This window comes from Somniosus microcephalus, chromosome 22, assembly GCF_052327205.1.
Source record: "Somniosus microcephalus isolate GS21.2 chromosome 22, FLI_Smic_1.0, whole genome shotgun sequence".
Classification (NCBI taxonomy): domain Eukaryota; kingdom Metazoa; phylum Chordata; class Chondrichthyes; order Squaliformes; family Somniosidae; genus Somniosus; species Somniosus microcephalus.
The window spans coordinates 52,732,028-52,876,206 of record NC_141008.1 but is presented as its reverse complement, the minus strand read 5'-3'; the positions used below and the strand labels follow the sequence as shown (position 1 = coordinate 52,876,206).

Sequence of the window (144,179 nt, the reverse complement as noted above, 5' to 3'; positions counted from 1 at the left end):
CTATCAAGGCATTTTAAACTCCTCGATTTAGATCGCCCCTCAATCTTCTAAATTCATGGGAATATAGGAACATAGGACGACAAGCTAAATTTATGCAAACTGTCCTAATTTAACCCTTTCAGCCGCTGTATCATTCTGGTGAATCTGAGCTGTAACCTCTCCCAGGCAAACATATCCTTCCTAAGGTGCAGTGCCCAGAACTGAAAGCAGTACTCCAGATGGGGTCTGACCAAGGCTTGGTATAACTGAAGCATAACCTCCTCCCCTCTGTATTCTAGCACCCTTGAAATAAAGATGAACAGTTCATTAGCCTTTTAGATTACTTTCTGTACCTGTGCGCTAGCTTTTAGTGATTTGTGTACATAGACACCCAATTCTTTTTGCACCTGCACAGTTCCTAGTTTCTCACCATTAATAAAATATTCCGATTTGTCTTACCTGGATCCAAAGTGGATGACCTCACACTTCACCACATTGAACTCCATCTGCCTCAGTTTAGCCCACTCACTTAATCTGTCTGTGTCCCTTTGTAACTTCTTGCACCCATCTGCATAACCTACTGTGTCTGCTACCTTAGTGCCTTCTGCAAACTTGGATACACAACTCTCTATTCCTTCATCCAAATCATTGATGTATATGGTGAAAAGCTGAGGCCCCAGAAGAGAACCCTGGGGAGAACAGCACTTGCCACATCCTGCCAATCAGAGTACGCTCTCTTTATCGCTACTCTCTCTGTCTCCTACCTCTCAACCCATGTTGCAAGATTGTCTCTGGTTTTGTGTGCTTTCATTTTTGCTAATCTCTTGTCAAATGCCTTATAGAAGTCCATATAGATAACATTCGTAGACACTCCCTTATCCGCCATGTTAATGACCGTGGGGGAGGGGGGGGGGGGAATTCAACTAGATTAGTCTGATATGACTTGCTCTTTACAAATCCATACTGACTCTCTGATCAACTTATACTTGTCCAAGTGTTCAATCACTCTAGCCCTGATGACAGATTTCAGTAACTTCCCCACAACAGATGTCTGTAGTTAATTTGCGGGTAGTTACCTGGTTTCACACTCCTTCCCTTCTTAAATAATGGAGTGATATTTGCAATTTTTCAATCCAATGGCACAATTCCCAAATCAAGAGAGGTTTGGAAAATTATGATTAAACGATCTGCAATTTCCTCACCTATTTATTTTAATACCCGGGGGTGGAAACCATCAGGTCCTGTAGATTTGTTTGTCTGAAGTCCTGTTATTTTCTCCATCACCATTTTTTTTAACTTGTATTAAATCCAGTAAGTTCTTCACCTTGATTATTTTTAGTTTCCCTTTATTTTATTATTTTCCTCTGTTGTGAAGCTGGATACAAAGTACTCATTTAATCAGTCTGCCATTTCCTTAGTTTACTGATGGGGGATACAGGTCTCCACTTCTGAATCTCTACATGATTGATTCCTGATCAGCTAAGCTCGGGTGAGGTGTCAAGTAGAGGACGTGTGCCTCCTCCAATTTGTTTTTAAATTAACTTTTCCCCAATGGGGGATTCCATTTGGTGGGCTTCAACACTCTGGCTCGGCTTCTTCCTGACCTTTCAGCCATTGAATTGTGAAGGGCTTAGGGAGCCAAAAGGGACAGGATTTAATGATAAGGGTGGAAATGGTCTTTCTATAAAACTCCACGGGCAGGATTTTCATTGGGCCGTGGAGGCGGGATTGGAGGTGTGTGGGGGGTTAAAATTCCGAAATCGGGGGGGCACGAACCCATCCCGCCCCCAACCCGCCTCCATGCTAGTTTCAAAGGAGGCGGGTACCCGCCCCGCACTGGGACCCGCTTCCCCGAGGCGGGAAGGGGATTAGTGCCAATTAACTGCCTGTTAACAGGCAGTTTTTAGCCTAATTCCTATTTTCATTCTTGAAGTGTGGGATTCCCGACGGCTCTAAACCACGCCAAGTTAGCGAGGCGGGCCGTCGGGATGAAGGGCTTGGAGGGGTCGAGATGTCCGGTGTTCAGGTGAGTGATGGGTGCATGAGTGCAAAGGTAAGTGTGTTTGGTGTGTGTAAAGTGTTTAAAGAAGTTTTACTTACCTTAACAGCCTTCCTTCCTTCAGGTCTCGGGAGTCCCTCATCTCACCGGCACAGAAAGCAGAATGGCTGCGAGCTGTCAAAAATTGCAGCTTTCTGTTCTGGGGAGATCTCTAAATCATCCTGAGAGGAAGGAATTAACTTAGAATACAGATTGTCAGTGTTTGACAGCTTCAAGCAGCTGTGAAACGCTGATATTTCATCTGTCAAAAGGTCTTGACAGATGAAATATCGATCTGTGATGTCACCTGTTGCCGGGTGGCCCTTAATTGGCCTGCTGAGCCCGCTGGGCGGGCTCAACAAGGTCAATCAAGCCAAGATCGCGTGGGTTGGCTAGAACTCGATGGAGGCGGGACTACAACCCCGAAAGTTGTAGTCCCGACTCCTCAATGAAAATCCAGCCCCATGTGTTATTTTTGTGCCCATATTTATCATTTTTACCTTTTTGACATTCTTACAAATTCTAGACATGCCATGTGAATGGGACTTGCCATACAGTGATTTTGAATTGAGGCACCAGTGCCACCAAATAAAGGCCCTATTTTATTGGCAGCTTAGCCCATGCTCAATGCGTGGAGCTACTACAGGAGACTTTGGTTTATCTGGAGGTTATATGTCCGGAATACTCGATCTAACGGCAAAAATCAGGAGCCGTTTTCTATAAGTTTTTTTAGTTCTCGTTGCTTTTTTTTTCCCCAGTCTGGCACTGCAAGGTCTGTAGCTATAGCAACAGCTTCAGCTAGAGACGCTTGCAGCTGCAGCCAATTGTTTTGAAGCTGTTGCTAAACAACAGGGTTTGTTGATTCACACAGAGCTTTTCAGTTCCGTATCTCTCAACATTAACGCTGGTATGTCCGGCACTTTTGATGGTACGGCACCACCTCGGTCCCGTCAGTGCCGGATATCGGAAAGTTTCCTGTATCAAGAAAGTTGCTGTTTAATGTCTAAGATGTTGCATAGAATTTACAGAATCGAAACAGGCCATTGGGCCCAAGAGGTCTATGCTGGTGTTTATGCTCCACATGAGCCTCCTGCCACCTTACTTCATCTCACCCTATCAGCATATTCTTCTATTCCTTTCTCCCTCATGTACTGATCGAGCTTCCCCTTAAATGCATCAATGCTATTCACCTCAACTACTCCCATATAGTAGCAAGTTCCACATTCTAACCACTCTGTGTAAAGAAGTTTCTCCAGAATTCCTTATTGGATTTATTTGTGACAATCTTGTATTTATGACCTCCTAGTTTTGCACTCCCCACAAGCGGATATATTTTCTCTACGTCTACCCTATCAAACCCCTTCATAATTTTAAAGACCTCTATTAGGTCACCCCTCCGCCTTCTCTTTTGTAGAGAAAAGAGCCCCAGCCTATTCAGTCTTTTCTGATAGTTATAACCTCTCTGCTCTGTTATCATCCTTGTAAGTCTTTTTTGCAGCTTCTCCAGCACCTCTATCTTTTTTTTAAATGGAGACCAGAAATGTGCACAGAGGGACCAGAACTAGCACTGTATTTTGTCTTAGTTAGCTGAATGTTGTTCCTTCCCTCTCTTAGCTAGTCTGTTAAATGAGTCACCATGTAGCAGTGTAGCAATGCAGTAAACAGGAGAAAAAAGTTAATGTTCTGGGACTTGTGGGCTAAAGCATAACCCCTGGTCATGCAGAGGCAATTAATAATTAAACGATTGTGACTCCCTGGCTGGGTGACACAGAATGGGAGTAAACTGGGAGACGTTTCTTTAAAAAGAAAATTTGGCTTCTAATTGTGTGAAAGTACAGCAGATGAGATGGTCTAAGTTTGAAATATAGCATCCACTATGTGTATGTTTTAGATGTGGTCATTGCCTTTTTTAATCCTTTGAGTGCTGAATGTCCCCTGCATTTTTTGAGTACACTGTATTTCTCTGTCCCTGATAAACTAGTAGAGTTTCTACTCTAGTGCTTTTTCCCCTGTACCCTTTAATGTTTCTTCAAGTGTTTACCTAACTTCCTCTTAAATGTGATTGAGTTCGCTTCATTAGCAACTTGTAATGCATTCCATAGTCTAATAACCCTTTGTATGGGGGGGAAAAAATATTCTGACTTTCCCCCTTCATACTTCTAGTTTTTATCCCCTTGTTACCAATTCACCAACCAGTGGAAATTATCTTTCACTATTAAATGGAATTGGAGAAATGTGTTTGAATAAGATTTTTTTTTAAAGGAAAAACAGTATTGCAGCCCTCATTGTGCTAGTCCATTAAGCAGTGCAATAGCCCATCATATTGGTGTATGAATTTTCTATGTCATAATTTTCTGTCATTGTGTGTACAATCCCTCCCATGTGGGCTCCTGATCTCCAGACAAGGCATTAAGCAGCACTGAGACTTCCTCCACTGAGGTGGAGAAAAATCTGCGCAGAAATCGGACCACCCTCATACACCACCTGGCAGTTGGTTACAAAGTCCTGTTGGAAGAGACCTGTTGGCAATTAAGGGATATGTAGCTTAGTTTTGCTGGCCTAAAAAGGAGAGGGAGGAATAGGTTTACAACATTTCTGTGACATGGTCTACAACCAAGCTTCTTACCAGGGGAAAAAAGGTGGCAGAGAAAGAGATTGCTCTACTGTTGATTTGCATTGGTGGAGTTTAGTTAATGCAGCTGCTCACCAATGGCATAAGTGCATCATCAGTAAACTTGCCATAGGAAAGAAAGGAACTGCAGATGTTGGAAATCCTGAAATAAAAGCAGAAAATGGTGGAAATACAAGGCAAGTTCATCAGCTTCTGTCAGAACAGACGGGTTAAGGTTTTGGGTGTAGACCCTTTCAGAGAAGTGAGCGCTGGAAGATAAATGAGCCCATTAATGAAACTGAACAGAGGTGGGAAAGGGAGTGCAGGGAGGACGAGAGATAATTGTTGGAATGCCCAAACCGGTTTTAATCTGTCGAGGGGGCTACATTATCAGTCGATCCATGCAATTGGTTATTAGTTATGATGTAATGAAACATCTTGAATGTCACCAGACTTCTTGCAGTGTTGTGTTTGTCATGTCATGTTGGTTGGAATCATTTTGACAGCTTGAGTTTATGCTATTTGTTGGAAGTTAAAAGCACTGAGGAATACAGTCGTGTCTTTTTGTTTCAGAAGACCAGATTTTTTACCCCCAGGAGATTCTCATCTTTTTGCCTCTTGCGTATTTTTGTCATGTTTATAGTTGTGTTTATTTCCATTCTCCACAGGAGGGATGAGCAACCGCAGTAGGTCTTCGAGGCGGGGAATGGGCAGTCTGACGTCCGCAGCCAGCAGCAGCCTGCTCGACATTGACCCAGTCATTCTCATACAGCTGTTGGACCTGAAGGACCGGAGTAACATGGAAAACCTGTGGGGCCTTCAGCCACGCCCACCAGCTTCCCTCCTACACTCCGCAGGTAGTGTGCTCAGCCTGTAATTTATAACGCAAGATGCTCTGTGTGCAACACTTAAAAGACATCCCGTTAGAACTCCAAAACTAGGGGCCTTAAATACAAGATCGTCCACAATAAATCCAACTGGGTATTTAGGAGGTGCTTCTTTACCCAGAGAGTGGTCAAAATGTGGAACTCACTACCATAAGGACTACTTGAGGCAACTAACATTGTTGCATTTAAGGGAAAGCTAGATAAACGCATGAGGGAGAAAGGAATAGAAGGTCATGCTGATAGGGCTACATGAAGTAGGGTGGGATGAGGCTTGTGTGGGGCATAAACATCAGCATGGACCAATTGGGCCAAATGGCCTGTTTCCCCACTAAATTCTACGTAATTCTGGCGTCGCCTCGAGCCCAGACGATCATTTCAGCTTCCTACAACTTGTATTCCGAACTTCCCTGCAGCCCCCGGGAAAATAACAAAACAATCACTTTAATTTCTACACTTGAGTTTGTCGACAGAAATGACAGTATTTGGGACTAAGTCAGATGTTCAATTGGTGAAATATTGTGGTAACCAGGAATGAACAAGGCACTTTGAGAGAATTATAATTTTGATAAAATAGAAGCGCACACTCCATGCTGACTGTTGCTGCTCCCCAGTTATTTAAATGCTTATGATTTTTGGACAACAAGTAACTGCTTAAAGTTTTGTTTTACCCCATTGGAAAGAAAGTCTTGCTTTTCTTTAGCGCCTTTCACGATGTCCCCAAGCGCTTTACAGCCAATGAAGTACGTTTTGAAGTGTAGTCACTGTTGTAAAGTAGGAAAAGCATCATTAGTGCAGTATACATTTGCTGTAACTCTGTCATTGATTAGTAAGATCCTGGTTCTTCTTTCATGGCCTTCATTTTTAGGCTATCTCTTTGTGTTGGGGGAGATTGCATGGCAGACTGCAGGATGGAATAGTAGAATGCAGATTAGCGCATGCAATTCTTCTTCCTCTACCTCTTCTGCACAACCCCTCCCTAATTTGGGCATAATATTTTATCTGTGCTGAGTGGAGTCCCACACCTGAATGGTGCAATGTTCCCTCGTGCCTTCGAGCATATCCTAGGCCATCCCTTCATCTATGGTACAAGGCTACTGTGTGGAGAGCAGGTAGAGAGAATATGTTACAGGTGCTGCTGAAAAAGCTTGGGGTTTTTCATCCTGAACCCTGCGTTACATAGAATTACATAAAATTTACAGCACAGAAACAGGCTATTCATCCCAACAGGTCTATGCCAGCGTTTATGCATCACATGAGCCTCTCCCACCCTACAACATCTAACCCTATCAACATGTCCTTCTATTCCTTTCTCCCTCACATACTTACCTAGCTTTCCCTTGAATGCATCTATGCTATTCGCCTCACCTCAATTGCTCCATGTATTAGCAAGTTCCACATTCAGCCCATTCTCCTGAATTCCCTATTGGATTTATTAGTGACTATCTTATATTTCTTCCCCCCCCCCCCCCCACCCAAGTGAAAATATCTTCTCTACACCTACCCTATCAAACCCCTTCATAATTTTAATGACATCTATTAAGTCACCCCTCAGCCTTCTCTCTTCTAGATTCCTGTTCAGTCACTCCTGATAGTTATATGTATGTGTAGACTAACACCAGGAAAGTCTGCTGTTAGTATCTGGATTCCTGACCATCTCTAAACCAGCACTCTGGGGCTGAGCTGAGGGTCATCAGCGTGAGTATTCAAATTGACATCTTCTAATCTCCTTTCTTGCTCCAAGGCACTTTTATGGTAGTGAGTTTATCCAGTGAGTTCCTGAGCTATACTGACCAGTAAGGTCCCAGGTTAAATCTCTGATTTGTGCTGAGTGAGCTGAATTTATTCACTGACAGTAAGAGCACTGCAACTGGTCTCCACACCCTAGGTTGAGGGTTGGAAATTTGGCAACTGCTGACTGTCGCCTCACACCTGAGAGGTTTTTAAGTAAAGTAGTATATGTTTTATGTTTTAATGGACTTGTTCATTGTTTCTAAAAAGAGTTTCCCTCCTTTATATATTAGCTCAATGTCGTAAAGATCGTGACCAGCGGAGACAGCAGACTGTGCGCCGATCGCCTCCCGATTCTGGGGTTCTGAAGAGGTTGAAGGCCCAAATGGCTGAAGTCAGGAGCAAAATGTCTGAAGTCAAAAGCCAGATGTCTGAGGCGAGAGGTAGCACAGTACCGTGTGCCGATTTGGGGTCAAATTGTATTGCTCATGCAGGGGAGCAGGGACCATCAGGGAGCTGTGGAATTGACAGCATCCGGAGACATGAATCAGGGCTAGACCTCCTTTCAAATTACATAACATTTGGTGAGTGATGACCCATGGCCTTGCAACACACTTGCCACGTGATCAAACGGAAGAATGTAAGATGACCTAGTTATTGGTGTTATTACATGTGTTGTATAATTGATTTTAGCTCTATTTGAAGATAAAATGTTCAAATTTGAAAACCACATCACTAAGTTATGCTCAGCATGGATATCTCCAGTACTGTCTGAGCAGTTTTCAGAGCCTGTTTTATTTTTTAAAAATTCCCTTGCCAATGTGTCGATACCACTTTAATATTCATAATCATACAATATGTATAGTATATCTTCGCTAAGTCTCAATTTAAAATGTGTATTATTTATATAAATTGTGCCCCACTGACCTAACCAACACCTCCCTTACTCAGGAAGTTGGCCACTTATTTTGGATCCCAACCAACATTACTGACTGTCTGCCAAGTAAAGACGAATCTTAGTAGGAATGTAGGCACAGCCACAAGTAAAGACGAATCTTTGTGCAATGGCTGTGCCTACATTCCTACTATCGCAATGCAGCAACAGCCGATCATGGTGTGCAAGAGGGAGGATGAAAAGTATCGTCATCAGAAATGGGAAACAGCCCTACAGAAGTTCAGGACTGAGGTTTAAAATTGAATCTTTGTAGAAACAGTTACAATTTCTGAAAAGTCCATTTCTTGTCCCCTGGGATCAGCTGTGGTGTGCCGAGAAGGTCCGATTTCACAAGTGAAAGGCGAGAATAATTGCACGTTAATTAGACTCCCCAGATATTGCCAGAATCAGAAGTAGCTTTAGTTTGGTTGTAGCCAAGGTGCAGCTGATTCCCTTGACATGCTACAACTGACCCTGCCACGGAAGCGGAATGTAACCGCTAGCCCGGGCACCTTGCTGAGTTGACCACTCTTGACAGTCCCTCGGGTGGTTGACTTAGTGAGATTCCTCTGTGTGTATATATGAGCTGACCATGTGTGAGATTACACGTTGTGCAATGCTGCTATCCTGTTTAAACAACTGGGGGGTTTGAAGCTTAAATCTGAAATATATCAAGTTATAGGTCGTCGTGTTCAGCATGATCTCTGCAGTCCTGTTCAAGTGGCATACAACATATTTTTATTCTCATTTGTGTGGAAGCATCATCAGGCGTAACATACATTCAAGCGTGCTGTTAAAACAGCAAAAAACTTAAGTTTCGGTTAAGTACAGTTTTCATCCAAATGCTCTTTTATGTACTTATAAGTACAAGTTTGCTTTGTTACAAGGGTCATTTTTTCAGGGGTGAACCATGTTTTCTTCAACATATGCAGTTTGTGTTTGAGAGAGAATAATGATGCCGTCGCAAAAAACCTTGCTGGATCTCTTGGCTGGTAGAAATCCAAGGTAGCAATTTCCTACTTGGACCGCTCCAATTGACCGTCTAACAGCGAAGCCTAGCACTGATGAAGAATTATACCCGAAATGTCGACTTGTCTTTTCTCTTTACAGACTCCGACTTGAGCTGCTGTGTATTGCAAGCACATTTTGTTTTTGTTTCTAGCGCTTCGAATTCCTTTCACTATACCAGGCTGCTGGGGTGCAGACCATTTGACTAAAGCTGTGTTTCACGTAATCCAGTTCTGGTCAAACTAATAAATATCATCTTTAACAAAAGAAACTGGAAATCTGAAATAAAAACAGAACATGCTGGAAATTGACAGCAGATCCATCAGTATTTGTGTAGAGAAAAGATGGGCTGACTGCTCAGGTGAAGATCTAATTTCGAGGTCCTGACAAAAGGCTTTCACCTGAAACACTGACCCATCTCTTTTAATAGGTGCTGACCGAGCTGCTTTGTATTTCCAGTATTTTTCTGCTTATACTACTCATTACCTTTTTAGTTGGAGAGTGTGACCCAGCTGGGTGAGGCCGTTAAAGACTGTGAAGAGTGTGACACAGTCACATTTTCCCCATGTTCCCCCCCCCCCCCCCCCCCCCCTTAACCAGTTATCGTGGTTACTATTGGAGTCACTAGGGGGTAGATAAAATCCTGCAGACAGTGGACATTAAATTTACTAAATGGACCTTCCTGGCCCTGAGAAGTATCTCTGTTCTGAACTTGCAGCACTCCATTCTCTCAGATCCAACCCCGACATTGTCATTAAACCTGCTGACAAGGGTGGTGCTGTTGTTGTTTGGCGCACCGACCTCTACCTAGCGGAAGCTGAACGCCAACTCTCCGACACCTTCTCCTACCTCTGGCTGGACCATGACCCCACCACCGAACATCAAGCCACTGTTTCCAAGACTGTCACTGACCTCATCTCCTCTGGAGATCTTCCCCCCCACAGCCGCAAACCTCATGTCTCCTTTCCTGTTCTGAAGGAACTGACTCAGTGCAGTACAGTGTCATAAGTGTTGGGACTCCTCCAGTATCTCAACTAAGTGACTTCTAAATGTGTTTGTGTGAGCTGTGTCACTGGGTGTTGGTAGATTACTTTAATGTGGAGGTATCGTAGCCAAGTCGAATACAGCTCTCGAGCAACAGCCGCACATGCACTTCCAGCAGAGGTCACTGGGTAGAGATCCGGAGCAGCAATTGTGGCATTTTTCTTTCCCTCCCTAACTCAGTAGTGCTGGAGCCAATAGTAGTGCCCCAGCTGCAGCACCGCCTGAGCTCAACTAATGACACAGATTGGGAATCAAATCTATAACCAACTGGTGTGTGTGACTTAGTACCGCACCTTCAGGCCACCGGGAACTGACCACACTTATTTAAAAGTCAAAATTAATTCTATTCCGTCTGTATTAACGTTTTGTAGAGTAGCGTGATCGCAAAGCTCTTTGTGTTGAGTGCTTGACTTGAGACTTTCCTCTCCCCACCCCCCCAAATAAGAAATCAGCTTTTATGTGCAGCAGGCAGTCAAAGATACTCCATGAAAATAAAGCTCTAAACACTTTGTGAAATGTTCTAAAGTGCTGAAATCTAATGCTGAATGATCAACTCGGAGTTGCCTTGGAAACAGGACTGATCTGCTTGAGAGTACATTCTGGTCAGCCTTCAGCCTGTTCCTTCTGACGTCAAAACAGTAAATGCCCCGTGAGCATGAATTTGATTTGGTGAGCACTTTAGGAAAGTCTTTGTGAAAAGGACATTAAAAAAGAATGAAAAATACTCAAGTGGGCTGGGTGTTTGTTTGTGGCAAGAATCTATAGCAAGCTTGGACAATGAAGGAAATTGATCTCAATAAACAGGCCTGTCAGCTTCTATAAAGAGAAAAGAGATGTAGGCTCTTCCAAAATGTTGACCTGTCTTCAGTTTCTCATGGACTTGCTTTTATTTTAGATTTCTAACATCTGCAGTTTTTCTTTAATTTGAGAAGAATTAATCCTCTGACAAATTGCAATCCTGCTTTTTCACTACAATCGTTCTTAAAATATTTTTTTTAAAGCAGAAGCTGGGCTTCAAGGCAGTAGCAATTGAGTTTGTGGGGTTAAGCTGACGTAAAAATGGATGAGCTATTAACTTGCAAAATCTCTTCCTTCGATTTGCCTTTTCAGCATCCACCAAGAAATGTGTATCTCCAAAACACAGTCGCTCGAGTCCAGGGACCAGCCTCTGTCTCCGGAGAGCACTGGAGTGTGGGGATAAGGATCTCTACTGTCAGGAGAATGGTCAACTCAGCACAGGAGGTAATCGTTGTAATTTGTTTTGATGCTCTAGTTTTTTTTTAAATGCTATATAATGTGGTAAATAAGTATCTATTCTTGTAGTCACCAAAGGAGGTTGGTTACATCCAGAAACTTAACCCCTCAATAATACAAGGGGGTAGAAGTTATGCTGCAGCTATACAAAACCCTGGTTAGACCACACCTGGAGCACTGAGCAGTTCTGGGCACCGCACCTTAGGAAGGATATATTGGCCTTGGAGGGAGTGGAGCGTAGGTTTACCAGAATGATACCTGGACTTCAAGGGTTAACTTACGAGGAGAGATTATGCAAATTAGGGTTGTATTCCCTAGAATTTAGGTTAAGGGGTGATCTGATCGAAGTTTTCAAATATTAGGGGAGCAGATAGGGTAGATAGAGAGAAACTATTTCTGCTGGTTGGGGATTTTAGGACTAGGGGCCATAGCCTAAAAATTAGAGCCAGACCTTTCAGGAGTGAAATTAGGAAACACTTCTACACACAAAGGTAGAAGTTTGGAACTCTCTTCCGCAAACGGCAATTGATGTTAGATCAATTGTTAATTTTAAATCTGAGATTGATAGCTTTTTGTTAACCAAAGGTTTTGAGGGATTTGGGCCAAAGGCGGCGGGTATATGGAGTTAGATCACAGATCAGCCATGATCTCCCTGAGTGGCAGAGCAGGCTCGAGGGGCTAAATGGCCTCCTCCTGTTCCTATCTTCCTATAATTAGGGCAAATGATTTGGCACAGAGCGACATTCTGTTAATTTCTACACTTATTAAATGTAGCATGATTTGCTGCTGGAGAACCACAAATTTTGCATCAGAAATCCCGGGTGCAAATTAAATGCTGATGTCTGAGTGATGACAAATGACTTGCCACAACAAATGACTTGCCCTACCTATAATACGTCCATACCTTCACTTCTAACCTTGGAACTAGGCCCCGTGCCCATGCTTGTTCAGATGCCTGCTAGTATAAACTGTTAGCCAGCTTTAATGTTCCATGTTCCCTGAGGCGTTCCACTTCTGGCTCTCACTGCTGTCCTTCTGGTACTGCCTGACGAAGTAAGCCTGCACATACGTACACAACATCTGATATAGTGACTCCTTTTCAACACGTGCAAGCATTTAGTGATTAACAGGATATAGTCAACAAAATCTACCCATGAGCACTTGATTATCAAGCTTGGACTACACATCTTAGTGCAAACGAGGATAATGGGTATATACCCTGGAAAGTCATTTTGGGGAAATACTGGATTTTCTTTAAAAAATAAATAAATAAATAAATAAATAATTGTTGTATGTGTAGGATCATCAAAGCCCAGCAGTAGACAAGGATCTCCACATTCTATAACAAAATCGAACGATTCAGAGGCTCCATCAACCTGTAAGGTCGAGGACAGGGCTTTCACTGTTGCTGCGCCCGAAATATTCAGCAACTCAGCACTGAATGGATTGACGTCACTGGAACTGACACGGAAAGTTGTCACATTAGGGTGAGAGCATAAAGTGTGTACTTAAACCCTTCTCCCTCTTGCATGTCTTCCTGTGCCAAACAGGGTTGCAAGCGACCTCCTCTTGGTGCCTTCCCCAGTATTGCTGTTGCGTTATCTGTTTGCCAATTCCACCCAAAGTAGGGGAAGTAGTTGACTTTGACCCATAACCTCAAGCTTAAAATTTTGCTGTATGGGGTATAGTGTCCAAACCTGTCTCTCTCTACGCAATACCAACCTTTGCGAAAGGACATCATTTGAATTTATATTGCCGTTTATCGTGTCTCAAAATTAATTTTGAAGTGTAGCCACTGTTATTATGTAGACAAACAGCAGCCAATTTAAGTACAGAAGGATCCCAAAAGCAGCAAATGAGAAAATGACCAGAGAATTTTCTTTTGTTGGTAATTAAAAGAGGAATGCTGGCCAGGATATCAGGAGAGCTTCCTGCTCTTCGAATGATACTGTGCGATCTTTAACGTCCACACGAGCCACCACATTCGCTTTAATGTTTCATCAAAAGCGGCACCTCCTGACAATGCAGCACTTCCTCAGAACTGTATTGTCGACCTAGATGATTTGCTCAAGTCCTGGTCTGGAGCTTGAACTCAACCTGTTGACCCAGAGGCAAGAGTCCCACCAACTAAGCCAAGCTGACATTTCAGTTGCAATGAGTTGTGTACATTAATGTCGTTTATTTTTTTGCTCCTTGGCCATTTCTAGCCCCTATTTATGATTATTCGCAGATAGTTTGTGGTTTATAGTCTGCAGCATGGCATTCACAGGTTCTCATCCAAAAAAAAAGTGTTCTTTTCAAAAGGAAGTATTAATGAAGTCGTTTGTTCAAAGTATAATAAAGATTAAAGACACTTGTGATAGCGCTTTTAACGTCAATGCAGTAGTTGAACTATCAGTAATTATATTCCTAATCTGCACCATCAAACTGAATAAGTACTGCTTCTTTAATAGGTTGATAATCAGATAATGGGTTTTCAACAAATCGAGTTGACAAGAATAGCCTTTGAGTGAAGTTGCTTGTGTTTAGTTTGAAGACCTTTATTAACCTTTTTTACTGTGTGCCTGCTCTCAGGTCAGTCCCCCAGTGCTGTTTCACAGATGGCCAGCAACGCTCCGACCCAGAGAATGCAGTCACTGCAGGAACACATGCTTCACCTTTTGAGGGTACGTCGGTCAGGCCAGAGGAAGGTAAGGTCTCAGCTTACAGCACTTTTGTAGTTTCCGTTGCATTGTTGGTGAAATGACAAGGGAGCCCAGTACACCATCTCTGTGCCTCAATGATATAAAAGATGTAATAGCAGAGCACTTGGAAAACAGTGACAGGATCGGACAAAGTTAACATGGATTTACAAAAGGTAAATCATGCTTGACTAATCTACTGGAATTTTTTAAGGATGTAACTGGTAGAATAGATAAGGGAGAACCAGTGGATGTGGTGTATTTGGACTTTCAGAAGGCTTTCGATAAGGTCCCGCAGAAGAGATTAGCGTGCAAAGTTAAAGCACATGGGATTGGGGGTAAGGTACTGACTTGGATAGAGAACTGGTTGGCAGACAGGAAGCAAAGAGTTGGAATAAATGGGTCTTTTTCCGAATGGCAGGCAGTGACTACTGGGGTACCGTAGGGATCAGTGCTAGGACCCCAGCTATTCACAATATATATTAATGATCTAGACGAGGGAACTAGATGTAATATCTCCAAGTTTGCAGACGACACAAAGCTGGGTGGGCGTGTGTGCTGTGAGGAGGATGCGGAGAAACTCCAGTATGATTTGGACAGGTTGGGTGATTGGGCAGATGCAGTATAATGTGGATAAGTGTGAGGTTATCCACTTTGGTGGCAAAAACAGGAAGACATTATTATCTGAATGGCAATAGATTGGGAAAAGGGGAAGTGCAATGAAACCTGGGTGTCCTTGTGCACCAGTCGCTGAAGGTAAGCATGCAGGTGCAGCAGGCGGTTAAGAAGGCAAATGGTATGTTGGCCTTCATAACGAGAGGATTCGAGTACAGGAACAAGGATGCCTTGCCGCAGTTGTACAGGGCCTTGGTGAGACCACACCTTGAGTATTGTGTGCAGTTTTGGTCACCTTATCTGAGGAAGGATGTTCTTGCCATGGAGGGAATGCAGCGAAGATTCACCAGACTGATACCTGGGATGGCAGGAATGACGTATGAAGAGAGATTGGGTCGATTAGGCTTATATTCACTAGAGTTTAGAAGAATGAGAGGGGATCGCATTGAAACTTATAAAATTCTAACAGGACTAGACAGACTAGATGCAGGAAGGATGTTCCCGATGGCAGGGGAGTCCAGAACCAGGGGTCACAGTTTAAGGAAAATGGGTAAGCCATTTAGGACTGTGATGAGGAGAAATTTCTTCACTGAGTGTTTTGAATCTTTGGAATTTTCGACCCCAGAGGGCTGTGGATGCTCATTAAGTATATTCAAGACTGAGATAATAGATTTTTGCGAACCACGGGGATCGAGCGGGAAAGTGGAGTTGAGGTCGATGATCACCCATGATCTTATTGAATGGCGGAGCAGGCTCGAGGGGCCGTATGGCCTGCTCCTGCTCCTATTTCTTATGTGCTTGTGTATATATAGTGCTTTCTCTCATACCGGTGGAAAGTGTCTGTCAATACACTCTGCTTAACCTTGAGTTCTTTTCGCAGCCGTGTCGCTTGAAAAGAAGGCCCTTCATTTGCTGCCTGGCATGAGCAGTGACAGTGAGAGCGAATGCGATACTGAGAATGAGGAGCACGAAGGAAACATGTCCACTGAGCTCGTGACTCGTAACTTTGCTACTCAGAGCTCTGGCGAAGGTATGAAAGCATGGGGCTCCAGGCTGAAACCTAGATTTTCACTTTTGGGAGGGTACTGTCAATAATACTTTTTTTTAATTGCCCACCATTGGTGAACTTTTTTTTTAAAAACAGTGTCATAATTTGGAGAATAGCTTGGAAGAGTTGCATACAAATGTAGAAGAAAGCTGGATTAATGCTGAAATAAAAACAGAAAATGTAAGTGCACAGTAGGTCAGTCAGCATCAGTAAAGAGAAAAGACAGGCAATGGCATTTTGGTTGTGCGTACCATGCATCGGAACTGGTTCTGCTGTAGGATACACACCCAAAAACGCCAGAGGTCCGGGAATCTGACCCGCAAAGAGCCAGTAACTCAGTCCTATTTGTGCTTATCTTTCTTACCTGTTGGTTTGTCCTGTATGAATTTTGTAATCTTGGAGGTTTAGAAAGCACTGTTCTTGGTTCTGTTGCCTCATTGGATCTGTATTGTAATTTAGGATTTATCCAATGTAAATAAATTATTGGAATATTGGTTTGAAGTTCATGTGTCCAAGTCTCCACGGTAAAAATGTTCACAGCCTACAAAGACAGAATGTTTGGACATCCCTACACTAGACCAAAATGGGTTGACTTTCACGTCCTCACCACTCGTACTATCATTCCATGGTTAATAGTGTTGTTTTATCAATCTACTGGGCTGTTTTTTAGACAACTTTTTAGAAGTACCTCCTTTATTGCCTTTTCTTTGCCCCAGTTGTCTTTCCTAGCCGCCTCTCTTGAAGACTTTAACTCCACATTTGTGTACATTTAAGTTATGTTCACAGAAATTACACAGTCGCCCTTACAGTATCTGAGCACCACTGGCATCTCTTATTAAATCTATCTTCAATGGTATTGCCCGGAAACTCTCGTAATGTCCTGGCTACTTTATCCAGTGAATAGCTGAACTGCACAGACCGTGAAGGTCCATGATTTGATCTTGGGCCGTGCTGTGTTCGATGCTTTCAGTTAGGGAGGGAAGGGGCCGGCAATAGGGGGTCCTACAAGTTGGTTTTGGTACTCTTGGGAACATCAGCCAGGGTTCCTGCTCCAGAGTATTATCCCGTGACCCCTGTTTGGAAATGTGCATGCATGTGTGACCCTCACCAGTGTACTCTAATAGCCTGCTGATGCTCACTGTGAAGGCTCACAAATGACAGCCACTTGTCTCGGTACCTGTAGAACCGTAATTGTGGGTTGGGAGGGGGTGAATGAAAATTGGGGAGAAGATAAAGAAACGAAAGGAGGGTTATATATTTTTAAATTGAAAGTACAGCAGCTCAGCAGAATGTACCATGGAATGATAGTCTGCGAGGAGGGAATTTCTGAGTCGACCCACCCTACTCTGGTGGGGAGTGGCTGCTGTAGGTATTTGAGAACTGTATACAGTGGTGGGAGAGGGAGTGTGGCTGATCTAAAAGGAGAGGAATGAGTGAGAAAGGGAGTTTAATGTTTTGTGCTGACCATTTCAGCATTTTATGTAACTACAAGAAAGTGGTGGCATAAGGGGTTAACATTTTCTTTACTGCTACTGTTTGAGTAACGAGAGTCTTTGGCGGCGTCCTTGGCTCACCCCAAGGGATGTGCCTCCAACCAGCCAATTTGACAGCGGTGCAGACCTTGGAAACCACAAGAGAGTTTATGACCCACTTTCCCCTCTCTCTGCCAGCCCGATGAATGATGAGTTTGGTGTCTATGAAGGAAGAAAATTGAGATCTATATCATGTGGTTTTTTTTTAAATCAGGTGATCTGGGCAATTCTGGAAGCACCAATTTTGTCAATGGAGAAACAAATGAGACGTAAGTGAACAGAATTTTCCTGTGTTCATTTTAGGCTCCTTCATATATTGTACCCAATACAACCCAACATACTGGAGAAAGAGCTTGGATTGATATTGTTGTCATGACATTTTAAAGCATTTTCAAAGTGGAAAAAACTCCCAAGTCACTTACAGTGGCACTTTTAAACTCCCAGCTGTCTAGTCTCCAATCGTCACAGTCTAGCTTTTGGGCCTCGATATTTCTGCTCTGTCACACCCGCAACTCCTCCTTTGATGCCCTTGTCTCCAGTCAAACCCTTACTCTCTCCCACCCTGATCGTTCCCCTTGGTGAGGCCTCCATTTTCATATCCTTAAGTCCAAGGGACGCAAATTTGAGCGTTTATGACTCGCAACTGGTTTAGCCATTCATCGCCAGATCTGGCTAGACCATGTCAATCACTATCGAGTCCTGCTCACTACTCCAGGATCATCCTGGAATGCAAAGATTAACCTCCTTTTCTCCACTGCCTCCTTTTCTCCACTGCCAACAGTCTTAAACCCCTCTCCCCTGCACCTCATTTGCAACAAGTGCAAGGAGCTCATGGACTTCTTGTCACTAAGATTGAGACCATCCGTTCAGCTGCATCCCTCCCTTCCCCTTGCCACTAAAATGCTGACCACCCAACTTCTCTTCCTGCCCCCTCCATGTTAGCCGATATTGTAAATGGTTCCCTCTCCTATTCCCCTATGCCCCACCCTTTCAAATCTGCCATCATCATCCCCCTTCTCAAACCACCCCCCCCCCCCCCAACCCTTGACCCTTCTGTCCTTGCAGACTAACGGCCCATCTCCAACCTCCCTTTCATCCAGAGTCCTTGAATGTGTTGCCTCCTCCCGAATTGTGCCCCTCTTTCCTGCAATTCCTGGTTTGAACCCCTCCAATATGGGTTCCGCCCCACCACAGTACTGAAATGGCCCTAATCAAAGTCACAAATGTAACTGTGACAGTGGTGCACCTTCCCTCCTCGTTATTCTCGACCTGCCTGGAGCCTTTGAACGGTTGATCCCACCATCCTCCACCAGCACCTCTCCTCGTCCTATTCACCCATCACCCCTGTGCTCGCTGACCTACATTGGCTCCCAGTCCAGCAATGCCTCGATTTTAAAATTCTCATCCTTGTCTTCAAATCCCTCCATGGCCTCGCCCCTCCCTATCTCTGTAACCTCCTACAGCCCCCTGTGTTCCTCCAACTCTGGCTTCTTGTGTACGGTCGCCTTCCCTCAGCCCCACCATTGGCAGTGTGGTGCTCGCTCAGTACACTGAAGTATCATTCTGCACTGTGCTCCATCCAGGAGTGGGGCTTAAACCTACAACTTTCTGACTTATGCTACCAATTGAGCACTAACGCTTAATACAAACTAATGCAGGCACACGTAGTTTACTGGTTATTTGGGAGGAGTTTGTTTTCTGCCCACCCCCCCCCAAACTCTGCTGTAGACACTGACTCCTTGCTGAGATACGATTCAGTAGGCACCAAGCACCCCAATACCTCGTCCAAATAGCTGCTTTTTTGTGTGTGTAAACTTTGACGATGTTATCTGGCAAAAATATATTTTCATATGTTGGATATTTGGGGCTAATAAAGTGCCATTGCTTTGCGAGACCTGCTGGGTTGTTTGTTGTTCTGGACATCGGCTCTCCACTCTCGGCACCCAGTCTGGGGGAATCAGACGGTGATTAGTGACTCTGCAACGCTGTTTGTAATGGTGTACGAGTATCTCCGAGCACGGGGGGAGGGGATCTGCAGCACATGACGCAACCAGGGGAGGCCAGCTACTGCTTTTGCCGAGGGGAAAGGGGAAATCGGAGGTTGAATGATGTGGCAGCAGCTAGTTACAGGACCACAAGTAGGGAGGGAAATAATCTGACCACTCAAACACTTCCCATTGATATTTTACTTTTGGTCTTTTTCTCCACAGATCATAAGGACCTCGTGCACAGAAGATGATATTTTTTATCCAAATTGCAGTGAAAGCCTGGAAGAGGATGAGGAATACTAAAAGAACTTGCCCATCTTTAATAAGTAGGATAAAGGAAATAACCCGTTACCTGTAACATCCCATGTGAAACTAATGCTTGTCTGTTACTCATGCACTACACCAGCCGTATGCTGATGCAGCAAGAGCCCAGTAAAGGTTGCACTGATGGATTTTTTTTCTCTTCTTTCATCAATGGGTCGATGAGTTATGCAGTCATACCTGTGGACAGTGCAACGCCCTGGCTGAATGTTCCCTTCAAAGATGACGGGGCTGCGCCCCAGCATCCTTCCTCCCACAAGCCTGGCGTAAGGCAGCCCTTCCAGGATGTGTTCCAGGATTTAGGCTGCGCCTTCTGAACAAACCAAGCCAATCAAAAACGGTTTAACTGTAAAAGACGAGTGCGTGTTGCAACAGTTCCCTCGTGAGTGTGGTGCAGTGGGAGAGAGGGAGATTCTCTTAACTGAAGCAACGGTCCAAACACTCCCATCATATGTTAAATACTGTATATTGGAGCAGCCCAGCAGATGAGACCTGGCATTAATATTCTGTACGTCGGGCTGTTGGTGCTCTCGCTGCCGTGAATTTTCACATGGCTGACCTGTGAGCTGCCCATTCCAAGCATTCTTTCTTGAGCAAGTCAGAACAACCCTTCTCAAGTAACCTACTTGCTGTCTTTAGTAAAACTTCTGTTCTTCGGCCTCAACTGTCGGTAGGCTAACTTTTTTTTGTAAGGCTATTCTTTTCTGCCCCATCTCCCATTTATTTGGCCAGAACAGTGGGCAGGCAACCTTGTGACCAGGCCCCTGCCGCATTCTCGATTTCCCCCCGGCTGCTGGGAGATCAACATTAGCGACAATAACCCTTCCTCCCTTGTAGGCACCTGGCCTTCCCCCCCCCCCCCCCCCCAAACACACCAGGCGGCATGGCTGAGATTGGGGAGGTGCATTGCCCTAACCCAAGAGCTCCAGTGTGCCTCTTGGGCGTGTCTTTTATATGTGTCCCAGACCACAGTCTTGTCTGTTACTGATGGTTTAGAGATTGTAAAATAACCTATGTGCGTGGACTAACGAACTAATAAACCAGACTAATAAAGAAATAGGTAGGTGTTATTGGTTGATGTAAGCTGAGCCTGTAATTCATGTGTGCTGTGACTCAAAGACCAAATTAGATTCATGAGGGACATCCACAGTGAAGTGTTTTATTTTCCCCGTTCCTAGATTTCATCCTACAAATGCAGTGGACACAGAGTGGAGTGTTAGGTTGAACAAGTACCTACTAGTATTGAGAAAAGTAGTACGGTTGAACTATGCATGTCTAGGCTTTATGCTTCCTGTCCTTTAACCTAATGTGTATTTTAGCAGTTACCCGAACACTCTGGGCTCATTGTGCTCAATTACTTTTTCATGCCTGTGTTCTAACTGGCCATACTAAACTGCCAGCCCCTTGACCCCTTTGCCTAGCTAAAGTCGCACTGTAGCTCTCTGATTTCAGCAGGCAGCAGTCATTTGCCCTGTCGTCCTCATCGTTGACACCGTTAAGATCATAGATTTGTGGCCCTGGTACATGGTGGTACTGTGCATAAAGTATTTCTGAGCAAAAATTCTACAGCTTGACACCATTTATACTCCCTGGTCTAGTGTCAGCAGATTGCTCAGCACATCCACCTCTTATAGTGTGGAGCAGAGCTGTGAGGAAAAACCTCAGTGGCCTGGTGGTTAGCAGTGTTATAAGAGCAAGTGAGCTCCAGGAGTCTCCCAAAACTAAAACCGAACATACTGTATCAAAGTTGGGAATGTTTTGCAGCTGCACTCAGTTTATTTTATCTTTTTTACACCTGATTGTTTGTCAATTATGGATTGTTTCTGGGTCAAGGGTGGAGCTAAGATTCCAACAAAATGTCTTCACATTAATTTATTTCCAGTCAAAGTACCATTTTATTTATTTATTCTATCTCCTGCTTTGGAGCAGCTATTCTGTGCGACCCACTATTTGTACACTTCTCTGCCAAATGCTGTCCTTCCAACAGGCAATCATTTTGTCGTGTTCCTTTTTGTTATGTAGATGTACCTCAGTAGTGCAAACCAGTGTTTCCCTCTGGGAATTCTGCAGAGATTTGTAGCGAGATTCTCAAAGCTGCTGGTTAAAGAGCTGGTGCCTTTCTGTCGAGAGAAATCTTGACACAAATTCTGAGGTGTTGCGCGTGCGTTAGATGTCCCCCCCACCAAAACCTTTATTCGTATGTAACGGCACTTGTGATTGTTACAGATTTGTGTTCTCAAATTTCAGAGCATCTGGGTTTTTTTTTAACAATGTCTCTGTCATAAGCCAGTCTTTAATTGTACCCAAAGTCGAGCATTTGCATATTGCCGAAAATGAAGTATTGGCTGCTGAAATAGCAGGTATTTCCAGTATTTTGTATCGGGTCGGTCAGCATGTGAGAACAAAAGACTTGGTCTGTGTGGGACCCTTCACCCTTCTGTCTCTGATGCTCACCAACCTGCTACGTATTGTCTGATTTATTATTTTTTAAATTTGGTTTCCAGTGTTCACAATTTTTCTTTCGTTGAACGGCAATGAGTGGCGACCGGCATGATTTGCCCGGCTTGCACTGGGAAGCAGTTTCTTTTCTGTAATTCACCCTCTTTTTCCCCCCCCCCCCCCCCCAGCCCACCTTCTTGTATTGTGCCTGTAATGTATTTAACTGCGTCTAACATTACAATTCACATTTTTTAAACACACATTTTGGGGTCGTAGTTTCTGTGAATTTCTTCAGCGCTGCGCTTTGAGGGAACTCCCCATCGAGGGATCTCGCAACAACTCCTTGGTAAATCACTGCTGGCAGTCTAACCCATGTAGTAGGAAGCTGACTACCGATGTACAGTACTGAATTTTACTTGTCCGAATTGCAGTGCAAAGTGCCCTGAACCCTGTTTCTGCGATGCATGTCGACATCCTGTCTAAATGTGATGTGCCTTGCACTGTGAAGTACTGTTTAGAAAGCTGTGCTTTGTTTGTAATGTGTATTCAGTGTTTGCTTTTTAAATACTGTCTCCGTCGTGTTTACATGATCACATTTCTGCACTTTTTTTTGTTAATAAAACTGAACGATACAAACTGTTGGTCAGGGTTTGTTTCCTCTGGGCAGGGCAGGAAGAGTGGGCATTCTAGCGCGATCGAGATGTGGAGCATCTTTCATCAGAGATGCAAAAGAAGGGTTTTCACAGATGATTTTTAATCTGCGAAACATGGGGGGACAGGTACAGATGCTTTTAGCAAAGGAAGATTTGCATTAATGTAATGCCTGGTCACTTGAGAACTTCTCAAAGCGCCTCATGTAGGGTGGATCATATCTTGAGTGTGTTCGCAAATAAGGCTGATCCCACAAACAGCAATGAAGTAAATGAGCGGTATTGGTCACAGGAGGGACGTCGACCAAGGCCATGACTCTTGGAGTGTTGTCGTGGAATTTTTAAAATCCACCTGAGCAGGCAGGCAGGGGCTTAAATTGTTTTATCTGAAAGGTGGCACCCTGACAATCCAGCACTGCTCTGAACAGTTGAATTACAAGCATAGACTCCCAAATGGAAACCAGACCACAAGACATTTTTTTGTGTGTGAAGTTTCAGCTGTGGTTGTAAGGTGTCGGCAAATTTGATAATGTGGCGGGGCGGGTGGGCTCAGTTCATTGTTCAGGCTTCTAGAAGCTTTGGGTTGTCACAGAACCTTCATTTATACAATCGATACCAATAAAATGAAGATGATAGTTTAGAAATGTGAGTGTGTTGGTCTGCGAATATGCTTCCATTATGAGCGAGTCTCGGTCGCTCAGCAATTCCCACCAAGCACTTCCCAGTTGTGTGAGTGTCGAGGATGGAATGATGCTCAGGAGTTTCTGCATTGCAGGTAAATTCACCAACCTGCACAGACGTTTCCTCACGGGACTGGGGTAATTTGTCAACCCATCGATCTTTAGCCTCCCCTCCATTAAAGCCGTTTCTCCTTCCCATTCGAAAAGCTGAGACGCTATTGGTCACTGTGCTCTCAGATTGACAACTTGGAGACACAAGTGTTAACCATTTCCCCCCCCCCCCCCCCCCTTTTTTCTCGTTCCATTTTAGGTAGTGTCTGGGATTCACTGTTCAAACCATGGCACAAAATGATGCCCCTCCTGCCCCAACAAGGTGAATTGGGTGATGTGGTTGGCTCACAACCATCAGTCCTCCAGCTGCTGGCTACCGAAACACTGGTGTGGCTTTGGGAGCAGGTTATCCACCCGCTCTCCTGACAATAGAGGCAGAGTCGGGGTGAAAACTTTCAGGGCATGTGCCTGTCATTGGAAGGTCAATTACCCCCACACACAATTTTAAAATATAATGGGCCAGGATTTGCTGGCAAAATAACAGCGAGTTTAATGGCAATTGCCATTTAGTGTGTAAATCGTATAATCCGCGGTAAGGAAGAGATACCCTGTGAGTTGCAAATCGCCACCAATTGCTGTTCCTTCATTGTCACTGGGTCAAAATCCTGGAACTCCCTACCTAACAGCACTGTGGGCTTACCGTCACATGAACTGCAGCGGCTCAAGGCGGTGGCTTACCACCACCTTCTCGAGAGCAATAAACGTTGGCCTTGCCCGTGATGCCTACATCCCATAAAATGAATTTTAAAATCCTCTAGTTAAGGAGATAGACTGTTGGTCCTGTCATTCACCAAGGTCCCGGTGCCCGTTATCAGCTCGCACTTCCAGCAATTCGCAGGGCAAAATTTTTTCAAGCTGAAGGGAAGTGAAAAAAATCAAGGGGAGACTGGATAGGCACTTGAGGGAAATAAATTTGCAGGCCTATAGGGATAGAGCGGGGAAATGGGACTGACTCAATTACTCTGCAGAGAGCCGGCATGGACTCGGTGGGCCAAATGGCCTCCTTCTGTGCCAGTGTGACTATGACTATAACTGGGCATGGTGTGAGATGCCTGGCTCCAGCAAATTCTGGGCCATTATCTTCAGACTTGTATGCCAGCTCTACATCTTGCCACTTGATGGAGCACTTTGAGCAGGGAGTCTAAGATTTCTGTTAACCAAAGAAATACCCACTGATGCACCACAACTGATCCCAGAATATGTACATACAGGAGTAATTTGCAGGATGAAATTTACTTTTGGAGTTGAGATGATTGTAAACCTAATGTGGCTACTATCTCGTGTATGGCCAGCACAAGTAGCCTAGAGCCGGTCATCGTGCGTTCTGTCCCTGTCCCGTTACCCGAGTGAGCTCCCTCGATGCACTACGCAAACTAGGGTAGTAATCCCTGCAATTTAGAAGATTATGGGGTGATTTGATTTAAGTTTTCAAGATATCAAGGGGAACTGATAGGGAACCATAGAAACATGGAAGATAGGAGCAGGAGTAGGCCATTCGGCCCCTTGAGCCTGCTCCACCATTTAATGAGATCATGGCTGATCATCCAAATTCAGTACCCTGTCCCTGCTTTCTCCCCATATCCCTTAAGCCTTGAGAAATATATCTAACACCTTCTTGAATATATTTAATGAATTGGCCTCAACTGCCTTCTGTGGTAGAGAATTCCACAGGTTCACCACTCTCTGGGTGAAGAAATTCCTCCTCATCTCTGTCCTAAATGGCTTACCCCTTATCCTTAGACTGTGACCCCTGGTTCTGGACTCCCCAACCATCGGGAACATCCTTCCTGCACCTAGTCTGTCTAGTCCTGTTAGAATTTTATAAGTTTCAATGAGATCCCCTCTCATTCTTAAACTCCAGCGAATATAAGCCTAATCGACCCAATCTCTCTTCATACGTCATTCCTGCCATCTCGGGTATCAGGCTGGTGAATCTTCGCTGCACTCCCTCCATGGCAAGAACATCCAGGGTAATAGAGAAACTATTTCTGGTGGTTGGGGAATCTAAGACTAGGGGACATAGCCTAAAAATTAGAGCCAGACCTTTCAGGAGCAAAGTTAGAACATTTAGGAAACATTTCTACACGCAAAGGGTGGTAGAAGTTTGGAACTCTCTTCCGCAAATGGCAATTGATGCTGGGTCAATTGTTAATTTTAAATCTAAGATTGATAGATTTCTGTTAACCAAATGTATTAAGGGATATGGGGCAAAGGCAGGTATATGGAGTTAGGTCATAGATCAGCCCTGATCTCACTGAATGGCAGAACAGGCTCGAAGGGATAAATGGCCAACTCCTGTTCCTATGTACAGGAAACTCGATTTACTGGCACCTAAATAACCAGAAATCTGTTAACCGGCAAAATTCAGGAGTAGGTTCAGGTAAGTTTTACTTCATATTAGTGGCAGTTCCTGGATCTGTGGCTGTGTAACTGGGGTTTCTGCACTTGTTGCTAAGCAACAGGGACACTTGGTCTGTGGCCAGAGTTCCTGCACATGTTGCTAAGCAACAGGGAAGCCTGGATTTGTTGCTGTGTATGGAGCTCTCATACCTTTTAACTATAGCTCTCTGTAATCCGGACTTTTTGATAAACCGGCACCACACCGGTCCCGCCTAATAGAGTTTCCTGTGCCTAATAAAGAGTTTCCTGTACCTCATTGGTAAATGTACTGCCCAATGTGTAACAAATCCATTACACACCAGCAAGTCCAGGCATTGTGTGCAGTTGATCTGGGGTAGTGGTGGGGATGTCGCAAACAGCTCTCCTGCTGCCGAGGGGGAAAAAACATGTACCTCGATTTACCATCAACATCGAATGATACCTGCTGGAAAGTGTGGAGAGGATGGAACTCGGCTGATGATCCTCAGTCAAAGCAGTATGCCAACATTCTCTGCCTAGGCTCTTGATATGCGAGATGGCCACTTGGGCACACTAACAAAAGCCTACCATGTCAGCTGTGGCTCAGTGGGTAGCACCCTCACCTCAGAGTCAGACGGTCATTTTCAGGTTGGCAGGCTGTAACTGGTGGGGTACCGCCAGGATCAGTGCTTGGGCCTCAGCTGTTCACAATCTATATCAATGAGTTGGATGAAGGGACCAAATGTAATATATCCAAGTTTGCTGATGATACAAAGCTAGGTGGGAATGTAAGTTGTGAGGAGGATGCAAAGAGGCTTCAAGGAGATATAGACAGGCTGTGAGTAGGCAAGAACTTGGCAAATTGAATATAATGTGGAGAAATGTGAAGTTATCCACTTTGGTGGGAAAAATAGAAAAGCAGAGTATTTTTGAAATGGTGAGAGATTGGGAAATGTTGGTGTTCAGAGGGACCTGGGTGTCCTTGTACACGAATTACTGAAAGTTAACATGCAGGTACAGCAAGCAATTAGGAAAGCAAATAGTATGTTGGCCTTTATTACAAGAGGGTTTGAGTAAAGACGTCTTACTGCAATTATATAGGGCCCTGCTGAGACCACACCTGGAGTATTGTGTACAGTTTTGGTCTCCTTACCTCAGGAAGGATACACTTGTCATAGAGGGAGTGCAACAAAGGTTCACCAGACTGATTCCTGGGATGGGGCGATTGTCCTATGAGGAGAGATTGAGTAGACTAGGCCTATATTCTCTGGAGGCTAGAAGAATGAGAGGTGATCTCATTGAAACATATAAAATTCTTACAGGGTAGATGCAGGGAGGATGTTTCCCCTGGCTGGGGAGTCTAGAACCAGGGATCAGAGTCTCAGAATAAGGGGTTGGCCATTTAGGACTGAGATGAGGAGAAATTTCTTCACTCAGAGGGTGGTGAATCTTTGGAATTCTCTACCCCAGAGGGCTGTGGAGGCTCAGTTGTTGAGTATTTTCAAGATAGAGATCGATAGATTTTTGGATCTTAAGGGAATCAAGGGATTATGGGGATAATGCAGGAAAGTGGAGTTAAGGTAGAAGATCAGCCATGATCTTATTGAATGGCAGGGCAGGCTTGAGCGGCTGAATTGCCTACTCCTGCTCCTGTTTCTTATGTTCATAAGGTCATGGGTTCAAGTCCCACTTCAGAGAGGGAGTGCTGCACTGTCGGAGGTGCCGTCTTTCGAATGAGATGTTAAACCGCGGCTCCGTCTGCCCTCTCAGGTGGACAGAAAAGAGCCCATGATGCTATTTCGAAGAAGAGCAGGGGGAGTTCCCCCCGGTGTCCTGGACCAATATTTATCCCTCAACCAACATCATTAAAGAACGATTATCTGATCATTATCACAGTACTGTTTGTGGGACCTTGCTGTGTGCAAATGGGCTGCCTCGTTTCCCTACATTACAACAGTGCTGTAAAGCGCTTTGGGACATCCTGAGGCACTATATAAATGCAAGTCTTTCTTTACCAGTAATTGTGGAATTGAGCCTTGACACTTTCAGGACACTTTTATAATATTACGATGGGCTGGTGCACCAATATATGGAATATGGTTTCGCATCTGTAATCCAAACGACAAGTTTCTCCAGAGACTGATGGATTTCTCCTCAGTAAAGTTCAAGAGAATTGGAACTGGCCAACCTCCTCCTTCCCACTCACAGCAACCCACTCAACAACAGCGACAGAGACTTGCTCTCGCCAAGGATGAACTGGGTGCGTCCCACACAGGTTTGGAGAGAAGCAAAGAAAGAAAATGAAGAACATTTGTGCTCAAGACACCAAATTAGGCCAGTGGAATCTGTGCCCATCTTTTCCAAACGACCCAATTCAGCTGCTTTGTTGACTCTTTACAGGACGTTGGCTGGGATAGACCGTGGGGAAAATAGTTCAAGAGGAAGACACACCATCACTATCCATTTTAAAATATTGCGTTGACTTTTACCTTTTTTTTTTAAAATAAACATCACTGGCGTTATCTAGTAACACAATACTGCCAACAACTTGAGAGAACCAGTTCATGGCTGCTCTCTGGGGAGTGGGGAAAAGTCCTTTTTGAAATTTGTTTCTGTACAGTTTTAGTAGGTCACGTTCATTTGCTTTTTCTCTCTCTGTCTCGGTCTGTCTCTAACTGTCTGTTGGTCTGTCTCTGTCTGTTTCTATCTCTATCTGTTAGTCTGTCTCTGCCTGCCTGTCTGTCTCTCTTTGTTGGTCTGTCTCTGTTTATCTGTTGGTCTGTCTCTCTTGCTGTATCTCTCTGTCTGCCTGTCTCTTTCTATCTCTGTCTGTTGGTCTGTCTGTCTCTGTCTCTTTCCATCTGCCTGTCTCTGTATCTCCGTCTGCCTGTCTCTTTCTATCTCTGTCTGTCTGCCTGTCTCTATCGCTCTCGCTGTATCTCCGTCTGCCCGTCTCTTTCTATCTCTGTCTGTCTGCATGTCTCTGTCTCTCCCGCTGTATCTCTCTATCTGTCTCTGTCTGTTGGTCTGTCTCTCAGTCTCACACACGCACACCTATGTATTTAATATTTTCTGGATCAGCATCCTTTCTGTTGCCCTCCACGAGTTACAAGGCACCAAGAACAATACAAAAGGAAACAAATATTGTTGGATCCATTTGATAAATAGCAAAGAAATAAATGTGTTGCAGTTGAGACTGCACTGTGGGGTCAGAGCCGTGAACATATTTGAATGAAATTCCTGTGTGACTATTTTAAAATTGATGCCTTTGATAAAACGACAGATGAAAGCATTTCACGTGATAATTGTGAATCCATCGGAGTTCAAACAGACAGTGACTTACTTGATGCTGGGTTTCCTGTTCCCTGTCTTGTCCATCCCTCAATCCCTACAGAGGATAACTGTCCTCTGGAATATAGGAATTGCTGACAATATCAAACTACTCAAAGTAATTATTTCCAAGCAATTGATACCAGCTGTATTTTTTTTAAACCCTAATGCAGCAGTGTAGTATCTGCCTCCAAAGCCTGGTGTGAGTCACCCTACTGTGATGACTCACAGGTATTCAAAGCAGGCGAGCTATTGAATGTCATTATATATAATTTAACGGGGAGAAATTATGTAGCGTCGACTACCTGACAGCTTAAGATTGAAAGTAACCCTGTACGGGACAGATAGGTTCCATTTAAAAGCCATTAAAAGTTATCTATAATCATTACCTTTTATTTTTTTCCCCCCTCTTTGTTTTTGCATTTTAAATTTGAGTGTGTGTGTACTCAGATCGGGTAACAGATGGCCCAGCTGATTCAGTCTCCAACCTTCCTGACAATTTTTTTTTTTTTAAATTGAGGGAGGTGAATCGTGCCCAGTTCCACTGGCACCAGCAGACTTTGCCCCCCTCGTGAGAGAGCCTGGACAGCGAGTGTTGGCAGGTTTATTTGAGTGCGGGAAGGCTCTTCAAATTGCGCTCATTTTCTTAAGCCCACAGGCACGAGAGCAGGCACGTTTTTAAGGTCTTTTCATATCGAAAAATATTGAATTTACTAAGAAGCTGACTAGTGTACACCAATGAAACTATTAAATGGTTCAGTGATTTTCGAATCGGGTGACTCACAGGCAGAAGACTGGACACTTATTAACAATGCTTATTTTTTGTGATAAACACTGTCAGCTGTATTATTAAAACTGCACCAGGTTACCACTCTTAAATGCATCAAGGAACAATTTTTAAACAGAAAAAAAGAAACGATTATGTTCTGTTACACTGCCTGATTGCGCTGGTTCGTGGAAGATTTTACAGTTGTGATTATGCAAATGATTTTTAGTAGGAAATTTGAAACGTAGCCTAACCAGCGCAATTTCAAGCACATTTTGGGTGCAATTTCCTGGCTGCGCCCAAAGCAGAAACTCTACCCCAGGATCAACGTTCTCTCCAAGCTGCGTGACCGCACAGCTCTCTGCCGGTCATAGAATCATAGAATGGTTACAGCACACAAGGAGGCCATTCGGCCCATGCCAGCTCTCTGCAAGAGCATTTCAGCTAGTCCCACTCCCCCTGCCCTTTCCCCATAGCCCTGCAAATTTTTTTTCATTCAGATACTTATCCAACTCCCTTTTGAAAACCGTGATTGAATCTGCCTCCACCACCTTTTCAGGCAGTGCATTCCAGATCTTAACCACTTGCTGCGTAAAAAGTTTTTTCTTACGTCGCCTTTGGTTCTTTTGCCAATCACCTTAAATCTGTGTCCACTGGTTCTCGACCCTTCTGCCAATGGGAACAGTTTCTCTCTATCTACTCTGTCCAGACCCCTCATGATTTTGAACACCTCTATCAATTCTCCTCTCAATCTTCTCTGCTCCAAGGAGAACAACCCCAGCTTCTCCAGTCTATTCACGTAACTGAAGTCCCTCATCCCTGGAATCATTCTCGTAAATCTTTTCTGCACCTTCTCTAAGGCCTTCACCTCCTTCCTAAAGTGTGGTGCCCAGAATTGGACACAATACTCCAGTTGGGGCCGAACCAGAGTTTTATAAAGGTTCATCATAATTTCCACACTTTTGTACTCTATACCTCTATTCATGAAGCCCAGGATCCCGTAAGCCTTTTTAACTGCTTTCTCAACCTGCCCTGCCACCTTCAATGATTTGTGCACAAATACCCCCAGGTCACTCTGTTCGTGCACCCACTTCAGGATTGTACCATTTAGTTTATGTGTCCTCTCCTCATTCTTTCTACCAAAATGTTTCACTTCACATGTTTCATGTCATCTGCAAATTTTGAAATTGTGCCCTGTACACCCAAGTCCAAGTCATTAATATATATCAAGAAAAGCAGTGGTCCTAGAACCGACCCCTGGGAACACCACTGAATACCTTCCTCCAGTCTGAAAAACAACCGTTCATCGCTACTCTCTGTTTCCTGTCACTTAGCCAATTCCGCATCCATGCTGCCACTGTCCCTTTTACAGTATTCCATGTGCTTCAACTTTGCTGGCGAGTCTATTATGTGGCACTTTGTCGAACGCCTTTTGGAAATCTATGTACACCACGTCAACCGCATTGCCCTCATCAACCCCCTCTGTTACCTCATCAAAGAACTCAATCCTTAATTAATCCACACTTATCCAAGTGACTGTTAATTTTGTCCCTGATTACTGTTTCTAAAAGCTTCCCCACTACTGAGGTCAAACTGACTGGCCTGTAGTTGCTGGGTTTACCTTTACACCCTTTTTTGAACAATGGTGCAACATTTGCAATTCTCCTGTCCTCTGGCACCACCCCCGTATCTAAGGAGGATTGGAAGATTATGGCCAGTACCTCCATGATTTCCTCCCTCAATTCCCTCAGCATCCTAGGATGCATCCCATCCACGCAATCCGGGACCGGTTTTTCCAATGTTAAGTTTTGCGCAAATGTGAATGGGCTGCACAGACCCTTAAAAGGGGCCGCAAACCCCCCAAAAATTAAGGGGAACATTACCCGGGGTCTATGCACCTTCCAGCAGAGTTTACTAAACCCAACACTGCATGTTAACTAACTGGATTATGCAGCATGTTGTAAATACATTTATTTAGTAATTAAAGCTCTTAAAATCATTACATGTTTCAAGTCTCTTCTAATGGCTCCATAATGGTAAACATTCTTCAGGGATGGGCAGTCACTACTTGCTGCCCTCTCTTGCTGGTTCAGCTCAGACGAAGGCCGCCTTTATATCGAGCAAGACCTGTGCTGTTGCCGCCAGCTTCTGACACGTGATCTCATACAGCCGCCGGCAAACCCAAAGTAAAATTTCCAGCGGCACCAAGGCCAGCCAGCTGAGACGCCCTCCGCAGTCGAATAGTCTCTTGGGAGGAATGACCACTTGGTTTCGGTACAGGACAGTGCCGGCAAGGAGACAACACTTTCTGGAGAGAATATCATAGAAATTTACGACACAGAAGGAGGCCATTCGGCCCATCGTGTCTGCGCCGGTCGAAAAAGAGCTATCCAGCCTAATCCCACTTTCCAGCTCTTGGTCTGTAGCCCTGCAGTTTACGGCACTTCAAGTGCATATCCAAGTACTTTTTAAATGTGATGAGGGTTTCTGCCTCTACCACCCTTTCAGGCAGTGAGTTCCAGACCCCCGCCACCCTCTGGGTGAAAAAGGTTCTCCTCAACTCCCCTCTAATTCTTCTACCAATTACTTTAAATCTATGTTACCTGGTTATTGACCTCTCTGCTAAGGGAAATAGATCCTTCCTATCCACTCTATCCAGGCCCCCTCATCATTTTATACACCTCAATTAAGTCTCCCCTCAGCCTCCTCTGTTCCAAAGAAAACAACCCCAGTCTATCCAATCTTTCCTCGTAGCTAAAATTCTCTCTATATATTTATTCTGAGGATATGGGCATCACCGACAAGGCTGGTATTTATTGCCCCTCGAGAAGGTGGTGGTGAGCCGCCTTCTTGAACCGCTGCAGTCCGTGTGGTGAAGGTGCCCCCACAATACTGTTGGGGAGGGAGTTCCAGGATTCGGACCCAGCGACGACGAAGGAACGGCGATATACGTGTGACTGTGTATTGTGACAATTTCAAATAAAAAACCATTCAGATAGCAGATCACCGGAAAACAGCCTCCCCTCCCCAACAACCTGCTGGTCCAGCGAGTAAATAAGGGCGCGTCAAACTGGTCCAGTCCCTTTAATCGTTAATTAAAGGCTTGTCAACTTTGCTTATAATACAAAGTGCTCCACCACTTCCAATACACAACAAATATTACATAGAACACAAAATGTGCACAGACTAAACGCCATTAAAACAGGTAATAATTACAATAGTGTAGTCACTTTTTTTCCTTGTGTTCATCAAGTTTTTTCTTAAACCTTTATATATATAATTTTTACATTATAACCACCAGAAATACCATCATTAAAAATTACGAGATACTGAACATGTAAATACCGGTACTGGTCGGAGGGGAGTTCATTACTTACTTCAGCAAGCAGCAAATAAGGGCACAGAAATTCAAACCAAGTTAAGGACTACTTGCTACCACCAGCTGCATTCAGTTAAACACCGCGTGTCACAAAGCAAGGATTGTTCTAAAGTGTGGAAACCAGTACAGGTGTGCAGTCGGACTGCCGCAGGTGTAGTCAGTACCTGCAAAACTACAGGTGCCAGTACAGGTGTGCAGTCGGAGCAGTGCAGCTACTTCTGCAGTCAGAATGCCACAGGCACCAGCACAGGTGTACAGTCAAGACAGGTAGTGTCGGACCATCACAGGTACCTGTACAGGTACATCATCGGACTGCTGCAGACACCAGTACAGTGATACTCGTCATGGGTTACAGTCAGACCCCAAACACCAACTAGATGTACAGCTAAATCAGTATTAGCCCAGGTGAACGGCTGGACTGCTACAGGTTACCTGTACAGCTGAAGCGATATGGTCGGAGCACTCTACCAGCGCTGGTACATGTGTTACAGTTGGACTGCTACAGGCAGTGGCACAGGTTCCAGTACAGGTGGAGAGTGGACCAGCACAGTTTTATAATTAGACTTGTACAGGTACCAGTACAGGTATACAATCAGACCAAGAACTACTAACGCATCATACATGTGTTACAGAATTACCTTTAGTTTGTTGAGAAGGAGATACTTTATAAATTTCAACTAGCTACCAGTGAACTCATGGGTTGCTACTGTCGGTATTTGGTGTGGAGTGTCCTGATTAGTTTATACTGTGTTTATAATACCAGGACACCTATTCAATGTACAACTATTACAAGAGCCTTTAGTTGAAGAAAAGCCTTTTATGGGTGTAGGTGTCATTAGTTTGAGAGCCTTTGCCTCATGGACTTGATTCGCTTCGAGTGAATTCTACAACCAGAGACACATAAATACTTCTACTGTCGATTGCCAATTAAGTCACGGTTACTGCAGTTCAATGAGTTCCGTAAACTGAGAGAGATTCACGTCTGCACACTATTCTTCCCACTTCCCCTCTCCATTCCCAGGTGGATAGCTTCCCTTGGGCCGACTGGTTTTGGGTTGAGTCCGGCTCTGAACTTTCCCACTTTGTGACCCGAGCTTTAGAAGGAGGGAAAATCTGAGCGTGGGTCTCCTCGGGCTCTGTCGTAACCCGGTCACTACCCAGTGACCAGGGAAGGGAAAGGGAAAGGGTGTGGGGGGGGGTTGGGTATAAGAGTCATCTACCAGACCACCTGGAGATTGTCAATAACAGAAGGGGACGCAACCACGGAGAGGGCGTGTGGGGGGAAACATCATAAAGAGGGAGCATTATTCTCTCAAGGGTACGGTGGTGTAGTGCTTATGTTACTGGACTAGTAACCCAGAGAACAAGAGTTCAAATCCCACCACAGGAGGCCGAGAATTTGAATTCAGTTCAGGAGATTAAAATTGGTAAAAGTCACTCACGAAGCGGTTGGATTGTCCCAAAATTCCAACTGGTTCACGAATGCCCTTTAAGGAAGGAAACCTGCTGTCCTTACCCGGTCTGGGCCTATATGTGACTCCAGTCCAACACCAATGTGGTTGGCTCTTAACCGCCCTCTGAAGTAGCCCAGCAAACCGCTCGGTTGTATCAAAACCGCTACCAGCGGTTCAAGAAGGCGGCGGCCCACCTCCACTTTCTTGGGGCAGCTCGGAACGGGCAACAGACAGCTGGCACTGCCAGCAATGCCCATAAATTTGGGGGGGGGGGGGGAAAGGATGAACCCACACAGAAGGGAAAGGGAGCTTCTTTTTCCACTGAGCTGCCAGACCACAAAGGCAGGCCCGATGCTGTGCTCGGGGTTTGTATCGGGATGACAGAGCACAAAGTAAATCGGGACACTACAGAAATCTTTCCTCTCTCGCACAGCCGCCTCCTCCCCGCCAGCCTGCCTATCCGGTCGCTACCAGCCCTGGGAATAATAGGGGATCCCACGCAGCCGAAGAGTTCCCCTTAGAGGCAAATGCCACAGTGAAGACAGCTCAGTCTACAGAAACCAGTTCAGCTATCGTCTCTCCTGGGTACCATAGCCTTCAGCTACTAAGCCTAGGCCGGAATATAAGATAACATGACGACTATTTACTTGAATTATAGGTAAGCTAGTGAGGTGAGAATTGTCTAGGAACAAGGGACCTTCGTGTTGAGAACTCTAGTCTAGTAACGGTGGAACTCTACCTGAAAGTGTTACTGCTGCTGACGTAGACAGAAGCCACGTAAACTTGTTGGCGCCTGCCCGTGCCGGCTGATGGCAGTCACCCCCCCCGAGCGACATATACCGCCCACTTTTCTCTGCCGCAGTGCCCAGTGTGTCGACCCCCTGCGATTCCGACAGCTCAAGACGGCGCCGGTTTTACCGCCGGGCCTTCGGGTGAGGAGCGGCGCGCGGCGCTCTGGTTGTGCGGTCGGCCGCTGTCCGTGCCTCTTCTCTGCACAGGAGGCCCCGCGAGGGTCTCCCTCGGTCCCGAGACAGCGGGGCTCCAGCCGCTCCACCCCGCCGCCCCGCCGCCTTCTTATCTGGCCTGGGAGCGGAGGCTGCCGATACCGGGCCTCGTCCCGCGCAAAGTCCCGGCGTTCCCGCAGGGTTGAATGTGCCAGTCCTGCGCCAGGCGGATCGGGCCTCTTTGGTCTGCACTGTGTCGGGGGCGTATCCTTGGCGCTGGCTCCCGTCGGGAGGCGGCCTCGAGAGCCTTGATCCGGAAAGAGGACAACCTGGGGGCCTAAATTCAGGCTAGTTCTGTCGGTGAGCGAATCCTCGCGGCTGTCTTGCGCCAACTCCGAGGCGGCCCCGTACTGGTGCTGGGGCCGGGGTCCCTGGTAGTTCCCTCTATTCTCCTTGTCGTCCCCGCCGTCGCCCTGCGCCCCGTCGAAGGAGTTCCCCGTCCATTTGGAGTCGCCGTTCGCCTCCTCCTCCTCCTCGGCCGCTGCGCTCAGGTCCCGCAGGAAGACCACGATGACGGTGATGTTGTCGCTGGAGCCGGCGTCCCGGGCCGAGGCCACCAGCTTGTGGGCCACCATACTGCTGTCGCCGTTGTTCTCCTTCAGGTGGTCGGCCACCACCTTGACGGCCTCCTCTGGCTCCATGGTGTCGTAGAAGCCATCGCAGGCGAGGATGAGGTAGTCCTCGGTCCCGTCCAGCACGGTCGAGTCGCTGTCGGCTTCACCGCAGATGTACGGCTTGTGTTCCGCGTCCCCTGGGGCAATCGGAGAACAGCGCAGTTAGTCAACACACAGAAACTAGAAAGAACTTGCATTTCTGACCCTTTCCCTCGTAGTGACCAGAGAAACGGGAATATAAGAATCAGGAGCAGGAGATACAGCCTCTCGAGCCTGCTCCACCATTTAATAAGATCATGGCTGATCATCGACCTCAACTCCACTTTCCTGCCCGATCCCCATATCCCTTGATTCCCCTAGAGTCCAAAAATCTATCGATCTCAGCCTTGAATATTCTCAATGATTCAGCATCCACAGCCCTCTGGGGTAGAGAATTCCAAAGATTCACCACCCTCGGAGTGAAGAAATTCCTCCTCATCTCAGTCCTAAATGGCCGACCCCTTATCCTGAGACTATGCCCCCTAGTTCCAGACACTCCAGCCAGGGGAAACAACCTCTCAGCATCTATCCTGTCAAGCCCTCTAAGAATCTTGTATGTTTCAATGAGATCACCTCTCATTCTTCTAAACTCCAGAGAGTATAGGCCCATTCTACACAATAGGATGCCACGGGAAAAACCACACACAGTTACCGCAGTATCTGTACCACAGGTAAGAAAGGATTTGCATTTCTATAGCGCCTTTCACCATCTCAGGACATCCCAAAGTGATTTACAGCCAATGAAGTACTTTTTTGAACTGCTGTGATGTGGGAAACGCGGCAGCCAAGTTGCGCACAGCAAGCTCCCACAAACAGCAACATGATAATGACCAGATCATCTGGTTTTTTAATGATGGTTGAGGGATAAATATTGGCCACTGCTCTTCTTCAAAATAGTGCTGTGGGATTTTTTACGTCCACCTGAGAGAGCAGACGGGGCCTTGGTTTAACGTCTCATCTGAAAGACGGCACCTCCAACAGTGCAGCGCTCCGTCAGCACTGGACTGGGAGCGTCAGCCTGGATTTTTGTGCTCAAGTCTCTGGAGTGGGACTTGAACCTACGACCTTCTGACTCAGAGGCGAGAGTGCTACCCACTGAGCCACGGCTGACACGTTAATAATAGATCACCAGCTCATTAAAAACCAGCCAGATGTCACATTTCAATTCCTACACAGCTGATGAAGGACACTGTCCCACTCTGCAGGTTTCTGATATGAAGCATTCACAATCAGGGTAGCAGCTACAGTCAGTGCTATTTATGTACACAGGTGATAACCCCTCATCACCATCATCAGAATCGCGCACGGGAATCTGACACGAGCAGACTGGCAGGTTTCCTGCTTTAAATTAAAGTCAGGGAATCCCCACTGGGAGCGCGGGTCGGGGAATCCCCACCGGGAGCGCGGGGCGGGGAATCCCCACCGGGAACGCGGGGCGGGGAATCCCCACCGGGAACGCGGGGCGGGGAATCCCCACCGGGAACGCGGGGCGGGGAATCCCCACCGGGAACGCGGGGCGGGGAATCCCCACCGGGAACGCGGGGCGGGGAATCCCCACCGGGAACGCGGGGCGGGGAATCCCCACTGGGAGCGCGAGTCGGGAATGTGCCTTTAAATCTGTACCTAGACCAAGAGGACATAAGATCTTAACACATCAATGATTTGTGCATGAAACCCAAGGGCAGAATTCCATGTCGAAGGAGTCCTGTCGAAACTCTTATTAATGTGTCACATGCACAACAGCGACTTGCATCTAATGCTGTGGTTGAAACCATGAGCTGGAAAACCCTGTACAAGAAGTGGGCAGTGAGAGTGTTCCTCAGAGCCAGGAGCAAACCTGGACTGTGCGGCGGGAATTGGGCAAGTACACAATGAATGGTCTGCACTCCCCCCACTGGGTCTCATGGAGTTCTGGTCTCCATATTGCAAGGAGGTTATAGAGGGACTGGAAAAGGTGCAAAAAAGATTTACACAGATGATACCAGATCTGAGAGGTTATAACAATCAGGGAAGATTGAGCAGGCTGGGGCTCTTTTCTGTAGAAAAGAGAAGACTGAGGGGCGACCTGATCGAGGTCTTTAAGATTATGAAGGGGTTTAATAGGGTAGACGTAGAGAAGATGTTTCCACTTGTGGGGGAGACCAGAACTAGGGGCCATAAATATAAGATAGTCACTAATAAATCCAATAGGGAATTCAGGAGAAACTTCTTCACCCAGAGAGTGGTTAAAATGTGGAACTCGCTACCACAGGGAGTAGTTGAGGCGAATAGCAGAGATGCATTTAAGGGGAAGCTAGATAAACACGAGGGAGAAAGGAATAGAAGGATATGTTGATGGGGTGAGATGAAGAGGGGTGGGAGGAGGCTCGTGTGGAGCATAAACACCAGCACGGACCAGTTGGGCCGAATGGCCTGTGCTGTACATTCTATTTAATAAGAGTCCGCGCGTATCTCTGTGGTCGTCACTTGTGAGGTGTGGACGGACAACAGAAAAAGCAAGAGATAAATGGAGCCAGTTTCGCTCACCGATCGCTCTGGAGACCGAAAGGCTTCCGTTAACTCGCCAGGCCCCGAACCAGACCACGCAGCCTCCGAGCGCCTCGATCCGCTGCTTCTCATCCTGGGGGAGCAAAAAAAAGGGAAGAAGTCAGAAAAGTGGATCGACCCAGCCGAGGTGTCTGGTCCAGCGGCTTAACCTGGTGGCGGTGGGGAGTTTTAACGGGCGTACGCTTTTCAACTGGGGCTGATCCTGTACGGACACCCCACCACTGGGTTAACCCCTGGGTAAAAACAGCGCACCGCGGAGCGTGCTGAGGGGGAAAATTTAGCCTGTGGTATCTGCTTTGTGGGTGATGAAAATTCCACATCGCCAGACACAGAAATAAGAGGAAAAAGGCCAACTTCTCTTTCAAAAGCAAGATTCCCTGTGCCCGGTTTTTACCTCGATATTAAAAAATCCCACTTAACCACGCACTTCCTGTCACAACTGTTTCTGCTACAAGTTCCTATCTCCCCGTTTATTATTGTGGGAACTCTCACACTGTTACTACACCCTCCCACTAGTGGAGACATTGCAGCACCACCACTGGCGGGAGGGTATAATTACAGCGTGACAAGTTTACATAGGGAATGCCCCTTATAAATGGGGAGACAGGATTTTATAACACAGATGTAGAGACGAAAAGTATGAGGTAAAATAAGGAGTGAATTATGTCCCAGTGCCCTGAACCAATTCTCCTCAGCCCTGCTCCACCTGAAGACTTCACCTGGTCTTCTTGACACTCCATGTTCTAGAAATTTCCAGAGCCCAAAACTAGACCTTAGCAACCCAAGTTGGAAAAAAAATGACTTAAATAAAAAGACGTTAGACTGCTTGAGGGCGGTTCGGGGCAGACATGCAAGGCAGGTATTCCTGTCGCTGCTTCTCTCTCCTGTTTTATGGTGTAAGCATGGCCTTTCAATGGGGCTCTGAGCCCCAATGACATCAACCCTACGTGAGTTCCACCTCCTCTTAGAAGGTTGCCAGGATTTGCAGAGTCCATTGGCCGGGACACCGGGGACAACACCCCCTGCTCGCCTTCGAAATAGTGGCCATGGGGCCTTTTACGTTCAACCTGAGAGGGCAGACAGGGCCTCAGTTTAGCATCTCATCCGAAAGACGGCGCCTCCGATAGTGCAGCACCTCCCTCAGCCCTGCACTGGGAGAGTCAGCCTGGAATTTTTGCGCTGGGGTGGGGCTGGAACCCACAACCTTCTGACTCCGAGGAGAGAGAAAGAGTGAGAGAGAGAGAGTGAGAGTGTGTGAGTGAGAGAAAGTCACGACTGAGTCACGGCGGACACCTGTACAAAAGGAATAACCAGCGTGCTGGTGCTGCCGACCACTTACTTCTCTGTCAGGTTTGTGAGGTTTCATCAGCTCCACTGCCTGGCCTCTTCGCACCAGCATCACCTGGGAGTCACCCAGCCAGGCCACGTGTAGCACGTTCCCCCGCATGAAGGTCACAACGCCAGTCGTCCCACACCGCAGGTTCTGAGAGCAATGGAATGAGAAGGACATATGTTTGCATCAGGGGTCTGTGCGGTTTTTTTTAGACCCCCCTCCCCCGCCCCAGATCTTCTTGTGGGTGCAGCTATTAGCTTCTCTCCAGCTCCCACTGGTCTGATCAATCACAAGGAGGAGGCGATATAGATCAGGTTCAGTAATCTCCCCCTCCACACCCCGTCGAAATTTCTCATTGCCACTGTTGTGCTCAAATGTAGAATTATTACACATTTACAGCACAGAAACAGGCCATTCGGCCCAACTGGTCCGTGCCGGTGTTTATGCTCCACACCAGCCTCCTCCCATTCCTCTTCATCTCACTCTATCAACATATCCCTCTATTCCTTTCTCCCTCATGTGTTTATCTAGCTTCCCCTTGAATGCATCGATACTATCTTATATTTAGGACTCCTAGTTTTGGCCTCCTCCACAAGCGGAGATTTTTCCTCTACGTCTACCCTGTCAAACCTCTTCATAATTTTAAAGACCTCTACTCGGTCACCTCTCAGCATTTTATTCTGGTCTTATTAACCTGCAGTGCTACCATTAATGATTTGGGACTGTACCCCTAGATCTCTACCCCATTTAGACTCTTATTTTCCGAGGAGCATGAGACAGCACAGGAGGCCGCCATTCGGCCCATTGTGCCAATGCCGGCTCTCTGAAAGAGCCGTCCAGTTAGTCTCGGCTCTCCTGCTCTGTTTTCCCTTTTTCCGCCAGTGCTGCTGGAGGAACTGGATGGACGGAGGGAAAATCCTAGATGGAGCGGCGAGAGGGAGAAGAGGAATTTGCCGATGGAAACTCCTGGTGAATAGAAAGGGTTCGCTCCTCTCTACTCACGTCTGCTCTTTCAACTAGAATTGGTGAACGGTGCAAGCTGTCGGGACTTCAGTTATGTGGAGAGATTGGAGAAGCTGGGCCTGTTCTCCTTGGAGCAGTGAAGGTTAAGGGGAGATTTAGTAGAGGTGTAATACAGAGAAATGATATTGGGTCAAAAGATCAGGATAATGAAACAGTTTGGGTGGAGATAAGGAACAATAAGGGGAAAAAAGCACTAGTGGGCGTAGTCTATAGGCCTCCGAACAGTGGCAACTCTGTTGGACGGAGTATCAATCAGGAAATAGTTGAGGCTTGTAATAAGGGAACATCTATAATTATGGGGGATTTTAACTATCATATTAATTGGACAAATCAAATTGGGCAGGGCTGCCTTGAGGATGAGTTCATTGAGTGTATTAGGGATGGGTTTCTTGAGCAGTATGTAACTGAACCGACCAGGGGGCAAGCAACCTTAGATCTGGTCCTGTGTAACGAGACAGGATTAATTAAAAATGTCCTAGTAAAGGATCCCCTTGGAATGAGTGACCATAACATGGTTGAATTCCATATTCAATTAGAGGGTGAGAAGGTTGGATCTCAAACAAGCGTGCTAAGCTTGAATAAAGGAGACTATGAAGGTATGAGAGCGGAATTGAGTAGAGTGGATTGGGAAAATAGATTAAAGGGTAAGATGATACATGATCAGTGGTGTACATTTAAGGAGTTATTTTACAACTCCCAAAAAATATATATTCCACTGAGAAGAAAAGGGTGTAAAAGAAAAGACAGCCATCCGTGGCTAAGTAAAGAAATTAAGGATAGTATTCGACTAAAAACAAGGGCATATAAGGTAGCCAAATCTAGTGGGAGGATAGAGGATTGGGAAAACTTTAAAAGACAGCAAAAAATAACAAAAAGATTGATTAAGAAAGGGAAGATAGGTTATGAAAGTAAATTAGCAAAAAATATAAAAACAGATAGTAAGAGTTTTTATAGTTATATAAAAAGAAAAAGGGTGGCTGAAGTTTTTGTTGGTCCATTAGAGGATGAGACCGGGAAATTAATGGTGGGAAATATGGAGATGGCAAAAACACTGAATGAATATTTTATATCAGTCTTTACAGTAGAAGACACTAAGAATATCCCAACACTGGACAAACAGGGGGCTAAAGGGGGGGGGGAGGAGCTAAACACGATCAAAATCACTAAGGAAGTGGTACTTGGTAAAATAATGGGACCCAAGGCGGATAAATCACCTGGACCTGATGGCTTACATCCTAGGGTCTTGAGGGAAGTGGTGGTAGGGATTGTGGATGCATTAGTAATAATTTTCCAAAACTCCCTGGACTCGGCAAAGGTCCCGGCAGACTGGAAAACTGCTAATGTAACACCCTTATTTAAAAAGGGCAGTAGACAGAAGGCTGGAAACTATAGACCGGTTAGCCTAACATCTGTGGTAGGTAAAATTTTGGAGTCTATTATTAAGGAGACAGTAACAGGACATTTGGATAATCATAATTTAATAGGACAAAGTCAGCATGGTTTTATGAAGGGGAAGTCATGTTTGACAAATTTGCTGGAGTTCTTTGAGGAAGTAACATATAGGGTGGATAAAGGGGAACCAGTGGACGTAGTGTATTTAGACTTCCAGAAGGCATTTGACAAGGTGCCACACAAAAGATTATTGCTTAAGATAAAAAATCACGGGATTGGGGGTAATATTCTGGCATGGATAGAGGATTGGCTATCTAACAGATGGCAGAGAGTTGGGATAAATGGTTCATTCTCAGACTGGCAATCAGTAACTAGTGGTGTTCCGCAGGGGTCAGTGCTGGGTCCCCAACTCTTTACAATCTATATTAACGGTTTGGAGGAGGGGACCGAGTGTAACATATCAAAGTTTGCAGATGATACTAAGATGGGAGGGAAAGTAGTGAGTGAGGAGGACATAAAAAACCTGCAAGGGGACATAGACAAGCTAAGTAAGTGGGCAGAGATTTGGCAGATGGAATACAATACTGGAAAGTGTGAGGTTATGCACTTTGGCAGGAAAAATCGTAGAGCAAGTTATTATCTTAATGGCAAGAAACTGGAAAGTACTGAAGTACAAAGGGATCTGGGGGTCCTGGTGCACGAAACTCAAAAGGTTAGTATGCAGGTGCAGCAAGTGATTAAGAAGGCCAATGGAATGTTGGCTTTCATTGCTAGGGGGATAGAATATAAAAATAAGGAGGTATTGCTTCAGTTGTACAAGGTATTGGTGAGACCGCACCTGGAATACTGCGTACAGTTTTGGTGTCCATACTTAAGAAAGGACATACTTGCTCTCGAGTCAGTACAAAGAAGGTTCACTCGGTTAATCCCGGGGATGGACATATGAGGAGAGGTTGAGTAGATTGGGACTCTACTCATTGGAGTTCAGAAGAATGAGAGGCGATCTTATTGAAACATATAAGATTGTGAAGGGGTTGGATCGGGTGGATGCGGGGAGGATGTTCCCGATAATGGGTGAAACTAGAACTAGGGGGCATAGTCTTAGAATAAGGGGCTGCTCTTTCAAAACTGAGATGAGGAGGAACTACTTCACTCAGAGGGCGGTAGGTCCATGGAATATGCTGCCCCAAAAAGCTGTAGAAGCTACATCATTACATAAATTTAAAACAGAAATAGACAGTTTCCTAGAAGTAAAGGGAATTAAGGGTTATGGGGAGCGGGCAGGAATTTGGACAGGAGTCTAGGTTCGGATCGGTCATGGCCCTGTGGGTAGCGGAGCGGGCCCAGGGGCCGTGTAGCCTGATCCTGCTCCTATTTCGTGTGTCTAATTCTGTTAGATTCAGGAGATGGTTCTGTGATAGTGGATTGGCGGTTAGGATCAGATCAGCCATGATCTTATTGAATGGCGGAGCAGGCTCGAGGGGCCGATTGGCCTACTCCTGCTCCTATTTCTTATGTTCTTATGTTCAAAATGACGAGGGGTTTTGATAGGGCAAGTAGGAGGAAAACTGTTTCCTCTGGCAAATGGGTCGGTAACCAGTGGTTAGAGAATTAAAATAATTGGCAAGAGAACCACAGGGGAAATGAGGAGAGTTTTCTTCACACAGAGGGTTGTTAAAAAATCTGGAAAGCACGACCTGAAAGTGTGGTGGAATCAGGTTCCACAGGAACTTACAAAAGGCAAATTGGACGTGTATTTGAAGAGGACTAATTTGCCGGGTGATGGGGGAAAATGCTGGGGTGTGGGGCTAAATTGGACTTCTCTTTCAAAGAGCCGGCACAGGCATGATGGGCCGAATGGCCTCCTTCTGTGCTGCAAGGTTCTACGTAGTCCAGGGAGCGCTGTCCACAATTTGTTGTCAAGGTGATTGACCGGTCCACCCCCCGAGTCTACATCTTGAGCCCCATTGGCTCATTACACCAACCCATCGCCTGAGGGCTTGGAGCTCCCAGGTTCCATCCTCGCTCTAGGTTGAGTTCGCAGATCTCAGCTGGAGGGGGCAAGGCTGGCGCGGTTACCCCAGTGCCTCTCGCCTGGGGGAGGGGTGGGAAGAAAATCAGCCAGGGGCGCTGGGCGGGTGGCGGGGGAGGGAATGAAAGTGAAGGACCTCCCGGTCTCACAGCTGAACCCAAAGTCTTAATGCTCAGTCAGAGGTTGGCACCGGGAGTTGGTCCTACGAACCTCTCTGGCAGCCTTCTGGACAAACCGTTCGTCCGTGAGGCGAAAGGCCCGACACAAGGCCTCGGCGGGGTCATGCTGGAAGATCTCCTGTCGGGCCAGGTTCACGTGGAGGTGGATGGAGGCGTAGATCGCGGCGTCAACCCCTCCGTGTCCGTCAAACACGGCGAAATACGACTGTTCCTCCTGGTCCTGGCGGGAGAAGAGAGGAAAGTTATGGCAAAAAGAAAAGAACAGAAAGACGTGCATTTCTACCGCGCCTTTCCCGATCTCAGGACGTCCCAAAGCACTTTACAGCCAATGAAGTGCTTTTTTTTTTTTTTTTTTTTTGAAGTGTAGTCACTGTTATGATGTAGGAAACGATGCAGCCAGTTTGACTCAGCAAGGTCCCACCAACAGCAATGTGATCAGTAACCAGAGGTCATAAAATTAAAATATTTGGCAAAAGAACTAGAGGTGAAATGAGGAGAGTTTTCTTCACACTAGAGGGTTGTTAAGATCTGGAACGCACGACCTGATAGTGTGGTGGAATCAGATTCCACAGGAACTTTCAGAAGGCAATTGGACGTGTACTTGAAGAGGACTGATTTGCAGGGTTATGGGGAGAATGCTGGGGTGTGGGAATAATTGTACAGCCCTTTCATAGAGCCGGCACAGGCACGATGGGCCGAATGGCCTCCTTCTGTGCTGTAAGATTCTATGTAGCCCAGGGAGCACCGTCCACGATTTCCAGATAATCTGTTTTTAGTGATGTTGGTTGAGGGATAAATATTGACCCAGGACACCGGGGAAAACTCCCCTGCTCTTCTTTGAAATAGTGCCTTGGGATCTTTTACGTCCACCTGAGGGGGCAGACGGGGCCTCGGTTTAACGTCTCATCCGAAAGACGGCACCTCTGACGGTGCGGCACTCCCTCAGCACTGCACTGGGAGTGTCAGCCTAGATTTTTTTGCTCAAGTCTCTGGAGTGGGACTTGAACCCACGACCTTCTGATCCAGGGGCGCACTCTGCTGGGAATATTCTTTTTTTAATAAAACATTTACATATATTTGACTTTGTTCTCGGGGCAGCACTGGGTGGGGGGGTGAAGAACTGGGGTGGGGCGGGGCGGGGGAGGGGGCGCAAATGTAATCCTCAATGAGGCACGAGGCCTGACAAGCCTCACTACAAAAGGCAAGCTTGCAGGATGGGCACGATGGACGAGTTGAATGGCCCTTCCTCGCTCTGCCGTCCCCATTGTATTGCATGCCGCCCATTGTCCTGCCGTCTGTCCGAGTACCTGAGTCTAATAATCTCAACGGTAACCTTGGGGCAAATCACTGGAGATGTAAAAGCTGGTGAGCGGCCCGTGCGGGACCTTTCAGATTACTGTGCGGCCGCACCTTGGGAACATTTGCTCCTGATAATCCATCCCAGTCTGTAATGTGTCACTTCTCAAAGATTCCAAAGAGCTGATCAATGGGAAGTGAAGAAATTTCAAGCATGCCGATTAATGGAACATTCTTCTACAGTTTCTGGTAGTCAGTTGAGGCCTCGTGTGCTCGGTTGAGGCCTGTAGCCGGTCACTTACCTCCAGGTTAAAGAGAGTATTGAAATCCGGCAGACAGACATGTTTGTCCTCCATCTTGCGGCGCATGTTTTTGATGGCATGAATGGAGGTTTCGAAATAGGGATGTGTTCTTCGCGTCAACGGCAAGTCCTTCACCCAGCTGCAGCAGACCTCGTGGAGTTTGGTGAACACCATGCGGGACAGCCTCGTCGAGTCGAACTCTGCAACAGCACATAAGGTCAGTCCATTCAACCCTCTCCCGCACAGCGCAGAGGAAAATGACACAGAATATACGGCACAGGAACAAGGCCATTCGGCCCAACCAGTCCGTGCCGGTGTTTACACTCCACACGAGTATACGGAAGCATCACAATCAAACACAGGCTTCCAACTCGGGTAGGGCGGCTTCCTGGAAGTTTCATCACATGACCTTCTCCCTCCAACTCTCCCGCCATTGGTCGCCCAACATGTCCATCCTCGTGACACCCCACCTTCCCAACCCTACTGGAGCGCGAATCGACTCATTATCCGACTGGCCGACTCTCCCACGACCAATATTTTTATATCTAGTAAACAAAAAGTGTCCAAAGAAACTGAAGAAAACACGCACACTTTATTTTTAAAACCCCTGTGATTTTTTTTTCTCCCGGGTTTTGCTGGCAGCAATTGTCCTGGAGATTAACCTTCGATTCCTGGAGACTCCAGCCCAATCCTGGAGGATTTGGCAACCCAACTTCATAGAATCATAGAATGGTTACAGCGCACAAGGAGGCCATTCGGCCCGTTGAGCCCGTGCCGGCTCTCTGCAGGAGCACTTCAGCTAGTCCCACTCCCCCGCCCTTACCCCATAGCCCTGCAATTTTTTTTCCCTTCAGATATTTATTCAACTCCCTTTTGAAAGCCGCGACTGAATCTGCCTCCACCACCCTTTCAGGCAGTGAATTCCAGATCCTAACCACTCGCTGCGTAAAAAGGTTTTTTCTTACGTCGCCTTTGATTCTTTTGCCAATCACCTTAAATCTGTCCCCTCTGGTTCTCAACCCTTCTGCCAATGGGAACAGTTTCTCTCTATCTACTCTGTCCAGACCCCTCATGATTTTGAACACCTATCAAATCTCCTCTCAATCTTCTCTGCTCCAAGGAGAACAACCCCAGCTTCTCCAGTCTATCAATGTAACTGAAGTCCCTCATTCCTGGAATCATTCTGGTAAATCTTTTCTGCACCCTCTCTAAGGCCTTCACATCCTTCCTAAAGTGTGGTGCCCAGAATTGGACACAGTACTCCAGTTGGGACTGAACCAGAGTTTTATAGAGGTTCATCATAATTTCCACACTTTTGTACCCTATACCTCTATTCATTAAGCCCAGGATCCCATAAGCCTTTTTAACTGCTTTCTCAACCTGCCCTGCCACCTTCAACGATTTGTGCACATACACCCCCAGATCTCTTTGTTCGTGCACCCTCTTCAGGATTGTACCATTTAGTTTATATTTCCTCTCCTCATTCTTTCTACCAAAATGTATCACTTCACACTTTTCGGTGTTAAATTTCATCTGCCACGTGTCCACCCATTTCACCAGCTTGTCTATGTCTTCCTGAAGTCTATCACTATCCTCCTCACTGTTCACTGTACTTCCAAGTTTTGTGTCATCTGCAAATTTTGAAATTGTGCCCTGTACACATAAGTCCAAGTCATTAATAGATATCAAGAAAAGCAGTGGTCCTAGAACCGACCCCTGGGGAACCCCACTGTATACATTCCTTCAGTCCGAAAAACAACCGTTCACCACTACTCTCTGTTTCCTGTCACTTAGCCAATTCCGTATCCATGCTGCCACTGTCCCTTTTATTCCATGGGCTTCCACTTTGCTGGCAAGCCTATTGTGTCGCACTTTGTCAAACGCCTTTTGGAAATCCATCCAACTGTGGAAGCACATTCATTCGAACACTCAATCAGATTGTGTTGTTCCTGATAAACAATCAGACATTAAGGGAATTGCTACCTGCTTTTAGATATCACAAGCTCACTATGGATGGGAAAGGCCCTTCAGCCCATCTTAACTCATCCATCCAGAGACTCTAGCATCCGTCCAATTGTTTCTTAAACGGTTCCTGGGTTTTTGCCTCCGCTACTCTAGTTGGAAGTTGATTCCAAGCGTTGAGCACTCCGTGTGTGCGAGGAAGAATCTCCTGATATCACTCATAGAATCATAGAATGATACAGCACAGAAGGAGGCCATTCAGCCCATCGTGCCTGTGCTGGCTGTTTGAAAGAGCTCTCCAATTCGTCCCACACTCCCCCACGCTTTCCCCAGAGCCCTGCAAATGTTTTCCCTTCAAGTATTTATCCAATTCCCTTCTGAAAGTTACTGTTGAATCTGCTTCCACCAGTAAAGGTAGCTTTCACTAGTTTGAGCCCGTGTCCCGCTAGTTCTTTGTGTTCCAGAAACTACTGCCCAGTTGGCCCCTTCTGGCAGTCTGAGCTACGGATCGGAGCTGGATGGGAGGGAGGGAGGGAAGAGGGGTTAGAAAAATTCACAAGGACTCGTGAACCCTCAGCTGCTCTGGCTCGCCTCCTCGTGGCTGGCTTGCAGAGTGGCGCTGGGAAGCACACTGTCTGCCCCCGGCACTTGGCTGGGGAAGTGACGGATGCCACAGGGAGCGAACCTCGGGATTAATTGGCCACCTGTGGGGAGGACAGGTTACAGTCCGGGTGCTCCTTCCTGCCCCGTGGCCGAGACATCCCAGCAAGGACCAGGGTTGCCAACTCTCCAGGATTGCCCTGGAGTCTCCAGGAATTAAAGATTCATTTCCAGGACACTCACTGCCAGCAAAACCCTGGAGAACAATCACCAGAGAATCATAAACTGTGGGTTTCTTAAATTTCCTTTGAACACTTTGGCCTAGAAATTCAGTGGCCTGCGCCATCAGTTTGCGCCCAAAGAGGGCTTTTGCGCCACTGTCCAAACCTGCCGCGATATTTAGCGGGGCGCTAATGGCGGCGTCAGCCTGTAGCGCTGCGCCGCCACCGATGACGTCATCGGTGTGCGCAGCGCCCCGCTGGCCATATTTGGTCGTTGCCGCCTCCTCCGCGCCGGCCGCAAACAGCGACCGGTACACAGGGGCCTACCTGTGCCGGTAGTGGGGCGAGTTAAGGTGGAGGTGCGGCCGGCCGCTTTTTCGGCGGCCGCCTGCCCGCAGCCCCCCCCCCCCCCCCCCCGGCGGCATTGCCGGCTGTTTCCAGAGAGCCCGGCACTTCTTGGTGCCGGGCTCATTTGCCGGCACGCGCGAGCGGGGATCGCGCTGTTGCAGGCACCTCCCCCTTAAGAGTGAGAGGAAGGCCTGCAGTACCGCAGGCTGCCGTGCCGCAGCGGGTGGTGCTGCGGCACTTTGCACGCCGATATTCAGTTTCAGCGCCCCAAGCGGGGCGCCGAAACCCTTGTTTAGCGGCCGGCTTCCACTTGGGGCGCTGAAACTGAATATCCCGCTGGCGCAAGTGGCTCCGCGCGCAGTGGTAATTCCGGCGCCCAGGCGAGCTGGGTGCCCCAAAGTGAATTTCTAGGCCTCAGTGTTTACTAATTATAAAAATTTCAGACATGGGGAAAAAATGCTGTTTGACTGACAGTCAAGAATCCATCCAATCGGGTGATGAAGAGTCGACTCGTTTTCCAATTGGTGAGGGGAGGCGGGGCGTCGCGTCGCGAGGATGGGCGTGTCGGGCGACCAATGGCGGGAGTGCGGGGGCGGGGCGGTTGGAGGCAGGAGGTCATGTGACGCCACCTCCAGGAATATCTCCAACCGGAGTTGGCCACCTGAGCAACGACAGGATCGAGCCAGGCTGAGCTGTGAGGGACGCCACAGTCGAATAGCCTGTGGACCCTCACTGCCGAGGCTCCCACAAGAATAGCCAATTGGGTGAGGACCCGACGGGGTGTATGTCTGTCGCCTGTGGAGCCCCCCTCTTAGCGTGAGGCTAGGGCTTCAGAAGATGACAGGATAAAACTGGGGGGGGGGGGGCTGGGAATGTTGACGGGGGCCATTGAAATCCCTTTGTCCGCAGTTGTCAACCTTCTCGATGCAGAGAGGTGGTGAGGAATTTGCTATTCTTGGAGACTGGGATTGACAGATAGGAGATGAGGCGGTCACGGATAATGCCCTGTACAGGGCTTTCCCCAGAGACACTTGGCACTGATGTGTTTACGCACAAACGGTTCAGTTACTGGATATGGCGCTGGGAGCAGATCAGGGCAACTGGTGATCACCACGACCCCTCCAAGTATTAACCTCCTCCTCTCTCTCTCGCTCACGTTTGTCTCCCTGTATCACCCAGCACTGCCCATGGGGGCGGCTCGCTTCCCAGTGCCACGCTGCAGACAGTCACCAGGAGGCGGGCAAGAGCTGCCGAGTTGTTGGGTCTTTCTCTGCCCTCTAACCCACACCCTCCACCCCCGACCCTCCAATCCAGCTCAAGGTAAATGTGGTCAAAGATCAGAGCCCCACCCTAACCCCGTGGCACAGTGCTACTGCACCAGTGCAAGGCATCACCTGAGCTGGGTATCCCCAAGTGCTGGTCACAATTTAGGTGTCAGCCGTGGCTCAGTGGGCAGCACTCTCGCCTCTGAGTCAGAAGGTTGTGGGTTCAAGTCCCATTCCAGAGACTTCAGCACAAAATCTAGGCTGACACTCCAGGGGAGCGCTGCACTGTCAGAGGTGTCGTCTTTCAGATGAGACGTTAAACCGCGGCCCCGTCTGCTCTCTCAGGTGGACGGAAAACTCACATGACACTATTTTGAACAGCAGCGGAGTTCTCACCGGTGTCCTGGCCAATATTTATCCCTCAATCAACATCACTAAAACAGATTATCTGGTCATCATCACATTGCTGTTTGTGGGAGCTTGCTGTGCGTAAATTGGCTGCCGCGTTTTCTACATTGCAATAGCGGTTCCACTTCAAAAAGTACTTTATTGGCTGTAAAGCGCTTTGGGACGTCCTGTGGTTGTGCAAGGCGCGATAGAAATGCAAGTTCTTTTTTATAATATGAGGATGACACTAAAATCCCCACAAGGTTATGAGCTCACCTCCAACCAGCAGAAAGGGTTAATGGACTCTGTGATTGAAGAACTGAGTATTTGCTACCCCTCCCCCACCTGGTGTTCAATAAAATTTCCACACGACATAAATAATTACTGGCAGACTGTGTAGAAAAGATCCCTCGGTCTGGCCCAACCCGCAGTGCAGAGTATAACTCATCAATCATTCACAGGGGGGCCTGACAACACACAGCTGACTCAGCTAGCAGCATGGCGCGATCGTGCAGAACCTTATCCCTCTCCCTCGTCAGCAAGCTGTGTCATATCAGTGACTGAGCACTGTAGGTATCATCTATCTCTGCTACCGGAGCCACTCCGAGTCCTGATTCCCTTTATTCAGGTCCAACATTTTGGTGGGCAACAGTAAACCAACCCTTCACCTCTCCGCCCACCCGACCCTTCACCTCTCTGCCCACCCGATCCTTCGCCTCTCCGCCCACCCGACCCTTCGCCTCTCCGCGCCACGACCCTTCGCCTCCCGACCCAAAGGAACGTGTCAATATTTGCAGGGGATTTCCCCCCCACCCCATCCAAATACTGGCTCAATTACTACAAACGAAAATACGGGTTCAAGGTCACATTTAAATTTGTTTTTGTCAGCCAATTGTGGAGCTCAAGCCCAAGTTGTCTGAACTGAACAAGCCTCATGGAACCCGAAGTAGAGAGGCGGGCTGGCTATTGCCCAGGTCTGGTTTCCTACCACACTAAGAGATCGGACCCGGTGGTGCTGAATGGATAGCTCCTTCTGAACTCTCTCACTGTGCACTGTCTCCCTGACAGACATGTCCACAGATCCCTGAAGGTAGCGGGACAGGTAGATTGGCCGAGGCACAGACTATAAGAGCAGGGAGGTTATGCTGGAACTGTATAAAACACTAGTTAGGCCTCAGCTAGAGTACTGTGTGCAGTCCTGGTCACCACATTACAGGAAGGATGTGATTGCACTAGAGAGGGTGCAGAGGAGATTTACGAGGATGTTGCCTGGGTTGGGGAATTTTATCTATGAGGAAAGATTGGACAGGCTGGGGTTGTTTTCTATGGAACAGAGGAGGCTGAGGGGAGACCCAATTGAGGTGTATAAAATTATGAGGGGCCTAGATAGAGTGGATAGGAAGGACCTATTTCTCTTAGCAGAAGGGTCAATAACCAGGGGGGCATGGATTTAAAGTAATTGGTCAGAAGTTTAGAGGGGACTTGGGGAGAAATGTTTTCACCCAGAGGGTGGTTGGGGTCTGGAACTCACTGCCTGAAAGGGTGGTCGAGGCCGAGATCCTCATCACATTTAAAAAGTGCTTGGATATGCACTTGAAGTGCCGTAAACTGCAAGGCTACGGACCAAGAGCTGGAAAGTGGGATTAGGGTGAATAGTTCTTTGTCGGACAGCACAGGCAAGATGGGCCGAATGGCCTCCTTCTGTGCTGTAAATTTCTATGATGATGCTCTGAAAGCAAATTCCTTGGATCCCAATTGTAAAATGAACTTGGAATGATACAGCACAGAAGGCGGCCCATCGTGGTAGAGCTCTCCAATTAGTCCTCCAATTAGTCCCACTCCCCTGCTCTTTCCCCATAGTCCTGTAAATTTTCCCCCCTATTCAATTCCCTTTTGAAAGTCATTGTTGAATCTACTTCCACCGCTCTTTCAGGCAGCGCGTTCCAAATCACAACAACTCGCTGCGTAAAAAAAATTCCTCATGCCGCCTCTGGTTCTTTTGCCAATTACCTTAAATCTGTGTCCTCTGGTTACTGACTCTGCTGTCACTGTAAACAGTTTCTCCTTATTTACTCTATAAAAACCCTTCATAATTTTGAACATCTCTACCAAACCTCCCCTTAATCTTTTCTGCTCCAAGGAGAACAATCCCAGCTTCTCCAGTCTCTCCACGTAACTGAAGTCTCTCATCCCTGGTACCATTGTAGTGAATTTCCTCTGCACCCTCTCCAAGGCCTTGACATCCTTCCTAAAGTGTGTATTCCGCCCACACCATGCAATATTTCCTACCGAACTGGGCTCACCAGATGACACAACTATCGTATGCTAATAAAGTCCATGTTATGGACATCTTGCCATTACCTTAAAATTGTTCAAATGAACAAGACCATTCTGACCTCATCCTTTCAGAATAGAACCTCACTGGCTCTTTTTTTTTCTTACATGCTCCGGAACTGGTAGACAAGACCCTGGCTTACAAAGAATGGAAATCAGGCTTAGTGCCAACTCACTGCTCCCCTTCAATGACGTGGCTCGGATTTGTACCAAGGTCGCAGAGGACACACCACAGAGTATTAACCGTTATATGATCCGAGCGTACTACACGGGGAGCGCAGGCGAGCTGCACGGGGAGAGCAGGCGAGCTGCACGGGGAGAGCAGGCGAGCTGCACGGGGAGAGCAGGTGAGCTGCACGGGATGGGCGGTGGCACTGTAACATGAAAGCACAGCCATGTAGCATTCATTGAGGTTTTGGGCTAACTTCTAGGTGTCTGTGGAAAGGAGGGGCACTTTGCACCCAGGCGTTTCCCCGAGGAACGCTCCTCTCCTTTACAGTGTGGTTGCTGAGTGACGGGCCATCACAGTACAGGCGTCAGGTGGGGCTCTTTACTCCCAAGCTCGCTGCTAATCAGTCAGCCCCTGCTGTGAAGTTTCTTCAATGTCGAACAATGGAGCATCTACTCTGAACGATAAGTGGAACTGCACAAAAAAAACTCAAGGGCTTCCGCAGCTGAAACGAGGACAGTCAGGGGCTGCGTGAGACGGCGCAGTCACAGCGAGTGACCTCTGTAGGAACACAGCCATCTGTCACTGTCTCCTTTCCTGGTCGTGAGACAGGTAGCACTGCCGCCTCCAAACCCACCCTCCCTGTAATGAAGGACGTCATCCGTACTGCAGCATTTAGTTGTGATTTTGCCTCCCATCCCACCCACCCCATTCTCCATTTTAACCTCATTTACAGCAAGGACCGGTTAATTCACTATGTTCGTACAGTTTTTGAAGCCCATTTTTGCCCTCGAGAAGTCCACATACAAATGACATTAGAATCGCGTGGAGCTTTTCACACAATCGACAATAGCTATAAAGGACAACTGACGACTGGTTACCAGGCAACGCTGCACTGGGGCTGTTTGACCTGGATAAACGTCCTTGAGACTGTTCTCAGCGCTCCGCAGCCTGTTCCAGTCTCGGGCTCGCTCTCCCACCTGAGCCAGTGCGTTGCTGGTCAGACCCGACGGCTGTGTGTGCTGGTGGACTGGTCAGTATGGGGGGACAGCACTATATCATCAGCACACATAACAACTGGATCTGACTAACAATACATACAGACGCACATAGACCAGTCCATCTCCCTCGGCCTGGTCTATGGGAAGTTCAGACCAACTGCAATCATCAGGTGAAGCAGGGTTAAGCTGGTGGCCTAGCATCAGATAGTTCCCATTTTAAAATCGTACCTCATGTCTTTATTTTTATGTAATAATTTATTGCATATTATTTATTGTTACATTGACCTGTTTCTGTGCTGCAAGTTCTTTCGGCCCAACTGGTCCGTGCCGGAGTTTATGCTCCACATGAGCCCCCTCCCACCTTAATTCATCGCGCCCTATCAACATACCCTTCCAGCCCTTACTCCCTCGTGTGTTTATCTAGTTTCCCCTTAAATGCATCTATGCTATTCACTTCAACTACTCCCTGTGGTAGCGAATTCCACATTCTCACCATTCTCTCGTTAACGAAGTTTCTCCTGAATTCCCCATTAGATTTATTAATGACTATCTTATATTTATGACTCCTAGTTTTGGACTCCCCTGTAAGTGGAAACAGCTTCTCTACGTCTACCCTATCGAACCCCTTCATAATCTTAAAGACCTCGATCAGATCACCCCTCGGCCATCTTTTAAATAGAAAAACTTAAGGGAAACTGGGAAAGCAGAGTACAGTTAGTTGGATTATAAGAATTTAGCCCTGCAGAGAGTTTGTGAAATCATTCTCCGAATCTGTCTCCATCTTGTATATTTAAAAAAACCTTACATTCAATATATATATCTAATATATATAAAACATATACAGTTATGTAAAGCTCTGGTTAGACCCCAGTTAGAGTATTGTGTTCAGTTCTGGGCTCCGCATCTCAGGAGGATATCGTGGCCTTGGAGGGGGAGCAGCGCAGATTCAACAGAATGACACCGGGGCTAAAAGGGTTAATTACGTGGACAAGGTGTGACCTTCAGGGAGAAAATAGTGGGGGGGTGGGGTGAAATAATCGACCTGGCTCAGTGGGGAACAGGCACCGTGGGTTCGATGCCAATCTATCCAATCTCACATAGAATCATAGAAATTTACAGCAAAGAAGGAGGCCGTTCGGCCCCTCGTGTCTGCGCCTGTCGAAAAAGAGCTATCCAAACTAATCCCACTTTCCAGCTCTTGGTCTGTAGCCTTGCAGTTTACGGCACTTCAAGTGCATATCCAAGTACTTTATAAATGTGATGAGGGTTTCTGCCTCTACCACCCTTTCAGGCAGTGAGTTCCAGACCCCCGCCACCCTCTGGGTGAAAAAGGTTCTCCTCAACTCCCCTCTAATCCTTCTACCAATTACTTTAAATCTATGTCCCCTGGTTATTGACCTCTCTGGTAAGGGAAATAGATCCTTCCTATCCACTCTATCCAGGCCCCTCATCATTTTATACACCTCAATTAAGTCTCCCCCCAGCCCCCTCTGTTCCAAAGAAAACATGTCGGAAGTTTGGGGGGTTGGGGGGGAAAGGGGACACAATTGGCCTCAGTGCCTCCAGGCTGGGCGAGGGAATATTTAGCCCAGTGCTCGGGCTCCTGGCTGCTCTCTCCTGCTGGAAAGGGCGCACACGGAGAGCTGAATCAGGCTTCTGATGCCTTCCACGGTCAAACAGCCAGCAGCGCTCCATGACTAGGCACACTCACGCCTGAAGAACGCTCGCTTGGCTGGGTGTACCGGAGACGTGCCGGTGTCCATTGAAACATAGAATGATGCAGCACGGAAGGAGGCCAGCACTGGAACATACCCCAATAAGAGTCCGGGGCGGGGGCGTAATTCTGACTTTGCACGATGGTGTAAAAGGGGTGATGGTGAATCGGCCGCTCCTTTTACATCGCTCCTTATTTTCATTTCCATTCAATGCAACGCGGGCTACCGGCTCGCTGCTGCCCATTTTAGACCGTCCCGCAAATTTAAAATGCCCCCCCCCAGGAGGGGGAGGGGGAGTGAATGGGAGAACATTAGCAGCGGATGCTGGTTTGCCAATGAGACAGGCTTAAGGGGTCATTCAGAAGGCGCGAGTCACTCGCAAACAATTTACTGCCTGCTGTCTGAAGTGATCGATGTTTTAATTAAATAAATTGAACGGACGAAGTTGTAAAGAATTAATCAAAAAGAAAGCGAGGGGTCCACTCGACAGGTTAGTAGTACGGAGCAGGGAGACCCTCGCCAGGCCGGGGGAGGGGCGGCGGCAGGTGTTGGAGAATCGGGGGAGGAGGGGGGGGGGAGGGGGAGAGGAGGGGGGGAAAAGAGGATGGGGGGGGAAAAGAGAGAGGGGGGGAAGAGAGAGAGGGGGGAGAGAGGAGAGTGGGGAGTGGGGAGGGGGGGAGTGGGGAGGGGGGGAGTGGGGAAGGGGGCAGTGGGGGAAGGGGCGAGGGGGGGAGGAGGGGGCGAGGGAGGGGGAGGAGGGGGCGAGGGAGGGGGAGGGAGGGGCTTCTGGTTGGCCAGCGATCGCTCAGAATGACACCGGCATTTCACCACGGGGTTTCTGCCCGGCCCTGCTCTCTTGCACCAGCTGCTTTTCACGTAACAGCGACACGCGGTGCCGCTGATCGGACAGGTGCTACGGCTTTCATGATTCGCCAATCTCGATCTGTCGGAGGCCTCGGCGCACACAGGAAATAAATAAACCCCCTCCTCCAAAACAGTGCCTTCACGTGAGTCTGCAGCTGAGGCCCTCCAGCGCCACTGACTCGTGCCTGCGAACGTGTCCTCTCAGCCGTGACTGCTGTGCCTCAGGCGGTGGCGCTCTCGCCTCGGAGTCAGAAGATCCTGGGCTCAATTCCCACTCCAGAGACTTGGAGCACAAAGATCTCGTCCGACACTCCCCAGTGCGGTGCTGAGGGAGTGCTGCACTGTCGGCGGTGCCGCCTTTCGGATGAGACGTTAAACCGAGGCCCCCGTCTGCTCACCCAGGTGGACGTGAAAGATCTCATTACTTTGAAGAGGAGCAGGGGGCAGTGCTCCCCGGTGTCCTGGCCAATATTGATCCCTCAGCCAACATCAGTAAAAAAAAAGAACAGATTACTTGGTCATTATCTCATTGCTGTTTGTGGGACCTTGCTGTGCGCAAAGTGCTACATTTCAAAAGTACTTCACTAGCTGCAAAAGCAGTTTGGGACATCCCAAAATCTTTCTTTGTTTCTCAGCCAAGTGTTTGAACCTAGGACCTTCCTGGTTTGCTGTCGGATCAGCCACTCGCCTCCTTAGCCACCGGGGAGCTGGCTTTCCTCAATCACTTTTTCTTTAACCATGATTCACCGAGAGCCATCGGGGGATCCGTAACTACAGCTTAATAAAGCTCTTGAAAGAAAATTAATTTGAAAACCACCCCAGCTGTATGCTTGGCACACACTCAACGCCACTCAACTCGTAAATCACAGCTCACTTAATCTCAGAGAGAGCGAGAAACTGGGCAGAGTAACAACAGGGCACTGCTGCATTCGATGGTGCTTGGAAGGTAGGACTTTTAAGGTCATCATGGAAGATAATGTTTCCTTCTTTTTGTTGCAATGCCTACAATGGGGGCAGGGGGTCAGGTTGGAACAACACCACCATGTACTGAACCTTCCAGCCTGTTCAGTTGGATGTAGAAAGATCCTACTGCGCTGCTCAAAGATGAGCAGGGTGTCCTGGCCAACATTCCTCCATCAACCAAAACCACCCACAAAAAAAAACAAATCCCACTGTCGTTTGTGGGATCTTGCTGTGCACAAATTGGCTGCCGTGTTTGTCTACACTTCAAAAAGACTTTAACTGGTGGTGCAACACTTTCTAAGATCAAGAGGACGCGAAAGGTGATAAAATGAAAACCCTTTCGTTCTCTCCCTCGTGCACCTTGTTGTGTTCGGTTACCCGGTGTCACGGACAGGCCGGCCCAGGGTCTACACGCCCTTCAGCCAGATACTGCTGCACAGCAAACCACTTACTGGCTTCAACAGGACGCTGTCAGTACTGGAAACAGCCAGTGCAGTGCTCAGCACCAGAAACCAAGGCTGAATTCCTGTAGTAATTGGGACACTATGATTGACCTCAGAGCCCCTGGGCGAAGAAAGGGGGGGGGGAGGGGGGAAATCAACCAGAGTTCCTATTTCCTGATCGCTATCTAGTGACCCCCGTTGGAAATGTGTGTGTGTGTGTGTGTGTGTGTGTGTGTGTGTGTGTGTGTGTGTGTGTGTGTGAGTACTGAGTGAAGATAGGATCATCCATGCCTTTGTTACCTCCAGACTTGACTATTCCAATGTACTCCTGGCTGGCCTCTCACATTCTACCCTCCGTAAATTGATGTAATCCAAAACTCGGCTGCCCCCGTGTCTTAACTCGCACCAAGCCCCGTTCACCTCTGAGCTCGCTGACCTACATTGGCTCCCGGTTAAGCAACGCCTCGATTTTAAAATTCTCACCCTTGTTTTCAAATCCCTCCATGGCCTCGCCCCTCCCTATCTCTGTAATCTCCTCCAGCCCTGCAACCCTCTGAGATATCTGTGCTTCTCTAATTCTGTTGCTGGATCAGGATTGTCAACTCAAACTTCGCGCATAGGCTCTCACGTTGACTGACTGCCATTTGGGTGGGACCTAGAGCCGCCCCCGCCCCCCCCGCCCCCCACGCAACTCTACCTCAGCACTTTCAGGAGAGAAGAGAACCTTGTCAAATAGAAAACATTGATTACAAAATGTCCCAGCTACTCCGTGTAACTAGTCGCTCTAGGTAGGTGGTCTTCCTTTGGATCCCTCTCCCTCCGCCCATTCAACAACAACAACTTGTATTTATATAGCGCCTTTAACGCAGTAAAACGACCCAAGGCGCTGCACAGGAGCGATTATCAGACAAAGTTTGACAGCGAGCCACACAAGGAGATATTAGGACGGGTGAGCATAAAGCTTGGTCGAAGAGGTCGGTTTTAAGGAGCGTCTTAAAGGAGGGGAGAGAGGTGGAGAGGCGGAAAGGTTTAGGGAGGGAATTTCCTTCCCCACATCTCCCCAAAGCTGCCACGCTTTCACCACGTTACTTACGCGTGATCCCATCTGTCCCGTCCAGAAGCTTCGGCACATAGTGGAGAACGGTAAGGTCACTCTGAAGGATTTCATTTGTCGTTGCCCTTGCCAGCGCCGCAGCCAATGAGAAGGGTGCATTACTGGAAAAGAAAAGACACAAAGTTGATGATTGGACGTAAAAATACAGCTTCTCCCAACACAGTGAACTCTAACCCGCTGCGACTGCAAAAAAAAAACAATCTGGAGGCAACTACCAGCTGGAGAAGGTCTGTGTGAGGGAAAGGGTTAGAGTATTCTCGTGGTGCAAAAATACAAACACAACTTGAAGGAAGAAATCCATGAACACAAAGTGAACCTGTGCAAAAATACAAACACAGCTTGAAGGAAGAAATCCATGAACACAAAGTGAACCTCCAGTGCACGACTGAGGGAGCGCCGCACTGTCGGAGGAGCAGTACTGAGGGAGCACCGCACTGTCGGAGGAGCCGTCTTTCGGATAAGTCGTTAAACCGAGGCCCCGTCTGCTCTCTCGGGTGGACGTAAAAGCTCCCATGGCACTATTTTGAAGAGGAGCAGGGGAGTTCTCCCCAGTGTCCTGGCCAATATTACTAAATCAACGTCACTAAAACAGATGATCTGGTCATTATCACATTGCTGTTTGTGGGAGCTTGCTGTGCGCAAATTGGCTGCTGCGTTTCCTACATTACAACAATGACTACACTTCAAAAAGTACTTCATTGGCTGTAAAGTGCTTTGGGACGTCCTGAGGTCGTGAAAGGCGCTATAGAAATACAAGTCTGTCTTTTCTTTCCTCACCACCTGATGTTGGGGGGTTATAGCCTGAGTAAGAACCAAGCAATTCTGCTTCAGAGAAAACAAGTGATTGTCTGAACACATCGTGCCCTATCTGATTATTCCCGAGCACAGCAGTATTCAGTGATTCGAATAGAAATAACAAGGCACTTTGAGATAAGCAGCTGTGCCCTGTTCCTGCGGTTCTGATCTACTTATATCAACATTGGAAGCAGCAACGTTCCAACAAATGACAGATCAGAGTTACCATGTTTCAGAAGTTAATTCCAGTGACTTCATAGAATGGGTTGGCCAAAGCCCATCACTGGAATTCAGGCTACAACCTCACAACAGACATCAACGCAACTCCCTCCTCGCCCCGACTCCCCCCTCCTCCTCACCCCGACTCCCCCCTCCTCCTCGCCCCTACTCCCCCCTCCCCCCGACTCCCCCCTCCTCCTCGCCCCGACTCCCCCCTCCTCCTCGCCCCGACTCCCCCTCGCCCCGGCTCCCCCTCGCCCTGACTCCCCCCTCCTCCTCGCCCCGACTCCCCCTCGCCCCGACTCCCCCCTCCTCCTCGCCCCGACTCCCCCTCGCCCCGACTCCCCCCTCCTCCTCGCCCTGACTCCCCCTCGCCCCGACTCCCCCCTCCTCCTCCTCCCTCCTCGCCCTCCTCCTCCCTCCTCGCCCCGTCTCCCCCCTCCTCCTTCCTCGCCCCCCCTCCCTCCTCGCCCCCCCCTCGCCCCCCCTCCCTCCTCGCCCCCCCTCGCCACCCCTCCCTCCTCGCCCCCCCCTCGCCACCCCTCCCTCCTCGCCCTCCTCCTCGCCCCCCCTCCCTCCTCGCCCTCCTCCTCGCCCCGTCTTCCCCCTCCTCAAATGCAACTCCTGCCTTCCCATTGAACTTGACTCCTCCTGGCCCCACAGAAATAGTGAGACACTTACCATCCGGGGCCTCTTTGGCCGGGCCGCCAGCGGCTTCTGATTGCAGCATGCACGGCACACTCCACCCAGCTCAGTCCAAAATGGCAGCAGGGGTCTTGTATACATCACAGGCCCACGATTTGCCTTTGAAGCAGGGCTACCGCCTGACTCAGGAGGCCGCTCATGCCACCCTGCGATAGGCCCAAGGAACACTGCCGCGGTCACAGCGATGGGTACAACAGGACGGTGCGCTCATTGCCCATCATTTTAGGAGTGTCACCGCCCTTGTTTCCGCCAGATTGGAGGCCTGAAAATTCAGCCCGCTATTTCCACGCTTTATCGAGGATGACTTTTGCGACACGATTGCTCAATACCGAGTTGCCACACGAATTTGGTCTCCTTATCTGAGGAAGGATATCCTTGCTTTAGAGGTTCACTAGATTGATCCCTGGGCTGAAAGGGTTGTCCTATGAGGAGAGGTTGAGCCTATACTCTCTGGAGTTTAGAAGAATGAGAGGTGATCTCATTGTAACATATAAGATTCTGAGGGGGATTGACAGGGTGGAGGCTGAGAGGCTGTTTTCCCCCTGGCTGGAGAGTCTAGAACCAGGGGGCTCAGTCTCAGGATAAGAGGTCAGCCATTTAAGACCGAGATGAGGAGGAATTTCTTCACTCAGAGGGTTGTGAATCTCTGGAATTCTCTGCCCCAGAGGGCTGTGAATACTGGATCATTGAGTATATTCAAGGCTGAGATCGATAGATTTTTGGACTCTAGAGGAATCCAGGGATATGGGGATCGGGCGGGAAAGTGGAGTTGAGGTCGGAAGTCAGCCATGATCTTATTGAAGGGTGGAGCAGGCTCGAGGGGCCGCATGGCCGACTCCTGCTCCTAATTCTTATGTTGTTATTATGAAGCAATATTTCTGACCTGAAAGTCTTTTTGAAATGCACTGAATTAAGTTCTATCAAGAGAAATGGCGGATACTTTCAGAGAGAACCTGCTCAGGAACTCAGACTCGTAAAACTCCAGAGCCCCTGAGAAGATCCTCGCCTCCAACTGTTAACACAATTATTGTTCCATTCAGTCCTTCTGTGTCGCTGAAGCTTTTGCTCGGCATTTCTTTAATGGCTCAGCCATGCCTGGATTCCCGGGTACGAACTTGCGCCTTATTATGCTGAAGCACAGATTCCTACAGGCTGAAGATGTTCCCCCTTCCTTATGGCATTCTCTCTCTCTCTGAATTTTCCCTCCTGGTCGAAAAAACTATCTGGCCTCTATTTAGCATCGCCCCATGACCGAGGTCCACAACCAGCCATAAAGAGTGCAGGTAGAATTCTCTGTCCTGTTCCTCCGGTGACACTTTGCATTGAATTTCTGGGGCAGCGCAATCCCATTTTGCCGCAACCAAACTGACCCTTTGCTTGTCATGCCAAGGTCAATTCCCCACGGGACTGACTGCACTCTGAGCAAAGTCAGACCGTAAATCTTCACTGATCGATGCGACTTCGACAGAGTTAGAGGTACAGCCTCAAAACAGAGCACTCAGTCATTGTTTAAAAGGCTTCCCTGTCACTACCTTCTATTAACTCTCAAAGGTAATTAGACTGTAGCCAAGAAATCACTTCATCAGTATTCATACATTGCACTCAAAGGGCTGGATTTTGTCAATGGGGAAGTGATGGAGGCGGGACTCCCACTTTTTGGGTTGTAGTCTCGCCTCCATTGATTTGTGGCCAACCCACGCGATTTTCCCTTGATTGACCTTGTTGAGCCCGCCCAGCGGACTCAGCAGGCCAATTAAGGGACACCCGGTTACAGGTGACGTCGGGGATTGACATTTCATCTGTCAAGAGCTTTTGACAGATGAAATATCAGCGTTTGACAGCTCTGAGGCTGTCAAACACTGACAATCTGATTTCTAACTTGAGTCCTTCTCCACAGACTCAGTTAAAAATCTCTCCAGAACAGAAAGCAGAATGCTGCAACTTTTGACAGCTCGCGGCCATTCTGCTTTCTGTGCCGGTGAGATGAGGGACTCCCGAGACCTGAAGGAAGGAAGCCTGCATTAGTAAGTAAAGGTAAGTAAAACTTATTTAAACATTTTACACACACCAAACACACTTACCTCTGCACTCATCACTCACCTGAACACCGGACATCTCGAACCCTACAGGCCCTTCAGACCAACGGTCCGCCTCGCTAACTTGGCATGGTTTGGAGCCGTCGGGCAGCCCACACTTCAGGGATAAAAATAGGGATTAGGCCAAAAACTGCCTGTTAACTGGCAGTTAATTGGCACTAATCCCCTTCCCACCTCGGGGAGGCGGCTCCCAGCACAGGTCGGATACCCGCCTCCTGAGACATTGGCACGGAGGCGGGTTGGGGGCGGGAAGAGTTCGTGCCCCCCGATTCTGCAATTTTCCCCCCACTCCCGCCTCCACGGGGCTTGGAAATTCGAGCCCAAAGTCTTTGGCACTTTGACGAAAGGGTTGGACGATGACTTGGAAGTTGATCTATAAAATGGAGCCTGCTGACGTAAGCTGTTGGCATCGAGGCCTGAAAGACTCGGTAAAGGAGCAACCCGTTCATTTCCCATGTTGGTTCTTTGGAGTGGATACTGGCAGGAATGCTGCAGATAGTTTGTTCTGGGGCTGGTGCTGCTTTAGGAGATGAGATGGGCTATACTGAACTAGGGACCTCTGCTTTATTGTTTCCAGCCTGGTAACACTGTTTGTAAGCAGGCTGGTGTTAGGGGTCAGATTTATCAATCACTGGGGTTACCCATCACCGGGGTTTGTCCAGGAGGGGGGTGGGGGGTCCAGGAGGAGAGTGGGGGGGTGTGGTCCAGGAGCAGAGTGGGTGGAGGGGGTCCAGGAGGGGAGTGAGCGGTCCAGGAGGAGAGTAGGCGGGGGAGGTCCAGGAGGGGGGTGGGGGGCTGTCCAAGAGGAGAGTGGGGGGGGGGGGTCCAGGAGGGGAGTGAGGGGTCCTGGAGGGGAGTTGGGGGGGGGGGTCTAGGAGGGGAGTGAGGGGTCCTGGAGGGGAGTGGTGGTGGGGGGGGTCCAGGAGGGGAGTGAGGGGTCCTGGAGGGGAGTTGGGGGGGGGGGGTCTAGGAGGGGAGTGAGGGGGGGGTCCTGGAGGGGAGTGGTGGTGGGGGGGGGGGTCCAGGAGGGGAGTGAGGGGTCCTGGAGGGGAGTTGGGGGGGGGGGTCTAGGAGGGGAGTGAGGGGGGGGTCCTGGAGGGGAGTGGTGGTGGGGGGGGGGGGGGTCCAGGAGGGGAGTGAGGGGTCCTGGAGGGGAGTTGGGGGGGGGGGCGTCTAGGAGGGGAGTGAGGGGTCCTGGAGGGGAGTGGTGGTGGGGGGGGTGGTCCAGGAGGGGAGTGAGGGGTCCTGGAGGGGAGTTGGGGGGGGGGGGTCTAGGAGGGGAGTGAGGGGGGGGTCCAGGAGGGGAGTGGGGGGGCGTCCAGGAGGGGAGTGGGGGGGGGGTCCAGGAGGGGAGTGGGGGGGGGTCCAGGAGGGGAGTGAGGGGTCCTGGAGGGGAGTGAGGGGGTGAAGTAGGGGAGTGAAGGGTCCAGGAGGTTAATTGTTTCCTTTTTCAACATGTTTGGTTACTTTGTAGAAACAGCATAATGAAAAGTCTTTCTGGGAAATATCTTTTCCTCCTCTGGTGCCCGCTCTGATTAGGTTAAGTGCTGCTTTCAGTCCATACTTGATCGATCACATCCACCGTAACAGGGACTGAGTAATACAAGTGGGTTAGCACACTGACGTTTCACCTCATTGAGCGGAGTTGTAGTCTCTCCTGGGCAGTTGGGACAGAAATCTCCAATCTCCACTGCCTGGAAAGGTCTTAAGCAAAATCAGGATGAAATGACCTGCTCACAAAGAGCACGGTGGGTGTGGGAAAGGGCAAATGTCCAAACAGATGCAGAAACATAGAAAACTAGGAGCAGGAGCAGGCCATTCGGCCCTTCGAGCCTGCTCCGCCATTCAATGTGATCATGGCTGATCCTCTATCTCAATACCATATTCCCGCTCTCTCCCCATACCCCTTGATGCCTTTTGTGTCTAGAAATCTATCGATCTCCTTCTTAAATATATTCAGTGACTTGGCCTCCACTGCCTTGTGTGGTAGAGAATTCCACAGGTTCACCACCCTCTGAGTGAGACATGGAGAAGATGTTTCCACTTGTGGGGGGGATCCAAAACTAGGGGCCAAAAATATAAGATAATCACCAATAAATCCATTAAGGATTGCAGGAGAAACTTCTTTACCCAGAGAATGGTGAGAATGTGGAACTCGCTACCACAGGGAGTGGTTGAGGCGAATAGTATGGATGGATTGAAGGGGAGGCTAGACAAGCACATGAGGGAGAAAGGAATAGAGGGATATGTTGATAGGGTGAGATGAAGTAAGACGGGAGGAGGCTCGTGTGGAGCAGAAACGCCGGCACGGACCAGTTGGGCCAAATGGCCTGTTTCTGTGCTGTAAACACGGTGTAAATCCAATGTAAAGCTCCCTGTCCTCACTTAAGTTGTGCACCAATGGGGCAATCTTCACACCAACAACAATGACTTACTCCCTTGGGATGTCCCAAAGCGCCTGCCAATGAACTGCTTGTGAAATGCGCTCACTGTTGTTATGTAGGCCAACATGTTTGCGCACAGCAGGATCCCACAACTAGGAAATGGAGGGCAGAAACCAGGAGAATTTCCGACTGCTCTCCTTCCAATAGTGCCATGGGATCTATAACATCCACCAGAACAGGCCTCGGTTTAACATCTCCTGCGAAAGAAGGCGCCTCCACGAGTGCGGCATCCCCTCGCGACCTTCTGACTCAGACAGAGTGCTATCAACTGAGCCAAGGCTGGTGCCAAATTCCATTCCACAATCACCAAGCCAGCACGGGTTAAGTACTCAGAAGCTTAGATGTGGGGAGCATGAATTTTCCTCTAATGGGTAAACGGAATGCTTCCTCCTGACTGGCAGTTGGTGGGCATTGGGTGGATCGGTATGGTCCCCACCCTGTCACCGAAACCAAATCTTACGGGTATTTTCTTTATGTTTGAGACAGACTGTCGACATCTAGCTGGACTCCGGTCCCTATGAGGGGTTAGGATATACACCATACTGTATGAAGAGGGCAATCATAACCTTACTACGCTGGGGAGAAGTGATAACCCTTCAGCCCCGAGTGCTTTCCCTCCTGTATGTGTCATAGAAACATAGAAGATAGGAGCAGGAGTAGGCCATTCGGCCCCTCGAGCCTGCTCCGCCATTCAATGTGATCATGGCTGATCATCCAAATTCAGTACCCTGTCCCTGCTTTCTCCCCATATCCCTTGATCCCCTTAGCCTTAAGAAAGATATCTAATTCCTTCTTGAATATATTTAATGAATTGGCTTCAACTGCCTTCTGTGGTAGAGAATTCCACAGGTTCACCACTCTCTGGGTGAAGAAATTCCTCCTCATCTCAGTCCTAAATGGCTTACCCCTTATCCTTAGACTGTGACCCCTGGTTCTGGACTCCCCCGACATCAGGAACATCCTTCCTGCATCTAGTCTGTCTAGGCCTGTTAGAATTTTATAAGTTTCAATGAGATCCCCTCTCATTCTTCTAAACTCTAGCGAATATAAGCCTAATCGACCCACTCTCTCTTCATACGTCATTCCTGCCACCCCAGGTATCAGTCTGGTGAATCTTCGCTGCACTCCCTCCAATGCTATAAACACTTAAGGGTTTCTGAAAGCAACACTGGTATCTTAGCAGCGTTGTTGTTGTCATGGTAATGGAGATGTTGTATAAAGACAGCGCTCTCGCTTTCTCTCTACCTTCCCTCCCACTCCATTCTCTGTCTTAATGGTCACACTCAAGTCTTATCGCCCACTTGGGGCCGCTCCTGCGGTGTGGAACATCAGGGGAAACCCCGATCTGAACCGATCCCGTCAGTGGGATGGTGAAGCCAGGTTCAGCCCATTGGCCTGATCAGGTGGCTGCCGACTGTCGGCGTGCCAGAGCTCAGTGCCGCGGGAGCAGGTCCGAATGTTACTCTGCTCGGTTCTCGGCATCTCGCGCCGTGCGGGGAAACGAACGAGCTTGCGTTTCTATCTGCGCCTTTCGCGACTTCAGGACGTCCCAAAAAAAACTTTACAGCCAAGGAAGCGCTTGCGAGGCATAGTCGATGTTGTAATGTAGGAAACTCGGCAGCCAATTTTCGCACAGCAGGATCCCACAAACAGCAATGAGGTAAGTGACCAGATAATCTGATTTAGGTGTTGGTTGAGTGATGGGTGTTGGCCCAGGACGTCGTGGAGAACTCCCCTGCTCTTCTTCGAATACTGGAACAGGAGTAGACCATTCAGCCCCTCGAACCTGTTCCGTCATTCAATGCGATCATGGCTCATCGGTGTCTTAACTCCATCCACCCGCCCCGGTTCCGTAACCCTTAATACCCTTGCCTAACAAAATCCTACCAATCTCAGTTTTTGAAGAGCAGGGAGTATGCCCAGTGCCTTGGCCAACTCTCAACTCTAAACCACCAAAAAATAGATTAACTGGTCATTTATCTTACTGCTGTTCGTGGGATGTTGCTGCGCAGAAATTGCCTGCTGTGTTTACCCACATAGCAAGCGACCGCATTTCAAAAGTTTAATCACTGGCTGTGATGTCTTTTTATGAGTTCATTCTCAGGGTGTGGGCATCACTGGCAAGGCCGGCATTTACTGCTCATCCCCACTTGCCCTGTCCTTCTGTGGCGGTTTCATACAACTGATGTAACCGAGTGGCTTGCTGTGAGGCTTCAGGAGGGCAGTTCAGGGTATCACAGATCACAGAATCACCAGTGCAGATAGAGGCCATTTCGGCCCATCGAGCCTGCACCGGGTAGTCTGGGAGAACGCGAGTTCAAATCCGCCCCATGGCAGTTTGAGAATTTCAATTCAGTTTTAAAAAACTGACGAAAAATAGAAAGTAGAGAAACTATTTCCTCTGGTGGGGGGGAATCCAGAACAAAGGGGGCACAACCTTAAAATTAGAGCCAGGTTATTTAGGAATGAAATCATGAAGCTTTTTTTTTTCCCCCACATAAAGGAGAGTGGAAATTTTGGAACTCTATCCTCCAAAATGCTTGGGTCAATTGAAATTTTCAAGATTTTGATTAGGCAACCTTCTTCTTAGGCAGTCCCTCGGAACCGAGGATGACTTGCTTCCACATTAAAAATGAGTTCCCAGGTGACCGATGAGTCCAATGCCTCTGTCACAGGTGGGACAGACGGTTGTCCATGAGGATCCTGACGTTCCATGGGGTCCCGAACTTCATTTTGATGGGTGGAAGATGCCTGTGCATGAATTCTTTTAACGTGGGGTGGCCGTTGCACACCAGCTACCACACGGGCTTGACAAGAGCAAGGTCCTGGCCCGATGGCAAGGGGATCCAAGACGATTGGAGACCAGGCTCTGATACAACGGCCTAGCACACACACACAAACATACTCCTAACTGTCCTCCTCCCTGCTTCCCGCGGGAGCTCTTTGCCTGGGTTTTGTAGGATGCATTGTGGTCCTCCTGACCTCGCTGTTGGCCCGTGCTGCACCTTCCCTGGGCCCCGACCCCGCTGCTGGTCCACGCTGCGCCACTCCTGGGCCTTGACCTCGCCCTCGCTCCTGGGTCCAACAGTGAACATGTTCTTATAGACAGTTTCCTAGCAGATAAGGGAATTAGGGGTTATGGGGAGAGGGCAGGGAAGTGGACGTGAGTCTAGATTCAGATCAGCCATGATCCTATTGAATGGCGGAGCAGGCCTGAGGGGCCGTATGGCCTACTCCTGCTCCTACTTCTTATGTTCTTATGTTATGTTCTTATGTTCTCCTTCCTTACCCGGGCTGGGCCTATATGTGACTCCAGTCCCACACCAATGGTTGACGCTGAACTGCCTTCTGAAGTGGCCCAGTGCCACTTTCTCAGGGCAACTAGACACAGGCAATAAATGCCGGTCTTGCTAGTGACGCCCGTTTCCCGAGAATGAATAAAAACATAATCCAGCCCATGTGGAGGCAACCGGACTCCAGCCGTGAGGAACCAGAACAAGACTCCAGTCTGAGGGGGATTGACAGGGTAGATGCTGAGAGGCTGTTTCCCCCTGGCTGGAGTGTCTAGAACTAGGGGGCATAGTCTCAGGATAAGGGGTCGGCCATTTAAGACCGAGATGAGGAGGAATGTCTTCACTCAGAGGGTGGTGAATCTTTGGAATTCTCTGCCCCAGAGGGCTGTGACTGCTGAGTCTTTGAGTATATTCAAGACTGAGACCGATAGAATTTTGGGCTCTAGTGGAATCAAGGGATATGGGGATGGGGCGGGAAAGTGGAGTTGAGGTCGAAGATCAGCCGTGATTTTATTGAATGGCGGAGCAGCCTCGAGGGGCCGTATGGCTGACTCCTGCTCCTAATTTTTATGTTCCCCGAGGAACCACAATCCGGCCCACGTGGAACCGCATGCCTTCAGGAAAGAAGTGGAGGAAATTGGAGGGGGGCGGGGGGGGGGGGGGAAATGGATTCCAACATAGATCTTACAGGATCTTCAATCCAGCTTTATTAAAAATGTGCCTTTTTTTGTTGCAGTAATTATCTAATAGAGATCAAGAACTCAGCACTTGGGGAACTGGAAGGTGCAAACTCATTTCCTAACACTCCGCAGTTCAGCACAGTAATTACAAAGACTGCCTCTACCACAGTGAAGCTTTTCATTAACCTATCGTAAGCTCCGCTTTACAATTCCCAAGTATTATTGAGGTTGAATGGTTTACAGAGAAACCTCCGTTATCGGAGCTCCCATTATCCACTTTCTTTCATAATCCGCAAGAGATTTTCCAGGGGATCGGAGACCACTGGGAATTATGGCCTTGGGCCTGTAGACCAGGAGGAGCCAGAGCCTCTCTTCCAGAAGGCCAGCAGCATTTGGGGCTTTAGGTCAGAGAGATCAGTTGGAGTCAGGGATTGAGTCTGAGGCACCAGCAAGAGTCAGGGATTGGCTTAGGGAGATCAGCAGAAGCAGGATTTGGGGTTTTAGGTCCGAGATTGGGTTTGAGGGACCAGCAGGATCCTGGGATTGGGTTTGAAAGAAGAACAGGGGCCAGGGATTGGGTCAGAGAGACCAGCAGGAGTGGGGGCTTTGCACAGAGAGCTCTGCAAGAGTCGGAGCTCCAGGTCCAGGAGGCACAGCTTCAGATGCAGGAGGCCAGCAGAGGTTAGGGCTGCAGGTCTGACTGAGACCTCAGCAGGATTAAGGCTTTCAAAAGGACAAATTAAGAGGTAGAGACGGTGCGGTGAGGGGATGCGGGAGGAGGAAGAGAGTGTTGGGTCTTAGGAAAGCCAAGAGAGAAGAGTTCAATAGAAGCATCGCATCATGGATAAACAGAGAGGTCGGAGATTAGAGGCAACCTATCTCTCTACAAGATGCACTGCAGCAACTCACCAGGGCTTCTTTGACAACATCTCCCAAACCCATGACCTCTACCACCTTAAAGGACAAGGGCAGCAGGCGCATGGGAACACCACCACCTCCAAGTTCCCCTCCAAGTCACACACCATCCTGACTTGGAAATATATCGGCCGATCCTTCATCGTCGCTGGGTAAAAATCCTGGAACTCCCTCCCTAACAGCACTGTGGGAGTACCTTCACCTCACGGACTGCAGCGGTTCAAGAAGGCGGCTCACCACCACCTTCTCAAGGGCAACTAGGGACGGGCAATAAATGCTGGCCTTGCTAACGACGCCCACATCCCAGGAATGAATTTTATTTTAAAAATCTCCCTGAAAGGGTTTGCTACAGTTCGCGAACTGCCTGGTTCTTGCACGAACCGAAGGTTTAAGTGTAAATGCCCCAGGTTCACACTGGGTGTCGTCGAGTGTGACGATGACACATCACACTTGTCACTGCCTGTATTAATCGATGAGCATTCCGCCCACACAGGAATCCAGAGGAACCTTTGCAATATGTATGTTAATGAGCCATGCAAGCAAGTGCGTCAGAGAAGCCCCCAAGACCCCAGCCTCTGAGCGCCCCTCCCCCCGTTTATTTGTAGCGCATCAGACGTAGTCACCAAACCGTAACATCTTACACAGAGTGGAGAGGAAAAAAAACAGAAAGCTATTTATGGAAAATGGGAAAGGTGGCCAAGAAAAAAAAAATCACAATACAAATTGCAAAGAGCAGAAGCATTTAATTTCTCAGCACGCTGCAGTCAGCTTAAAAACACGAATGCTGCCTCTCATTCCCCAAGTCAGTCTAGTGCTTTCATACAGGCAAGGCATCGCTCCTCAAAGAGATTTTAATCATGACCATTGACACCGGTTCAGGGTTGGGGTTAGGGGTTAGTGATTAGGGTTGGGGTTAGGGTTTATGGTTAGGTGAGGGTATGCGGGCAGTGAGGAAATGTCCCCTCTTGTGTTTGTACAGGTTGAGCGTCCCGAGTCCGGCAACCTCGGGACCGAGGCCGAGCCGGTTTTCGTGTTTTTCCAGACTTCGGAACGTGTTTCTGATGTCCAAAGTCCAGAAATATCGCAACCTGGGCTCAGGCGTTTCCGGACTTCGGACATCAGGAACACGTTCCGAGTCCGGAAACGCCTGGGCCCAGGTTGCGGTTTGACAGGGTGCCCAGATTCCGGAACTCCAGATTTTGGACGCTCAACCTGTATTCTCATTTCTCGATTTTTTTTTGTCTCACTGGTGCCTGCCACTTTTGTTTGGCTCACGCTTTGCATTGCTTTTTGTCCAGTCTTACTTGCCATTATTTATCCTCAGCTGGTGTTATAGTTGGGGTTCAAGGTATACATTATAGACTTAAAAGAGGGCATGTCTGGTTGAAAGAGCAGTTGTACTTAAGATCAAGACAAGAGGTCAGGGTTATAGATTAGGGTTAGGGTCATTAGGTTAGGTTTCGTGTCAGTTGCGGTTAGGGTTAGGGGTTGGGTTCGGGTCAGCGGAGGGTTAGTGTTCGGAGTTGGGGTTAGGGGTTAGTTTGTGGGGGGAGTGGCTGGAGCAGCCACGTGTCGCTTTCATCGCGATGATATCGCGTGCAACCATTGCGATATCCATCACCGCCCTGTGTTAATAAAATGATCTGTTGAAGACTTTCCCTTGAAGACAGTTGCTTTTCACCAAGAGTCACAATCCCAAGTCATGCTCAAGGGAAACCCTTGTGTTGAAGCTGCACTCTATCTCTGCAGCCTTATCCAGCGTCACATCCCACCCAATGCAATCGAGTCTTCCATCTCTGGCCTCCTGTGCATGCAGCCCTTCAATCTCCACCATTAGTAGCAGAGCCTTCAACTGTCTTGGCCCTACTCTCTACAATGTCCTTCATAAACCCCTTCCCCTTGCTACTTCTCTCCTCATCTTTAACGCTATCTCCTTTAGGTGTCAGCCTTGGCTCAGTTGGCAGCACTCTCGCCTTTGGGTCAAGGTTATGGGTTCAAGTCCCACGCCAGAATCTCGAGTGCCCTCTCGGGGATCTTTTACCTGAGAGGGCAGACGGGGCCTCGGTTTAACATCTCATCCGAAAGACAGCACCTCCCCCAGTGCAGCGCTCCCTCAGCACTGCCCTGGGGGTGTCGGCCTGGATTTTGTGCTCAAGTCTCTGGAGTGGGGGAGTTGTGAATCCACAACCTTCTGACTCAGAGGCGAGAGCGCTTCCCACTGAGCCGCAGCTGACACCTAGAGCTGGGATTTCATTAGCGTGTAATGATGGGCATGCAATTTTCTTTTTGGACTGCGCCCAGGTAAAGTGTGAGAAACATCGAGGAGTACAGTTACAGTGCAGCACTCCCTCACTATTGGCACTGGAAGTATCAGCCTGGATTATGTACTCGAGTCGCTGAAGTGGGTCTCGAACCCATGACCTGACTCAGGGGCGAGAGGGCCATCTCAGTTTGAGACACGTTAGGGACAGTTGGGTTGGGAAACAGTGCAGTATGGGGTTTGGTTCTGATATTGAAGCACTTTGTGGCAGTGTAGGGGATGGTTTACTCTGCATTCCTCAGCTGTCTCAAGGAATTCTCAGCGCTGACACTGGATATAAATTGGAGGCACTCTGTCAGAGTAATGTACAATGCGCTCCTCACTGCATACCACCCGTGCTGCACCTGACCTGGGCGTGCGGAGCGTACAGAAGGAAGTCCTCTCGTAATGACATCACTTCCCTTCTCCTACTCCCAACCTTTCAAAGGATGTCAAAGCTGTGGGACTCTTGACTTCCCTCAGTCTCCCCTACCACCTACAATCTACAGGTTTTTAAAACCAAATCACTATTTCTTAATTTATCTGAACTCACCAGAACCAGAGGTGAGAGAAGTTTTTTTTTAACGTAGCGAGTTGTTGTGATCTGGAATGCGCTGCCTGAAAGGGCGGTGGAAACAGATTCAACAGTCACTTTCAAAAGGGAATTAGATAAATACTTGAAAAGAAAAAATTGCAGAGCTATGGGGAAAGAGCGGGGGAGTGGAACTAATTGGACAGCTCTTTCAGCTTGCTGTGCGCAAATTGGTTGCTGTGTTTACATTACAACAGTGACTACACTTCAAAAATACTTAATTGGCTGTAAAGTGCTTTGGGGCGTCCCGAGATCATAAAAACATAAGAATTAGGAGTAGGCCATTCGGCCCTTCGAGCCTGCCCCGCCATTCAATAAGATCATGGCTGATCTTCGACCTCAACTCCACTTTCCCGCCCAATCCTCATATCCCTTGATTCCCTTAATATTCAAACATCTATCGATCTCTGTCTTGAATATACTCAATGACTGAGCATCCACAGCCCTCTGGGGTAGAGAATTCCAAAGATTCACAAACCTCAGTGAAGAAATTTCTCCTCATCTCAGTCCTAAATGGGCGACCCCTTATCCTGAGACTGTGACCCCTGGTTCTAGACTCTCCAGCCAGGGGAAACAGCCTCTCAGCATCTACCCTGTCAAGCTCCTTAAAAGTTTTATGTTTCAATGAGACCACCTCTCATTCTTCTAAACTCTAGGGAAAATAGACCTAGTCTACTCAATCTCTCCTCATAGGTCGTGAAAGGCGCTGTGTAAATGCAAGTCTTTCTTTTTTCTTCCAAAGAGCTGGCATAGGCACAATGGGCCAAATGGCCTCGTTCTGTGCTGTACAATTCTTTTGATACCATGATACCTTCCTTTTCAACCTTGGCAGTGGTCCTGTGCCCGTGTTATGGACCTTGCCCCCTGCACCCTCGTCTCCCAGCTGCAAGGAGTACCTTGCTAACTGCACTTCCTGTTGGCCATCAGAGCGAGAGGCCAAGAGCACCTGCAGGGATTATTCCTGGGGCAATAGACTGCTGATTAAAGGAGGCAAATGGAAAGGCAGGGATGGGGAAACCAAATCCTTAATAATAAAATGAAGCAAAAGAAAAGGAATGTTAAAAATGAGCCCGATGGTGGTTGACGAGGAACATTAGGAGTGAGAGGCCCAAACATGAATCTTCTAGAAGAAGAGGTGTGCAGGAGGCTGTTAATGGAGCCAGCAATTTCATTTGATATGCGGCACAGAAACAGGCCATTCGGCCCAACCAGTCCAGGCCGGCGTTTATGCTCCACTCGGGCCTCCTCCCGTCTTTCCTCATTTAAATCTATCAGCGTAACCCTCTATTCCCTTCTCCCTCATATGCTTGTCTAGCCTCCCCTTAAATGCATCTATACTATTCACCTCAACCACTCCCTGTGGTAGCGAGTTCCACATTCTCACCACTCTCTGGGTAAAGAAGTTTCTTCTGAATTCCCTATTGGATTTCTTGGTGACTATTTTATATTGATGGACTCCAGTTATGCTCTTCCCCACAAGTGGAAACATTCTCTCTGTATCTACTCTATCAAAACCTTTCATAATTTTAAAGACCTCTATCAGGTCACCCCTCAGCCTTCTTTTTTCAAGAGAAACGAGACCCAGCCTGTTCATCCTTTCCTGATATGTATACCCTCGCATTTCTGGTATCATCCTTGTAAATCTTCTCTGCACCCTCTCCAGTGCCTCTATATCCTTTTTATAATATGGTGACCAGAACTGTACGCAGTACTCTAAGTGTGGTCTAACCAATGTTCAATGCAGGTTTAACATAACTTCCTTAACTTGGCGTGGTTTGGAGCCATCGGGAATCCCACACTTCAAGAATGAAAATAGGGATTAGGCTAAAAACTGCCTGTTAACTACCTGTTAACAGGCAGTTAATTGGCACTAATCCCCTTCCCACCTCGGGGAGGCGGCTCCCAGTGCGGGTCGGGTACCCGCCTCCTTTGAAACTGGCATGGAGGTGGGTTGGGTTCGTGCCCCCCCCCGATTTTGGGATTTTAACCCCCCACACGCCTCCAATCCCGCCTCCACGGCCCAGTGAAAATCCTGCCCAATGCATTTGTTTTGCAACTACTGGCTCTTTAGGGTCAAGTAATTAAAACATTTAGAGCCGTTTTATGTTTGCAGGAATTTAATTGTAATACTCTCGACGAGTCTTTTATTTCTTTCAAGTGCAACTTGTTCTATTTTGTGAAATCTTTTCGGGTGAAATGTAATACAGATGAAATGTTTCAATGCTTTGGTAATGGTTACACTGCAGCCCGGCGACCTGCTGAGGCCATCACAACACTGACCATGGCCTCGCCCTTCCCTATCTCTGTAACCACAACCCTCCGCGATCTCTGCGCTCCTCCAATTCTGGCCTCTTGCCCATCCCCCGATTTCAATCGCTCCACCATTGGTGACCGTGCCTTCAGCTGCCTGCGGTCCTAAGCTCTGGAATTCCCTCCCTAAACCTCTCCGCCTCTCTTTCCTCCTTTACGACGCTCCTTAAAACCTACCTCTTTGACCAAGCTTTTGGTCACCTGTCCTAATTTCTCCTTATGTGGCTCGGTGTCAAATTTTAGTCGATAATCTCCCGTGAAGCACCTGGGGAACGTTTTACTACGTTAAAGGTGCTATTTAAATACCTTACTCTTCTTCTCCTTCTTAGGCAATCCCTCGGAGGCGAGGATGACTCGCTTCCACATTAAAAATGAGTTCTCAGGTGACTGATGAGTCCAATGCGGGACCTACAGTCTCTGTCACGGGTGGGGCAGACGGTGGTTGAAGGGGCGGGTGGGTGGGGTGCTTGGGTTGACGTGCGCTCCTTGCGCTGCCTGCGCTTGGCTTCCGCTTGCTCCTGGCGAAGAGACTCAAGGTGTTCGACGCCTTCCCGGATGCTTCTCCTCCACTTTGTGCGGTCTTGGGCCAGGGATTCCCAGGTGTCGATGGGGATGTTACACTGTATTATTTGTATTATTTAAATACAAGTTGTTGTTGTTGTGTCATTCCAGGGTACAGTGGGTTGTAGTGAGCCATGGAATTTTGCTATATTCCACCTCAAATTTCCCTCCTCCCCAAACACAGCCACCATTTGACTCGGTAATTAAGTGTCACTTGGCTCCATTAGTAGCACTTCAGGCTCTTCAACAGAAGGTCGTGGGTTCAGGCCCCACTCCAGGGACTCGAGCACAAAACCTGGCACTTCAGTGCATCACCGAGGGAGTGCTGCACTGTCGGAGGCGCCGGTTTTTGGACGAGACGCTAAACCGAGGCCCCGTCTGTCCTCTCAGGCAGATGTGAAAGATCCCGTGTGTTGTGGGATCTTTTCCATCTACCTGAGACGGCAGACCGGGGCCGCCAGGATTCTGGAGTGGGACTTGAACTCATAACCTTGACACATACGCGGCACTATTTCGAAGAAGTGCAACACCACTAAAAAAACAGGTAATTTATCTCAATCAGTAAATTGGCTGCTGTGTTTCCCCACATTAGTGCTTCACTGGCTGTGAAGCACTTTGGGACGTTGTGGAAGGCGCTATATAAATGCAGTTTTCCCTTTTACATTCGGCCTGTCTTAGATTAGCTAACCCAGTGCAGGCTGTGGACGGAATGCAACCAGGGGCCTTTTATCTGCACTTGGGATGTGGGCAAGGCAAGATTTATTACTCATCCCTAGCTGCCGCGAGGGCATTAACAGTCAACCACAAAGGGTGGGACTGGAGTCACGTGTAAGCCACATCAAGTAGGGGTGACAGGACATTAAGATTTTTACAACAATTCACCAACCCACAAATTACCAGACTGACCTCCCAATTTACACGTGGTGAAATCTGAACTCCCAACTCTTGGATTGTTAGCCCAGTACCATAGGCTACCAAACTCATAAACCCCCTGAACTCTTTCTCTATACTACCAGGGGCCTAGATAGTGTGGACAGGAAGGACCTATTTCCCTTAGCAGAGAGGTCAGTAACCAGGGAGCATAGATTTAAAGTAATTGGTAGAAGGATTAGAGGGGAGTTGAGGAGAGATTTTTTCACCCAGAGGGTGGCGGGGGTCTGGAACTCACTGCCTGAAAGGGTGGTAGAGGCAGAAACCCTCATCGCATTTAAAAAGTACTTGGATATGCACTTGAAGTGCCGTAAACTGCAAGGCTACGGACCAAGAGCTGGAAAGTGGGATTAGGCTGGAGAGCTCTTTGTCGGCCGGCACAGACACGACGGGCCGAATGGCCTCCTTCAGTGCCGTAAACGTCTATGATTCTAAGCCTGGCAGACTAATCCAGACACTTGCTGACAACTATACACAGTGTATTGTGCAGCCTTGGGATGACACCAGCAGACTCGTATTCCACTCCTTTGCCTGTACATCTCCCAGTAATTTTTACCTTTTTTTTTTTTAAAAGTCACCTCACCGGCATTATCTAAATGACGAGTTCACCCTCACTGCCGGATCTTCTCCCTGAGTCACTCTGCACTAATGCTATTCCATTCTTTCTGTACTTATGTCGCACATTATTTCACCCAATGTGCGTTTGTTAGATTTTGTGTAAGAAGATTTCTACAAAAACAGATTGGACCAAATGTGCCTCTGCCGCCGTATATGATTCTTTAACTCCTTTCTGAGTCATCGCCAGTGGCATTTTGGAATTAAAAATATATATTTTTATCTTTAAATAAACGGCTGGTTAGTCAGAGAAAACAGATGACTTTGCAATGTTCTGTGAGATGATTTTTTTCAAGGTCAAGAAGTTTAACAAGAAAGGGATGCTTAAGCTTCAAAGCGGTGTGCTGTGCTACGAGAGGCAATGCCACCTTTGAATTCATCTTTCCCCGGCTCTCAAGATTTGCCCAGCAGTGAGGTTTAAAAAAAAATTAATTCTCTGGATGTGGGCGTCGCGGGCAAGGCCAGCATTTATTGCCCATCCCCAGTTGCCCTTGAGAAGGTGGCGGTGCTAGCAGTTGGATACAACTGAGTGCCTCGCTAGACCACTTCAGAGGGCTGGTCAGCATTAACCACTTTGACATGGGACTGGAGTCACCCATAGGTCCAGACCGGTTAAGGACAGCTGATGTCCTTCAGGTAAGGAAACCTACGAACTGGTTGGGGTTTTTTTTTTTTTTTTTTTTTAAAACGACAATCCAACAGCTTCATGGTGACTTTTACCGACACCGGCCTTTTATTTCTAGATTCTTTAAAGCTAGTTCCAATTCTCACGTTGCCGTGGTGGGATTTGAACCGGCCTTCTCGGGATTACTAGTGCCGGTAACCGCAGCTGTGCTACGCTAGCACTTTAGGCAGCGTGGTGCGAAGCCTGCTGGAAAGAAGTGGGTTTGCACCTGGTGGTGGGGATTAAAGTTGCGTTATTCCGCGTCGCCGAGCCAGCCGCTCAGTTGTGAGCAGAGTGCGCGACGCTTGGGACTGGAGCAGAGACCCGGGTTTGGGGGGTGTGGGAGGGGGGCATTTTCACCGTCACCGGAGAGAATCTCCCGCCCATTGTAGGACCAACCTGAGATGAGGAGGAATTTCTTCACCCAGAGAGTGGTGAACCTGTGGAATTCTCTACCACAGAAGGCGGTTGAGGCCAATTCGTTAAATATATTCAAGAAGGAGTTGGATATATTTCTTAAGACTAAAGGGATCAAGGGATATGGGGAGAAAGCAGGGACAGGGTACTGAATTTGGATGATCAGCCATGATCGCATTGAATGGCGGAGCAGGCTCGAGGGGCCGAATGGCCGACTCCTGCTCCTATCTTCTCTGTTTCACCCCATTCTCATCCCATCTGAAACCATTGGGGCAAAATGCAAGGGTGCCTGGAGAGACACGTGCAGTCAATCCTCCCGTGAAAATGTCATCAAGACTAGTTTCTCGAGGAGTTGCTCTTACTCAACAGCCCCACACTGGCCCGTCGCGTTTAATGGCGGATTCCATCCGCTCAGGAATAATCTGAAAGAACCAGAGGGGAAGGTGAGCAGAACAGAGAAGGCCAATAGGAGATTTGATACAGGCGTTTAAAATCATGAAGGGTTTAGAGAGAGTAAATAAAGAGAAACTGTTTCCAATGGCCGAAGGGTCGATGACCAGAGGGCACAGATTGAAGGCGATTGGCAAAAGAACCAGAGGTGACAGGAGGAAAAACTTTTTTACGCAGCGAGTGATTAGGATTTGGAATGCGCTGCCTGATCGGGTGGTGGAAGCAGATTCAATAGTAGCTTTCAAAATGAAATTGGATAAATACTCGAAGGAGGAAAAATTGCAGGGATATGGGGAAAGAGTGGGACTGACTGGATTCCTCCTCGAAAGAGCCGGCGCAGACTCGATGGGCCGAATGGCCTCCTTCTGTGCTGTACTATCCTATGATCCTATGAGGAGACGTTTTTTTTACTCAGCAAGTTGTTGTGATCTGGATTGCGCCGCCTGAAAGGGTGGTGGAAGCAGATTCAATAGTAACTTTCCAAAGGGAATTGGATAAACACTTGAAAAGGAAAAATTCACAGGGCTGTGGGGGAAAGAGCGGGGGCAGCGGGACTAATTGGAGAGCTCTTTCAAAGAGCCGGGACGGGCACGGTTAGCCGAGGGGCCATCCTGCTGTGCTGCACAAGTCTGACGATAGTGTTGGTAAGAGAATGACATGCCAAGGTAGCTGAAGGTTTTCGGAGAAGCCCAGTGCTTCCCGCCATCTTTGACCCGCAGCATGGTGTGGAGAATTGGAAACGGGATGGGGGGGGGGGGGGGACGGAGATTCTGAGTCCGACCCACAATCTGTCCCAGACATAGAAACAAGCAGCCAGGGATTGAATAATTGATTAGCAAACATACAAAACCATGGAAACCCAGGGAACAGCCGTTTAACAGCAGGGTAATTGCAGTGCGCTGAACTATCTATTAGCAGGTGACGTCTATAGCACTTAATCACAGTGGTTAGTCCCTCTCTCTTCATTTTTTTAAAACTATATATAATAAAATACGTGTAAATATAGATCATTACCACTTTCCCATCTGTAATGCTCAGACTGCGAGTGAGCAGACATCACCAGAATGTGCATTTCTATAGCACCTTTCACAACCTCCGGACGTCCCAGAGCATTTCCAGCCAACGAAGTACTTTTTTTGAAGTGGAGTCACTGTTGTAATGAAGGAAACACGGCAGCCAATTTGCGCACAGCAAGCTCCCACAAACAGCAATGTGATAATGACCAGATAATCTGTTTTAGTGGTGTTGGTTGAGGGATAAATATTGGCCCAGGACAGCGGGGATAACTCCCCTGCTCTTCTTCGAAATAATGCCCGTGGGATCTTTTACATTCGCTGGAAAAGAGAGCAGACAGGGCCTGGGTTTAACATCTCATCTGAAAGACGGCTCCTCCGACAGTGCGGCACTCCCTCAGCACTGCCCTGGAGTGTCAGCCTCGATTCTGTGTTCCATTCAGCTGTTGTTAAGATGATTGCACCACCTGGTGAATCACACAGACCAAGCAGCTTCTGGAAACTACCGCTGATCCCCATCCAATCAGCTGATATTGGCGGAGCGGTCAGCAGAGCTCTCGGCTTTGACCTCAGTGTCAGGCTCAGGATCGTCACCACCAGTGTTGCTAGCTCGCAAGTGCCCACGAGGACAGTCAGCCTGGGCAGTGATGGCGCCTTGGCGGTTGTCTATAAGAACAGGAGGAGGCCATTCGGCCTCTCGAGCCTGTTCCGCCACAGTTCGATCGCGGCTGATCGGTATCTTAACTCCATCTACCTGCATTGGTTCTGTAATCCATTAATACCCTTGCCTAACAAAAACTTTTCAATCTCAGTTTTGAAATTTTACAATTGACCCCTCCAGCCTTAACAGCTTTTTGGGGGAAGAGTGTTCCAGATTTCCACTACCCTTTGTGTGAAGAGGTGCTTCCTGACATCACCCCTGAACGGCCTGGCTCTAATTTTAAGGTTTTGCCCCCCTTGTTCTGGACTCTCCCCACCAGAGGAAATAGTTTCTCTCTATCTACCCTATCAACTCAACTCTTTTCATCATCTTAAACACCTCGATGAGATCACCCCTCAATCTTCTATATTCAAGGGAATACAAGCCCAGTCTGTGCAAACTGTCCTCATAATTTAACCCTTTTAGCCCCGGTATCATTCTGGTGAATCTGCGCTGCTCCCTCTCCGAGGCCACGATATACTTCCTGAGGTGCGGGGCCCAGAACTGAATGCAGTTACTCTAATTGGGGTCTGACCAGAGCTTTATACAACTGTAACATCCCAACTGTAACTTGCAAAGACTTTACGCCTCACACTACAAGCTTGTCATTTTGAAAGAATTTTGCTCAAGCACAATTCTATTTCTGTTTTCCTTTGGCTGTTTTTGCCTGACCACCCCCCCTCCCCCGCCCCTTCCTACCCCCCACCCACTCCTACCCCCCACCAACCCCTTCCTACCCCCCACCCACTCCTACCCCCCACCAACCCCCTCCTAACCCCCCAACCGCCTCCTACCCCCCCCAACCAACCCCCTCCTACCCCCCCACTAACCCCCTCCTACCACCCCCCCCCGCACCCCCCTCCTAAACCCCACCCCCTCCTGTCCTGGAGGTGTCGACTCACACTGGTACAGTGCCAGCTGCTGCTCACACCTCACCCATGTGCCCGACTAGCCATGTGAGCTGGTTAAGTCAACTGAAAATCTCAAAACTGTAATTGATAAAGATTTTTTTTTGCAGGGAGAGGGTAGTAAGGGTTACGGAATGAAAGTGGGTAAATGGAGTTAAGATACAGATCACCCATGATCTAACTGAATGGCAGAACCGGTTGGAGGGGCCGAATGACCTACTTTAATGTGTCAGCCATGGCTCAGTGGGTTGGACTCTCGCCTCTGAGTCACAAGGTCATGGGTTAATTGATGCGCCATCAATTACTCAAAAGACTGAGGTTGAGCGAGTAACAATCAGGCTTTTATTAACTAAAGAATGAAGGTCTTGTCTCGAGTGGTCGACCCGTCCAGAATACTAAGGGACTGGGAGGTAGTCACTTATATACCTGGAATAGTGGGAGGAGTCAGCCGAGGCATGTCCAGACCTGTACCTAGTGGAATACACATACAGACACAGACAGGTATGACAGTGGTTTACCACATTCACCCCTTGTTTAAAAATGAGTCCGGCGGGGTGAAGTGTATTTAAAAGTTCGTGTATTGGGGTCTCTCCGGAGGTCTTGTCTGCCGCTGTGATCGACGTGGCGACGGCAGGGGTGGTGGAGCTTCCGGCGTCGCGTCCCGTGTAGGCTGGGGCCCTGGAGTGTAGTCCTCGTGGGTGATGGTCCAAGGCGAGCCGGCTGCTGGGGTTGGATATCGGGTCGTGGGGGGGGGTGGTAATGGGTAGTGGGTTACAGCGGTCCCCGAGGGTGCGAGGTCTCGTATGGAGACTGTGTCCTCCCGCCCGTCCGGGTACGCAATGTAAGCGTACTGGGGGTTGGCGTGGAGGAGGTCGACCCTCTCGACCAGGGGGTCCGTTTTATTGGCCCTCACGTGTCTTCTCAGTAGTACCGGCCCTGGGGACGTCAGCCATGGCGGTAACGATGTCCCCGATGTGGACTTCCTTGGGAAGACAAACATTTTCTCGTGAGGGGTGGCATTGGTGGCAGTGCAGAGAAGTGACCGAATCGAGTGGAGCGCATCGGGGAGCACCTCCTGCCAGCGGGAGGTCGGAAGGCCCCTAGACTTTAAGGCTAGTAGGGCGGCCTTCCAAACAGTTGCATTCTCTCTTTCCACCTGTCCGTTCCCCCGGGGGTTGTAACTGGTGGTCCTGCTTGTGGCTATACCCCTAGCGAGCAGGTACTGGCGGAGTTCGTCGCTCATAAACGATGAGCCCCGGTCGCTATGGATATAGCTGGGGAAACCGAACAGGGTGAAGAGGCTGTTCAGAGATTTAATGACCGTGGCACTGGTCATGTCCGGGCAGGGGATAGCAAACGGGAACCGGGAGTACTCGTCAATGATGTTGAGGAAGTACACATTGCGGTCGGAGGAGGGGAGAGGCCCTTTGAAATCGACGCTCAGGCGTTCGAAAGAGCGAGTGGCTTTTATCAGGTGGGCTCTCTCTGGTCTATAAAAGTGCGGTTTGCACTCAGCGCAGACTTGGCAGTTCTTGGTCATGGTCCTGACCTCCTCGATGGAGTAAGGCAGGTTGCGGGCCTTGATGAAGTGGAAGAACCTGGTGACCCCCGGGTGGCAGAGGTCATTGTGGAGGGCCCTCAGCCTATCGGTCTGCGCGCTGGCGCAGGTGCCACGCGATAGGGCATCTGGGGGTTCATTGAGCTTCCCAGGCCGGTACAAGATCTCGTAATTGTAGGTGGAAAGTTCGATTCTCCACCTCAAGATCTTGTCATTTTTGATTTTGCCCCTCTGCTTGTTGTTGAACATAAAAGCAATTGAACGCTGGTCAGTGAGCAGGGTAAATCGTTTTCCGGCCAGGTAGTGCCTCCAATGACGCACAGCCTCCACGATAGCCTGGGCCTCCTTCTCGACCGCGGAGTGTCTGGTCTCCGGGCCCTGGAGGGTTCGTGAGAAGAATGCCACAGGTCTCCCCGCCTGATTAAGGGTGGCGGCCAGAGCGAAGTCAGACGCATCGCTTTCCACCTGGAAGGGAATGGATTCGTCCACTGCGTGCATGGTGGCTTTGGCAATGTCTTCCTTGATACGGTGGAAGGCTAAGCGGGCCTCTGCCGTCACGGGAAAAGAGGTGGACTTGATCAGCGGACAGGCTTTGTCTGCATAGTAGGGGACCCACTGAGCGTAGTAGGAAAAAAACCCTAGGCACCTCTTCAGAGCTTTTAGGCAGTGGGGCAGTGGGAGTTCCATAAGGGGACGCATCCGGTCCGGGTCGGGACCGATGATCCCGTGTTCTACAACACAGCCAAGGATGGCGAGGCGGTCTGTGCGGAATATGCACTTCTCCTTGTTATATGTCAGGTTCAGGAGTTGGGCGGTGCGGAGGAATTTCTCGAGGTTTGCGTCATGGTCCTGCAAGTCATGGCCGCAGATGGTCACATTATCTAGGTAAGGGAAAGTGGCCTGCAGCTCGTTTTGATCGACCATCCGGTCCATCTCCCTTTGGAAGACGGAGACCCCGTTGGTAACGCCGAAGGGAACCCTAAGGAAGTGATAGAGGCGGCCGTTTGCCTCAAAAGCAGTATACTGGCGGTCTTCAGGGCTGATGGGGAGCTGGTGGTATGCTGATTTCAGGTCAATGGTCGAAAAGACGCGGTACTGCGCGATCTGGTTGACCATGTCAGCTATGCGGGGGAGTGGGTAGGCGTCCAGCAGGGTGTAGCGGTTTATTGTTTGGCTGTAGTCGATGACCAGGCGTTGTTTCTCGCCGGTCTTAACGACCACAACCTGGGCTCGCCAGGGGCTGGAGCTGCCCTCAATAATCCCCTCCTTCAGGAGCCGTTCCACTTCGGTTTTGATGAAAACCCTGTCCCCGGCACTGTATCGCCTGCTCTTTGTGGCGATGGGCTTACAGTCGGGGGTGAGGTTAGCAAACAGTGGGGGGGGTGGGACTCTGAGTGTGGAGAGGTTGCATCTGGTGCGCGGCGGGCAATTTGGAGGCTGCTGGCTGCGGACTGTGAGTGGGGGGAGGGGGCCACCGTATGCCATCGTAACGCTTTTGAGGTGGCACTGGAAATCCAACCCCAGTAGAACGGCAGCGCAGAGGTCGGGCAGGACCAGGAGTTTAAAATTATTGAACACAGTCCCGTCTACTACTAGTGTCACCACGCAGTAGCCGCCAATGTCCGCTGACTGGGACTCGGAGGCCATAGAAATCCGCTGGTGCGCAGGCAGGACTGGGAGAGAGCAACGCCGCACCGTGTCGGGGTGGATGAAGCTCTCTGTGCTCCCGGAGTCAAAAAGGCAGTTTATTGCATGGCCGTTTACCTTAACGTCCATTTTGGACCGAGCTAGCTGGTGCGGTCTCGTTTGGTCCAGCGTCACAGAGGCCAGCGTAGGGGTCGGTGTGTCGCTGCGAGTATCAGATGGGGGGGGGTTGGCGGTCTGCTGCGTCCCGGCTGGTGTCCAAGATGGCGGCGTCCATGATTCCCATGTGGCTGGAGTCGTCCAAGATGGCTGCTGCTGCGATGGTTCGCACATGGCTGGGGAGGCCCAAGATGGCGGCTCGCACGGCCCACACGCGGCGCTGCTGGCGTTCGGGGTGGCTTTGGCCTTGCAGACGCTGGCGTAGTGTCCCTTTTTCCCGCAGCCCGAGCAGGTCGCATTCTTCGCCGGGCAGCGCGCTCTGGGGTGTTTGGCCTGGCCACAGAAGTAGCATTTCTGGCCTTGGGATACTGCTGTCTGGCTTTGGGACACTGCTGCGGTAGTTGGGCCGTTGTTGGGCTGTGGCTGGGGTGGCACGGTGCTATGGGGCTGTCCTACCGTGTCCCAGGTTGTCGTTCCCCGCGGCATCCACGGTGCAGAGGAGTAGGCATCCATGCCCCGGAAGGCTGCGTCCAGCGTTAGTGCGATGTCGGAGGCTTTGTCGAGGGTGAGGTCACTCTGCTCCAGCAGTCGCTGTCGGGTGTAGTTGGACCTGTGGCCCGCTACGAAGGCATCCCGGATCAGTTCCTCCGTGTACTTAGTGGGCGTTACCGCCTTACACCCACAGGCCCGGCCAAGCACGGACAGTGCTTGGAGGTATTCCTCAGTCGATTCCCCAGGTTGTTGCTTGCGACTCCCCAGAAGGTGCCTAGCGTATACTTCGTTCACAGGGCGCGTGTACTGGGTCTTGAGGAGCTGGAGGGTGGCTGTGTACGAGGTCGCGTCCCGGATGACTGAGTACACTCGGTGGTTCACCTTGGAGAACAGGACAGACAGTTTGTCCGCATCCGTTTCGACCGCAGTGGAGGCAGTCAGGAATGTCTCGAAGCACGTGAGCCAGTGAGCAAACTTGGTGGAAGCATCCGCTTCCCGACTGTCCAGGTCCAGGCATGCTGGTGTGAGGATCTTCTCCATTATAAAAAATTTAGTTAATAAAATTGATGCGCCATCAATTACTCAAAAGACTGAGGTTGAGCGAGTAACAATCAGGCTTTTATTAACTAAAGAATGAAGGTCTTGTCTCGAGTGGTCGACCCGTCCAGAATACTAAGGGACTGGGAGGTAGTCACTTATATACCTGGAATAGTGGGAGGAGTCAGCCGAGGCATGTCCAGACCTGTACCTAGTGGAATACACATACAGACACAGACAGGTATGACAGTGGTTTACCACAATGGAGTTAAGATACAGATCACCCATGATCTAACTGAATGGCAGAACCGGTTGGAGGGGCCGAATGACCTACTTTAATGTGTCAGCCATGGCTCAGTGGGTTGGACTCTCGCCTCTGAGTCACAAGGTCATGGGTTCGAGCCCTGCTCCAGAGCCTTGAGCACAAAAATCTAGGCCGACTCTCCCAGTGCGGTGCTGAGGGAGTGCTGCACTGTCAGAGGTGCCGTTTTTTGAACGAGACATTAAACCGAGGCCTTGTCTGCTCTCTCAGGTGGACGTAAAAGATCCCATGGCCACTATTTTGAAGAGGAGCAGGGGAGATCTTCCCGTGTCCTGGCCAATATTTATCCCACAACCAATAAAATATGGTCATTATCTCATTGCTGTTTGTGGGAGCTTGCTGTGCGCAAATTGGCTGCCGCGTTTCCTAGATTACAGCAGGTGACCACACTTCAAAAAGTACTTCATTGGCTGTAAAGTGCTTTGGGACATCCTGAGGTCGTGAAAGGTGCTATATAAATGCAAGTTCTTTCTTTTGAATCGAAGGGCATCAAAGAATATGGAGATTGGGCCAGAAAGTGGAGCGGAGGTCGAAGATCAGCCATGATCTTATTGAATGGCGGAGCAGGCTCGAGGGGCCGTATGGCCGACTCCAGCTCCTAGTTCTTATGTTTACTCCCGTTCTTTCGCGGCGTTTCCCTATTCCATTTTGTGGGGGTTTGATTCTCCGGGTGTGGGCCAAGTCCCAGTGCCGACAGGGCACACATTCCCACTCTTGGCTAATGTTAAATGCGAAAATGGGCACGCTTTGGTTTAATTTAATTTAATTTATTCACCGTCAAAGATGCTGCAAATCCTGCCCCCACCCCTCCCAAATCCAAGGACATCTTTATTCATAGTCTGCGTTTCCCTGGAGACATCCGGCGCAGCATCGCGAGACGTGATTGGCTAATGACAAGCTGGTAGCAAGAGAGCAGCCAGCACCGGCATATTGAACATTTGCATAAAATATGAATGTTAATTGGCTGCTTGTTTATTCGGGCATATGATATGCACATATTAGCACATCTGGAAATGCTTATCTGCCGATGGAGAGTGTCTCCCGAAGGATTTCCCTTTAAAGGTGCCTGATTACAGGGGACACGGAGGCATTTGTTACTCTGCAAGTGACACCTCCAAAGTTTCAACATTCACTTAATTTATTTGAATCCGTTGTTTTAAAATTCCCCGTTTTCTCGGTTCGGGGCGATCGCAATGCAGTGCCCCCCCCTCGCACTGGAGTGGTGCCGTGCCCCCCCCCTCGCACTGGAGCGGTGCCGTGCCCCCCCCTCGCACTGGAGTGGTGCCGTGCCCCCCCCCCCTCGCACTGGAGTGGTGCCGTGCCCCCCCCCCTCGCACTGGAGTGGTGTCGTGCCCCCCCCCCCTCGCACTGGAGTGGTGCCGTGCCCCCCCCTCGCACTGGAGTGGTGCCGTGCCCCCCCCTCACACTGGAGTGGTGCCGTGCCCCCCCCCCTCGCACTGGAGTGGTGCTGTGCCCCCCCCTCGCACTGGAGTGGTGCCGTGCCCCCCCCCCCTCGCACTGGAGTGGTGCCGTGCCCCCCCCCCCCTCGCACTGGAGTGGTGCCGTGCCCCCCCCTCGCACTGGAGTGGTGCCGTGCCCCCCCCTCGCACTGGAGTGGTGCCGTGCCCCCCCCCCCCTCGCACTGGAGTGGTGCCGTGCCCCCCCCTCGCACTGGCTTGATGGGGGAAGAACTGAAGAGGCACAAGGTTGCCAACCCTCCAGGGTTGCCCTGGAGTCTCCTGGAATTGGCGGTTTTACCTCCCGGGCACTGTGGCCAGCAAAATTCATGAGGACATGCCAAAAAAAAAATTGTTTATCAGTTATTATAACAATATTGAAGATGGGGGAGGGGGTAAAAAAGGCTGTTTGACCGGGTGGGGCAGTTGGAGGTGGGCGGTCATGTGATAAAACCTCCAGGAATACGTCCAACCAGCGTTGGCAACCCAAACCAGACAGCAACGGTGAAAGAAAGATTTGCATTTCTATAGCGCCTTTCACAACCACCGGATGTCCCAAAGCACTTGACAGCCAATAAAGTACTTCTTTGAAGTGTGGTCACTGTTACAATGTAGGAAACGCAGCAGCTAATTTGCACACAGCAAGATCCCACAAACAGCAATGTGATAATGTCCAGATAATCTGTTGTTCAGTGATGTTGGTTGAGGGATAAATATTGGCCCCAGGACACCGGGGATAACTCCCCTGCTCTTCTTCGAAATAGTGCCGTGGGATCTTTTACATCCACCTCAGAGAGCAGACAGGGCCTCGGTTTAATGTCTCATCTCATCAGAACCGGAACTTTAAAAAAAGTGGCTCATCTCTAACATCTTCCAGTTCTGATGGAAGGTCATCGACCTGAAACATTGACTCTGTTTCTCTCTCCACAGATGCTGCCTGACCTGCTGAGTATTTCCAGCATTTTCTGCTTCTATTTCAGATTTCCAGCATCCGCAGTCTTTTGCTTGTTTTGGTGACTGATGCTATGGGGCTTGAATTGCCACCCAAATCGTCACTGTAACTTCAGTCGTTATCTCCAGAAGGTTCCACGGATCTTCCTGCTGGAGGTTACAGCGGATGTGGTCGGGGAATCACCCCTCCCCCTCCTCCCCCCTCTCCCACTGAGGAGGCGGAGGGACTGAGGGGGGGCGGAGGGACTGAGGGGGGGGCGGAGGGACTGAGGGGGGGCGGAGGGACTGAGGGGGGGCGGAGAGACTCCGCTGTTTTGAGGCCATTTCTGATTGACTGGGTAAAGAAACTGAAGACAGCAACAGAAAGGGTTAATTTTACTGGGGTGAAACCATGAGCAATTTCCCTCTGGGGAAGGCTAGCTGTCTTCCAGTTAATAGATCTCAGTGTGACTGCATCACAGGGGCTCCCTGATGTTGCTGAGTAGCAATTTAAGTGAAAATCAATAACCTCTCTTTCTTGTTTGCTTCATAACAATCTTCTAAATTGCGTCGGTCGCAGTGAAGAATTCTCTCTGACTGAGGCAGTTTGGGCAAAGGAGATTTGTGTAGGATGTGGGCAGCCTGGTGCTCGATTTAGGCCTCCCCCCAGGACCTGACACCGACCACGAGCAGCTGGCTCACTGACGTCACTCCACTCAGTCCGGGATAAAATTAGCCTGAGCCGTGGGTCTATTCAGCCGGGACCCAATGCGGCATTTACAGGGGAGGGGGGAAATCAGAGAGGGGGTAGATATTAAATACACAGAGAGACACGCACGCACGCACACAGACAGACAGGCGCGCGCGCACACAGGCGCGCAGGCACACACAGGCGCGCAGGCACAGACAGGCGCGCAGGCACAGACAGGCGCGCAGGCACAGACACGCGCGCAGGCACAGACACGCGCGCAGGCACAGACACGCGCGCAGGCACAGACACGCGCGCACAGAAACACAGATAAAGGGCAGTGAAGTCTAATCCACGACCCACATTCTGCCTCACTCAGGAGAAATGAAAGGGCGCCAGGGGAGGGGGAAAGAACACAGTTCCATTCTGCAAGGACACTTCAAGCAGCTAAAAATAGAAGGAAAGCCTGGGGTAGTTAATGCGTTACTGTCAAAGCTTTCAAAACACACACACACACACATTTTCTGTCAGATCACTCTGATGTCCTGCCAGTGCTGTTTGATGGAAAGTTCGGGGAAATGAAGAATTATATTTCTTTGAAGAACTCTCTCAGTAAACTACAAAAATGTAACTACATGGCAATTAACTGCAGAAGTCCTCCTGCAGCCCTCGAGAGACACAAAGTTCCCCTCAGGCTTTGACTGATTCAATACTTCCTTCCCCACACCCCAGGGTTCCCAACTCTTGTGGACATATTCCTGGAGGCTTCATCACATGACTTCCCGGCTCCAACCGCCACACCCGGTCGAACAGCCTTTCTTCCCATCTCCAATATTTATTTATTGCTAATAAACAAAAGAGTTCAATGTAAAATAAAGACTTGCATTTATCTAAGCGCCTTTCACGACCACCGGACGTCCCAAAGCGCTTTACAGCCAATGAAGTACTTTTTGGAGTGTAGTCGCTGTTGTAATGTGGGAAACGCAGCAGCCAATTTGCGCACAGTAAGCTCCCACAAACAGCAATGTGATAACGGCCAGATAATGTGTTTTTAGTGATGTTGATTGAGGGATAAATATTGGCCAGAACACCAGGGAGAACTCCCCTGCTCTTCTTTGAAATAGTGCCATGGGATCTTTTACATCCACCTGAGAGAGCAGACGGGGGCCTCGGTTTAGCATCTCATCCGAAAGACGGCGCCTCCAACAGTGCAGCACTCCCTCAGCACCGCACTGGAGTGTCAGCCTAGATTTTTGTGCCCAGGTCCCTGGAGTGGGACTTGAACTCACAACCTTCTGACTCAGAGACAAGAGTGCTGCCCACTGAGCCACAGCTGACCACGGCTAAAACATGCACCATGTTTTTTTTTAATGCCCCTATGATTTTTTTTCCCTCCTAGCAGTTACCTTTAATTCCTGGAGACTCCAGGGCATTCCTGGAGGGTTGGCGACCTTACTCAGGCCCCGAGGCCCCAACTGGAGCCTAAATTGGTTATTGTGTGGGCGCGCTGAACTCGCGCGGCAGAACCGTCTTCGGGCCTCACTGGATTAAAGCCGGCGAGCAAGCTGCGGCCGCCAATCAGAGGCCTGGACCCAGCTTACAGGTTTGGACCCTTCAAAGTCCAGCCGGGTCGGGAGGGCAAAGGGGGGGGGGGGGGGGGGAGGTGAGCGCAGGACGTCAGCGGCCCGTGGTATTAATGTGGAGGCAGGAGGAGAACTTAAAAAAAAACCTTCCCTGCCGTGGCTCAGTGGGTCGCTCTCTCGCCTCTGAGTCAGACAGGTTGTGGGTTCAAGCCCCACTCCAGACACTTGAGCACAAAATCTCGGCCGACTCTCCAGTCCAGTGCTGAGGGAGTGCTGCACTGTCGGAGGTGCCGTCTTTCGGATACGACGTTAAACCGAGGGCCCCGTCTGCCCTCGTGGGTGAACGTAAAAGATCCCACGGCACTATTTGGAAGAACAGGGGAGTTCTCCCCGGTGTCCTGGCAAATATTTATCCCTCAACCAAAATCACTAAAAAAACAGATTATCTGGTCATTTGTGGGAGCTTGCTGTGCGCAAATTGGCTGCTGTTTTTCCTACATTACAACAGTGACTACACTTCAAAGGTACTTCATTGGCTGTAAAGCGCTTTGGGACATCCAGAGGTCGTGAAAGGCGCTATATAAATTTAAGTCTTTCTTTTTCAACAGCTTTCTGCTTCCATTCTGTTTGGTGTTTGTTTTTTTTTACATAGCATTACATAGAATTTACAGCACAGAAACAGGCCATTCGACCCAGCGGGTCTGTGCCGGTGTTTATGCTCACTCGAGCCTCCTCCCGCCCCTCTTCATCTCGCTCTATCAACATATCCTTCTATTCCTTCCTCCCGCATGTGTTTTTCTAGCTTCCCCTTAATTACATCTGTGCTATTTGCCTCATAGCTCCATGCATCAAGTTCCACATTCTCACCACTCTCTGGGTAAAGAAGTTTCTCCTAAATTCCTTATTGGATTTATTTGTGACAATCTTGTATTTATGACCTCTAGTTCTGGTCTCCCCCACAAGCGGATACATCTTCTCTCCGTCTACCCTGTCAAACCCCTTCATGATTTTAAAGACCTCTATCAGGTCACCCCTCCGCCTTCTCTTTTCTAGAGAAAAGAGCCCCAGCCTGTTCAGCCTTTCCTGATGGGTATAACCTCTCAGTTCTGGCATCATCTTTGTAAATCATTTTTGCACCTTCTCCAGTGCCTCTGTATCTTTTTTATAATATGGAGACCAGCACTGTGCACAGAACTCCCAGTGTGGTCTCACCAAGGTCGATACAAGTTTAACACAACTTCTCTGCTTTTCAAATCTATTCCTCAAGAAATGAATCCCAGTGCTTGGTTTGTATTTTTTATGGCCTTGTTAACCTACGTTGCTACTTTTAGTGTGTATTAGTATCCCTAGATCGTTCTGCTCCTCTACCCCATTTAGACTCTTATTTTGCAAGCAGTAGGTGGCCTCCTTATCCTTCGTACCAAAATGCACCAACTCACACTTACCTATATTGAAGTTAATTTGCCAGTTTAATAGTGTTTCTTTAATGCGACTGCCTCCTTCATAAGCCATTAGCCTGGCTACTGTGTTGCTGGGTAAGCCTGGCTTCCTCTCAGCGTCTTGCCTACTGGGGACGAAGGGGAGTGATGAGACCCGTACATCGCCTCAAATAACAGTCGACATTGCCTGTTCATGACCGACGATTGGGATTGTTCCTTGCAATCCCCTCGGTCTGTGGAGAGGTTGCATGTGAGGAGCAGAAGGTATATCCCATCCGACGAGGCCCGGCCTGTACAGATGACGGCCTTCAGCGGGAGTTTATTGCGCAAATAAAAAATTATAGTTTAAATCAAATACGCACAAGGAGGATGCTGCTGCTTCAGTGGCATTTTATTAAGCTCTAGTTTATTATTGACCTCGCAATATTTCTCGTTCTCCCCCCTTTTCTCTCTCTCTCAACTTTCTACTGCTCTCATTCCTCTGTCCATGGTCTCTGCCAACTCTACCTTCCTCCCTCTGTCTCCTTTACGCTACCTCTCTTTCTTCCTACATCTCTTGCTTTGCACTCCACCGCTGTGCCTCCCTCCATCCATTCGCCCTCCCTCCGATTCCTCACTTTATCCTCACTGCCCCTCTCTCTGTGTCTCTCTCTCTGATTGCTGCTTTTCTCTCTCCCCTCTCCTTGCTCTCCCTTCCTTACTGCCTCTTTCTGTCTTTTCCTCTTTTCACCCCCCACCTCCTCGCCCCCAACGACAGGAAAGCGTCCACAACTGCGGCCTGACTGAGCTCGGGCTGCAGAAACTATTGACATTTGCCGTGAGACAGAGAAGAAAATCCCAGCCTCGGAGAAACAGTTAGTGCGGAAAATAAAACCCGCCTATCCCAGCGCCGGGCTAAATTGGACACAGCCTCTAACTGTTCTGATAAACCAACCCTTACCGCGATGGATTCACAGGGCTTTTTAAAATGTAATTTCAGCCTGTGTCACCGTGGCGTTAATTAACAATAATTTATTTGACTGTGATGGGGACAGCTGGCGAAAGCTTTTAATGAGGCAAATCTTCAGCTAATTGTGTGGTGTAATGGTAGAGAAACCAGGAGGTCTAAAGAGGGGGTACTGACGATCCGTAGCCTAGTGGTGGCACTGGGCTGGCAAGCTGGGGGTCATCAGTTCAAATACCACAATGGCAAGCTTGGGGGGGGGGGGGGGGGAACGGAATTCAATACATCTGCTCATTTCGGCAGCACTGGCGTGCCGGCCTGCTCAAGTTCAGGAACAGCTGCGACTGAAACCGCTGGAGGAGGCTCCAGTCATTTTTGAGGGTTCAAGCGGGACCTTCAGTAGCAGTTGTCTCAATTTGAAAAAAAAAAATTCCAGTTTTAAAAGATTGGGGAGGACGGCGGGTTTAAAACTGTGCAAGAGTAGGAATAGGCTAGACGTTGGGCGGTTCTTCTTTTCCCGGAGAGCAGCGAGCCTCTGGGATGTGTTGCCAGCTGGTGCGGTGGGTGCTGACTCTCTGCCTGCAAGAGGGAGCTGGACCGGTTCCTGACTGGGGCAGAGATCGCACCATACCAGGATTGCCAACGTTCCAGGGTTGCCCTGGAGTCTCGAGGAATTAAAGATTAATCTCTCTCTTCTGTAGCCTGATTTGATTTTTATCAGTTTCCTCGACATTGTAAAGTCCGATCTATATTTTAAAAAAAAGTCTCAACTAGTTATGGCAACTTGAGAGTAGATGGTGATGGTAACGGGACAGCATTCATCGCCCTGCTGTCGTTCTGTTGCAGGGAGTTTGTTCCTTGTCCTTTATCCATCAATAGACTCTGTCCCAAACTGACAGTTTCACCCCAAGTTAATGCAACCAGGACAAAGCAGCCCGCTTGACTGGCACCCCATCCACCACCTTAAACATTCACTCCTTCCACCACCGGTATTCTCCAGCCCAATATCCCGAATACAGCGGCTTGTGCCGCCATATCGTCCCACTGGAGCTGGCTGCTGGCCGAGTGGCTGCCCTTCGCCCACATGGTGACAGTCACCAGGCTATCCAACTGAGGCATCGGAGCTGAGCCTGATCTCGTTCTGACCCGGCCCGGCACGGGCACGGGCACGCACGCACACTTTCCACCAGGGAACATCGGAACAGGAGGCCATTCAGCCCCTCGAGCCAGTTCCGCCGTTCAGTTAGATCACGGCCGATCTGCACCTCATACTCCACCTACCCGCCTTTGCTCCATATCCCTGGGCACCCTTACCCAACAAGAATCCGTCGATCTCGCTCTTGAAAGTTCCAATAGACCCCCAGCAGCCACAGCCTTTTGAGGGAGAGAGTTCCAGATTGCCACTACACTTGAGTGGGAGAAGTGCTTCCTGATTTCACTCCTGAACGGCCTGGCTCTAATTTTAAGATTATAGAATCATAGACTGACACAGCACAGAAAGAGGACAGGTGGTCCATTCTGCCTGTGCCGGCTCTTTGAAAGAGCTCTCCAATTAATCCCACTCCCCCGCTCTTTCCCCACAGCCCTGCAAATGGTTTCCCTTCAAGTATTTCTCTAATTCCCTTTTGAACGTTACTATTGAATCTGCTTCCACCGCCCTTTCAGGCAGCGCATTCCAGATCACAACAATTATGTCCCCTTGTTCATAACTGTCCCAACAGTTTCTCTGTATCTACCCCATCGATTACAGTAGATCACCCCTCAATCTTGTAAACTCAAGGGAATACAAGGCAAGTTAATGCAACCAGGACAAAGAAGCCCGCTTGATTGGCACCCCATCCACCACCTTAAACATTCACTCCCTCCACCACCGGCGCACCGTGGCTGCAGTGCGTACCATCTACAAGATGCAAGATGCCCACATCCCAAAACGAAAGAAAAAATTGTAATGTAGCAAGCTCCCACAAACAGCAATGTGATAATGACCAGATAATCTGATGTTGATTGAGGGATAAATGTTGGCCAGGACACCGGGGAGAACTCCCCTGCTCTTCTTCGAAATAGTGGCCGTGGGATCTTTTACGTCCACCTGAGAGCGCAGACGGGGCCCCGGTTTAACGTCTCATCTGAAAAGCGGCACCTCCGACAGTGCAGCACTCCCACAGCACCGCACTGGGAGTGTCAGCCTAGATTTTTGTGCTCAAGTCTCTGGAGCGGGGCTTGGAACCTACAACCTTCTTGATTCAGAGGCGAGCAGTGACTGCCCACTGAGCCACAGCTGACAGAGATTTTAGGATGGAGATTCTTGGGTTGGAGATGATCTTCAAAAGGACCCCACTCTGTAGCATTTTATGCCAATGACTCTCCAGGACTGACATTGCACTCAGACTCTGCACCTGTGAGGAGTGACAGTCGGAAGGAGTGCGGGTCGGGGAATGACGAGCCTGCGACCTCCTGACCTGTGACCCCCCCCCCCCACTCTTTCGCGGTGACTGCTAATCATCTTTTTATATCACCGTGGGGGCGAAGGCTTTGGTCACTCGCTGTGCCAACAGAGCACCAAGAAGTCTTTTGTTTGCTATTTTTAGTGAAATTGTGAGCGCATTCTACATTTGACGGAAGTTACAATTAAAGGAAACCTTCCCACTGATTTTACAGCGTCGCTGACACGTAAGAAATCCTCCCCCAATATGATTCAACACCACTCCACCTCACAAACACTAATTATACAGTACTCCAGCGCAGCGCTGAGGGAGTGCTGCACTGTCAGAGCTGCCAGCTTGCAGATGTGAGGTTAAGCCGATGAGCCCCACCTGCTCTCTCAGCTGGACGTAAAAGACCCCGTGGCCACTATTTCGAAGAAGAGCGGGGGGGGGGGGGGGGGGTGGGGGGGTCTCCCTGGTGTCCTGGGCCAACGTTTATCCCTCAATCAGCATCACGAAAAAACAGATGATCCGGTCATGATCACATTGCTGTTTGTGGGAGCTTGCTGTGCACAAATTGGCTGCCGTGTTTCCTACATCACAACAGAGACCGCACTTCAAAAGAAGTACTTCATTGGCTGTAAAGCGCTTTGGGACGACCCGAGGTTGTGAGAGGCACAAGTCTTTTTTTTAACCTCCCAATGACACGAGCATTTCCTCTGGTCCCCCCCTTCCTCCACCCCACACCCCAATGCCAGTAATTCACACTCAGTGTAGATTTCATTGGCGCTCCCAGCCCCGTTGGAACTGCCACCCTCCGCGCCCCATCCCAGACAGTCCGGCTGGGGCTGAGGTACCCAGCTCACCCCCAACACGGCTCAAACAATCGCTGCCTGCGGGCTCCCCCACCGTTTCCAAATCTGCGTTTAACCCGGCGAGTGCTGGTTGGAGACCGAAATACCAATTGACGCAAGAAAACTACTAGGCACTTGGTCTAAGCGTTAAACAAAGCTTTAATCAACTGTTTTACAACATGGAGGTCTAGTTGTGTCTTTCACTAGCTCCTGTTAAGAATGTCCTGCGCAAGCTGGGCCCGTGCCCGAGTATTTATACTATCCCTGGACAGCGCCACCCGCAGGCCGCTCAGTATTACTTTATAAGTCTTTCTTTCATGAATGACTGATTCATGTCAGCAATTCTCTCTCCTAAAAGACATGGAAATAACCTGCTGCGTCCCTCCTGTGCCTCACCCGAGTGGCCAGATTTCACCCCTGGACAGCGACGGGCGCACAAATCCTTCTCAAGTGGCAGTGCAAAGCGGGTGCTTGCCGCCTTTTTACACTCCGTCCGAATTTCTTTTCCTGTCGACCTCAATGTAAAACGGGCTGCCCGTTCGATGCCACCTGATTTGTGCCGCCGCCGCCCAAAGGTTGGATTACACCCCGGGGTGCCAGCGGGCTAGTCAACAATGGGGCACCGCACCTGAGCCCGCCCTCACCTGGCGCCCAGGTACACCTGCACATCCAGCAGCAGTCACTGGATGGCGACCCATGAGCTGGGAACTAGAACCATAGAAAAATAGGAGCAGGAGCAGGCCATTCGGCCCTTCGAGCCTGCTCCACCATTCAATATGATCATGGCTGATCCTCTATCTCAATACCATATTCCCACTCTCTCTCCCCATACCCCTTGATGCCTTTTGTATCTAGAAACTCTGGCAGATTTCCCCATCCCTAATTTCTGAGAGTGGTAAGTGCCCAAGGTCAGATCAGCACAGGCCAGGGGTCAAACCTGGGACCTTCTAGTCTGTATGGCCGATTTCCGCACTGGGCAATGTCGTCACCTAGGAGACCACTGGAGGGGGCTAAGCAAACGTTCTTCCCCCTTCGGGAAACCAACCTTGGGCTGAGACACACCTGCTGAAGTGAAACTTCTGCTTAACTATCTTTGGGGATTCGGCCGAGGTTTATCCAGTCAAAGCTCCCGTGTTCGAACATTCCCGCTACTAGGCTGCCGAATAAAATTTTTGTTTTAAACTTTACTTCCGAAAATCACAGAACATCTTTGTATTACACTTCTGATACCTTGCCAATGTTTGCTTATTGTTACTTGTCTCCCAGTTACAGTTAGGTTTGAAACAGTCTGTTTGTCTTCACAATGCTTTTAATCATTGCTTCAAGATAAGAGCACTTTAATTCCCTTGCACAGTCTGTAGCCTGTGTTTTCTTTGCACGTTTGACGTTAAAATCTGCTGTGTGCCATCGTCCCCACCGATGCACCTTTCTGAAGCTTGGCGCCCGTTGTTCCTTGTTGAAGTCTACTGCACTCTTAGCCTTCTTCAAAAGGTCTTCATTGAAGACAGCAGCGTGACCGGCCTTGCCAAAGGCAACTGCCCACTAATGACCCCTCACCAAAAGCCCTTGGTGAAGATTGCAGCCCAGGGTGCCTCGAAGACCACCATCTTGAAGTACCTTGAAGACCCCTCGTGAAGACCACTCTTATCCCCGGTGACCTGAGGCCAACATTTATCCCTCGACCACCATCACTAAAACAGATGATCTGGTCATGTATCTCATTGCTGTCTGTGGGAGCTTGCTGTGCACAAATGTGGCTGCCGCGTTTCCTACATGACAACAGTGACTGCACTTCCAGAAAGTACTTCATTGGATGTAAAGCGGTTTAGGGCGGCCTGAGGTCGTGAAAGGTGTCATATATAAACGACAACTTGCATTTATGTAGCGCCTTCAACGTAGTAAAACGTCCCACGGCGCTTCGTAAGGGTGGTTATCAAACAAAATTTGACACCGAGCCACATCAGGAGATACGAGGACAGGTGACCAAAAGCTGGGTCAAAGAGGTAGGATTTAAGGAGCGTCTTAAAGGAGGAGAGAGGTGTGGAGAGACGGAGGGGTTAAGAGAGGGAATTCCAGAGCCTAGGGCCCCAGGCAGCTGAAGGCACGGCCGCCAACGGTAGAACGATGAAAATCAGGGATGCGCAAGAGGCCAGAATTGGAGGTGCGCAGAGATCTCGGAGGGCTGTAGGGGGTTAGAGAGATGGGGAGAGTGCAAGTTCTTCCTTGCTGATAGCAATTAATAAATAATGGTGTAAACCATTAAATTCACACAACTCTTCAGCCATTCGCAGGAAACCTTTTGGTCCAAGGACAGAACCATTTAAAATGACAGCGAGGAACTTGCATTCAGCGTCGACCTGCTGTGTGCCGAGTGCTTTAAGCCGTTACAATTTCAGGAAAGGGTTATTCAAAACTGGGTCAATCCACTCCAGGCCTCCCAGGCAACTGACTGATGATCTCTTTCACCTCAAGGACAATGGGTTTTGTCAACCACCGCCCTCGCCACCCCCTCAGGTTGTCTCCCTTGTCCTGACATTTCTGGATCTGTTGCTATCTATTATTCATCGGCCATTTCCAAGGTTCGCTTCCCCCACCGAGGCCCGAATGCTTCGCAGTTGAGTTGAGTGACTGAACAATGGCATTTGCAAGGCTGTAAAGACCCAGAAGGCTCTTGGAGGAAGGTCATGAAGCATTAATACCTCAGCGTGGCACCAGCACATCAAGATTGTATCAATTACCCCAAGGGTCATCCATAAACAGCAGCCTGCACCAGGATCTTGCCACTCCGACAGTGACAAACATCTCGCCGTTAGTTGCTTAACTCAGCAAGACCCTCCAACTTGTATCACTTGGAATGTTTTAACCTTTGAGTGCTGAGCGAGCCATGAGAAGGATAAAAAAGACGTATGTATAAAGATAAAGAGACATTCAATTACTAAACACTCATTGTAACCCTCTCTCTCCAACCGCCCCCCACCCCCCCCCCCACTTCAGTAAGAAGAGAAAGAACTTTGATTTAGAAATTTTCAGCTCCTCAGGATTCCTAAAGCACTTCACAACCAATCTGGGTTCAAGGGCTGTAGCAATGGACTCTGGGTTGGGTTGGGTTGGGAAGTGGGGGGTGGAGAGGACGTCATGTCTACTGATGGTCTTGGTAGTCAGGGTCGCTATCCTTCCCCACCCTGGCCTGATCGATTCCCTCCTTTTGGAAGTGGTTTGAGTGTTCGAGAGGAAATCCTGATACGTGTATTTCCCAGTCAGAGGACGAGAGTCACTCATTCGGATTTGGATACCTTCAGTTCCATTCTATACCTTCCCCCCCCTCCGCCCCCCCATTCAAGAAACAGGAGTTTTGTGAATGTTAAACTGAAATAAGAACATAGGAGGCCATTCAGCCCCTCGTGCCTGTTCTGCCATTCAATTAGATCACGGCTGATCTGTACCTCAAACCTTAACTATCAAAATTCTATCAACTCTGTCGTAGAATCATAGAAATTTACGGCACAGGAGGCGGCCATTTAGCCCATCATGTCTGTGCTGGCCCACAAAGAGCTATCCAAACTAATCCCACTTTCCAGCTCTTGGTCCGTAGCCCTGCAGTTTACAGCACTTCAGGTGCATATCCAAGTACTTTTTAAATGTGATGAGGGTTTCTGCCTCGACCACCCTTTCAGGCAGTGAGTTCCAGACCCCCGCCACCCTCTGGGTGAAAAGAGTTCTCACCTCCTCTCTAATCCTTCTACCAATTACTTTAAATCAATGCCCCCTGGTTATTGACCCTTCTGCTAAGGGAAATAGGTTCTGCCAATCCACTCTATCCAGGCCCCGCATAATTTTATACACCTCAATTAAGTCTCCCCTCAGCCTCCTCTGTTCCAAAGAAAATAGCCTGTCCAATCTTTCATAGCTAAAATTCTCCAGTCCTGGCATCATCCTCGTAAATCTCCTCTGTACCCTCTCTAGTGCTCTCCTGTCAAGAAAATTTCAATTGACCCCCAGCGTCTACAGCCTTTTGTGGGAGAAAGTTGCAGATTTCTACTAGCCTTTGTGTGAAGAAGTGCTTCCTGATTTCACTAATGAATGTCCTCGTTTTAATTTTAAGGTTATGCCCCCTTGTCTGCACTCCCACACCAGACAAAATAGTTACTCTGTATGTAGCCTTTTATAATTTTAAACATCTTGATTAAGTCACCTTCTGGAGGGATGTACGCGTGGGCATTGAGTGAAGACAGGATACGACTCAGTTCTCGTTCCCTTCTAGCAGCACCCCCCCCCACCCACCCCAATCCGTGCGACCGAATAACCTGCTCAGATTCACGAGCGAAACGCTTATGTTTAGGGACATGTCCTACTTGGATGAGGCAGCAGAGGTCGACTCGCATCGCCTTGGAACTGTACCCCAAGAGTCGATGCCTTCACTGGACGCGGAGGGGAGGGAAGGGATTGGGAGGGGAGAAAATTGACGGAAAGAGAGGGAGGGAATTTTTTTGTTTTTAATAAACCAGAGGCCGGGTGAGGAAGGCTTGTGACACAGACATGTCCCCATTGCCACAGATGCTGCCTTTCAAGAGGGCTGGGACAGGAAGACGCGCCATGCAACCTGCTCACACCTCCTGTTTATTTATAAACCTGTATACATTCCTGTCAAAATGCCCCTTCTCACAAAGCAAAAAAAGGGAGAAGGAAGATTCAACCTTTCAAAAATAACACACACACACAACTGGAAGATATGACATTGAAGAGACACTGGCTCCCAGATCCAGATGATGTCTGCAGTCCTCTCTCCATTCCTAGACCGTGCAAAATGCAAAGCCCTAATTATGTTAAATGCACCGTCCACCCCCTCGCTATCAGAAGGATGTCATTCGGAGCAGTCGTTTGCTTTATTCCTCTCCCTGAATCACTAGGATTGTAATTACTAGCATCCCACACAGACGGGTAATTACCCAACACTTTCAGTGCTGGATCTTTCACAGGCGAGTCACACGCCCACAGCCCGTGACAATAACCAACAAGCAACTGCAAGAGGACACAGAGCCTCCATGAGATTCACCCCCCCACCAACAACCCCTCCCCTCCAATCATTTCGTTCCAAATGACCGGACAAATTATTAAAAGGTGATTTGTGAAGTGTTGTTTCTGGAAGGTCGGGGGGAGGTGGGGGAGGGTAAGAACGCAAGATAAAGGAGCAAGTGTCAGCCGTGGCTCAGTGGGCACCGCTCTCGCCTCTGAGCCAGAAGGTCGTGGGTTCAAAGTCCCGCTCCAGAGACTCGATCATAAAATCCAGGCTGACACTCCCGGTGCGGTGCTGAGGGAGTGCTGCGCTGTCAGAGGTGCCGTCTTTCAGATGAGACGTTAAACCGAGGACACGTCTGCTCTCTCAGGTGGACGTAAAAGATCCCATGGCACTAATTCAAAAAAAAGCAGAGGAGTTATCCCCAGGTTCCTGGGGCCAATATTTATCCCTCAATCAACATCACAAAGATAGATTATCTGGTCATTACCACATGCTGTTTGTGGGAGCTTGCTGTGCGCCAATTGGCTGCCGTGTTTCCTACATTACCACAGTGACTAGTGACTACGCTTAAAAGTACTTCATTGGCTGTACAGCATTTGGGACGTCCGGAGGTCGTGAAAGGCGCTATATAAATGCAAGTCTTTCTTTTCATATGGCCCCTCGAGCCTGCTTCGCCATTCAATAAGATCATGGCTGATCTTCGACCTCAACTCCACCTTCCCGCCCAATCCCCATATCCCTCGAGTCCCTTAATATTCAAAAATCTATCGATCTCAGCCTTGAATATACTGAGGATCCACAGCCCTCTGGGGTAGAGAATTCCAAAGATTCACAACCCTCTGAGTGAGAAACAAGCTGGTTTGCGAGAGTGAGATATGAAGGAAATTTCGTTGAAACTGCTCTCCCAGTACAGAGTGATGTTGGTTGAGGGATAAATATTGGCCCAGGACACCGGGGAGAACTCCCCTGCTCTTTGAAATAGTGGCCATGGGATCTTTTATGTCCACATGAGAGACAGACGGGGCCTCGGTTTAACGTCCCATCTGAAAGACGGCACCTCCGACAGTGCGGCGCTCCCTCAGTACTGCCCCTCCGACAGTGCGGCGCTCCCTCAGTACTGCCCCTCCAACAGTGCAGCGCTCCCCCAGTACTGCCCCTCCGACAGTGCAGCGCTCCCCCAGTACTGCCCCTCCGACAGTGCAGCACAACCTCAGTACTGCACGGCGAGTGTCAGCCTAGATTTACTGTTTGACATTTACACAAAAGGCTGAAATTATTAATTAAAAAAATATATATATTTGAGAGCTCCCTGTGCAGTTCTGTTGAGGAGGTGACACTGGAGTCTGACTGGGAGGGACTGATCTGTGTGGTCCTCACATCCACATAGCCTGACCTTGAAACTCTTCATTAAGCCGCTTCATTCCCGTAAAAGCTTTTAAATCTGAAGGGTACTTTTTTTGCATTGTTGGCCTCTGGCTGTGATTTAATCTTCTGGGCTCTTCACACCCACCTGCTTCATTAAACATAGAATGAAATTGTTTCTTGGTCTTTTATCGTTGCCCTTCCAACTCGACTTTATCCCAGTGCTGTGCACCGTTCATTGAAAGAAAAAGAGAAGAACTTGCATTTATATAGCGCCTGGCAAGGCCCCAGATCATCCCAAAGTGCTTTCCAGCCAATGAAGTACTTTTTGGAAGAGTAGTCACTGTTGTAATGTAGGAAACGCAGCAACCAATTTGCACACAGCAAGCTCCCACAAACAGCAACGTGATAATGACCAGATAGTTTGATTTTTTTTTAATGTTCGTTCATGGGATGTAGGCGTCGCTGGCAAAGCCAGCATTTATTGCCCATCCCTAATTGCCCTTGAGAAGGTGGTGGTGAGCCGCCTACTTGAACCGCTGCAGTCCGTGTGGTGAAGGTACTCCCACAGTGCTGTTAGGGAGGGAGTTCCAATATATTTCCAAGTCAGGATGGTGTGTGACTTGGAGGGAACCTGGAGGTGGCGGTGTTCCCATGCGCCTGTTGCCCTTGTCCTTTTAGGTGGAAGAGGTCGCGGGTTTGGGAGGTGCTGCCGAAGAAGCCTTGGCGAGTTGCTGCAGTGCATCTTGTAGATGGTGCACACTGCAGCCACGCTATGCCGGTGGTGGAGGGAGTGAATGTTTAAAAGAAAAGAAAGGCTTGTAAGACTTGCATTTATATAGCGCCTTTCACGACCACCAGACGTCTCAAAGTGCTTTACAGCAAATGAAGTACTTTAGAAATGGAGTCACTGTTGTAATGTAGGAAACGCAGCAGCCAATTTGTGCAAACAGCAATGTGATAATGACCAGATAATCTGTTTTTGTTATCTTGGTTAACGATTAAATATTAGCCAGGACACCGGGGAGAACTCCCCTACTCTTCGAAATAGTGCCATGGGATCTTTTACGTCCACCTGAGAGGGCAGACGGGGCCTCGGTTTAACGCCTCATCCGAAAGACGGCACCCCCGACAGTGCAGCTCTCCCTCGGCACTGCATTGGAGTGTCAGCCTAGCTTTATGTGCTCAAGTCCCTGGTGGTTTAAGGTGGTGGATGGGGTGCCAATCAAGCGGGCTGCTTTGTCTTGGATGGTGTTGAGCTTCTTGAGTGTTGTTGGAGCTGCACTCATCCAGGCAAGTGTTTGTGGGGCCTTGTTGTGCGCAAATTGGCTGTCGCGTTTCCTACATTACAACAGTGACTCCATACTCCTAACTTGTGCCTTGTAGATGGTGGAAAGGCTTTGGGGAGTCAGGAGGTGAGACACTCGCCACAGAATACCCAGCCTCTGACCTGCTCTTGTTGCCACAGTATTTATGTAGCTGGTCCAGTTAAGTTTCTAGTCAATGGTGACCCCCCAGGATGTTGATGGTGGGGAATTCGGCGATGGTAATGCCGTTGAATGTCAAGGGGTGGTGGTTAGACGCTCACTTGTTGGAGATAGTCATTGCCTGGCACTTGTGTGGTGCGAATGTTACCTGACACTTATCAGCCCAAGCCTGAATGTTGTCCAGGTCTTGCTGCATGCGGGCATGGACTGCTTCATTATCTGAGGAGTTGTGAATGGCAATGAGCACTGTGCAGTCATCAGCGAACATCCCCACTTCTGACCTTATGATGAGTGGAAGGTCATTGATGAAGCAGCTGAAGATGGTTGCGCCTAGGACACTGCCCTGAGGAACTCCTGCAGCGATGATTGACCTTCAACCACCACAACCATCTTTCTTTGTGCTAGGTATGAGTCTAGCCAGTGGAGAGTTTACCCCCCGATTCCCATAGACTTCAGTTTTACTAGGGCTCCTTGATGCCACACTTGGTCAATTGCTGCCTTAATGTCAAGGGCAGTCACTCTCACCTCACCTCTGGAATTCAGCTCCTTTGTCCATGTTTGGAGCAAGGCTGTAATGAGGTCTGGAGCTGAGTGGTCTTGGCGGAACCCAAGCTGGGCATCAGTGAGCAGGTTATTGGTGAGTAAGTGCCGCTTGATAGCGCTGTCGATGACACCTTCCATCACTTTGCTGATGATTGAGAGTAGACTGATGGGGCGGTAAATGGCTGGATTGGACTTGACCTGCTTTTTGTGGACAGGATATAATTGGGCAGTTTTCCAAATTGTTGGATAGATGCCAGTGTTATAGCTGTACTGGAACAGCTTGGCTAGAGGCACAGCTAGTTCTGGAGCACAAGTCTTCAGCCCACAGTCTTTGCTGTATCCAGTGCGCTCAGCCATTTCTTGATATCACGTGGAGTCAATCAAATTGGCTGAAGATTGGCTTTTGTGGTAGTGGGGACCTCAGGAGGAGGCTGATATGGATCATCCACTCCTGGCTAAAGATGGTTGCAAACGCTTCAGCCTTATCTTTTGCACTCACGTGCTGGGCTCCACCATCATTGAGGATGGGGATATTCATGGAGCCTCCTCTTCCTGTTAGTTGTTTAATGGTCCACCACCATTCACGACTGGATGTGGCAGGACTGCAGAGCTTTGATCTGATCAGTTGATTGTGGGATCGTTTAGCTCTGTCTGTAGCATGCTGCTTCCGCTTCTTAGCATGCATGTAGTCCTGTGTTGCAGCTTCCCCAGGTTGGCACCTCATTTTTAGGTACGCCTGGTACTGCTCCTGGCATGCTCTTCTACACTCGTTGTTGAACCAGGGTTGGTCCCCTGGCTTGATGGTAATGGTAGAGTGAGGGATATGCTGGGCCATGAGGTTACAGATTGTGGTGGAATACAATTCTGCTGCCCCACAGCACCTCATGGATGCCCAGTTTTGAGCTGCTAGATCTGTTCTGAATCTATCCCATTTAGCATGGTGGTAGTGCCACACAACACGATGGAGGGTGTCCTCACTGTGAAGACGGGACTTCGTCTCCACAATGACTGTGCGGTGGTCGCTGCTACCAATGCTGACAGGTAGATTGGCGAGGACGAGGTCAAGTAGGTTTTTCCCCTCGTGTTGGTTCTCTCACCACCTGTTGCAGACTCAGACTGGCAGCTATGTCCTTCAGGGCTTGGCCAGTAGTGGTGCTACCGAGCCACTCTTGGTGATGGACTTTGAAGTCCCACCCAGACTACATTCTGTGCCCTTGCTACTCTCAGAGCTTCTTCCAAGTGGTGTTCAACATGGAGGAGTACTGATTCATCAGCTGAAGGAGGGCAGCAGGAGGTTTCCTTGCCCATGCTTGACCTGAAGCCATGAGACTTCATGGAGTCTGGAGTCAATGTTGAGGACTCCTTCCGACTGTGCTGCCACCCCTGGTGGGTCTGTCCTGCCGGTGGGGCAGGACCTACCCAGGGATGGTGATGGAGGAGTTTGGGTCATTGGCTGAAAGGTATGATTCTGTGAGTATGACTATGTCAGGCTGTTGCTTTGCTTGACTAGTCTGTGGGTCAAGCTCTTCCAATTTTGACACAAGTCCCCAGATGTTGGTGAGGAGGACTTTGCAGGGTCGGCAGGGCTGGGTGTGCCGTTGTCGTGGCCATAGCCGGTACTGACGTCAATGCCGGGTGGTCCATCCGGATTTATTCTTATTCGTAGCATTTTCTTTTAAACAACTGAGCGTCTTGCTCGGCCATTTCAGAGGGCAGGTAAGATAATAATAATAATAATAATCAACTTTATTGTCATTGTTAGTGCACAAGTGCAGTACAACGAAATGTAGGCTTGCGGCTCCCGAGAGTGTACATTTAGATTAAGACATTTAAACATTCAACATTCATTTGGCTTGTAATACATTAACATAAACATAATAAAGTGCATTGGCAGATGTGCAGGCTTTAGAGTTTATTTGTGGAGTTCAGTAGGATGACAGCCCTGGGAAAGAAGCTGTTCCTAAATCCTAAAACCACATTGCTGTAGGTCTGGAGTCACATATAGGCCAGACCGGGTAAGGACAGCAGATTTCCTTCCCTAAAGGTTCACATCAGTGAACCAGATGGGTTTTTACGACAATCGTGGTACTAGCTTTTTATTCCAGATTTATTTAATTAACTGAAGTTAAGCTGCTCATGTTTCCAAATCATTTGTCCAGACCTCTCCGATTACTAGTCCAGTAACATAACCATTATGCTACCGTTCCCAGTTAGTGATGTTGATTGAGAGATCAATATTGGGCCAGGACACCGGGGAGAACTCCCCTGCTCTTCACAACCTCAGGATGTCCCAAAGCGCTTTACAGCCAATGAAGTACTTTTTGAAGTGTAGTCACTGTTGTAATGTAGGAAACGTGGCAGCCAATTTGTATTAGTACTAATGAAATAACAGCAAATGCTGAAAATATGAAACAGTAAGGGGCTAAATCCGCTCCTATCTCCATTAATTTTCTTCAGCAGCCTTGAACCAGTTTGTGAAAGAATCACTAATGAATTGACTTCAACAGGTAATTAAAATTGGAATAATTTCTTTATGATAGATACATCTGTAATCACCACTCTATCCTGCCTCAGTCCCGAGCGGCTGATGCAATAAGTTTTCTGGTGATAGAGCTCGCAAAGATTTTCAGGAGCAGTGCTCACGATGTAACACTTTAGCACACTTCGTACAGTCTCGGCACCGAGCGCTCCCAGCCCAGGCACTGCCAGCTGCTTGATCCAGCCCCAGTCCACAGCACCATCCCTTACTGTGCCAGTGTGGCCATCTCCATTTCTCACATCAGCCGTTCCTCAGTCTCTCTGAGCGAGACTGCCAAATTACTGCTGAAATACAGACAGCTTCGTGCTCTAGACTCATTCCCACTAGGAAGCTGATCAAGGCTGCCAAAACTCACTTCACTTAGGGTGATTACAGATGTCAGAGACAGGTGGAGAGACAGATAGACAAGAGACAGATAGACAGAAACAGACAGAGGCCGCGTGCGAGAGAGAGAGGCCGCGTGCGAGAGGCCGCGTGCGAGAGAGAGGGGCCGCGTGCGAGAGAGGCCGCGTGCGAGAGAGAGAGGCCGCGTGCGAGAGAGAGAGGCCGCGTGCGAGAGAGAGAGGCCGCGTGCGAGAGAGAGAGGCCGCGTGCGAGAGAGAGAGGCCGCGTGCGAGAGACCGAGAGAGAGAGAGAGATCGAGTGAGGAGAGAGACACCAAGAAGGCGAGCTCCCTATTTCAGGTTCCTGAATCTTGTTTCCATGATAACTCATCTCATCTGTTCCCTTCCCCCATCCCCAAGATCAGGCCTTCGACGAGCCAGCAGACCTGGCCCAGTTAACTTAATATCTCCCTGGCTGTGAAGCAGAGATATCCTGTAGTTTTCATCACTGGCTGCCCGATCCCTGAGCAGGATCACTAACCGTTCAAATTGTATCGCCTGAAGCCTAATCCAAGCACAGGAGGACGCCTTGAACTCCTGCCCAGTGACCGCGGTCCCTCCATCTGCCTCACCCATCTGGCTGGACCTTGGTTGGTGGGTAGTGCCAGGGGAGGAGGGGGGGACGCTAATTGTAGTCACTGAGCGACTGTGGCGGAGAGTGGGGCACATTTGCTCACTTGGCACTTTGCACACAAGACACCTGGCCAGGAAATCTGGTTCAGGCCGCTCGACAAATTGGGGTCAGGAAAAGCAGTCAGGAGCTCCCAGTATCCGGCACAGCATCTAAAACTGTTTAAACGCACCGCTTGTGGAACTTGTTGAATCTGTCGTCAGGCTGCACGTTCCCACATCCAGCAAGGGGGGAACGGTAGCATGGTGGTCATGTTACTGGGCTAATAATCCAGAGGCCTGGACTAATGATCATGAGTTCAAATCCCACCACGGCAGCTGGGGAATTTAAACTCAGTAAAATAAATAAATCTGGAATAAACGAAAAAGCTAGTATCAGTGATGGTGACCATGAAACTACCGGATTGTTGTAAAAACCCATCTGGTTCACTAATGTCGTTTAGGGAAGGAAATCTGCCATCCTTACCCGGTCTGGCCGATATGTGACTCCAGACCCACAGCAATGTGGTTGACTCTTAACTGCCCTCTGAAATGGCACCTCACCGCCACCTTCTCGTGGGCTATAAATGCTGGGGCCAGCGATGCCCACATCCCGTGAATAAATAAAAATCCGATCCTGGATGAGCCAAACGTTTCCTCCAATTAAACATTGGGAAGACCAAAGTCATTGGCCTAGAAATTCATTAAGGCGCTGTGTGGTAAACCACTGTTTGTATTGGCACCTCACCGCCACCTTCTCGTGGGCTATAAATGCTGGGGCCAGCGATGCCCACATCCCGTGAATAAATAAAAATCCGATCCTGGATGAGCCAAACGTTTCCTCCAATTAAACATTGGGAAGACCAAAGTCATTGGCCTAGAAATTCATTAAGGCGCTGCCAGCTTTGCGCCCAGTTAACGCCTAAAGAGTGATTTTGCGCCAGAAATGAGTTTGCGCAGATATTCAGCGCAGCAGCATCGGCGGCGGTAGCCGTTAGCGCTGCGCCGGCACCGATGACGTCATCGGTGTGCGCAGTGCCCTGAAACCGGCCCGATCCCCATATTTAGTTGCGGCCGCCTCCTCCGAAGCGGCCGCAAACAGCGACCAGAAAACGGGGCCGTCCTGCTGCCTTAGTGGGGCGCTTTAAAGCGGAAGGTGCGGCCGGCCGCTTTTTCGGCGGCCGCCTGCCCGCACCTCCTTCCCCGGCCTCCTCCACCCCCCACCCCCCACCCGCGGCATTGCCGGCTGCTTTCCGCGAGCCCGGCACTTCTCCGTGGTGCCGGGCTCATTTGCCGGCACTATCCAGCAGCGATCTCCCCGTTGCAGGCAGCTCCCCCTTAAGAGAAGGAGGAGGCCTGCAGTACCGCAGCCTGCCGCTCCGCAGCGGCGCCAAGAGCGCTGATATTCAGTGTCAGCGCCCCAAGCGGAGGCGGGCACACCCTGGTATAGCGCCCGGTTCCGAATTGGGGCGCTAACAATGAATATCTGACGATCGCTATAGGCTTCCCGCCCAGCGCTAACTTTTGGGCGCTAGCCAGCTGGCGGGACCATAGTGAATTTCTAGGCCATTGTCTTCGGCTCCCATCACAAACTCTGTCCCTCTCGCCACCGATTCCAGCCCCCCTCCTCCCCAGCCCAGTGTCTCAGGTTGAACCAGACTGTTCGCAACCTTGAGCCAATGCCTACCCAGAGTGAAACTTCCTCTACACTTATCCTGGCCTATATTTATCCCTCAACCAACATCACTAAAAAAAACAACAGATTATCTGGTTATTATCACGTGGCTGTTTGTGGGATCTTGCTGTGTGCAAATTGGCTGCCGCGTTTCCTACATTACAACAGTGACTACACTTCAAAAAAAAATACTTCATTGGCTGTAAAGCGCTTTGAAACGTCCTGAGGTCGTGAAAGGCGCTATTGAAATGCGAGTCTTTCCATTAAGCACTGGCAGAACTTTTTTTTTTAAAAACAAAAATGTAATGCACGGCACCTGCACTGATTTGGACAGGCTAGCAGCTAATTCTGTGAAAAACACCCTACCCGTCGCTGTAATTAATCCTTAATAGTCTGACACATTCCTCTAATACTTTAGTCAGGAGCTTTAGCTGTGACTGCAGGATCGCGGGATGCGAGAGGCACGGGTTGAGTTCCCTTGAGCCCGTTCAGACACGGATCGTATCAGATGCCGAGCCCTTTCCGGGTGGGCTGGGAACCTTAGGAACAGGAAGGAAGCCTGCTCCGCCATTCAATGAGATCGCGGTTGATCCGCACCTCAACTCCCATCTGTCCACCTTGCTTTCCGTATCCCTTAATATACTCTCGCCCAAAAATAATCTATCGATCTCAGTCTTGAAAGCTCTAATTGAACCCCCCCCCACCCCAGCATCCACAGCCTTTTGGAAGAAGAGATTTCTACTACCCTTTGTGTGAAAAAGTGCTTCTCGATTTTGCTTATGAACGCCCTGGCTCTAATTTTAAGATTAATACATAGAGTTACATAGAATGTACAGCACAGAATACAGGCCATTCAGACCAACTGGTCCACACGAGCCTCCTCCCAACCTAATACAAAAAGAAAATACTGCAGATGCTGGAAATCTGAAATAAAAACAGAAAATGCTGGAGATACTCAGGCTGCCTGACCTACTGAGTATCGCCAGCATTTTCTGTTTTTACTCCTCCCAACCTACTTCATCTAACCCTATCAACATATCCTTCTAATTGTGTCCCCTTCTTCTTGATTACCAGAGGAAATAGTTTCTCCGTATCTACTATATCTGCAGAATTTACTGGTCGGGAGACTGAACTTGGCTGGCCGACAGCCCAATCACTGGTAACCCTTTCATTTCATAATCAAAGCCGATTGGATAATTGAGGTGGACGTGTCCAAGGGTCACAATGGATCATCTTTGGTGCTGGGAGGGGCGATTCTGTGAGGCTGTGTTCCAGGCGAGGAGCCCCGTTCTCTGGCCATGCAGCTTGCAGCAACGGCCTGATCACACACGAGCACCCCCCCCCCCACCCCCGCCGAGCTGGAAGCAGAGCCTCCCGAAAGTTACCCCATGCTTCTACACGGGTCAGCCATGGCTCAGTGGGCAGCACTCTCTCACCACCGAGTCAGGAGGCTGCGGGTTCATAGCCCCACTCCAGAGACTTGAGCACAAAATCCAGGCTGACATTCCCAGTGCAGTGCTGCGGGAGGGTTGTACTGTCGGAGGTGCCGTCTTTCAGATGAGACGTTAAATGGAGGCCCCATCTGCTCTCTCAGGTGGATGTAAAAGATCCCATAGGCACTATTTCGAAGAGCAGGGGAGTTCTCCCCGGTGTCCTGGCCAATGTTTATCCCTCAATCAACATCACTAAAACAGATAATCTGGTCATTATCACATTGCTGTTTGTGGGAGCTTGCTGTGCGCAAATTGGCTGCCACGTTTCCTACATTACAACAGTGACTGTACTTCATTGACTGTAAAGCGCTTTGGGATGCCCTGAGAATGTGAAAGGCGCTATAGAAATGTACCTTTGTACCAAATGCTCCCTCCAAAATAAAAATCTGTTTGGCCCAAGGAAAGATCTGTTTTAACAATTCACCGGAACTCTAAATGGCTTTGCTAAAGAACTTTCTTTGTGAAAAATCCTGGGACACAGTCACAAAGGAAGCCAAGCAATTTTCATTGAGGGACCTCCAGTGATTAAATGCAGACTTTGAGTAATTGTGCGGGGCTGATGAGCAGCCTTGGCGTCGGAAGAGTTACAGCCTCGAAACAGATAGAAAGGCCAACTGAAGCCAAGAACTGAGCAGAGGGCGGCTGTGGCTATTTACAGCACAAGTCTTCAGCTGGAGTCATGGGCATCACAGTTACCGTGCCGCGGTTACACAGGGCAGAGGCAGAGGTTGGCATCATTCCTACAGGCTGTTTGTGCCTTCACCTATTGCCAAGGTATCCAGGCAACTGTCTGCTATTCAAAAAATACCATCGGCTCGCACTGACATTCTTCACGTCGATCAACTCCTGGGGAAGTTGGCAGAAGAAAACGGATTTAACAGCAAAAAAAAGGTCAGGCACACAGACAGAGAAACACACACACACACACACACACACACACACACACACACACACACAGACGGACACACCACACACACAGAGACAGACACACACACACAGAGACAGACACACAGAGACACACACAGTCGGGAATGGTCGCATGGTGGTTATGTTACTGGAATGAGTTCTACCTCCAGGCTTGGGAAGGCACTCGATTACCCCTGGGCAGCCTTGCTCAGTTTTCTTGCTCGTTGGCTGTGTAAAGAAAGGGCTGGAGTCAATGAGGACCTTGCTCAGAAACAACTGGGTTTCCAATACATGAGGGAGGCAAGGCGTAACAATCTGACCTCTGGCTGATGTTATCTGGAACCAGTAGCACATGGGCTGAGAAGACAGGACCTCTGCTTGCTAAATTACTCACAAAGAGGCCTGCCACAGTGTGTTACTGTATCGTGTGGGCCGTACAAGGTTGAGCGTGTGTGTGTGTGTGTGTGTGTGAGAGAGAGAGAGAATCGAGAAAGAGACCAGCCATTTCACCAGAAACAACTGGGGTAATTTTAACCTGGCGGAAACAGCAGGATGGGTTGGGACGCTGATTTCACATCCCGCACTATGTTACTCTAAACCAGCGTTACACTCGATCCCATCAGTTTCCCGATGGGCTGGTTAGGTTACAATTGCCCCCAAATCTTGACTCTAGTCTTACACCTGGAAAGTCCCCCAGTGAAGCCTTTCCCACTTTCAGACAGCAGGTGGCAGCATTGATCTGTAATTTAAACAATGATTGGGAGATAAAGAAATTCTTGCATTTATATGGCGCCTTTCACAACCTCAGGGCGCCCCAAAGCGCTTTACAGCCAATGAAGTACTTTACAACAGTGACTACATTTTTTTTTAAAGTAAGAGACGTAGCAGCTAATTTACACACAGCAAGATCCCACAAACAGCCATGAGATAAAGACAAGATAATCTATTTCTTGTGATGTTGGTTGAGGGATAAATTTTGGCCGGGACACTGAGGAGAACGCTCCTGCTCTTCTTCAAATAGTGGCCGTGAGATCTTTTACATCCACCCAAGAGGGCAGACGGGGCCTCGGTTTAACGCTTCATTGAAAGACAGCACCTCCGATAGTGCGGCACTCCTTCAGTACTGCACTGGGAGTGTCAGCCTAGATTTTTGTGCTCAAGTCTCTGGAGCGGGGCTCGAACCCACGACCTTCTAACTCAGAAGCAAGAGCGCTGCCCACTGAGCCCCGGCTGACACCTTTAATGCAGGGAACAGGAGTGGCCAGTTCTGGCCACTTTACACAGGGAGCCTCGGCCAAAAGGCAGCACCTCACGATGTAGGGACGACTCAAAGCGCTTTACAGCCAATTAAGTATTTCTGAAGTGTAGTCACTGTTGTAATGTGGAAAACGCGGCAGCCAATTTGCGCACAGCAAGCTCCCACAAACAGCAATGTGATAATAGAAACATAGAAAAATAGGAGCAGGAGTAGGCCATTCGGCCCTTCGAGCCTGCTCCGCCATTCAATATGATCACGGCTGATCCTCTATCTCAATATCATATTCCCGCTCTCTCCCCATACCCTTTGATACCTTTTGTGTCTAGAAATCTATCTATCTCCTTCTTAAATATATTCAGTGACTTGGCCTCCACAGCCTTCTGTGGTAGAGAATTCCACAGGTTCACCACCCTCTGAGTGAAGACATTTCTCCTCATCTCAGTCCTAAATGTCCTACCTCGTATCCTGAGACTGTGACCCCTCTTTCTAGACCCTCCCTGCATCCAGTCGGTCTAGCCCTGTCAGAATTTTATACGTTTCAATGAGATTCCCTCTCATTCTTCTAAACTCTAGTGAATGCAGGCCTAGTCGACCCAATCTCTCCTCATACGACAGTCCTGCCATCCTAGGAATCAGTCTGGTGAATCTCTGCTGCACTCCCTCTATGGCAAGTATATCCTTTCTTAGGTAAGGAGACCAAAACTGCACACAGTACTCCAGGTGTGGTCTCACCAAGGCCCTCTATAACTGTAGTAAGACATCCTTGCTCCTGTACTCAAATCCTCTTGCAATGAAGGCCAACATACCATTTGCCTTCCTAACTGCTTGCTGCACCTGCATGTTTGCTTTCAGTGACTGGTGTACAAGGACACCCAGGTCCCTCTGTACATCAACATTTCCCAATCTATCACCATTTAAATAAAACTCTGCCTTTCTGTTTTTCCTACCGAAGTGGATAACTTCACATTTATCCACGTTATTCTGCATCTGCCATGTATTTGCCCACTAGCTCAACTTGTCTAAATTGCCTTGAAGCCTCTTTGCATCCTCCTCACAACTCACAATCCCACCTAGTTTCGTGTCGTCAGCAAACTTGGAAATATTACATTTGGTTCCCTCATCCAAATCATTGATATATATTGTGAATAGCTGGGGCCCAAGCACTGATCCCTGTGGTACCCCACTAGTTACCGCTTGCCACCACGAAAAAGACCGATTTATTCCTACTCGCTGTTAACCAATTTTCAATCTATTACCCCCAATCCCACGTGCTTTTATTTTGCACACTAACCTCTTAAGTGGGACTTTATCAAAGGCATTCTGAAAATCCAAATACACCACATCCACTGGTTCTCCCTTATCTATTCTACCAGTTACATCCTCAAAAAACTCCAGTAGATTTGTCAAACACGACTTCTCTTTCATAAATCCATGTTGACTTTGTCTAATCCCATTGATATTTTATAAGTGTCCTGTTATCACATCCTTTATAATACTCTAGTATTTTCCCTACTACTGATGTTAGGTTAACCGTCTGTAGTTCCCTGTTTTCTCTCTCCCTCCTTTTTTAAATAGTGGGGTTACATTTGCCACCCTCCAATCTGCAGGAACTGTTCCATAATCTATAGAATTTTGGAAGATGACAACCAATGCATCCACTATTTCCATGGCTACCTCTTTTAGTACTCTGGAATGCAGATTATCAGACCCTGGGGATTTATCGGCTTTCAGTCCCATTAATTTCTCCAACACTATTTTTGTACTAATACTAATTTCCTTTAATTACTCCTTCTCACTAGACCCTTGGTTCCCTAGCATTTCTGGGAAGTTATTTGTGTCCTCTTCTGTGAAGACAGAACCAAAGTATTTGTTTAATTGCTTTGCCATTTCCTTGTTCCCCATTATAAATTCTCCCATTTCTGACCAGATAATCTGTTTTTGTTATGTTGGTTGAGGGATAAATATTGACCCAGGACACCGGGGATAATTCCCCTGCTCTTCTTCGCATAGATTTAAGATTAAATGTTGGACATTTCGAGCGGGAAAAATTGTGTTTTTTTTTAAAAACACGACAGGTTAGGATGCTGAAGAATTACATAGAATTTAAAGCACAGAAACATCCATTCAGCATAACTGGTCCATGAGGGTACAGTAGCATAGTGGTTATGTTACTGGACTAGTATTCCAGAGGCCCGGACTAATGATCTGGAGACATGAGTTCAAATCCCACCATGGCCGCTGGGGAATTTAAATTCAGTTAATTAAATAAATCTGGAATTGCTTGTATCAGTAACGATGACCATGTAAGTATCGGATTATCGTAAAAACCCATCTTGTTCACTACAGGCATATAAATAGTAAATGGGTGGGGCCGGACCAAAAAGGAGACCTACACATGGAGGCTGCGGGATTAAATGAATATTTTGAATTTGTCTTCACCAAGTAAGAAGATACTGCCACAGACACAGTAAAGGAGGTGGTAGTGGAGACACTGGATGGGATAAGAATTGTTAAAGACGAGGTACTAGAAAGGCTAGTTTAAAGTAGGTAAGTCACCAGGACCGGATGGGATGCATCCTAGGATGGTGAAGGAAGAAATCGCGGAGGTACTGGCCATAATCTTCCAATCCTCCTTAGAAACGGGGGTGGTGCCAGAGGACTGGAGAATTGCAAATGTTACACCCTTGTTCAAAAAGGGTGCAAAGATTAAACCTAGCAACTATAGGCCAGGCAGTTTAACCTCGGTAGTGGAGAAGCTTTTAGAAACAATAATCAGGGACAAAGTTCACAGTCTCTTGGACAAGTGTTGATTCATTAAGGAAAGCCAGCACGAATTTGTTAAAGACAAATTGTGTTTAACCAACTTGACTGAGTTTTTTGATGAGATAACAGAGGGTTGATGAGGGCAATGCGGTTGACGTGGTGTACATGGATTTCCAAAAGGTGTTCGACAAAGTGCCACATAACAGGCTTGAAGAGTTGAAGCCCATGGAATAAAAGGGACAGTGGCAGCATAGATGCGGAATTGGCTAAGTGACAGGAAACAGAGAGTACTGGTGAACGGTTGTTTTTCTGACAGGAGGAAGGTATACTGTGGTGTTCCCCAAGGGTCGGTACAAGGACCACTGCTTTTTTTGATATATATTAATAACTTGGATGTGGGTGTACAGGGCACAGTTTCAAAATTTGCAGATGACACAAAACTTGGAAGTATAGTGAACAGTGAGGATAATAGTGATAGTCTTCAAGAAGACATAGACAGGCTGGTGGAATGGGTGGACAGTGGCTGATGAAATTTAACACCGAAAAGTGTGAAGTGATACATTTTGGTAGAAAGAATGAGGAGAGGAAATATAAACTAAAGTGTACAATTCTAAAGGGGGTGCACGAACAAAGAGATCTGGGGATATGTGTGCACAAATTGTTGAAGGTGGCAGGGCAGGTTGAGAAAGCAGTTAAAAAAGCTTACAGGATCCTGGGCTTCATGAATAGAGATATGGCTAGAAATTGACTTTGGGGCAGCCAGCTCGCTTGCGCCCAGAAATTACCGCTGCGCGCGGAGCCACTTGCGCCCGCCGGAAATTCAGTTTCAGTGCCCCAAGTCGAAGCCGGACACAAATCAAGGGTTTCGGCGCCCCCGCTTGGGGCGCTGAAACTGAATATCAGCGCGCTAAGTGCCGCAGCGCCACCCGCTGCGGAGCGGCAGGCTGCGGTACTGCAGGCCTTCCTCCCTCTCGGGGGGTGGAGGAGGCCGGGGAAGGAGGTGCGGGCAGGCGGCCGCCGAAAAAGCGGCCGGCCGCACATCCGCCTTAACTCGCCCCACTACCGCATCAGGTAGGCCCCGTTTTCTGGTCGCTGTTTGCGGCCGCCGCGGAAGAGGTGGCCGCAACTCAATATGGCGGTCGGGCCGGTAGCGGGGCGGTAGCGGGGCACTGCGCACACCGATGACGTCATCGGTGGCGGCGCAGCGCTACTGGCTAACGCCGCCATTACCGCACCGCTGAATATCGGGGGAAGTTTAGCAAGTGGCGCAAAAGCCCTCTTTGGGCGAAAACTGGGCGCAAAGCCAACCGAATTTCTAGGCCTAAGAGTACAAAAGCGTGGACATTATGATGAACCTGTATAAAACACTGGTTCGGCCTCAACTGGAGTAGTGTCCAATTCTGGGCACCACGCTTTAGGAAGGATGTGAAGGCCTTTGAGAGGGTGCAGAAAAGATTTACGAGAATGATTCCAGGGATGAGGGACTTCAGCTACGTGGATAGGCTAGAGAAGCTGGGGTTGTTCTCCTTAGAGCAGAGAAGACTGAGAGGAGATTTGATAGAGGTGTTCAAAATCATGAGGGGTCTGGACAGAGTAGATAGAGAGAAACTGTTCCCATTGGCGGAAGGGTCGAGAACCAGAGGACACAGATTTAAGGTGATTGGCAAAAGAACCAAAGGCGACGTAAAAAAAAACTTTTTTACACAGCGAGTGGTGAGGATCTGGAATGTACTGCCTGAAAGGGTGGTGGAGGCAGACTCGATCACGGCTTTCAAAAGGGAACTGGATAAGTACCTGAAAGAAAAACATTTGCAGGGCTACGGGGAAAGGGCGGGGGAGTGGGACTAGCTGAAGTGCTCTTGCAGAGAGCCGGCACGGGCGCGATGGGCTGAATGGCCTTCTTCTGTGCTGTAACCATTCTATGATTCTATGATAATGTCTTTAGGGAAGGAAATCTGCCGTCCTTACCCGGTCTGGCCGATATGTGACTCCAGACCCACAGCAAAATGTGGTTAACTCTTAACTGCCCTCTGAAATGGCCTAGCAAGCCACTCAGTTGTACCAAACCGCTACAACAAAGTGACACCCTCCCTAACAGCACTGTGGGAGCACCTTCACCACACGGACTGCAGCGGTTCAAGAAGGCGGCTCACCACCACCTTCTCAAGGGCAATAATTGCTGGCCTTGCCAGCGATGCCCACATCCCGTGAATGAGTAAAAAAACAAATGCTGGTGTTTATGCTTCACTCCGACCCCTATCAGCATATCCTTTCTCCCTCACCTGTTTATCTCGCTTCCCCTTCAATGCAACTATGCTATTTGCCTCAACTACTCCTGCCATTGTATCTCTCACTTCAGGTGGAGTGAGGCTCTTTTAGGCAAATTACAACCTCCTGTTTGTGTCTGTCGCTTAGGAACAGACACAGATGCAAAATCTGATGCATGGAAATAAAATGAAAAATGCAAATCTGATCAGAGTCCGGCCAACAGACAATGACTGAGGGACTCGGGAAATAACACACGCCTCACACAGAGCTCCCACTCAGTAACTGCCGGCAATCGGCTCCCACTCGGTAACCAGGAATCTCCTGCAAATATTAACACACTCCCAGGCAAACAGGACCTTGGTTTAATGTCTCATCCAAAAGGCGGCACCTCAAGATGTAGGGACAACTCAAAGCGCTTTACAGCCAATGAAGTATTTTTGAAGTGTAGTCACTGCTGTAACGTAGGAAATACAGCAGCAGCAATGTGCTAAGGACCAGATCATCTCTTTTTTTTTAGTGATGTTGGTTGAGGGATAAATATTGGTCAGGACACCGGGGGAGAACGTCCCTGCTCTTCTTCCAAATAGTGCCGCAGGATCTTTTACGTCCACCGTAAGCAGACGGGGCCTCGGGTTAACCTCTCATCCGCGGTACTGACGGTCACTGTCTGCCCGTCTGATGGTCACTGTCCGCCCGTCTGATGTTACCCGGTGTCCATGTTACCTGGTGTCCATCAGGTTCATGGCGAACTGAGGGAACCGCGGCCGAGAGTGCAAGGATGGCTTCAGTCCACCTCCCTCGGAAACATCTCCCAACGCTTCCAGTGTGGTAAATGGGTCAAGTGCAGTGACTGTTGTTATGCGGGCGAACACAGCAGCCACCTTGGACACGGCGAGCTCCCATCAAACTACGAGCGTGAACGAGCAGTTAATCAGTTTTTTGGGTGCTGCTGGTCGTGAGAGGAATGTTGGCCTGATCTTCAAAGCTGTACCATGGGATTGGCTGTCAGAGAAGCTGTTCCTCATCTTCTCTCGCTGTGTTGCTTTTCCATTTGCCCCGGCTGGCTTTTGTTCTCTTGTGACTATATCACCATCTGTTCTTTGCGAATGCTTCCCCTTTTCACACTTCCTGACACTAAGCTGTCTCTGGCTCCTTTCCCTTTCCAGCGGACTCGCTCCACCTCTAGTTCTGGTGCCTTGGCTCTGTGTCAGTCAATCTCTCTCACACGCCTCTTGCTCTCGGTTCATCCCTGCCTTATAGCAGAGAAGGAGCCTGTGCCGGCTCTTAGAAAGAGCTCTCCAATTAGCCCCACTCCCTCCCGCTCTTTCCCCATAGCCCGGCAAAATCTTTCCTTTTCAAGCATTTATCAATTCCCTTTTGGAAGCTATAATGAATGTGGTTCCACCGCTCTTTTAGGAAGTGCATTCCAGATCAACATAACGTGCTGCGGGAAAAAAATTTCTCTTCTCCCCTCTGCTTCTTTTACCAATTACCTTAAATCTGTGTCCCCTGGTTACCGACCCTCCTGCCAGTGGAAACAGTTTCTCCTTCTCTACTCTATCAAAACCCCTCATCATTTTAAGCACCTCGAATAAATCTCCTTTTAACCTTCTCTGCTCTAAGGAGAACAACCCCAGCTTCTCTAGTCTCTCCACGTAACTGAAGTCCCTCATCCCCTGGTGCCATTCTAGTAAATCTGCTCTGCACCTTCTCCAAGACCTTTGATATCCTTCCTGAAAAATGTGGCGGTTCAGAATTGGACAGTTTGCTGCGGCTCTTCAAAGACTCCGCCTGGCTTTTAGCATTGGCTTGTGCTGGGAGAGCCAATCCCAGCCAAGGCAGCCCTTGGGTTGCTAAAGTTGGCCTCAACATCCTCTGGGCTAGGGAAGTGTGCCTGCTCCCGATTGCTACCCAGTGATCCCTGGTGGAAGGTGTTGATGTTCATTTTGGACAGGATTGGGCTCAGTGACGACGCACCCTTGCGGTCAAACAGCCCGCCAAGACGCACTGCCTTTGGGGCGAATGAAGAACAGGCTCGACTCTACATCTGCGCCTCATGTGGCTCAGCGGGCAGCACCCTCGCCTCGGAGCCAGAAGGTCATGGGTTCAAGTCCCACTCCAGAGATGTGAGCACAAAAATGCAGGATGACACTGCAGTGAAGTACTGAGGGAGTGCTGCACTGTCGGAGGTGCCGTCTTTCGGATGACACGTTAAACCGAGGCCCCGTCTGCTCTCTCAGGTGGACGCAAAATTTCCCATGGCAACTATTTTGAAGAAGAGCAGGGGGAGTTCTCCCCGGTGTCCTGGGGCCAATATTTATTCCTCAACCAACATCAGTAAAACAGAGTATCTGGCCATTATCACATTGCTGTTTGTGGGAGCTTGCTGTGCACAAATTGGCTGCCGTGTTTCCTACATTACAACAGTGACTACACTTCATAAGGTACTTCATTGGCTGTAAAGCGCTTTGGGACGTCCTGAGGTCGTGAAAGGCGCTGTATAAATGCAAGTCTTTCTTTTTTTTCTTCCTAAACCAACTGGAAGGCTAATGGAGTCTTCGTTAATCCACTGGATGAATCTTAACTGACCAATCTTTTTTGGCACTCCAATATTTTTATAACAAATAAGCAAATGTGTTCAAAGAAAATGAAAATAAACACTCTTTTTTTTTTTAACTGCCACTATGATCTTTCTCCCAGGTTTTGCTCCCACCGGTTGTCCTGGAGGGGTTGGCCACCCTGGATAAGTGTCCTGCACGGCGGGCCTCCTTTATAAACATTCATCTTTTTATTGCGGCTTCTCAAATGGAAAACAAACACGTTAAGAGACTTTGTGATGTTTAGTTAAAGAAAAGACCGACTTTGCGTTTATATAACGCCTTTCAGGACCACCGGACGTCTCAAAGCGCTTCACAGCCAATGAAGTACTTTTTTTTGAAGTGGAGTCACTGTCGTAATGTAGGAAACGCAGCAGCAGCCAATTTGTGCACAGCAAGCTCCCACAAACAGCAATGTGATAATGACCAGATACAGGAAACTTTGTTATATCCGGCACCAACGGGACCGAGCTGTTGCCGATCTATCAAAACTGCCGGACATACCAGCGTTAATGTTGAAGCATACGGAGGTTTTCATCTCCGTATCTGACAACAAACACTATTGCTTAGCAACAGCTTCTAAACAGTCGGCCGGTACCTTGGAAGCATCTCTGTAGCTTAGCAACAGTTTCAGAGAGACTTTCCAGAGCCTGACTGTTGGAAAAAAAAGCAACGAGAAGAAAAAAAACCTAACAAAACGGCTCCTGATTTCTGCCGGTAGATCGAGGTTTCCGGACATACAAGCTCCGGATAAACCAAAGTCTCCTGTAATGTTTTAGTGATGTTGGTTCAGGGATAAATATTGGCCCCAGGACACCGGGGAGAACTCCCCTGCTCTTCTTCAAAATAGTGGCCGTGGGATCTTTTACATCCACCTGAGAGCGCAGACGGGGCCTCAGTTTAACGTCTCATCCGAAAGACGGCACCTCCGACAGTGCAGCGCTTCCTCAGCACGGCACTGGGAGTATCAGCCTGAGTTTTTGTGCTCGAGTCTCTGGAGTGGGGCTCGAACCCACGACCTTGTGACTCAGAGGCAAGGGTGCTGCCCACTGAGCCACGGCCGACACCAACCCTAGCTCCACAAACAATTACACTCAGGAAGCCCCTGTGACCGTGGGCCAGCTGAAGATCAGTTGCACAGCAAACCACATCTACATTCCAGCAGCGTTTTGTCTTTGAAAATGCGACAGAGGCTCGAGTCGGGGCTCGCCAACCCTCCTGGACTGCCCTGGAGTCTCCAGGAATGAGAGGTGAATCTCCAGGGCACTCACCGCTGCCAGCAACTCCCGGGAGAAAAATCACAGGAGCATTCCAAAAAAATTGCTTGTTTTTCCTCATTTTCTTTTGAACACTTTTGTTCATTAATTCATGGGAGACTGGGAAAAGATTCGATAGAGGTATTTAAAATCATGAAGGGTTTGGATGGAGTAAATAAAGAGCTGTTCCCAGGGGCAGAAGGGTTGATAACCAGCGGGCACAGATTGAAGGGTCGATAACCAGCGGGCACAGATTGAAGGGTCGATAACCAGCGGGCACAGATTGAAGGGCCGATAACCAGAGGGCACAGATTGAAGGTGATTGGCAAAAGAACCAGAGGCGACATGAGGAAAAACTATTTTACGAAATGAGTGGTTAGGGTTTGGAAAGCACTGCCTGATATGGTGGTGGATACAGATTCAATAGTCGCCTTCAAAGGGAATTGGATAAATACTTGAACCAGAAAAAAATTGCAGGGATGCGGCGAAAGAGCGGGTGGAGTGGGACTGACTGGATTGCTCTTCGAAAGAGCCGGCGCAGACTCGATGGGCCGAATGGCCTCCTTCTGTGCTGTACCGTTCTATGATTCCAAGAGGCTGTTTGACCGGGTGGGGCAAATCTAGGCCCGAGGCCTAGTGAAAAACAAACCGAGGTATTTCGATTTCACGCTAACAACGTTTCCTCCGAGGGTGGGGAGCATGTAGGTTATTGGCCCAGATAGTCTTTCAATGTGTGAGGTAAGTCTATGAATGGAAACCCCTTTCGGGATCACGTTGGCGACAGTCGCAGGTTCGCGACCCAATTTGCAGGCATTCCATTAATTGCCACAGTTCGGAAAGAGCTCCCAATGAATTTGGATCCAGTCACCAGCACCTGTGAAATCCTCTCGCAGTCTGTCCTGAGTCGAGTCCCTGAGGTTTGCATCCCTGTGACGATACACACCCTCCCCAGCTTCCTGTCTGTGCAAATTAGAGCCACATTTAGCCTTGCACCATAATTAACCACTTGCATTTATACAGCACCTTAAACGTAGGAAAATGTCCCAAGGCGCTTCACAGGAGCGATTGTAATCAGCCAAAATTTGACACCGAGCCACATACAGAGGTATGAGGGGTGTGACGAAAAGCTTGGTCAAAGAGGTCGGATTTAAGGAGGGTCTTAAAAGGAGGAGCGAGAGAGAGAGGTGGAGAAGCAGAGAGACTTAGGGAGGGAATTCCAGAGCTTAGAAATAACAACAGAAAACGCTGGAAAAACTCAGCAGGCCAGGCAACATCCGTGGAGAGAGAAATAGAGTCAACGTTTCAGGTCGAAACCCTTCTTCAGAACTGAGAAAAAAAGGCAGGAAATGAAAGAGCTTAGAGCCTAGGCAGCTGACGGCACGGCCGCCAATGGTGAGGCGAAGGAAGGAAGAGGAGGATGCAGAAGAGGCCAGAATTGACGGAGCGCAGAGATCTAGGTGGGCTCCAGGGCTGGGGGGAGGTTACCGAGATCGGGAGGGTGCGAGGGCCGTGGAGAGATTTGAAAACAAGGATGAAATTTATTTTATTTTATTAAAATCGAGGCGTTGCTGGACCGGGAGCCAGTGTAGGTCAGTGAGCGCAGGGCGAGCAAGACTGGGTGCGAGTTAGGATATCAGCAGCGGAGTTTTGGATGATCCCAAGTTTACAGAGGGTGGAACGTGGGAGGCCGGCCAGGAGAGCGTTGGAATAGTCGAGTCTGGAGGTGGCAAAGGCAAGGATGAGGGTTTCAGCAGAGGATGGACTGAGGCAGGGGCGGAGACGGGTGACATTACGGAGGTGGAAGTAGGCAGTCTTGGTGATGGAGAGTGGGGGAATCTAGAACTAGGGGGTATTGTTTCAGAATAAGGGGTCGCCCATTTAAAACGGAGATGAGGAGGAATTCCTTCTCTCAGAGGGTCATGACTCTTTGGAATTCTCTACCCCAGAGAGCTGTGGAGGCTGAGTCATTGAATATATTCAAGGCTGAGATAGACAGAGTTTTGAACGATAAGGGAGTCGAGGGGTATGGGGAGCGGACAGGGAAGTGGAGTTGAGGCCAAGATCAGATCAGCCATGATCTTATTGAATGGCGGAGCAGGCTCGAGGGGCCAAATGGCCTACTCCTGCTCCTAGCTTCTATGTTTCTATATGGGGTCGGAAGCTCAGGTCATGGTCCAACTGCAGGCCGAGGTTGCGAACAGTCTGGTTCAGCCTCAGTCAGTAACCAGGAAGGGGGATGGAGGCGGTGGCTGGGGAACGGAGGTTGCGGCGAGGACCGAAGCCAGTGTCTTCGGTCTTCCCAACGCTTAATTGCAGGAAATCTCTACTCATCCAGGACTGGATGCCGGACAAGCAACGTGACAAATGAGGTGCAGTGGCGGGGTCGAGAGAGGTGGTGGTGAGGTAGAGACCTCCTCGAGGCTTCCTCCCAAGCATTCCCTTAACTGTTTGAGTGACTGCAAACAATTTCCTTTTGAAGACGTGGGTTTGCTTGAACAGCCCCTGTGCACGCACATTCCCCTCACGGCCCCCAAGTTACTGTCTCCAGAGCCTCTGCATTGGAGTGAGGCAGCAGGGATGGATAATCTCCCGCTGGGCCTCAGCGACCTCTACCCAAAAGGTCAAATCCAAACGGATTCATCTCATTGGACAGCAGGTCACAACAACCCGGAGGCAAGGTCAAAACCTCATGCTGGGCCTACTAATTCCAGCAAGGGTTTCGCGATGGAGGTTAAACCCACTGTCAGGAGCCCAGCTGGGGGAAGATACGCACGCACTGCTCTGGAAAACCTGCCCTAATTTATCCTTATGTGGATCGGTGTCGATTTTTTTTGTCTTAAAATACTCCTGTGCAGCGCCTTGGGACGTTTTACTACGTTAAAGGCGCTATATAAATACAAGTTGTTGTTGTTGTTGAAAATTGCAGTCCTCTCCGTGTCAGTGGCTCAGTCGACAGTACCATCGTCTGTGAGCCAGAAGGTTGTGGGTCCAAACCCCACTCCAGGCTGCCATCTCAGTGCAATGCAGGGGCAGTGCTGAGGGAGTGCTGCACTGTCAGAGGTTCAGCTCTTCCAGCGAGCTATGTCTGCCCTCTCTCAGCTAGACATGAAAGATCCCACAGCACTATTTCGAAGTGGGCTGGGGAGTTTGTCCCCCCGCCCCACTCCCACCCCGGTGTCCCGATCATTCTTCCCTCAACCAGTGGCATTCGTCCAAATGAACCTTCCTTATGGGTGAGTGCCAGTCAGCTATTCAACCCTGGAGGCACCACAGCCGGGGATGATTTTGTTACAAGTGTCAGCAGTAAACTAGATGGTAGCGCTCTCCCCAGCTCAGAGTCTGAAGGTGGTGGGTTTGAGTACATAATCCAGGCCGACACTCCCAATGCAATACTGAGGGAGCGCGGCGGCACTGTCAGAGGTGCCGTCCATTCGGATGAGACGTTAAACCGAGGCCCCATCTACCCTCTCAGGTGAACGTAAAAGATCCTATGTCACTATTTCTAAGAATAGTAGGGGAATTCTCCCCGATGTCCTGGTCAATATTTATCCCTCAACCAACATCACAAACAGATTATCTGGTCATTGGCACATTGCTGTTTGTGGGAGCTTGCTGTGCACAAATTGGCTGCCACTTCCTACATTACAACAGTGACTCCACTTCAAAAAGTACTTCATTGGCTGTAAAGGGCTTCGGGACGCCCTGAGGTTGTGAAAGGCGCTATAGAAATGCAAGTCTCTTTCTGACTCGCGTTTAATAATGACTGGAGTGGGATCATGGCTCATTTTACAGCCAACTTGTTGAAGTGTAGTCATTTGCCGATTTGCGCACAGCAAGCTCCCACAAACAGCAACGAGAGAACGACCAGGTAATCTGCTTTAGTGATGCTGCCAGCACACCGGGGCTAACTCCCCTGCTCGTCTTCCAATAGTGGCAGTGGGATCTTTCACGTCCACCCGAGAGAGAGAGAGAGAGCGGACAGAGCCTCGATTTAACATCTCATCTGAAAGACGGCACTTCTGAAAGTGCTGCACTCCCTCAGCACTGCACTGGAGTGCCAGCCTAGATTATATGGCTTGAAATCAGAGGCGAGAGTGCTACCACTGAGTCACGGCAGATTTGCATAACTGCCTTTTAATACTCAGCGTTAAGATTTACTTGATGTACGACATGCACAAAATGCCACTGGCTACTCTGCAGGTAGAACGTTAAAAGAACACGTTCAGCTTCTGGCCTTGACAGAGATTTCAACCTACAACCTACTCAAATTCTCATCCAGGTGGCTAGGTGAGGGACAGCACAGTGGGGTGGGGGCGTGCGCTAGAAAGAAAGACAGACCTGCATTTCTATAGCACCTTTCTCGACCTCTGGACATCCCAAAGCGCTTTACAGCCAATTAAGTACTTTTTTTTGAAGTGTAGTCACTGTTGTAATGTAGGAAACGCGGCAGCCAATTTGCGCACAGCAAGATCCCACAAACAGCAATGTGATAATAATCAGATAATCTGATTTAGTGATGTTGATTGAGGGAGAAATATTGGCCCCAGGACACCGGGGATAACTCCCCTGTTCTTCTACGAAATAGTGCCGCGGGGTCTTTTACGGCCACCCGAGAGCAGACGGAGCCTCGGTTTAACGTCTCATTGAAAAGACGGCACCTCCGACAGTGTGGCACTCCCTCAGCCCCGCACTGGGAGTGCCAGCCTAGATTTTTGTGCTCAAGTCCCTGGAGTGGGATTTGAACCCATGACCTCAGAGGCAAGGGTGCTACTAACCGAGCCACGGCCGACGTACACAAAGGAAAGGGCAGGGAAACATTGCACCTCAGCTCCGACAGGGTTTTCCGAAGACTGGCAGGATCAGTCCCTCCCCACAGACATCCGCCTCCTGCTGGACGACCGTGGTGCCGGCTCGGCCCACACTGCCCTCTAGCAGGAAGAGGGAGAACTACACAGCCGGATGTTGGATGGGATGTTGCCAGATATATTGGGCGGGGTGGTTCATAATGAGGGTGTACAAAGAAACATTCTGATAGCTGCACTTGAAAGAATATCACCGTCCAATAAATTCACAGGGTCCCATCCGACACCAACAAGTAAAGATCACAGTCATGACACTGACAATAACTGATCACATGACTGAGAGAGCAAGAAAGTGTGTGCTTGAAGGAGACTTACATGGTTACATAGAATTACATAGGATTTACAGCCCATTCGGCCCAACAGGTCTGTGCCAGTGTTTATGCTCCACACTAGCCTCCTCCCACCTTACTTCATCTCACCCTATCAGCATATCCTTCTATTCCTTTCTCCCTCGTGTTTATCCAGCCTCCACTTAAATGCATCTATGGTATTCATAAGAACTCTGTGTGGAGTTTGCACATTCTCCCCGTGTTTGCGTGGGTTTCCTCCGGGTGCTCCGGTTTCCTCCCACAGTCCAAAGATGGGCGGGTTAGGTTGATTGGCTATGATAAATTGACCCTTAGTGTTAGGGGGATTAAATATGTGGGGTTACGGGGATAGGGTGGGATATGTGTTGGTGTAGGGGTTACGGGGATCGGGTGGGATATGTGTCGGTGCAGGCTCGATGGGCCGAAATGGCCTCTATCTGCACTGTGAGGTTTCTGTGATTCTGTGAAATAGGAGCAGGAATAGGCCACTTGGCCCCTCGAGCCTGCTCTGCCATTCAATAAGATCATGGCTGATCTAGGGCTCAAAGCCACTTCCCAGCCCGCTCCCCATAACCCTTCACTCCCTTATCTTGTAAAAAATCTGTCTATCTCCACCTTAAACGTATTTAATGATCTGGGGCAGAGAATTCCACAGATTCACCTCAACCACTCCCTGTGGTAGCGAGTTCCACATTCTCACCACTCTCTGGGTAAAGAAGTTTCTCCTGAATTCCCGATTGGATTTATTAGTGACTATCTTGTGTTTATGGCCTCTAGTCCTGGTCTCCCCCACAAGTGGAAACATCTTCTCTACATCTACCCTATCGAACCCCTTCATAATTTTAAAGACCTCCATCAGGTCACCCCTCGGCCTTCTCTTTTCTGCAAAAAAGAGCACCAGCCTGTTCAGCCTGTCCTGATGGGTATAACCTTCCAGTTCTGGTATCATCCGTGTAAATCTTTCTTGCACCTTCTCCAGTGCCTCTCTATCCTTTCCGTAATATGGAGACCAGAGCTGTGCTCAGTGTGAAACAGTGCAGTGCTGCACCAGGACACAGTAAGTAAGAATCGGACGGACTTCAGTTGAGCATTACCAATACTGAGCAGCCCACTGGATTTTTGCTGCAGGATAAACTGGGTGTCCTTCCCCGACAGCACTTTGATCGACTAAGTGTGACCTACTGATGTCTTAATACCTGAATTATGTAAAACAGGCTCCTCACAACATGCCACTCACCGAGATACCCTGAGGACACCGTTCTCAAATTACCATCCTATTGTACTCAAGTGGGAAAATAGGACATCCCAGGATTCGAGAGATCGCCACGGCTACTGTCAGTGCAATACCTTGGTTATGGGGCTTGAACCCACATCTCTTCCGACTCCCAGGGGCAAAAGAGCTACCAGGGAGCCAAGGCTGACACTCCCAGGATTCGAGCCACTGCCTTTTTAATACACAGTGATACGATTTACCTTATGTACGACACACACAGTACGCTACCAGCCACTCTGCTGGGAGGTATGTTTGGAGTGGAGGGAGAAAGGGTTCGTCGAGATAGAAATTGGGGGGCGAGCACCCAGGAATAAATATCAGTCTAGACTGGGACCAACACACAGGTGCCCCAAACTCCAGAGCTGTAACTATCCACTGGTTCTGTTACACTAATCACCAAATAAACTGCCGCACCGCTCCCCCACTCTGGGTTATTAAGATGCAACGAAGTCTCCTCCTCACCGTCCAAATAAATTCTACGCCCGACAATTCAAAGTTTTTTGTGCTTCACGAAAAATCAATTGAATTTGAATTAAAACTAGGTAACAGGGCAAAGTGGGGATTTGGACCTTAATTAAAAGTTGCCTCATTCAATTTTTTGTAAGAGGCACAGACTGAAAATGCCTTTTTAAAAAAAAACAATTGTTGATATAAATGAAATGCAAAAATAGTTACTGAATTTGCATTTAAAAAAGCAGCAAGCAATAAAATGTAGTTCAATTTTTTAAAATAAATAAATGAACCTATCAGTCTCCTGACTGACAGGGCTGAGAATGAATGACTTGGAAGGGGGCCGGGGGCGCGCTGTGGGTGGCTCGGGGGCGCGCTGTGGGTGGCTCGGGGGCGCGCAGCGAGAGCCCGGGGGCGCGCCTGTCAGCTTCCCAGAGCACCAGAAATACCTTCAACCTCTAGAAATAGCTTCATTGGGAGGGGAAGAGATCCCCCGGGACAGGTACTGGGAGCGCTTCTCCCCAGCACTGGAGGGCTACAACCCAATGCATTCTGATTTTTTTTTTGCAATCAAACGGTGATATTTTGACAAATACACGGGGCTTGCAAATCATAATAAGGCACGAAGCAGAATTATCACACAAAGGACTTTCCCCCCCTCCCCCCACTAAATGCCACGACCAAACTTCAGCCAGTATGAGGGGGGGACCCAAATCCAAGTATGATCTGACACATTGTAAACTCGAATGAAAAGCAAAAAAATAAAGCAGCACAAAACCTCCCAATGCAATTAAAAAAATAATAGAACAAGGTCAATCAGACATTCCCCCCCCCCCCCCTCCTGCTTTCATAAAATAATTCCAACAATCTTTTGCAACGTTTGCAACCCAAAGCGTGAATTAACCCGGTGCCGAGCGGATGGCCAGCAGCGACATTTACTGTCCTTGTATACCTGTGTTTACATAAAGAGGAAACACAGGCGCCTTTTTCAACAAACATAAATCACATTTCTGCAAACTAACTTTAATAGTGACCCGTAACTTTTTCGCCCCTTGTTAAATCGTTGCTTTGCAGACAATTATATATAAATTAATAAATAACGTCAGGGACTTCGTGTTTTAAAGCTAAGAGCAGATTAATCGGTCATTTCCCCCGTGTCAGTCCTCCTGATCCTTTCCGATTTAATGCTTAAGATAAGCTTCGATAAATAGAGAATGCAACGTGCCTTTTTGTTTTTGCATTTCCCCCCCCTTGGTTGCACAGACGGTTTCAGACTGTTTGCATATTTGAGAGGCTCTAATATAAAGCCCCTAATCTCGGTCTCCTTTACAGGTTACTACGCCGGGAGTTTCAATGTCAAACTCCCGTTTCCGTACGGCATAAAGGGAAAAGGCTGACTTGTTTTAACACTTGCACAGTGCCAGCTTTTTTTTAAAAACCGGTTAATCTAACAAATGCTCTTTTCTCTTTCATTCTCTCCGATTGCATTTCATCATTTCAATGCAATCACCAGTTCGCTCTCAGCCATTTCCCCCCTGATAATGACAGGTTTCCAAAGGCTGCAATGTTGTCACCTCCAGTCCATTCCAGTTAGTCTCAGATTCAGTTACTTTAAACCATGCAACGGGCTCACTTTATTTGCATTAATTGCATTAATTTCAATTGCATTCAATTTAATGCAACGGCGGTGCACTTGAATCGCTGTCTATTGTTTACACTTGGAGTATTTTCAAGTCTAATGTCGGTACTTAACTATCTGCAGAGATGCTGGAGGCAGAGGTCCAGGCACTCTCCCTCCACCTCCTCCTCGGTGATGTGGTTGGACACCGGCCGGAGGGGCAGCGGGTCCTCCTCGCCGAAGGGACCCCGGAATTCCCGCAGCAGTTGCTCCAGGAACCTGCGGAAAGCTTTCTCCTCAATCGCCGACGCTGCCATCGCTTCGCATTCCCAGAGCCCGGAACGGTCCGCACAGGATCGGGACAGAGCGGCGTCTGCCTGCACAGAGCGAGGGCGTGCGCGCTCCCTGCACCCCAGACAAAGGACGTGCGCGCTCCCCGCACCCCAGACAATGGGCGTGCACGCTCCCTGCTCTCCAGACAATGGGCGTGCGCGCTCCCCGCACCCCAGACAATGGGCGGGCGCGCTCCCCGCACCCCAGACAATGGGCGTGCACGCTCCCCGCACCCCAGACAATGGGCGTGCTCACTCCCTTCACCCCAGACAATGGGCGGGCGCGCTCCCCGCACCCCAGACAATGGGCGTGCGTGCTCCCCGCACCCCAGACAATGGGCGTGCGTGCTCCCCACACCCCAGACAATGAGCATGCGCGCTCCCTGCACCACAGACAATGGGCGTGCGCGCTCCCCGCAGCCCAGACAATGGGCATGCGCACTCCCCGCACCCCAGACAATGGGCGTGCGCGCTCCCCGCACCCCAGACAATGGGCGTGCACGCTCCCTTCACCCCAGAGAATGGGCGGGCGCGCTCCCCGCACTCCAGACAATGGGCGTGCACGCTCCCCGCACCCCAGACAATGGGCGTGCGCGCTCCCTGCACATAGACAATGGGCGTGCGCGCTCCCCGCACCCAGACAATGGGCATGCGCACTCCCCACACCCAGACAATAGGCGTACACGCTCCCTGCACCCCAGACAATGGGCGTGCGCGCTCCCTGCACCCAGACAATAGGCGTACGCGCTCCCTGCATCCCAGACAATGGGCGCGCGCACTCCCTCCATCCCAGACAATGGGCGTGCGCGCTCCCTCCATCCCAGACAACGGGCGTACGCGCTCATTCCATCCCAGACAATGGCCATGCACACTCCCTCCATCCCAGACAATAGGCATACGCGCTCCCTGCATCCCAGACAATGGGCGTGCGCGCTCCCTGCATCACAGACAATGGGCGTGCGCGCTCCCCGCAACCAGACAATGGGCGTGCGCGCTCCCCGCACCCCAGACAATGGGCGTGCGCGCTCCCCGCACCCCAGACAATGGGCGTGCGCGCTCCCCGCACCCCAGACAATGGGCGTGCGCGCTCCCCGCACCCCAGACAATGGGCATGCGCGCTCCCCGCACCCCAGAGAATGGGCGTGCGCGCTCCCCGCACCCCAGACAATGGGCGTGCGCGCTCCCCGCACCCCAGACAATGAATGTGCGCATGCCCTGCACCCCAGACAATGGGCGTGCACACTCCCTGCACCCCAGAGAATGGGCGGGCGCGCTCCCTGCACCCAGACAATAGGCGTACGCGCTCCCTGCATCCCAGACAATGGGCGCGCGCACTCCCTCCATCCCAGACAATGGGCGTGCGCGCTCCCTCCATCCCAGACAACGGGCGTACGCGCTCATTCCATCCCAGACAATGGCTATGCACACTCCCTCCATCCCAGACAATAGGCATACGCGCTCCCTGCATCCCAGACAATGGGCGTGCGCGCTCCCTGCATCACAGACAATGGGCGTGCGCGCTCCCCGCAACCAGACAATGGGCGTGCGCGCTCCCCGCACCCCAGACAATGAGCATGCGCGCTCCCTGCACCACAGACAATGGGCGTGCGCGCTCCCCGCAGCCCAGACAATGGGCATGCGCACTCCCCGCACCCCAGACAATGGGCGTGCGCGCTCCCCGCACCCCAGACAATGGGCGTGCACGCTCCCTTCACCCCAGAGAATGGGCGGGCGCGCTCCCCGCACTCCAGACAATGGGCGTGCACGCTCCCCGCACCCCAGACAATGGGCGTGCGCGCTCCCTGCACATAGACAATGGGCGTGCGCGCTCCCCGCACCCAGACAATGGGCATGCGCACTCCCCACACCCAGACAATAGGCGTACACGCTCCCTGCACCCCAGACAATGGGCGTGCGCGCTCCCTGCACCCAGACAATAGGCGTACGCGCTCCCTGCATCCCAGACAATGGGCGCGCGCACTCCCTCCATCCCAGACAATGGGCGTGCGCGCTCCCTCCATCCCAGACAACGGGCGTACGCGCTCATTCCATCCCAGACAATGGCCATGCACACTCCCTCCATCCCAGACAATAGGCATACGCGCTCCCTGCATCCCAGACAATGGGCGTGCGCGCTCCCTGCATCACAGACAATGGGCGTGCGCGCTCCCCGCAACCAGACAATGGGCGTGCGCGCTCCCCGCACCCCAGACAATGGGCGTGCGCGCTCCCCGCACCCCAGACAATGGGCGTGCGCGCTCCCTTCACCCCAGGCAATGGGCGTGCGCGCTCCCCGCACCCCAGACAATGGGCATGCGCGCTCCCCGCACCCCAGAGAATGGGCGTGCGCGCTCCCCGCACCCCAGACAATGGGCGTGCGCGCTCCCCGCACCCCAATGAATGTGCGCATGCCCTGCACCCCAGACAATGGGCGTGCACACTCCCTGCACCCCAGACAATGGGCGTGCGCGCTCCCCACACCCCAATGGGTGTGCGCGCTCTCCGCACCCCAGACAATGGGCGTGCGCGCTCTCTGCACCCAGACAGTGGGCGTGCGCGCTCCCTGCACCACAATGAACGTGCGCGCTCCCTGCGTCCCAGACGATGAGCGTGCGCGCTCCCTGCGTCCCAGACGATGGGCGTGCGCGCTCCCTGCATCCCAGACAATGGGCATGCGCGCTCCCTGCATCCCAGACAATGGGCGTGCGCGCTCTCTGCGTCCCAGACGATGGGCGTACGTGCTCCCTGCGTCCCAGACAATGGACATGCGCACTCCCTGCGTCCCAGACAATGGGCGTACGTGCTCCCTGTGTCCCAGACAATGGGCGTGCGCACTCCCTGCACCCCAGACAATGGGCGTGCGCGCTCCCTGCGTCCCAGAGAATGGATGTGCGCATTCCCCGCACCCAGACAATAGGCGTACGCGCTCCCTGCATCCCAGACAATGGGTGTGCGCACTCCCTCCATCTCAGAGAATAGGCGTACGCGCTCCCTGCACCCCAGACAATGGGCGTGCGCGCTCTCTGCACCCCAGACAATGGGCGTGCGCGCTCCCTGCGTCCCAGAGAATGGATGTGCGTGCTCCCCGCACCCAGACAATAGGCGTACGCGCTCCCTGCCTCCCAGACAATGGGCGTGCGCGCTCCCTGCATCCCAGGCAATAGGCGTTTCCACTCCCTGCATCCCAGACAATGGGCGTGCTCGCTCCCCGCACCCAGACAATGGGCGTACATGCTCCCTGCATCCCAGACAATGGGCGTGCTCGCTCCCTTCACCCCAGACAATGGGCGTGCACGCTCCCCGCACCCCAGACAATGGGCACGCGCGCTCCCCGCATCCCAGACAATGGGCGCGCGCGCTCCCTGCATCCCAGACAATGGGCGCGCGCGCTCCCTGCATCCCAGACAATGGGCGCGCGCGCTCCCTGCATCCCAGACAGTAGGCGTGCGCACTCCCTACATCCCAGACAATGGGCGCGCGCGCTCCCTGCATCCCAGACAATGAGCGCGCGCGCTCCCTGCATCCCAGACAGTGGGCGTGCGCACTCCCTGCATCCCAGACAATGGGCGTGCGTGCTCCCTGCATCCCAGACAGTGGGCATGCATGCACCTTCCAATAACACATTTGCACGCCCCTCACCTTCCAATAACACGCGTGCACGCGCCTCAGGTGCTGCACAATAGCCAACCTTGACTTTTGTCATGTGTCAATCACTTGGAGTGACAAAGAAAGACTTCCATATCTATAGCGCCTTTCACGACCGCCGGACGTCCCAAAGCACTTTACAGCCAATGAAGTACTTTTTGAAGTGTAGTCACTGTTGTAATGTGGGAAATGCGACAGCCAATTTACACACAGCAAACTCCATAAACAGCAATGTGATAATGACCAGATAATGTTTTTTAGTGATGTTGGTTGAGGGATAAATATTGGCCCCAGGACACCGGGGAGAACTCCCCGCTCTTCTTCGAAATAGTGCCATGGGTTCTTTTACATTACAACATTACAACACCTTGCATTTATAAAGCCCACCCCCCCTTATAACAGTAGCAAAAAACAATCCCAACGCGCTTCACAGGAGTGATTATAAAATAAAATTTGACACCCAGCCACATAAGGAGATATCAGCACAGGTGACCAAAGGCTTGTTCAGAGGTAGGTTTTAAGGAACAACTTATATTTCTACAGCATAGAAACAGGCCATTCAGCCCAACTGGTCCATGCTGGTGTTTATATTCCACGTGAGCCTCCTCCCACCCTATTTACCTAAGGAAGTATATACTTGCCATAGAGGGAGTGCAACAAAGGTTCACTAGACTGATTCCTGGGATGGGGGTATTGTCCTATGAGGAGAGATTGAGTAGACTAGGCCTATATACCCTAGAGTTTAGAAGAATGAGAGGTGATCTCATTGAAACATGTAAAATTCTTAAGGGGCTCGACAGGGTAGATGCTGGGAGGCTGTTTCCCCTGGCTGGGGAGTCTAGAATAAGAGGTCTCCGTCTCAGAATAAGGGGGCGGCCATTTAGGACTGAGATGAGGAGAAATTGTTTCACTCAGAGGGTGGTGAATCTTTGGAATTCTCTACCCCAGAGGGCTGTGGATGCTGTCGTTGAGTATATTCAAGGCGGAGATCGATAGATTTTTGGATACTAAGGGACTCAAGGGATCGGGGGATAGTGCGGGAAGGTGAAGTTGAGATAGAAGATCAGCCAAGGTCTTATTCAATGGCGGAGCAGGCTCGAGGGGCCGAATGGTCTACTCCAGCTCCTATTTCTTATGCTCTTATGTACTTCATCGCACCCTAACAGCGTATCCTATTCCTTTCTCCCTTAGGTACTCATCTGGTTTCCCCTTAAATACATCTATGCTTGTCGCCTCAACCGCTCCAAATGGGGAAGAGAGAGATGAAGAGGTTTAGGGAGGGAATTCCAGAGCTTAGGGCCCAGGCAGCTGATGGCTCAGTGCGTACATGGAGTACCCCGTGAGGGGAAAAGAATGAACACACATTTTTATATAGCGTTTTACCACAGCCTCAGGATATCCCAAAGGCCCTCACAACCAATGGGTTACTTTTAATTATACTTAGGTGTCAGCCTTGGCTCAGCTGGTAGCACTCTCATTTCTGAGTCAGAAGGTTGTGGGTTCAAAGCCGTACTCCACAGCATATAATCTAGGCTGACGGTCTAAAAGAAAGACTTGCATTTATATAGCGCCTTTCACGACCACCAGACGTCTCAAAGCGCTTTACGGCCCATGAAGTACTTTTGAAGTGTAGTCACTGTTGTAATGTGGGAAACGTGGCAGCTAATTTGTGCACAGCAAGCTCCCACAAACAGCAATGTGATAATGACCAGATAATCTTTTTTTTTAGTGATGTTGGTTGAGGGATAAATATTGGCCAGGACACCGGGGAGAAATCCCCTGCTCTTCGAAATAGTGCCGTGGGATCTTTTACGTCCACCTGAGAGAGCAGACGGGGTCTCGGTTTAATGTCTCATCCGAAAGACGGTACCTCTGACAGTGCAGCACTCCCTCAGTACTGCACTGGAGTGTCAGCCTGGATTTGATGTGCTCCAGTCTCTGGAGTGGGACTTGAATCCAGAAAGGCGAGTGTGCTACCCACTGAGCCACGGCTGACACTGTGGTTCAGGTGGATGTTAAAGGTTCCCCCGGTGCCATTGGAACAGGTGCAGTACTGAGGGAGTGCTGCTCTGTTGGAGGTACTGTCGTTCAGATGAGATGTTAGAGAAAGAAAGACTTGCATTTCTATAGCGCCTTTCACAACCTCAGGACGTCCCAAAGCGCTTTACAGCCAATGAAGTACTTTTTGAGGTGTAGTCATTGTTGCAATGTAGGAAACCAATTTGCGCACAGCAAGCTCCCACAAACAGCAGTAAGCTAATGAGCAAATGATCTGTTTTAGTGATGTTGGTTGAGGGATAAATATTGGCCCAGGACACCAAGGAGATCTCTCCTGCTCTTCACAGTATCACAGAATCTACAGTGCAGATAGAGGCCATTTTGGCCCATCGAGCCTGCACCGACACATATCCCACCCTATCCCCGTAACCCCACGTATTTAATCCCCTAACACTAAGGGTCAATTTATCAAAGCCAAATCAACCTAACCCGCACATCTTTGGACTGTGGGAGGAAACCGGAGCACCCGGAGGAAACCCACGCAAACACGGGGAGAATGTGCAAACTCCACACAGTCACCCGAGGCTGGATTTGAACCCGGGTCCCTGGCGCTGTGAGGCAACAGTGCTAACCACTATGCCACCGTGCCCCCCTCTTCTTCGAAATAGTGCCATGGGATTTTTTACATCCACCTGAGAGGGCAGATTGGGATCAACACGTGCGGGATTGACGTATACATTGAAACTCCATTGAGACATATGCAACTGTGTGTGTTTTTTCAGGGCGCCTTGAATCAGGTTACACTTTGGATCAGACATTAAACCGAGGCCCCTCTGCCTGTCCTGGTGGTTCGGGTGGATGTTAAAGGTTCACCCTGTTGATATTGGAACAAGAACAAGGAGCTCTCCCGGTGAATTGGCCAACGTTCTTCCCTCAACCACCACCAAGAATAGATGAGCTGATCTTTCACGCGCAGGATATTGCCAACACCAAATAGCTGCTGCATTTGTCTACACAGCAACATTCACCGCGCTTGCGAGGTAATGTGATGCTACGAGGCATTTCTACGTTGAGGTGAGACGCGATATAAAAATACTAATCGTTGAAATGTGAGACGGGGTTTGCTGGCTTTGGATTCAATCCAGCTGTAAACAGTAGCGGTCAAGAGGAACGCTCCTCTACATGGGAAAGTGAGGATTGCAAGTATATATTTTTGTTAAAGTGCTGTGACATGTTTTGAAATGTTTTTACGTCATTGTTTTGCCACGGCCAAATGCAAATTCAAATCGTAATTTTATCGCACTGAGATTGCCTGTAATATTCGATTGACAGCCTGGAGTTTGTGACTGATAACCTTCAGGTACCAAGGATCAGTGTCACTCAACAGTCACTTCCTCATTAGACTAGACAGGCTTTTAAGTTGCAAAAGTGCAACCATTGACACACATACAGTTCGTTTCCTACATTACAACGGAGACTACTCTTCGAAAGCACTTCATTGGCTGTGAAGCACTTTGGGATGTCCCAAGGTCGTGGAAGGCGCTATAGAAATGCAAGTTCTTTCTTTCTTTTGCAATGAGAACACAAGGTGCTGGAAACACTCAGCAGGTCAGGCAGCACGTGCGGAGAAACAGATTTAACGCCTCAGGTCAATGACCTTTCCTCAGCACACGGTTCTTGTGCCCTTGGCCGCATTCTTAAGCAACAACAACTTGCATTTATATAAGCACCGTGACAAGATACAAAATGTCACAAAGCCACCTTCACCATCATCATCATCCGTGGTCTGCCTAAAGCAGGTTCTGGATCAATTCTCCAGACGATCTCCCATTCTGCGAGTGGTCTGGTAGCAGCCTTCTTTACCTCCCTCTTAAGTCTTTTTTTTTACTTCCATACATCTTCCTATCCTTACAGAGCAGGGAAAATAAATCAATAGGAAGAGGTCAAGCTTGGGTGTGATGCCCTCCGTGGTGGAATAGTCTACTGATGCACCCTATCTAGACGCACAAAAACTCGCACCTTTAACGGAGAAAAACATGCCAAAGTAAACCAGCTGCTGGTCAAAGAGGTGGGCTTAAAGGAGAGGAAGGCAGAGAGGTTTAGGGAGGGAATGTCAAAGCGTGGGGCCTCGGCGGGTGAAAGCTTGGCTGCCAATGGTGGGGGTGGCAGGCTTTTTTAAAATGTTGATTTTATGGGATGTGGGCATCGCTGGCAAGGCCACCATTTATTGCCCATCTCTAATTGCCCTTGAGAAGGTGGTGGTGAGCCGCCACCTTGAACCGCTGCAGTCCGTGTGGTAAAGGTGCTCCCACAGTGCTGTTCGGGAGGGAGTTCCAGGATTTTGACCCAGCGATGATGAAGGAACGGCGATATACTTCCAAGTCAGGATGGTGTGTGACTTGGAGGGGAACTTGGAGGTGGCGGTGTTCCCATGCGCCTGCTGCCCTTGTCTTTCTAGGTGGAAGAGGTCGCGTGTTTGGGAGGTGCTGCCGAAGAAGCCTTGGCGAGTTGCTGCAGTGCATCTTGTAGATGGTACACACTGCAGCCACGGTGCGCCGGTGGTGGAGGGAGTGAATGTTTAAGGTGGTGGATGGGGTGCCAATCAGGCTGGAGTCAGAGTGTTTGGTTGGGGGGATGGGAGTAGAGGGCTATAGGGCTGGAAGAGGTTAGAGAGATAGGGAGGGGCGAGGCCAAAAAGGCTATTTGAGTGAGGTACTAGTGGGTGTCTGGTGCACACAGGACCTCCAGGAGTCAGAGGTCTTCCGGAGAGGGAGAACATGGGGAACAGAACAAGTAGAGTTTACTAAAATTCAACCAGTTCAAGGGTATTATGAAACTTAACCAACAATAATTACATTTAAAACATTCCACCTTTTAATCTTAGTTTAATTAAACTTGATTGAGTTCTTCTATGAAGTAATACAGAGGGTTGATGAGGGCAGTGCAGCTGATATTCTGTATATGGACTTTCAACAGGCGTTTGATAAAGTGCCACATGACAGACTTGTTAGACCTCAGCTGGAGTATTGTGTCCAATTCTGGAGGAAGGATATCAGGGCCTTGGAGAGGGTGCAGAGGAGATTTACGAGAATTAAACCAGGTTTGAGGGGGCTTCAGTTACGTGGCAAGGCTAGAGAAGCTGGGATTGTTCTCCTTAGAACAGAGGTTATGGGGAGATGTAATCGAGGTGTTCAAAATTAGGTGGGGTTGCGATAAGAGTTAAAAAGGAGAAACTGTTTCCAGTGGCAGGAGGGTCGGTAACCAGAGGACACAGGTCTAAGGTAATTGGCAAAAGAACTAGAGGGGGAGATCGGAAGAATTTCATTGTTATGTTCTGGAATGCACTGCCTGAAAGGGCGGTGGAAGCAGATTAATATAGGAGCTTTCAAAAGGGAATTGGATAAATACTTGAAAAGGAAAACTTTTGCAGGGCTCTGGGGACAGAGCAGGGGTGGGGAGTGGGACGAATTGGAGAGCTCTTTCAAAGAACCGGCACAGGCACGATGGGCCGAATGGCCTCCTTCTGTGCTGTACGATTCTCCTTCACAGCCAGTCAGTACCACATTCTTCGAGTACATTTATTTCAAATAGCCTTAAGTTTATGACAGAGCGCCAATGAGTAATAGAGATTGTCGTGTTAGCTATGATTTATTTTTCATGGATTCTTAAATCCAATTTGTTCAGGGCTGCACAACAGACTGCGCTCCCCAGCTGCACAGTTCACTTCTCTTCCTCGCTTCTAAGCCGGTCTCGTTTCCTGAAGCAAAGTTCATGTGTTTTTCCCTTTTATGTCGTCCAGAAGCGAAACAAACACAGATCGAGCTTCACCATCGGGTCTCCATTCAGCCCCGACAGGTTCGCATTTAACTCCTTGCGATCTTCACTTGCGATACAGCGGAAGAGGTGGTTCAGTGGGTAGTACTCTCGCCTGTGAGTCATCGAGGTCGTGGGCAACGTTCCCTCTCATTTTTTCCCCCCTTTAAATTTGCTGCGCGGCAACAGCTGGTGCGCAGCCTGCGCGGGACCTCGCGATTGGTGCGCGGCCTGCGCGGGACCTCGCGATTGGTGTGCGGCCTGCGCGGGACCTCGCGATTGGTGCGCGGCCTGCGCGGGACCTCGCGATTGGTGCGCGGCCTGCGCGGGACCTTGCGATTGGCGCGCGGCCTGCGCGGGACCTTGCGATTGGCGTGCGGCCTGCGCAGGACCTCGCGATTGGTGTGCAGCCTGCGCGGGACCTCGCGATTGGTGCGCGGGAACTCGCGATTGGTGCGCGGCCTGCGCGGGACCTCGCGATTGGTACATGGGACCTCGCGATTGGTGTGCAGCCTGCGCGGGACCTCGCGATTGGTGTGCAGCCTGCGCGGGACCTCGCGATTGGCGTGCAGCCTGCGCGGGACCTCGCGATTGGCGCGCGGCCTGCGCGGGACCTCGCGATTGGCGTGCGGCCTGCGCGGGACCTCGCGATTGGTGCGCGGCCTGCGCAGGACCTCGCGATTGGTGTGCAGCCTGCGCGGGACCTCGCGATTGGTGCGCGGGAACTCGCGATTGGTGCGCGGCCTGCGCGGGACCTCGCGATTGGTACATGGGACCTCGCGATTGGTGTGCAGCCTGCGCGGGACCTCGCGATTGGTGTGCGGCCTGCGCGGGACCTCGCGATTGGTGTGCGGCCTGCGCGGGACCTCGCGATTGGTGTGCGGCCTGCGCGGGACCTCGCGATTGGTGTGCGGCCTGCGCGGGACCTCGCGATTGGTGTGCGGCCTGCGCGGGACCTCGCGATTGGTGTGCGGCCTGCGCGGGACCTCGCGATTGGTGTGCGGCCTGCGCGGGACCTCGCGATTGGTGTGCAGCCTGCGCGGGACCTCGTGATTGGTGTGCAGCCTGCGCGGGACCTCGCGATTGGTGTGCGGGACATCGCGATTGGTGTGCGGGACCTCGCGATTGGTGTGCGGGACCTCGCGATTGGTGCGCGGGACCTCGCGATTGGTGCGCGGGACCTCGCGATTGGTGCGCGGGACCTCGCGATTGGTGCGCGGGACCTCGCGATTGGTGCGCGGGACCTCGCGATTGGTGTGCGGCCTGCGCGGGACCTCGCGATTGGTGCGCGGCCTGCGCGGGACCTCGCGATCGGTGCGCGGCCGCACTCCTTCGGGGGGGAACACTGGTCATGGGTTTGAGTCCTGCTCCAGAGACTTGAGCACATAATCCAGGCTCACACTCCCCGGGTGGTACCGAGGGAGTGCTGCACTGTCAAGAGGCGTTAATCTTTAGCCAGAAAGTGGTGAGAATGTAGAACTCGCTACCACAGGGAGTGGTTGAAGCGAATAGTACAGGGATCCCTCCCCAACCGCGGGTTTGACATACGCGGATTTCACGTATCTGTGGTTTGCACTCTGCGACAATTTTTGTCAACCGCGGCCGTGAAATTCGCGTATCCGCAGTTTTTCATTTAGGAATAAGGTAAAAAAATCAATTTTTATGCTATTTATATGCTTTTTACATGTGTTTATAGTGAATTTGCCAACGGCGGTTTTACTAACCGCGGGGGTTTTCAGGGACGTATCCCCCGGGCTTGGGGAGGGATTCCTGTATATATGCTTTTAAGGGGAGGCTGGACAAGTATATGAGGGAGAAGGGAATAGAGGGTTACGCTGATTTAGAGGAGGAAAAGCAGGAAGAGGCTCGAGTGGAGCATAAACGCTGGCATGGACTGGTTGGGCTGAATGGCCTGTTTCTGTGCTGTATATCCTGTGTAATCCAAGCTCCGTCTGCTCTCTCGGGCAGACGTAAAAGATCCCCTGGTACTATTTGAAGAAGAGCTTGGGGAGTTCTCCCCGGTGTCCTGGCCAATACTTATCCCACAATCCACATCACTAAAAAACAGATTTCCTGATCATTTATCTCATTGCTGTTTGTGGGAGCT

At 49.4% G+C, this 144,179-nt stretch overlaps 2 protein-coding genes across 7 annotated transcripts in view; one reads left to right on the top strand and one right to left on the bottom strand.

Annotated features, from left to right (window-relative positions):
- Positions 1-22,719, top strand: part of trim37 (tripartite motif containing 37) — a 101,136-nt gene extending 78,417 nt beyond the window's left edge. For 5 of the 6 annotated variants that reach the window (XM_085964750.1, XM_085964746.1, XM_085964747.1 and 2 more), the window contains 8 exons: positions 5,297-5,485; positions 7,537-7,827; positions 11,340-11,471; positions 12,784-12,970; positions 14,058-14,173; positions 15,660-15,809; positions 17,574-17,628; positions 19,570-22,719. In XM_085964750.1, the coding sequence (XP_085820876.1) occupies positions 5,297-5,485; positions 7,537-7,827; positions 11,340-11,471; positions 12,784-12,970; positions 14,058-14,173; positions 15,660-15,809; positions 17,574-17,628; positions 19,570-19,576 (1,127 nt within the window). In that variant the 3' untranslated portion in view covers positions 19,577-22,719. The remainder of the gene's footprint in view (positions 1-5,296; positions 5,486-7,536; positions 7,828-11,339; positions 11,472-12,783; positions 12,971-14,057; positions 14,174-15,659; positions 15,810-17,573; positions 17,629-19,569) is intronic. The other variant, XM_085964749.1, reaches the window with a different exon arrangement.
- A 10,352-nt stretch (positions 22,720-33,071) lies between these two features.
- ppm1e (protein phosphatase, Mg2+/Mn2+ dependent, 1E) lies at positions 33,072-132,681 on the bottom strand. The gene is made up of 7 exons (XM_085964745.1): positions 132,420-132,681; positions 59,962-60,083; positions 46,597-46,796; positions 45,030-45,218; positions 40,379-40,522; positions 39,019-39,112; positions 33,072-36,590 (listed from the first exon to the last, which is right to left on the bottom strand). The coding sequence occupies exons 1-7, from the start codon at positions 132,599-132,601 to the stop codon at positions 35,584-35,586; spliced, it is 1,938 nt and encodes a 645-aa protein (XP_085820871.1). The 5' UTR covers positions 132,602-132,681; the 3' UTR covers positions 33,072-35,583.
- Between the last annotated feature and the right edge of the window lie 11,498 nt (positions 132,682-144,179).

Coding starts and splice junctions, on each gene's coding strand:
- ppm1e (XM_085964745.1), bottom strand. CDS start 132,601: ATGGCAGCGTCGGCGATTGAGGAGAAAGCTTTCCGCAGGTTCCTGGAG. Junction 60,084..132,419: donor CTCCAGCATCTCTGCAGATA/GTTAAGTACCGA, acceptor TTTCTTTTCCAG/TAATGCACCCTTCTCATTGG. Junction 40,523..45,029: donor TCCAGAAGGCTGCCAGAGAG/GTTCGTAGGACC, acceptor CATTGCTCTCAG/AACCTGCGGTGTGGGACGAC.